This window comes from Triturus cristatus, chromosome 1_1 (genome assembly GCF_964204655.1).
Source record: "Triturus cristatus chromosome 1_1, aTriCri1.1, whole genome shotgun sequence".
NCBI classification, from domain to species: domain Eukaryota; kingdom Metazoa; phylum Chordata; class Amphibia; order Caudata; family Salamandridae; genus Triturus; species Triturus cristatus.
The window spans coordinates 566,513,441-566,657,619 of record NC_140579.1 but is presented as its reverse complement, the minus strand read 5'-3'; positions in this window follow the sequence as shown (position 1 = coordinate 566,657,619).

Genomic DNA, 144,179 nt, shown 5'->3' with positions numbered 1-144,179 from the left:
TGCTCGAAACCCTGAAACACCAGCCCAGCAAGACACCCTCCACTGCCCGAACAGCACTGCACTGCCCTAAACCCTGAACCACCAGCCTGAGCACGACTCCCTACACTGCCCTAACACCACTGCACTGCCCTAAATCCTGAAACACCAGCTCCAGCATGACCCCCTACACTGCCCGTACACCACTGCCCTAAACCCTGAAACACCACCACCTGCAAGACCCCCTACACTGCCCAATCACCACTGCCCTAAACTCTGAAACACAAGCCCCAGCACGACCCCGTACACTGCCCAAACACCACTGCCCTCAACCCTGAAACACCACCCCCAGCAAGACCCCTACGCTGCCCAATCACCACTGCCCTAAACCCTGAAACACCACCCCCAGCACGACCCCCTACTCTGCCCGAACACCACTGCAGTGCCCTAAACCCTGAAACACCAGCCCCAGCACGACCCCCTAAATTGCCCAAACACCACTGCACTGCCGTAAACCCTGAAACACCAGCCCCAGCACGACCCCCTACACTGCCCAAACACCACTGCACTGCCGTAAACCCTGAAACACCAGCCCCCGGACAACCCCCTACACTCCCCGAATACCACTGCTCTGCCCTAAACCCTGAAACACCAGCCCCCGCACGACCCCCTACACTCCCCGAACACCACTGCACTGCCCTAAACCCTGGAACACCAGCCCCAGTATGACCTCGTACACTGCCCGAACACCACTGCAGTGCCCTAAACCCTGAAACACCAGCCCCAGCATGACCTCTACACTGGCCGCATACCACTGCACTGCCCTAAACCCTGAAACACCAGCCCCAGCACGACCCCATACACTGCCCAAACACCACTGCAGTGCCCTAAACCCTGAAACACCAGCTCCAGCACGACCCCCTATGCTGCCCGAACACCACTGCACTGCCCTAAACCCTGGAACACCAGCCCCAGTATGACCCCGTACACTGTCCGAACACCACTGCTCTGCCCTAAACCCTAAAACACCAGCCTCAGGACGACCCCTCACACTGCCTGAACACCACTGCACTGCCCTAAACACTTTAACACCACCCCCAGCACGACCCCCTACACTGCCCGAACACCACTGCACTGCTCTAAAACCTGAAACACTAACCCCAGCACGACCCACTACACTGCCCGAACACCACTGCACCGCCCTAAACCCTGAAACACCATCCCCAGCACGACCCACTACACTGCCCGAACACCACTGAACTGCCCTAAACCCTGAAACACTACCCCATCAACACCCCCTACACTGCCCGAACATCACTGCACTGCCCTAACCCCTGAAACATCACCTCCAGCAAGAACCCCTACACTGCCCGAACATCCCTGCCCTAAACCCTGAAACACCAGCCCAGCAAGACATGCTTCACTGCCCGAACATCCCTGCACTGCCCTAACCCCTGAAACATCAGCCCGAGCACGACCCCCTACACTGCCCTTACCACTGCACTGCCCTAAATCCTGAAACACCAGCTCCAGCAAGAACCCATTCACTGCCCGAACATCCATGCTCGAAACCCTGAAACACCAGCCCAGCAAGACACCCTCCACTGCCCGAACAGCACTGCACTGCCCTAAACCCTGAACCACCAGCCTGAGCACGACTCCCTACACTGCCCTAACACCACTGCACTGCCCTAAATCCTGAAACACCAGCTCCAGCATGACCCCCTACACTGCCCGTACACCACTGCCCTAAACCCTGAAACACCACCACCTGCAAGACCCCCTACACTGCCCAATCACCACTGCCCTAAACTCTGAAACACAAGCCCCAGCACGACCCCGTACACTGCCCAAACACCACTGCCCTCAACCCTGAAACACCACCCCCAGCAAGACCCCTACGCTGCCCAATCACCACTGCCCTAAACCCTGAAACACCACCCCCAGCACGACCCCCTACTCTGCCCGAACACCACTGCAGTGCCCTAAACCCTGAAACACCAGCCCCAGCACGACCCCCTAAATTGCCCAAACACCACTGCACTGCCGTAAACCCTGAAACACCAGTCCCAGCACGACCCCCTACACTGCCCAAACACCACTGCACTGCCGTAAACCCTGAAACACCAGCCCCCGGACAACCCCCTACACTCCCCGAATACCACTGCTCTGCCCTAAACCCTGAAACACCAGCCCCCGCACGACCCCCTACACTCCCCGAACACCACTGCACTGCCCTAAATCCTGAAACACCACCCCCGGCACAACCTCCTACACTGCCCGAACACCACTGCTCTGCCTTAAACCTCGAAACACCACCCCAGCACGACCCCATCTCTGTCTGAACACCACTGCACTGCCTTAAACCCTGAAACACCAGCTCCGGCACGACCCCCTACACTGTCCGAACACCACTGCACTGCCCTAAACCCTGAAACAACAGCCACCGCATGACCCCCTACACTGCCCGAACACCACTACACTGCCCTAAACCCTGAAACACCAGCCCCCCACAACCCCCTACACTGCCCAAACACCACTGCACTGCCCTAAACCCTGAAACACCAGCCCCCCACAACCCCCTACACTGCCCAAACACCACTGCACTGCCCTAAACCCTGAAACACCAGCCCCAGCACGACCCCATACACTGCCCAAACACCACTGCAGTGCCCTAAACCCTGAAACACCAGCTCCAGCACGACCCCCTATGCTGCCCGAACAGCACTGCACTGTCCTAAACCCTGAAACACCAGCCCCAGCACGACCCCGTACACTGTCCGAACACCACTGCACTGCCCTAAACCCTGAAACACCAGCCCCAGCATGACCTCTACACTGGCCGAATACCACTGCACTGCCCTAAACCCTGAAACACCAGCCCCAGCATGACACCCTACAATGCCAGAACATCACTGCACTGCCCTAAATTCGTGAATCACCAGCCAGCACGACCCCCTACTCTTCCCGAACACCACTGCACTGCCCTAAACCCTGAAACACCAGCCCCAGCATGACCCCCTCAACTGCCCGAACACCACTGCAGTGCCCTAAACCCTGAAACACCAGCTCCAGCACAACCTCTACACTGGCCGAATACCACTGCACTGCCCTAAACCCTGAAACACCAGCTCCAGCACGACCCCCTATGCTGCCCGAACACCACTGCACTGCCCTAAACCCTGGAACACCAGCCCCAGTATGACCCCGTACACTGTCCGAACACCACTGCTCTGCCCTAAACCCTAAAACACCAGCCTCAGGACGACCCCTCACACTGCCTGAACACCACTGCACTGCCCTAAACACTTTAACACCACCCCCAGCACGACCCCCTACACTGCCCGAACACCACTGCACTGCTCTAAAACCTGAAACACTAACCCCAGCACGACCCACTACACTGCCCGAACACCACTGCACCGCCCTAAACCCTGAAACACCATCCCCAGCACGACCCACTACACTGCCCGAACACCACTGAACTGCCCTAAACCCTGAAACACTACCCCATCAACACCCCCTACACTGCCCGAACATCACTGCACTGCCCTAACCCCTGAAACATCACCTCCAGCAAGAACCCCTACACTGCCCGAACATCCCTGCCCTAAACCCTGAAACACCAGCCCAGCAAGACATGCTTCACTGCCCGAACATCCCTGCACTGCCCTAACCCCTGAAACATCAGCCCGAGCACGACCCCCTACACTGCCCTTACCACTGCACTGCCCTAAATCCTGAAACACCAGCTCCAGCAAGAACCCATTCACTGCCCGAACATCCCTGCTCGAAACCCTGAAACACCAGCCCAGCAAGACACCCTCCACTGCCCGAACAGCACTGCACTGCCCTAAACCCTGAACCACCAGCCTGAGCACGACTCCCTACACTGCCCTAACACCACTGCACTGCCCTAAATCCTGAAACACCAGCTCCAGCATGACCCCCTACACTGCCCGTACACCACTGCCCTAAACCCTGAAACACCACCACCTGCAAGACCCCCTACACTGCCCAATCACCACTGCCCTAAACTCTGAAACACAAGCCCCAGCACGACCCCGTACACTGCCCAAACACCACTGCCCTCAACCCTGAAACACCACCCCCAGGAAGACCCCTACGCTGCCCAATCACCACTGCCCTAAACCCTGAAACACCACCCCCAGCACGACCCCCTACTCTGCCCGAACACCACTGCAGTGCCCTAAACCCTGAAACACCAGCCCCAGCACGACCCCCTAAATTGCCCAAACACCACTGCACTGCCGTAAACCCTGAAACACCAGCCCCAGCACGACCCCCTACACTGCCCAAACACCACTGCACTGCCGTAAACCCTGAAACACCAGCCCCCGGACAACCCCCTACACTCCCCGAATACCACTGCTCTGCCCTAAACCCTGAAACACCAGCCCCCGCACGACCCCCTACACTCCCCGAACACCACTGCACTGCCCTAAATCCTGAAACACCACCCCCGGCACAACCTCCTACACTGCCCGAACACCACTGCTCTGCCTTAAACCTCGAAACACCACCCCAGCACGACCCCATCTCTGTCTGAACACCACTGCACTGCCTTAAACCCTGAAACACCAGCTCCGGCACGACCCCCTACACTGTCCGAACACCACTGCACTGCCCTAAACCCTGAAACAACAGCCACCGCATGACCCCCTACACTGCCCGAACACCACTACACTGCCCTAAACCCTGAAACACCAGCCCCCCACAACCCCCTACACTGCCCAAACACCACTGCACTGCCCTAAACCCTGAAACACCAGCCCCCCACAACCCCCTACACTGCCCAAACACCACTGCACTGCCCTAAACCCTGAAACACCAGCCCCAGCACGACCCCATACACTGCCCAAACACCACTGCAGTGCCCTAAACCCTGAAACACCAGCTCCAGCACGACCCCCTATGCTGCCCGAACAGCACTGCACTGTCCTAAACCCTGAAACACCAGCCCCAGCACGACCCCGTACACTGTCCGAACACCACTGCACTGCCCTAAACCCTGGAACACCAGCCCCAGTATGACCCCGTACACTGCCCGAACACCACTGCACTGCCCTAAACCCTGAAACACCAGCCCCAGCATGACCTCTACACTGGCCGAATACCACTGCACTGCCCTAAACCCTGAAACACCAGCCCCAGCATGACACCCTACAATGCCAGAACATCACTGCACTGCCCTAAATTCGTGAATCACCAGCCAGCACGACCCCCTACTCTTCCCGAACACCACTGCACTGCCCTAAACCCTGAAACACCAGCCCCAGCATGACCCCCTCAACTGCCCGAACACCACTGCAGTGCCCTAAACCCTGAAACACCAGCTCCAGCACAACCTCTACACTGGCCGAATACCACTGCACTGCCCTAAACCCTGAAAGACCAGCCCCAGGAAGACCCTCTACACTACCCGAACACCACTGCCCTTAACCCTGAAAGACAACCACCAACAAGACCCCCTACACTGCCCGAACACCACTGCCCTAAACCCTGAAACACCGCCCCCAGCACGACCCCCACTGTGCCCGAACACCACTGCACTGCCCTAAACCCTAAAACACTACCCCAGCAAGACCCCCTACACTGCCCTAACACTACTGCACTGCCCTAACCCCTTAATCATCACCTCTATCAATACCCCTACACTGCCCGAAAACCACTGCCCTAAACCCTGAAACACCACCCCCAGCAAGACCCCCTAAACTGCCCGAAAACCATTGCACTGCCCTAAACCCTGAAACACCAGCCCCAGAACGACCCCCTACACTGCCCAAACACAACTGCACTGCCCTAAACCCTGAAACACCAGCCCCCTCACGATCCCCTACACTTCCCGAACACCACTGCACTGCCCTAAACCCTGAAACACCAGCCCCCCACAACCCCCTACACTGCCCAAACACCACTGCACTGCCCTAAACCCTGAAACACCAGCCCCAGCACGACCCCATACACTGCCCAAACAGCACTGCAGTGCCCTAAACCCTGAAACACCAGCGCCAGCACGACCCCCTATGCTGCCCGAACAGCACTGCACTGTCCTAAACCCTGAAACACCAGCCCCAGCACGACCCCGTACACTGTCCGAACACCACTGCACTGCCCTAAACCCTGGAACACCAGCCCCAGTATGACCCCGTACACTGCCCGAACACCACTGCACTGCCCTAAACCCTGAAACACCAGCCCCAGCATGACCTCTACACTGGCCGAATATGACTGCACTGCCCTAAACCCTGAAACACCAGCTCCGGCATGACACCCTACAATGCCAGAACATCACTGCACTGCCCTAACCCCTTAATCATCACCTCTATCAATACCCCTACACTGCCCAAAAACCACTGCCCTAAACCCTGAAACACCACCCCCAGCAAGACCCCCTACACTGCCCGAAAACCATTGCACTGCCCTAAACCCTGAAACACCAGCCCCCTCACGATCCCCTACACTTCACGAACACCACTGCACTGCCCTAAACCCTGAAAGACCAACCCCAGCACGACCCCCTACACTGCCAGAACACCACTGCACTGCACTAAACCCTGAAACAACACCCCCAGCACGACCCCATACTCTGTCCGAACACCACTGCTCTGCCCTAAACCCTAAAACACCAGCCTCAGGACGACCCCTCACACTGCCTGAACACCACTGCACTGCCCTAAACACTTTAACACCACCCCCAGCACGACCCCCTAAACTGCCCGAACACCACTGCACTGCCCTAAAACCTGAAACATTAACCCCATCACGACCCACTACACTGCCCAAACACCACTGCACCGCCCTAAACCCTGAAACACCATCCCCAGCACGACCCACTACACTGCCCGAACACCACTGAACTGCCCTAAACCCTGAAACACTACCCCATCAACACCCCCTACACTGGCTGAACATCACTGCACTGCCCTAACCCCTGAAACATCACCTCCAGCAAGAACCCCTACACTGCCCGAACATCCCTGCCCTAAACCCTGAAACACCAGCCCAGCAAGACATGCTACACTGCCCGAACATCCCTGCACTGCCCTAACCCCTGAAACATCAGCCCGAGCACGACCCCCTACACTGCCCTTACCACTGCACTGCCCTAAATCCTGAAACACCAGCTCCAGCAAGAACCCATTCACTGCCCGAACATCCCTGCTCTAAACCCTGAAACACCAGCCCAGCAAGACACCCTACACTGCCCGAACACCACTGCACTGCCCTAAACCATGAACCACCAGCCTGAGCACGACCCCCTACACTGCCCTAACACCACTGCACTGCCCTAAATCCTGAAACACCAGCTCCAGCATGACCCCCTACACTGCCCGTACACCACTGCCCTAAACCCTGAAACACCACCACCTGCAAGACCCCCTACACTGCCCAATCACAACTGCCCTAAACTCTGAAACACAAGCCCCAGCACGACCCCGTACACTGCCCAAACACCACTGCCCTCAACCCTGACACACCACCCCCAGCAAGACCCCCTACGCTGCCCAATCACCACTGCCCTAAACCCTGAAACACCACCCCCAGCACGACCCCCTACTCTGCCCGAACACCACTGCAGTGCCCTAAACCCTGAAACACCAGCCCCAGCACGACCCCCTAAATTGCCCGAACACCACTGCACTGCTGTAAATCCTGAAACACCAGCCCCAGCACGACCCCTTACACTGCCCAAACACCACTGCACTGCCGTAAACCCTGAAACACCAGCCCCCGGACAACCCCCTACACTCCCCGAATACCACTGCTCTGCCCTAAACCCTGAAACACCACCCCCAGCACGACCCCCTACTCTGCCCGAACACCACTGCAGTGCCCTAAACCCTGAAACACCAGCCCCAGCACGACCCCCTAAATTGCCCGAACACCACTGCACTGCCGTAAACCCTGAAACACCAGCCCCAGCACGACCCCCTACACTGCCCAAACACCACTGCACTGCCGTAAACCCTGAAACACCAGCCCCCGGACAACCCCCTACACTCCCCGAATACCACTGCTCTGCCCTAAACCCTGAAACACCAGCCCCGCACGACCCCCTACACTCCCCGAACACCACTGCACTGCCCTAAATCCTGAAACACCACCCCCGGCACAACCTCCTACACTGCCCGAACACCACTGCTCTGCCTTAAACCTCGAAACACCACCCCAGCACGACCCCATCTCTGTCTGAACACCACTGCACTGCCTTAAACCCTGAAACACCAGCTCCGGCACGACCCCCTACACTGTCCGAACACCACTGCACTGCCCTAAACCCTGAAACAACAGCCACCACATGACCCCCTACACTGCCCGAACACCACTGCGCTGCCCTAATCCCTGAAACACCAGCCCCCGCATGACCCCCTACACTGCCCAAACACCACTACACTGCCCTAAACCCTGAAACACCAGCCCCCCACAACCCCCTACACTGCCCGAACACCACTGCACTGCCCTAAACCCTGAAACACCAGCCCCCGCATGACCCCCTACACTGCCCAAACACCACTGCACTGCCCTAAACCCTGAAACACCAGCCCCCCACAACCCCCTACACTGCCCAAACACAACTGCACTGCCCTAAACCCTGAAACACCAGCCCCAGCACGACCCCATACACTGCCCAAACACCACTGCAGTGCCCTAAACCCTGAAACACCAGCTCCAGCACGACCCCCTATGCTGCCCGAACACCACTGCACTGCCCTAAACCCTGGAACACCAGCCCCAGTATGACCCCGTACACTGCCCGAACACCACTGCAGTGCCCTAAACCCTGAAACACCAGCCCCAGCATGACCTCTACACTGGCCGCATACCACTGCACTGCCCTAAACCCTGAAACACCAGCCCCAGCATGACACCCTACAATGCCAGAACATCACTGCACTGCCCTAAATTTGTGAATCACCAGCCAGCACGACCCCCTACTCTTCCCGAACACCACTGCACTGCCCTAAACCCTGAAACACCAGCCCCTCACGATCCCCTACACTTCACAAACACCACTGCACTGCCCTAAACCCTGAAAGACCAGCCCCAGCACGATCCCCTACACTGCCAGAACCCCACTGCACTGCACTAAACCCTGAAACAACACCCCCAGCACGACCCCATACTCTGTCCGAACACCACTGCTCTGCCCTAAACCCTAAAACACCAGCCTCAGGACGACCCCTCACACTGCCTGAACACCACTGCACTGCACTGCCCTAAACACTTTAACACCACCCCCAGCACGACCCCCTACACTGCCCGAACACCACTGCACTGCCCTAAAACCTGAAACATTAACCCCAGCACGACCCACTACACTGCCCGAACACCACTGAACTGCCCTAAACCCTGAAACACTACCCCATCAACACCCCCTACACTGCCCGAACATCACTGCACTGCCCTAACCCCTGAAACATCACCTCCAGCAAGAACCCCTACACTGCCCGAACATCCCTGCCCTAAACCCTGAAACACCAGCCCAGCAAGACATGCTACACTGCCCGAACATCCCTGCACTGCCCTAACCCCTGAAACATCAGCCCGAGCACGACCCCCTACACTGCCCTTACCACTGCACTACCCTAAATCCTGAAACACCAGCTCCAGCAAGAACCCATTCACTGCCCGAACATCCCTGCTCTAAACCCTGAAACACCAGCCCAGCAAGACACCCTACACTGCCCGAACACCACTGCACTGCCCTAAACCCTGAACCACCAGCCTGAGCACGACCCCCTACACTGCCCTAACTCCACTGCACTGCCCTAAATCCTGAAACACCAGCTCCAGCATGACTCCCCTACACTGCCCGTACACCACTGCCCTAAACCCTGAAACACCACCACCTGCAAGACCCCCTACACTGCCCAATCACCACTGCCCTAAACTCTGAAACACAAGCCCCAGCACGACCCCGTACACTGCCCAAACACCACTGCCCTCAACCCTGAAACACCACCCCCAGCAAGACCCCTACGCTGCCCAATCACCACTGCCCTAAACCCTGAAACACCACCCCCAGCACGACCCCCTACTCTGCCCGAACAGCACTGCAGTGCCCTAAACCCTGAAACACCAGCCCCAGCACGACCCCCTAAATTGCCCGAACACCACTGCACTGCCGTAAACCCTGAAACACCAGCCCCAGCACGACCCCCTACACTGCCCAAACACCACTGCACTGCCGTAAACCCTGAAACACCAGCCCCCGTACAACCCCCTACACTCCCCGAATACCACTGCTCTGCCCTAAACCCTGAAACACCAGCCCCCGCACGACCCCCTACACTCCCCGAACACCACTGCACTGCCCTAAATCCTGAAACACCACCCCCGGCACAACCTCCTACACTGCCCGAACACAACTGCTCTGCCTTAAACCTTGAAACACCACCCCAGCACGACCCCATCTCTGTCTGAACACCACTGCACTGCCTTAAACCCTGAAACACCAGCTCCGGCACGACCCCCTACACTGTCCAAACACCACTGCACTGCCCTAAACCCTGAAACAACAGCCACCGCATGACCCCCTACACTGCCCGAACACCACTGCGCTGCCCTAATCCCTGAAACACCAGCCCCCGCATGACCCCCTACACTGCCCAAACACCACTGCACTGCCCTAAACCCTGAAACACCAGCCCCCGCATGACCCCCTACACTGCCCAAACACCACTGCACTGCCCTAAACCCTGAAACACCAGCCCCCCACAACCCCCTACACTGCCCAAACGCTACTGCACTGCCCTAAACCCTAAAACACCAGCCCCAGCACGACCCCATACACTGCCCAAACACCACTGCAGTGCCCTAAACCCTGAATCACCAGCTCCAGCACGACCCCCTATGCTGCCCGAACAGCACTGCACTGTCCTAAACCCTGAAACACCAGCCCCAGCACGACCCCGTACACTGTCCGAACACCACTGCACTGCCCTAAACCCTGGAACACCAGCCCCAGTATGACCCCGTACACTGCCCGAACACCACTGCACTGCCCTAAACCCTGAAACACCAGCCCCAGCATGACCTCTACACTGGCCGAATACCACTGCACTGCCCTAAACCCTGAAACACCAGCCCCAGCATGACACCCTACAATGCCAGAACATCACTGCACTGCCCTAAATTCGTGAATCACCAGCCAGCACGACCCCCTACTCTTCCCGAACACCACTGCACTGCCCTAAACCCTGAAACACCAGCCCCAGCATGACCCCCCTCAACTGCCCGAACACCACTGCAGTGCCCTAAACCCTGAAACACCAGCTCCAGCACGACCTCTACACTGGCCGAATACCACTGCACTGCCTTAAACCCTGAAAGACCAGCCCCAGGAAGACCCTCTACACTACCCGAATACCACTGCCCTTAACCCTGAAAGACAACCACCAACAAGACCCCCTACACTGCCCGAACACCACTGCCCTAAACCCTGAAACACCGCCCCCAGCACGACCCCCACTGTGCCCGAACACCACTGCACTGCCCTAAACCCTAAAACACTACCCCAGCAAGACCCCCTACACTGCCCTAACACTACTGCACTGCCCTAACCCCTTAATCATCACCTCTATCAATACCCCTACACTGCCCGAAAACCACTGCCCTAAACCCTGAAACACCACCCCCAGCAAGACCCCATAAACTGCCCGAAAACCATTGCACTGCCCTAAACCCTGAAACACCACCCCAGCACGACCCTCTACACTGAGCGAACACCACTGCTCTGCCCAAACCCCTGAAACACCAGCCCCAGAACGACCCCCTACACTGCCCAAACACAACTGCACTGCCCTAAACCCTGAAACACCAGCCCCCTCACGATCCCCTACACTTCCCGAACACCACTGCACTGCCCTAAACCCTGAAACACCAGCCCCCCACAACCCCCTACACTGCCCAAACACCACTGCACTGCCCTAAACCCTGAAACACCAGCCCCAGCACGACCCCATACACTGCCCAAACAGCACTGCAGTGCCCTAAACCCTGAAACACCAGCTCCAGCACGACCCCCTATGATGCCCGAACAGCACTGCACTGTCCTAAACCCTGAAACACCAGCCCCAGCACGACCCCGTACACTGTCCGAACACCACTGCACTGCCCTAAACCCTGAAACACCAGCCCCAGCACGACCCCCTACACTGCCCAAACACCACTGCACTGCCGTAAACCCTGAAACACCAGCCCCCGGACAACCCCCTACACTCCCCGAATACCACTGGTCTGCCCTAAACCCTGAAACAACAGCCCCCGCACGACCCCCTACACTCCCCAAACACCACTGCACTGCCCTAAATCCTGAAACACCACCCCCGGCACAACCTCCTACACTGCCGGAACACCACTGCTCTGCCTTAAACCTCGAAACACCACCCCAGCACGACCCCATCTCTGTCTGAACACCACTGCACTGCCTTAAACCCTGAAACACCAGCTCCGGCACGACCCCCTACACTGTCCGAACACCACTGCACTGCCCTAAACCCTGAAACAACAGCCACCGCATGACCCCTACACTGCCCGAACACTACTGCGCTGCCCTAATCCCTGAAACACCAGCCCCCGCATGACCCCCTACACTGCCCAAACACCACTACACTGCCCTAAACCCTGAAACACCAGCCCCCCACAACCCCCTACACTGCCCGAACACCACTGCACTGCCCTAAACCCTGAAACACCAGCCCCCGCATGACCCCCTACACTGCCCAAACACCACTGCACTGCCCTAAACCCTGAAACACCAGCCCCCCACAACCCCTACACTGACCAAACACCACTGCACTGCCCTAAACCCTGAAACACCAGCCCCAGCACGACCCCATACACTGCCCAAACACCACTGCAGTGCCCTAAACCCTGAAACACCAGCTCCAGCACGACCCCCTATGCTGCCCGGCAAGCACTGCACTGTCCTTACCCCTGAAACACCAGCCCCAGCACGACCCCGTACACTGTCCGAACACCACTGCACTGCCCTAAACCCTGGAACACCAGCCCCAGTATGACCCCGTACACTGCCCGAACACCACTGCACTGCCCTAAACCCTGAAACACCAGCCCCAGCATGACCTCTACACTGGCCGAATACCACTGCACTGCCCTAAACCCTGAAACACCAGCCCCAGCATGACACCCTACAATGCCAGAACATCACTGCACTGCCCTAAATTCGTGAATCACCAGCCAGCACGACCCCCTACTCTTCCCGAACACCACTGCACTGCCCTAAACCCTGAAACACCAGCCCCAGCATGACCCCCTCAACTGCCCGAACACCACTGCAGTGCCCTAAACCCTGAAACACCAGCTCCAGCACGACCTCTACACTGGCCGAATACCACTGCACTGCCCTAAACCCTGAAAGACCAGCCCCATGAAGACCCTCTACACTACCCGAACACCACTGCCCTTAACCCTGAAAGACAACCACCAACAAAACCCCCTACACTGCCCGAACACCACTGCCCTAAACCCTGAAACACCACCCCCAGCATGACCCCCACTGTGCCCAAACAGCACTGCACTGCCCTAAACCCTAAAACACTACCCCAGCAAGACCCCCTACACTGCCCTAACACTACTGCACTGCCCTAACCCCTTAATCATCACCTCTATCAATACCCCTACACTGCCCAAAAACCACTGCCCTAAACCCTGAAACACCACCCCCAGCAAGACCCCCTAAACTGCCCGAAAACCATTGCACTGCCCTAAACCCTGAAACACCACCCCAGCACGACCCTCTACACTGAGCGAACACCACTGCTCTGCCCAAACCCCTGAAACACCAGCCCCAGAACGACCCCCTACACTGCCCAAACACAACTGCACTGCCCTAAACCCTGAAACACCAGCCCCCTCACGATCCCCTACACTGCCCAAACACCACTGCAGTGCCCTAAACCCTGAAACACCAGCTCCAGCACGACCACCTATGCTGCCCGAACAGCACAGCACTGTCCTTACCCCTGAAACACCAGCCCCAGCACGACCCCGTACACTGTCCGAACACCACTGCACTGCCCTAAACCCTGGAACACCAGCCCCAGTATGACCCCGTACACTGCCCGAACACCACTGCACTGCCCTAAACCCTGAAACACCAGCCCCAGCATGACCTCTACACTGGCCGAATACCACTGCACTGCCCTAAACCCTGAAACACCAGCCCCAGCATGACACCCTACAATGCCAGAACATCACTGCACTGCCCTAAATTCGTGAATCACCAGCCAGCACGACCCCCTACTCTTCCCGAACACCACTGCACTGCCCTAAACCCTGAAACACCAGCCCCTCACGATCCCCTACACTTCACAAACACCACTGCACTGCCCTAAACCCTGAAAGACCAGCCCCAGCACGATCCCCTACACTGCCAGAACACCACTGCACTGCACTAAACCCTAAAACAACACCCCCAGCACGACCCCATACTCTGTCCGAACACCACTGCTCTGCCCTAAACCCTAAAACACCAGCCTCAGGACGACCCCTCACACTGCCTGAACACCACTGCACTGCCCTAAACACTTTAACACCACCCCCAGCACGACCCCCTACACTGCCCGAACACCACTGCACTGCCCTAAAACCTGAAACATTAACCCCAGCACGACCCACTACACTGCCCGAACACCACTGCACCGCCCTAAACCCTGAAACACCATCCCCAGCACGACCCACTACACTGCCCGAACACCACTGAACTGCCCTAAACCCTGAAACACTACCCCATCAACACCCCCTACACTGCCCGAACATCACTGCACTGCCCTAACCCCTGAAACATAACCTCCAGCAAGAACCCCTTCACTGCCCGAACATCCCTGCCCTAAACCCTGAAACACCAGCCCAGTAAGACATGCTACACTGCCCGAACATCCCTGCACTGCCCTAAACCCTGAAACATCAGCCCGAGCACGACCCCCTACACTGCCCTTACCACTGCACTGCCCTAAATCCTGAAACACCAGCTCCAGCAAGAACCCATTCACTGCCCGAACATCCCTGCTCTAAACCCTGAAACACCAGCCCAGCAAGACACCCTACACTGCCCGAACACCACTGCACTGCCCTAAACCCTGATCCACCAGCCTGAGCACGACCCCCTACACTGCCCTAACACCACTGCACTGCCCTAAATCCTGAAACACCAGCTCCAGCATGACCCCCTACACTGCCCGTACACCACTGCCCTAAACCCTGAAACACCACCACCTGCAAGACCCCCTACACTGCCCAATCACCACTGCCCTAAACTCTGAAACACAAGCCCCAGCACGACCCCGTACACTGCCCAAACACCACTGCCCTAAACCCTGAAACACCACCCCCAGCAAGACCCCTACGCTGCCCAATCACCACTGCCCTAAACCCTGAAACACCACCCCCAGCACGACCCCCTACTCTGCCCGAACACCACTGCAGTGCCCTAAACCCTGAAACACCAGCCCCAGCACGACCCCCTAAATTGCCCGAACACCACTGCACTGCCGTAAACCCGGAAACACCAGCCCCAGCACGACCCCCTACACTGCCCAAACACCACTGCACTGCCGTAAACCCTGAAACACCAGCCCCCGGACAACCCCCTACACTCCCCGAATACCACTGCTCTGCCCTAAACCCTGAAACACCAGCCCCCGCACGACCCCCTACACTCCCCGAACACCACTGCACTGCCCTAAATCCTGAAACACCACCCCCGGCACAACCTCCTACACTGCCCGAACACCACTGCTCTGCCTTAAACCTCGAAACACCACCCCAGCACGACCCCATCTCTGTCTGAACACCACTGCACTGCCTTAAACCCTGAAACACCAGCTCCGGCACGACCCCCTACACTGTCCGAACACCACTGCACTGCCCTAAACCCTGAAACAACAGCCACCGCATGACCCCCTACACTGCCCGAACACCACTGCGCTGCCCTAATCCCTGATACACCAGCCCCCGCATGACCCCCTACACTGCCCAAACACCACTGCACTGCCCTAAACCCTGAAACACCAGCCCCCCACAACCCCCTACACTGCCCAAACACCACTGCACTGCCCTAAACCCTGAAACACCAGCCCCAGCACGACCCCATACACTGCCCAAACACCACTGCAGTGCCCTAAACCCTGAAACACCAGCTCCAGCACGACCCCCTATGCTGCCCGAACAGCACTGCACTGTCCGTACCCCTGAAACACCAGCCCCAGCACGACCCCGTACACTGTCCGAACACCACTGCACTGCCCTAAACCCTGGAACACCAGCCCCAGTATGACCCCGTACACTGCCCGAACACCACTGCACTGCCCTAAACCCTGAAACACAAGCCCCAACATGACCTCTACACTGGCCGAATACCACTGCACTGCCCTAAACCCTGAAACACCAGCCCCAGCATGACACCCTACAATGCCAGAACATCACTGCACTGCCCTAAATTCGTGAATCACCAGCCAGCACGACCCCCTACTCTTCCTGAACACCACTGCACTGCCCTAAACCCTGAAACACCAGCCCCAGCATGACCCCCTCAACTGCCCGAACACCACTGCAGTGCCCTAAACCCTGAAACACCAACTCCAGCACGACCTCTACACTGGCCGAATACCACTGCACTGCCCTAAACCCTGAAAGAAAAGCCCCAGGAAGACCCTCTACACTACCCGAACACCACTGCCCTTAACCCTGAAAGACAACCACCAACAAGACCCCCTACACTGCCCGAACACCACTGCCCTAAACCCTGAAACACCGCCCCCAGCATGACCCCCACTGTGCCCGAACACCACTGCACTGCCCTAAACCCTAAAACACTACCCCAGCAAGACCCCCTACACTGCCCTAACATTACTGCACTGCCCTAACCCCTTAATCATCACCTCTATCAATACCCCTACACTGCCCGAAAACCACTGCCCTAAACCCTGAAACACCACCCCCAGCAAGACCCCCTAAACTGCCCGAAAACCATTGCACTGCCCTAAACCCTGAAACACCACCCAAGCACGACCCTCTACACTGAGCGAACACCACTGCTCTGCCCAAACCCCTGAAACACCAGCCCCAGAACGACCCCCTACACTGCCCAAACACAACTGCACTGCCCTAAACCCTGAAACACCAGCCCCCTCACGATCCCCTACACTTCCCAAACACCACTGCACTGCCCTAAACCCTGAAAGACCAGCCCCAGCACGACCCCCTACACTGCCAGAACACCACTGCACTGCCCTAAACCCTGAAACAACACCCCCAGCACGACCCCATACTCTGCCCGAACACCACTGCTCTGCCCTAAACCCTAAAACACCAGCCTCAGGACGACCCCTCACACTGCCTGAACACCACTGCACTGCCCTAAACACTTTAACACCACCCCCAGCATGACCCCCTACACTGCCCGAACACCACTGCACTGCCCTAAAACCTGAAACATTAACCCCAGCACGACCCACTACACTGCCCGAACACCACTGAACTGCCCTAAACCCTGAAACACTACCCCATCAACACCCCCTACACTGCCCGAACATCACTGCACTGCCCTAACCCCTGAAACATCACCTCCAGCAAGAACCCCTACACTGCCCGAACATCCCTGCCCTAAACCCTGAAACACCAGCCCAGCAAGACATGCTACACTGCCCGAACATCCCTGCACTGCTCTAACCCCTGAAACATCAGCCCGAGCACGACCCCCTACACTGCCCTTACCACTGCACTGCCCTAAATCCTGAAACACCAGCTCCAGCAAGAACCCATTCACTGCCCGAACATCCCTGCTCTAAACCCTGAAACACCAGCCCAGCAAGACACCCTACACTGCCCGAACACCACTGCACTGCCCTAAACCCTGAACCACCAGCCTGAGCACGACCCCCTACACTGCCCTAACACCACTGCACTGCCCTAAATCCTGAAACACCAGCTCCAGCATGACCCCCTACACTGCCCGTACACCACTGCCCTAAACCCTGAAACACCACCACCTGCAAGACCCCCTACACTGCCCAATCACCACTGCCCTAAACTCTGAAACACAAGCCCCAGCACGACCCCATACACTGCCCAAACACCACTGCCCTCAACCCTGAAACACCACCCCCAGCAAGACCCCTACGCTGCCCAATCACCACTGCCCTAAACCCTGAAACACCACCCCCAGCACGACCCCCTACTCTGCCCGAACACCACTGCAGTGCCCTAAACCCTGAAACACCAGCCCCAGCACGACCCCCTAAATTGCCCGAACACCACTGCACTGCCGTAAACCCTGAAACACCAGCCCCAGCACGACCCTCTACACTGCCCAAACACCACTGCACTGCCGTAAACCCTGAAACACCAGCCCCCGGACAACCCCCTACACTCCCCGAATACCACTGCTCTGCCCTAAACCCTGAAACACCAGCCCCCGCACGACCCCCTACACTCCCCGAACACCACTGCACTGCCCTAAATCCTGAAACACCACCCCCGGCACAACCTCCTACACTGCCCGAACACCACTGCTCTGCCTTAAACCTCGAAACACCACCCCAGCACGACCCCATCTCTGTCTGAACACCACTGCACTGCCTTAAACCCTGAAACACCAGCTCCGGCACGACCCCCTACACTGTCCGAACACCACTGCACTGCCCTAAACCCTGAAACAACAGCCACCGCATGACCCCCTACACTGCCCGAACACCACTGCGCTGCCCTAATCCCTGAAACACCAGCCCCCGCATGACCCCCTACACTGCCCAAACACCACTACACTGCCCTAAACCCTAAAACACCAGCCCCCCACAACCCCCTACACTGCCCGAACACCACTGCACTGCCCTAAACCCTGAAACACCAGCCCCCGCATGACCCCCTACACTGCCCAAACACCACTGCACTGCCCTAAACCCTGAAACACCAGCCCCCCACAACCCCCTACACTGCCCAAACACCACTGCACTGCCCTAAACCCTGAAACACCAGCCCCAGCACGACCCCATACACTGCCCAAACACCACTGCAGTGCCCTAAACCCTGAAACACCAGCTCCAGCACGACCCCCTATGCTGCCCGAACAGCACTGCACTGTCCTAAACCCTGAAACACCAGCCCCAGCACGACCCCGTACACTGTCCGAACACCACTGCACTGCCCTAAACCCTGGAACACCAGCCCCAGTATGACCCCGTACACTGCCCGAACACCACTGCACTGCCCTAAACCCTGAAACACCAGCCCCAGCATGACCTCTACACTGGCCGAATACCACTGCACTGCCCTAAACCCTGAAACACCAGCCCCAGCATGACACCCTACAATGCCAGAACATCACTGCACTGCCCTAAATTCGTGAATCACCCGCCAGCACGACCCCCTACTCTTCCCGAACACCACTGCACTGCCCTAAACCCTGAAACACCAGCCCCAGCATGACCCCCTCAACTGCCCGAACACCACTGCAGTGCCCTAAACCCTGAAACACCAGCTCCAGCACGACCTCTACACTGGCCGAATACCACTGCACTGCCCTAAACCCTGAAAGACCAGCCCCAGGAAGACCCTCTACACTACCCGAACACCACTGCCCTTAACCCTGAAAGACAACCACCAACAAGACCCCCTACACTGCCCGAACACCACTGCCCTAAACCCTGAAACACCCCCCCCAGCACGACCCCCACTGTGGCCGAACACCACTGCACTGCCCTAAACCCTAAAACACTACCCCAGCAAGACCCACTACACTGCCCTAACACTACTGCACTGCCCTAACCCCTTAATCATCACCTCTATCAATACCCCTACACTGCCCGAAAACCACTGCCCTAAACCCTGAAACACCACCCCCAGCAAGACCCCCTAAAGTGCCCGAAAACCATTGCACTGCCCTAAACCCTGAAACACCACCCCAGCACGACCCTCTACACTGAGCGAACACCACTGCTCTGCCCAAACCCCTGAAACACCAGCCCCAGAACGACCCCCTACACTTCCCGAACACCACTGCACTGCCCTAAACCCTGAAACACCAGCCCCCCACAACCCCCTACACTGCCCAAACACCACTGCACTGCCCTAAACCCTGAAACACCAGCCCCAGCACGACCCCATACACTGCCCAAACACCACTGCAGTGCCCTAAATCCTGAAACACCAGCTCCAGCACGACCCCCTATGCTGCCCGAAAAGCACTGCACTGTCCTAAACCCTGAAACACCAGCCCAGCACGACCCCGTACACTGTCCGAACACCACTGCACTGCTCTAAACCCTGGAAGACCAGCCCCAGTATGACCCCGTACACTGCCCGAACACCACTGCACTGCCCTAAACCCTGAAACACCAGCCCCAGCATGACCTCTACACTGGCCGAATTCCACTGCACTGCCCTAAACCCTGAAACACCAGCCCCGGCATGACACCCTACAATTCCAGAACATCACTGCACTGCCCTAACCCCTTAATATTCACCTCTATCAATACCCCTACACTGCCCGAAAACCACTGCCCTAAACCCTGAAACACCACCCCCAGCAAGACCCCCTACACTGCCCGAAAACCATTGCACTGCCCTAAACCCTGAAACACCAGCCCCCTCACGATCCCCTACACTTCACGAACACCACTGCACTGCCCTAAACCCTGAAAGACCAGCCCCAGCATGACCCCCTACACTGCCAGAACACCACTGCACTGCACTAAACCCTGAAACAACACCCCCAGCACGACCCCATACTCTGTCCGAACACCACTGCTCTGCCCTAAACCCTAAAACACCAGCCTCAGGACGACCCCTCACACTGCCTGAACACCACTGCACTGCCCTAAACACTTTAACACCACCCCCAGCACGACCCCCTACACTGCCCGAACACCACTGCACTGCCCTAAAACCTGAAACATTAACCCCAGCACGACCCACTACACTGCCCGAACACCACTGCACCGCCCTAAACCCTGAAACACCATCCCCAGCACGACCCACTACACTGCCCAAACACCACTGAACTGCCCTAAACCCTGAAACACTACCCCATCAACACCCCCTACACTGCCCGAACATCACTGCACTGCCCTAACCCCTGAAACATCACCTCCAGCAAGAACCCCTACACTGCCCGAACATCCCTGCCCTAAACCCTGAAACACCAGCCCAGCAAGACATCCTACACTGCCCGAACATCCCTGCACTGCCCTAACCCCTGAAACATCAGCCCGAGCACGACCCCCTACACTGCCCTTACCACTGCACTGCCCTAAATCCTGAAACACCAGCTCCAGCAAGAACCCATTCACTGCCCGAACATCCCTGCTCTAAACCCTGAAACACCAGCCCAGCAAGACACCCTACACTGCCCGAACACCACTGCACTGCCCTAAACCCTGAACCACCAGCCTGAGCACGACCCCCTACACTGCCCTAACACCACTGCACTGCCCTAAATCCTGAAACACCAGCTCCAGCATGACCCCCTACACTGCCCGTACACCACTGCCCTAAACCCTGAAACACCACCACCTGCAAGACCCCCTACACTGCCCAATCACCACTGCCCTAAACTCTGAAACACAAGCCCCAGCACGACCCCGTACACTGCCCAAACACCACTGCCCTCAACCCTGAAACACCACCCCCAGCAAGACCCCTACGCTGCCCAATCACCACTGCCCTAAACCCTAAAACACCACCCCCAGCACGACCCCCTACTCTGCCCGAACACCACTGCAGTGCCCTAAACCCTGAAACACCAGCCCCAGCACGACCCCCTAAATTGCCCGAACACCACTGCACTGCCGTAAACCCTGAAACACCAGCCCCAGCACGACCCCCTACACTGCCCAAACACCCCTGCACTGCCGTAAACCCTGAAACACCAGCCCCCGGACAACCCCCTACACTCCCTGAATACCACTGCTCTGCCCTAAACCCTGAAACACCAGCCCCCGCACGACCCCCTACACTCCCCGAACACCACTGCACTGCCCTAAATCCTGAAACACCACCCCCGGCACAACCTCCTACACTGCCCGAACACCACTGCTCTGCCTTAAACCTCGAAACACCACCCCAGCACGACCCCATCTCTGTCTGAACACCACTGCACTGCCTTAAACCCTGAAACACCAGCTCCGGCACGACCCCCTACACTGTCCGAACACCACTGCACTGCCCTAAACCCTGAAACAACAGCCACCGCATGACCCCCTACACTGCCCGAACACCACTGCGCTGCCCTAATCCCTGAAACACCAGCCCAGGCATGACCCCCTACACTGCCCAAACACCACTACACTGCCCTAAACCCTGAAACACCAGCCCCCCACAACCCCCTACACTGCCCGAACACCACTGCACTGCCCAAAACCCTGAAACACCAGCCCCCGCATGACCCCCTACACTGCCCAAACACCACTGCACTGCCCTAAACCCTGAAACACCAGCCCCCCACAACCCCCTACACTGCCCAAACACAACTGCACTGCCCTAAACCCTGAAACACCAGCCCCAGCATGACCCCATACACTGCCCAAACACCACTGCAGTGCCCTAAACCCTGAAACACCAGCTCCAGCACGACCCCCTATGCTGCCCGAACACCACTGCACTGCCCTAAACCCTGGAACACCAGCCCCAGTATGACCCCGTACAATGCCCGAACACCACTGCACTGCCCTAAACCCTGAAGCACCAGCCCCAGCATGACCTCTACACTGGCCGAATACCACTGCACTGCCCTAAACCCTGAAACACCAGCCTCAGCATGACACCCTACAATGCCAGAACATCACTGCACTGCCCTAAATTCGTGAATCACCAGCCAGCACGACCCCCTACTCTTCCCGAACACCACTGCACTGCCCTAAACCCTGAAACACCAGCCCCCTCATGATCCCCTACACTTCACGAACACCACTGCACTGCCCTAAACCCTGAAAGACCAGCCCCAGCACGACCCCCTACACTGCCAGAACACCACTGCACTGCACTAAACCCTGAAACAACACCCCCAGCACGACCCCATACTCTGTCCGAACACCACTGCTCTGCCCTAAACCCTAAAACACCAGCCTCAGGACGACCACTCACACTGCTTGAACACCACTGCACTGCCCTAAACACTTTAACACCACCCCCAGCACGACCCCCTACACTGCCCGAACACCACTGCACTGCCCTAAAACCTGAAACATTAACCCCAGCACGACCCACTACACTGCCCGAACACCACTGAACTGCCCTAAACCCTGAAACACTACGCCATCAACACCCCCTACACTGCCCGAACATCACTGCACTGCCCTAACCCCTGAAACATCACCTCCAGCAAGAACCCCTACACTGCCCGAACATCCCTGCCCTAAACCCTGAAACACCAGCCCAGCAAGACATGCTACACTGCCCGAACACCACTGCACTGCCCTAAACCCTGAACCACCAGCCTGAGCACGACCCCCTACACTGCCCTAACACCACTGCACTGCCCTAAATCCTGAAACACCAGCTCCAGCATGACCCCCTACACTGCCCGTACACCACTGCCCTAAACCCTGAAACACCACCACCTGCAAGACCCCCTACACTGCCAAATCACCACTGCCCTAAACTCTGAAACACAAGCCCTAGCACGACCCCGTACACTGCCCAAACACCACTGCCCTCAACCCTGAAACACCACCCCCAGCAAGACCCCTACGCTGCCCAATCACCACTGCCCTAAACCCTGAAACACCACCCCCAGCACGACCCCCTACTCTGCCCGAACACCACTGCAGTGCCCTAAACCCGGAAACACCAGCCCCAGCACGACCCCCTAAATTGCCCGAACACCACTGCACTGCCGTAAACCCTGAAACACCAGCCCCAGCACGACCCCCTACACTGCCCAAACACCACTGCACTGCCGTAAACCCTGAAACACCAGCCCCCGGACGACCCCCTACACTCCCCGAATACCACTGCTCTGCCCTAAACCCTGAAACACCAGCCCCCGCACGACCCCCTACACTCCCCGAACACCACTGCACTGCCCTAAATCCTGAAACACCACCCCCGGCACAACCTCCTACACTGCCCGAACACCACTGCTCTGCCTTAAACCTCGAAACACCACCCCAGCACGACCCCATCTCTGTCTGAACACCACTGCACTGCCTTAAACCCTAAAACACCAGCCCCAGCACGACCCCCTACACTGTCAGAACACCACTGCACTGCCCTAAACCCTGAAACAACAGCCACCGCATGACCCCCTACACTGCCCGAACACCACTGCACTGTCCTAATCCCTGAAACACCAGCCCCCGCATGACCCCCTACACTGCCCAAACACCACTGCACTGCCCTAAACCCTGAAACACCAGCCCCCCACAACCCCCTACACTGCCCGAGCACCACTGCACTGCCCTAAACCCTGAAACACCAGCCCCCGCATGACCCCCTACACTGCCCAAACACCACTGCACTGCCCAAAACCCTGAAACACCAGCCCCCCACAACCCCCTACACTGCCCAAACACCACTGCACTGCCCTAAACCCTGAAACACCAGCCCCAGCACGACCCCATACACTGCCCAAACACCACTGCACTGCCCTAAACCCTGAAACACCAGCCCCAGCACGACCCCATACACTGCCGGAAAACCATTGCACTGCCCTAAACCCTGAAACACCACCCCAGCACGACCCTCTACACTGCGCGAACACCACTGCTCTGCCCAAACCCCTGAAACACCAGCCCCAGAACGACCCCCTACACTGCCCAAACACAACTGCACTGCCCTAAACCCTGAAACACCAGCCCCCTCACAATCCCCTACACTTCCCGAACACCACTGCAGTGCCCTAAACCCTGAAACACCCGCCCCAGCACGACCCCATACACTGCCCAAACACCACTGCACTGCCCTAAACCCTGAAACACCAGCCCCAGCACGACCCCATACACTGCCCAAACTCAACTGCACTGCCCTAAACCCTGAAACACCAGCCCCAGCATGACACCCTACAATGCCAGAACATCACTGCACTGCCCTAAACCGTGAATCACCAGCCAACACGACCCCCTATTCTTCCCGAACACCACTGCACTGCCCTAAACCCTGAAACACCAGCCCCAGCATGACCCCCTCAACTGCCCGAACACTATGCAGTGCCCTAAACCCTGAAACACCAGCTCCAGCACGACCCCCTACGCTGCCCGAACAGCACTGCACTGTCCTAAACCCTGAAACACCAGCCCCAGCACGACCCCGTACACTGTCCGAACACCACTGCACTGCCCTAAACCCTGGAACACCAGCCCCAGTATGACCCCGTACACTGCCCGAACACCACTGCACTGCCCTAAACCCTGAAACACTAGCCCCAGCAGGACCTCTACACTGGCCGAATACCACTGCACTGCCCTAAACCCTGAAACACCAGCCCCAGCATGACACCCTACAATGCCAGAACATCACTGCACTGCCCTAAACTGTGAATCACGAGCCAGCACGGCCCCCTACTCTTCCCGAACACCACTGCACTGCCTTAAACCCTGAAACACCAGCCCCAGCATGACCCCCTCAACTGCCCGAACACCACTGCAGTGCCCTAAACCCTGAAACACCAGCTCCAGCACGACCTCTACACTGGCGGAATACCACTGCACTGCCCTAAACCCTGAAAGACCAGCCCCAGGAAGACCCTCTACACTACCCGAACACCACTGCCCTTAACCCTGAAAGACAACCACCAACAAGACCCCCTACACTGCCCGAACACCACTGCCCTAAACCCTGAAACACCGCCCCCAGCACGACCCCCTACTGTGCCCGAACACCACTGCACTGCCCTAAACCCTAAAACACTACCCCAGCAAGACCCCCTACACTGCCCTAACACTACTGCACTGCCCTAACCCCTTAATCATCACCTCTATCAATACCCCTACACTGCCCGAAAACCACTGCCCTAAACCCTGAAACACCACCCCCAGCAAGACCCCCTACACTGCCGGAAAACCATTGCACTGCCCTAAACCCTGAAACACCACCCCAGCACGACCCTCTACACTGCGCGAACACCACTGCTCTGCCCAAACCCCTGAAACACCAGCCCCAGAACGACCCCCTACACTGCCCAAACACAACTGCACTGCCCTAAACCCTGAAACACCAGCCCCCTCACAATCCCCTACACTTCCCGAACACCACTGCACTGCTCTAAACCCTGAAAGACCAGCCCCAGCAAGACCCCCTACACTGCCAGAACACCACTGCACTGCCCAAATCCCTGAAACACCAGCCCCAGAACGACCCCCTACACTGCCCAAACACAACTGCACTGCCCTAAACCCTGAAACACCAGCCCCCTCACAATCCCCTACACTTCCCGAACACCACTGCACTGCCCTAAACCCTGAAAGACCAGCCCCAGCACGACCCCCTACACTGCCAGAACACCACTGCACTGCCCTAAACCCTGAAACAACACCCCCAGCACGACCCCATACTCTGTCCGAACACCACTGCTCTGCCCTAAACCTTAAAACACCAGCCTCAGGACGACCCCTCACACTGCCTGAACACCACTGCACTGCCCTAAACACTTTAACACCACCCCCAGCACGACCCCCTACACTGCCCGAACATCACTGCACTGCCCTAAAACCTGAAACACTAACCCCAGCACAACCCACTACACTGTCCGAACACCACTGCACCGCCCTAAACCCTGAAACACCATCCCCAGCACGACCCACTACACTGCCCGCACACCACTGCACTGCCCTAAACCCTGAAAAACTTCCCCATCAACACCCCCTACACTGCCCGAACATCACTGCACTGCCCTAACCCCTGAAACATCACCTCCAGCAAGAACCCCTACACTGCCTGAACATCCCTGCCCTAAACCCTGAAACACCAGCCCAGCAAGACATCCTACACTGCCCGAACATCCCTGCACTGCCCTAACCCCTGAAACATCACCTCCAGCAAGAACCCATTCACTGCCCGAACATCCCTGCCCTAAACCCTGAGACACCAGCCCAGCAAGACACCCTACACTGCCCGAACACCACTGCACTGCCCTAAACCCTGAAACACCAGCCCGAGCACGATCCCCTACACTGCCCTAACACCACTGCACTGCCCTAAATCCTGAAACACCAGCTCCAGCATGACCCCCTACACTGCCCGTACACCACTGCCCTAAACCCTGAAACACCACCACCTGCAAGACCCCCTACACTGCCCAATCACCACTGCCCTAAACTCTGAAACACAAGCCCCAGCACGACCCCGTACACTGCCCAAACACCACTGCCCTCAACCCTGAAACACCACCCCCAGCAAGACCCCCACCGCTGCCCAATCACCACTGCCCTAAACCCTGAAACACCACCCCCAGCACGACCCCCTACTCTGCCCGAACACCACTGCAGTGCCCTAAACCCTGAAACACCTGCCCCAGCACGACCCCCTAAATTGCCCGAACACCACTGCACTGCCGTAAACCCTGAAACACCAGCCCCAGCACGACCGCTACACTGCCCAAACACCACTGCACTGCCGTAAACCCTGAAACACCAGCCCCCGGACAACCCCCTACACTCCCCGAATACCACTGCTCTGCCCTAAACCCTGAAACACCAGCCCCCGCACGACCCCCTACAGTGCCCGAACACCATTGCACTGCCCTAAATCCTGAAACACCACCCCCGGCACAACCTCCTACACTGCCCGAACACCACTGCTCTGCCTTTAACCTTGAAACACCATCCCAGCACGACCCCATCTCTGTCTGAACACCACTGCACTGCCTTAAACCCTGAAACACCAGCCCCAGCACGACCTCCTAAACTGTCCAAACACCACTGCACTGCCCTAAACCCTGAAACAACAGCCACCGCATGACCCCCTACACTGCCCGAACACCACTGCACTGCCCTAATCCCTGAAACACCAGCCCCCGCATGACCCCCTACACTGCCCAAACACCACTGCACTGCCCTAAACCCTGAAACACCAGCCCCCCACAACCCCCTACACTGCCCGAACACCACTGCACTGCCCTAAACCCTGAAACACCAGCCTCCGCATGACCCCCTACACTGCCCAAACACCACTGCACTGCCCTAAACCCTGAAACACCAGCCCCCCACAACCCCCTACACTGGCCGAACACCACTGCACTGCCCTAAACCCTGAAACACCAGCCGCAGCACGACCCCATACACTGCCCAAACACCACTGCACTGCCCTAAACCCTGAAACACCAGCCCCAGCACGACCCCATACACTGCCTAAACACAACTGTACTGCCCTAAACCCTGAAACACCAGCCCCAGCTTGACACCCTACAATGCCAGAACATCACTGCACTGCCCTAAACTGTGAATCACCAGCCAGCACGACCCCCTACTCTTCCCGAACACCACTGCACTGCCCTAAACCCTGAAACACCAGCCCCAGCATGACCCCCTCAACTGCCCGAACACCACTGCAGTGCCCTAAACCCTGAAACACCAGCTCCAGCACGACCTCTACACTGGCCGAATACCACTGCACTGCCCTAAACCCTGAAAGACCAGCCCCAGGAAGACCCTCTACACTACCCGAACACCACTGCCCTTAACCCTGAAAGACAACCACCAACAAGACCCCCTACACTGCCCGAACACCACTGCCCTAAACCCTGAAACACCGCCCCCAGCACGACCCCCTACTGTGCCCTAACACTACTGCACTGCCCTAACCCCTTAATCATCACCACTATCAATACCTCTACACTGCCCGAAAACCACTGCCCTAAACCCTGAAACACCACCCCCAGCAAGACCCCCTACACTGTCCGAACACCACTGCACTGCCCTAAACCCTGGAACACCAGCCCCAGTATGACCCCGTACACTGCCCGAACACCACTGCACTGCCCTAAACTCTGAAACACCAGCCCCAGCATGACCTCTACACTGGCCGAGTACCACTGCACTGCCCTAAACCCTGAAAGACCAGCCCCAGGAAGACCCTATACACTACCCGAACACCACTGCCCTTAACCCTGAAAGACAACCACCAACAAGACCCCCTACACTGCCCGAACACCACTGCCATAAACCCTGAAACACCGCCCCCAGCACAAACCCCTACTCTGTCCGAACACCACTGCTCTGCCCTAAACCCTAAAACACCAGCCTCAGGACGACCCCTCACACTGCCTGAACACCACTGCACTGCCCTAAACACTTTAACACCACCCCCAGCACGACCCCCTACACTGCCCGAACACAACTGCACTGCCCTAAAACCTGAAACACTAACCCCAGCATGACCCACTACACTGCCCAAACACCACTGCACCGCCCTAAACCCTGAAATACCATCCCCAGCACGACCCACTACACTGCCCGAACACCACTGAACTGCCCTAAACCCTGAAACACTACCCCATCACCACCCCCTACACTTCCCGAACATCACTGCACTGCCCTAACCCCTGAAACATCACCTCCAGCAAGAACCCCTACACTGCCTGAACATCCCTGCCCTAAACCCTGAAACACCAGCCCAGCAAGACATCCTACACTGCCCGAACATCCCTGCACTGCCCTAACCCCTGAAACATCACCTCCAGCAAGAACCCATTCACTGCCCGAACATCCCTGCCCTAAACCCTGAAACACCAGCCCAGCAAGACACCCTACACTGCCCGAACACCACTGCACTGCCCTAAACCCTGAAACACCAGCCCGAGCACGACCCCCTACACTGCCCTTACCACTGCACTGCCCTAAATCCTGAAACACCAGCTCCAGCAAGAACCCATTCACTGCCCGAACATCCCTGCTCTAAACCCTGAAACACCAGCCCAGCAAGACACCCTACACTGCCCGAAAACCACTGCACTGCCCTAAACCCTGAAACACCAGCCTGAGCACGACCCCCTACACTGCCCTAACACCACTGCACTGCCCTAAATCCTGAAACACCAGCTCCAGCATGACCCCCTACACTGCCCGTACACCACTGCCCTAAACCCTGAAACACCACCACCTGCAAGACCCCCTACACTGCCCAATCACCACTGCCCTAAACTCTGAAACACAAGCCCCAGCACGACCCCGTACACTGCCCAAACACCACTGCCCTCAACCCTGAAACACCACCCCCAGCAAGACCCCTACGCTGCCCAATCACCACTGCCCTAAACCCTGAAACACCACCCCCAGCACGACCCCCTACTCTGCCCGAACACCACTGCAGTGCCCTAAACCCTGAAAAACCAGCCCCAGCACGACCCCCTAAATTGCCCGAACACCACTGCACTGCCGTAAACCCTGAAACACCAGCCCCAGCACGACCCCCTACACTGCCCAAACACCACTGCACTGCCGTAAACCCTGAAACACCAGCCCCCGGACGACCCCCTACACTCCCCGAATACCACTGCTCTACCCTAAACCCTGAAACACCAGCCCCCGCACGACCCCCTACACTCCCCGAACACCACTGCACTGCCCTAAATCCTGAAACACCACCCCCGGCACAACCTCCTACACTGCCCGAACACCACTGCTCTGCCTTAAACCTCGAAACACCACCCCAGCACGACCCCATCTCTGTCTGAACACCACTGCACTGCCTTAAACCCTAAAACACCAGCCCCAGCACGACCCCCTACACTGTCAGAACACCACTGCACTGCCCTAAACCCTGAAACAACAGCCACCGCATGACCCCCTACACTGCCCGAACACCACTGCACTGCCCTAATCCCTGAAACACCAGCCCCCGCATGACCCCCTACACTGCCCAAACACCACTGCACTGCCCTAAACCCTGAAACACCAGCCCCCCACAACCCCCTACACTGCCCGAACACCACTGCACTGCCCTAAACCCTGAAACACCAGCCTCCGCATGACCCCCTACACTGCCCAAACACCACTGCACTGCCCTAAACCCTGAAACACCAGCCCCCCACAACCCCCTACACTGGCCGAACACCACTGCACTGCCCTAAACCCTGAAACACCAGCCGCAGCACGACCCCATACACTGCCCAAACACCACTGCACTGCCCTAAACCCTGAAACACCAGCCCCAGCACGACCCCATACACTGCCTAAACACAACTGTACTGCCCTAAACCCTGAAACACCAGCCCCAGCTTGACACCCTACAATGCCAGAACATCACTGCACTGCCCTAAACTGTGAATCACCAGCCAGCACGACCCCCTACTCTTCCCGAACACCACTGCACTGCCCTAAACCCTGAAACACCAGCCCCAGCATGACCCCCTCAACTGCCCGAACACCACTGCAGTGCCCTAAACCCTGAAACACCAGCTCCAGCACGACCTCTACACTGCCCGAACACCACTGCACTGTCCTAATCCCTGAAACACCAGCCCCCGCATGACCCCCTACACTGCCCAAACACCACTGCACTGCCCTAAACCCTGAAACACCAGCCCCCCACAACCCCCTACACTGCCCGAGCATCACTGCACTGCCCTAAACCCTGAAACACCAGCCCCCGCATGACCCCCTACACTGCCCAAACACCACTGCACTGCCCAAAACCCTGAAACACCAGCCCCCCACAACCCCCTACACTGCCCAAACACCACTGCACTGCCCTAAACCCTGAAACACCAGCCCCAGCACGACCCCATACACTGCCCAAACACCACTGCACTGCCCTAAACCCTGAAACACCAGCCCCAGCACGACCCCATACACTGCCCAAACTCAACTGCACTGCCCTAAACCCTGAAACACCAGCCCCAGCATGACACCCTACAATGCCAGAACATCACTGCACTGCCCTAAACCGTGAATCACCAGCCAACACGACCCCCTATTCTTCCCGAACACCACTGCACTGCCCTAAACCCTGAAACACCAGCCCCAGCATGACCCCCTCAACTGCCCGAACACTATGCAGTGCCCTAAACCCTGAAACACCAGCTCCAGTACGACCCCCTACGCTGCCCGAACAGCACTGCACTGTCCTAAACCCTGAAACACCAGCCCCAGCACGACCCCGTACACTGTCCGAACACCACTGCACTGCCCTAAACCCTGGAACACCAGCCCCAGTATGACCCCGTACACTGCCCGAACACCACTGCACTGCCCTAAACCCTGAAACACCAGCCCCAGCAGGACCTCTACACTGGCCGAATACCACTGCACTGCCCTAAACCCTGAAACACCAGCCCCAGCATGACACCCTACAATGCCAGAACATCACTGCACTGCCCTAAACTGTGAATCACGAGCCAGCACGACCCCCTACTCTTCCCGAACACCACTGCACTGCCCTAAACCCTGAAACACCAGCCCCAGCATGACCCCCTCAACTGCCCGAACACCACTGCAGTGCCCTAAACCCTGAAACACCAGCTCCAGCACGACCTCTACACTGGCGGAATACCACTGCACTGCCCTAAACCCTGAAAGACCAGCCCCAGGAAGACCCTCTACACTACCCGAACACCACTGCCCTTAACCCTGAAAGACAACCACCAACAAGACCCCCTACACTGCCCGAACACCACTGCCCTAAACCCTGAAACACCGCCCCCAGCACGACCCCCTACTGTGCCCGAACACCACTGCACTGCCCTAAACCCTAAAACACTACCCCAGCAAGACCCCCTACACTGCCCTAACACTACTGCACTGCCCTAACCCCTTAATCATCACCTCTATCAATACCCCTACACTGCCCGAAAACCACTGCCCTAAACCCTGAAACACCACCCCCAGCAAGACCCCCTACACTGCCGGAAAACCATTGCACTGCCCTAAACCCTGAAACACCACCCCAGCACGACCCTCTACACTGCGCGAACACCACTGCTCTGCCCAAACCCCTGAAACACCAGCCCCAGAACGACCCCCTACACTGCCCAAACACAACTGCACTGCCCTAAACCCTGAAACACCAGCCCCCTCACAATCCCCTACACTTCCCGAACACCACTGCACTGCTCTAAACCCTGAAAGACCAGCCCCAGCAAGACCCCCTACACTGCCCAAACACCACTGCACTGCCCTAAACCCTGAAACACCCGCCCCAGCACGACCCCATACACTGCCCAAACACCACTGCACTGCCCTAAACCCTGAAACACCAGCCCCAGCACGACCCCATACACTGCCAAACTCAACTGCACTGCCCTAAACCCTGAAACACCAGCCCCAGCATGACACCCTACAATGCCAGAACATCACTGCACTGCCCTAAACCGTGAATCACCAGCCAACACGACCCCCTATTCTTCCCGAACACCACTGCACTGCCCTAAACCCTGAAACACCAGCCCCAGCATGACCCCCTCAACTGCCCGAACACTATGCAGTGCCCTAAACCCTGAAACACCAGCTCCAGCACGACCCCCTACGCTGCCCGAACAGCACTGCACTGTCCTAAACCCTGAAACACCAGCCCCAGCACGACCCCGTACACTGTCCGAACACCACTGCACTGCCCTAAACCCTGGAACACCAGCCCCAGTATGACCCCGTACACTGCCCGAACACCACTGCACTGCCCTAAACCCTGAAACACCAGCCCCAGCAGGACCTCTACACTGGCCGAATACCACTGCACTGCCCTAAACCCTGAAACACCAGCCCCAGCATGACACCCTACAATGCCAGAACATCACTGCACTGCCCTAAACTGTGAATCACGAGCCAGCACGACCCCCTACTCTTCCCGAACACCACTGCACTGCCCTAAACCCTGAAACACCAGCCCCAGCATGACCCCCTCAACTGCCCGAACACCACTGCAGTGCCCTAAACCCTGAAACACCAGCTCCAGCACGACCTCTACACTGGCGGAATACCACTGCACTGCCCTAAACCCTGAAAGACCAGCCCCAGGAAGACCCTCTACACTACCCGAACACCACTGCCCTTAACCCTGAAAGACAACCACCAACAAGACCCCCTACACTGCCCGAACACCACTGCCCTAAACCCTGAAACACCGCCCCCAGCACGACCCCCTACTGTGCCCGAACACCACTGCACTGCCCTAAACCCTAAAACACTACCCCAGCAAGACCCCCTACACTGCCCTAACACTACTGCACTGCCCTAACCCCTTAATCATCACCTCTATCAATACCCCTACACTGCCCGAAAACCACTGCCCTAAACCCTGAAACACCACCCCCAGCAAGACCCCCTACACTGCCGGAAAACCATTGCACTGCCCTAAACCCTGAAACACCACCCCAGCACGACCCTCTACACTGCGCGAACACCACTGCTCTGCCCAAACCCCTGAAACACCAGCCCCAGAACGACCCCCTACACTGCCCAAACACAACTGCACTGCCCTAAACCCTGAAACACCAGCCCCCTCACAATCCCCTACACTTCCCGAACACCACTGCACTGCTCTAAACCCTGAAAGACCAGCCCCAGCAAGACCCCCTACACTGCCAGAACACCACTGCACTGCCCAAATCCCTGAAACACCAGCCCCAGAACGACCCCCTACACTGCCCAAACACAACTGCACTGCCCTAAACCCTGAAACACCAGCCCCCTCACAATCCCCTACACTTCCCGAACACCACTGCACTGCCCTAAACCCTGAAAGACCAGCCCCAGCACGACCCCCTACACTGCCAGAACACCACTGCACTGCCCTAAACCCTGAAACAACACCCCCAGCACGACCCCATACTCTGTCCGAACACCACTGCTCTGCCCTAAACCTTAAAACACCAGCCTCAGGATGACCCCTCACACTGCCTGAACACCACTGCACTGCCCTAAACACTTTAACACCACCCCCAGCACGACCCCCTACACTGCCCGAACACCACTGCACTGCCCTAAAACCTGAAACACTAACCCCAGCACAACCCACTACACTGTCCGAACACCACTGCACCGCCCTAAACCCTGAAACACCATCCCCAGCACGACCCACTACACTGCCCGCACACCACTGCACTGCCCTAAACCCTGAAAAACTTCCCCATCAACACCCCCTACACTGCCCGAACATCACTGCACTGCCCTAACCCCTGAAACATCACCTCCAGCAAGAACCCCTACACTGCCTGAACATCCCTGCCCTAAACCCTGAAACACCAGCCCAGCAAGACATCCTACACTGCCCGAACATCCCTGCACTGCCCTAACCCCTGAAACATCTCCTCCAGCAAGAACCCATTCACTGCCCGAACATCCCTGCCCTAAACCCTGAGACACCAGCCCAGCAAGACACCCTACACTGCCCGAACACCACTGCACTGCCCTAAACCCTGAAACACCAGCCCGAGCACGATCCCCTACACTGCCCTAACACCACTGCACTGCCCTAAATCCTGAAACACCAGCTCCAGCATGACCCCCTACACTGCCCGTACACCACTGCCCTAAACCCTGAAACACCACCACCTGCAAGACCCCCTACACTGCCCAATCACCACTGCCCTAAACTCTGAAACACAAGCCCCAGCACGACCCCGTACACTGCCCAAACACCACTGCCCTCAACCCTGAAACACCACCCCCAGCAAGACCCCCACCGCTGCCCAATCACCACTGCCCTAAACCCTGAAACACCACCCCCAGCACGACCCCCTACTCTGCCCGAACACCACTGCAGTGCCCTAAACCCTGAAACACCTGCCCCAGCACGACCCCCTAAATTGCCCGAACACCACTGCACTGCCGTAAACCCTGAAACACCAGCCCCAGCACGACCGCTACACTGCCCAAACACCACTGCACTGCCGTAAACCCTGAAACACCAGCCCCCGGACAACCCCCTACACTCCCCGAATACCACTGCTCTGCCCTAAACCCTGAAACACCAGCCCCCGCATGACCCCCTACACTGCCCGAACACCATTGCACTGCCCTAAATCCTGAAACACCACCCCCGGCACAACCTCCTACACTGCCCGAACACCACTGCTCTGCCTTTAACCTTGAAACACCATCCCAGCACGACCCCATCTCTGTCTGAACACCACTGCACTGCCTTAAACCCTGAAACACCAGCCCCAGCACGACCTCCTACACTGTCCAAACACCACTGCACTGCCCTAAACCCTGAAACAACAGCCACCGCATGACCCCCTACACTGCCCGAACACCACTGCACTGCCCTAATCCCTGAAACACCAGCCCCCGCATGACCCCCTACACTGCCCAAACACCACTGCACTGCCCTAAACCCTGAAACACCAGCCCCCCACAACCCCCTACACTGCCCGAACACCACTGCACTGCCCTAAACCCTGAAACACCAGCCTCCGCATGACCCCCTACACTGCCCAAACACCACTGCACTGCCCTAAACCCTGAAACACCAGCCCCCCACAACCCCCTACACTGGCCGAACACCACTGCACTGCCCTAAACCCTGAAACACCAGCCGCAGCACGACCCCATACACTGCCCAAACACCACTGCACTGCCCTAAACCCTGAAACACCAGCCCCAGCACGACCCCATACACTGCCTAAACACAACTGTACTGCCCTAAACCCTGAAACACCAGCCCCAGCTTGACACCCTACAATGCCAGAACATCACTGCACTGCCCTAAACTGTGAATCACCAGCCAGCACGACCCCTACTCTTCCCGAACACCACTGCACTGCCCTAAACCCTGAAACACCAGCCCCAGCATGACCCCCTCAACTGCCCGAACACCACTGCAGTGCCCTAAACCCTGAAACACCAGCTCCAGCACGACCTCTACACTGGCCGAATACCACTGCACTGCCCTAAACCCTGAAAGACCAGCCCCAGGAAGACCCTCTACACTACCCGAACACCACTGCCCTTAACCCTGAAAGACAACCACCAACAAGACCCCCTACACTGCCCGAACACCACTGCCCTAAACCCTGAAACACCGCCCCCAGCACGACCCCCTACTGTGCCCTAACACTACTGCACTGCCCTAACCCCTTAATCATCACCACTATCAATACCTCTACACTGCCCGAAAACCACTGCCCTAAACCCTGAAACACCACCCCCAGCAAGACCCCCTACACTGCCCGAAAACTATTGCACTGCCCTAAACCCTGAAACACCACCCCAGTACGACCCTCTACACTGCGCAAACACCACTGCTCTGCCCAAACCCCTGAAACACCAGCCCCAGAACGACCCCCTACACTGCCCAAACACAACTGCACTGCCCTAAACCCTGAAACACCAGCCCCCCCACGATCCCCTACACTTCCTGAACACCACTGCACTGCCCTAAACCCTGAAAGACCAGCCCCAGCACGACCCCCTACACTGCCAGAACACCACTGCACTGCCCTAAACCCTGAAACAACACCCCCAGCACGACCCCATACTCTGTCCGAACACCACTGCTCTGCCCTAAACCCTAAAACACCAGCCTCAGGACGACCCCTCACACTGCCTGAACACCACTGCACTGCCCTAACCACTTTAACACCACCCCCAGCACGACCCCCTACACTGCCCGAACACCACTGCACTGCCCTAAAACCTGAAACACCATCCCCAGCACGACCCACTACACTGCCCGAACACCACTGTACTGCCCTAAACCCTGAAACACTACCCCATCAATACCCCCTACTCTGCCTGAACATCACTGCACTGCCCTAACCCCTGAAACATCACCTCCAGCAAGAACCCCTACACTGCCCGAACATCCCTGCCCTAAACCCTGAAACACCAGCCCAGCAAGACATCCTACACTGCCCGAACATCCCTGCACTGCCCTAACCCCTGAAACATCACCTCCAGCAAGAACCCATTCACTGCCCGAACATCCCTGCCCTAAACCCTGAAACACCAGCCCAGCAAGACACCCTACACTGCCCGAACACCACTGCACTGCCCTAAACCCTGAAACACCAGCCCGAGCACGACCCCCTACACTGCCCTTACCACTGCACTGCCCTAAATCCTGAAACACCAGCTCCAGCAAGAACCCATTCACTGCCCGAACATCCCTGCTCTAAACCCTGAAACACCAGCCCAGCAAGACACCCTACACTGCCCGAACACCACTGCACTGCCCTGAACCCTGAAACACCAGCCTGAGCACGACCCCCTACACTGCCCTAACACCACTGCACTGCCCTAAATCCTGAAACACCAGCTCCAGCATGACCCCGTACACTGCCCGTACACCACTGCCCTAAACCCTGAAACACCACCACCTGCAAGACCCCCTACACTGCCCAATCACCACTGCCCTAAACTCTGAAACACAAGCCCCAGCACGACCCCGTACACTGCCCAAACACCACTGCCCTCAACCCTGAAACACCAACCCCAGCAAGACCCCTACGCTGCCCAATCACCACTGCCCTAAACCCTGAAACACCACCCCAAGCACGACCCCCTACTCTGCCCGAATACCACTGCAGTGCCCTAAACCCTGAAACACCAGCCCCAGCACGACCCCCTAAATTGCCCGAACACCACTGCACTGCCGTAAACCCTGAAACACCAGCCCCAGCACGGCCCCCTACACTCCCCAAACACCACTGCTCTGCCCAAACCCCTGAAACACCAGCCCCAGAACGACCCCCTACACTGCCCAAACACAACTGCACTGCCCTAAACCCTGAAACACCAGCCCCCCCACGAACCCCTACACTTCCTGAACACCACTGCACTGCCCTAAACCCTGAAAGACCAGCCCCAGCACGACCCCCTACACTGCCAGAACACCACTGCACTGCCCTAAACCCTGAAACAACACCCCCAGCACGACCCCATACTCTGTCCGAACACCACTGCTCTGCCCTAAACCCTAAAACACCAGCCTCAGGACGACCCCTCACACTGCCTGAACACCACTGCACTGCCCTAACCACTTTAACACCACCCCAAGCACGACCCCCTACACTGCCCGAACACCACTGCACTGCCCTAAAACCTGAAACACCATCCCCAGCACGACCCACTACACTGCCCGAACACCACTGTACTGCCCTAAACCCTGAAAAACTACCCCATCAATACCCCCTACTCTGCTTGAACATCACTGCACTGCCCTAACCCCTGAAACATCACCTCCAGCAAGAACCCCTACACTGCCCGAACATCACTGCACTGCCCTCAACCCTGAAACACCAGCCTGAGCACGACCCCCTACACTGCCCTAACACCACTGCACTGCCCTAAATCCTGAAACACCAGCTCCAGCATGACCCCGTACACTGCCCGTACACCACTGCCCTAAACCCTGAAACACCACCACCTGCAAGACCCCCTACACTGCCCAATCACCACTGCTCTAAACCCTGAAACACCAGCCCAGCAAGACACCCTACACTGCCCGAACACCACTGCACTGCCCTGAACCCTGAAACACCAGCCTGAGCACGACCCCCTACACTGCCCTAACACCACTGCACTGCCCTAAATCCTGAAACACCAGCTCCAGCATGACCCCGTACACTGCCCGTACACCACTGCCCTAAACCCTGAAACACCACCACCTGCAAGACCCCCTACACTGCCCAATCACCACTGCCCTAAACTCTGAAACACAAGCCCCAGCACGACCCCGTACACTGCCCAAACACCACTGCCCTCAACCCTGAAACACCACCCCCAGCAAGACCCCTACGCTGCCCAATCACCACTGCCCTAAACCCTGAAACACCACCCCAAGCACGACCCCCTACTCTGCCCGAACACCACTGCAGTGCCCTAAACCCTGAAACACCAGCCCCAGCACGACCCCCTAAATTGCCCGAACACCACTGCACTGCCGTAAACCCTGAAACACCAGCCCCAGCACGGCCCCCTACACTCCCCAAACACCACTGCACTGCCGTAAACCCTGAAACACCAGCCCCCGGACAACCCCCTACACTCCCCGAATACCACTGCTCTGCCCTAAACCCTGAAACACCAGCCCCCGCACGACCCCCTACACTCCCCGAACACCACCGCACTGCACAAAATCCTGAAACACCACCCCCGGCACAACCTCCTACACTGCCCGAACACCACTGCTCTGCCTTAAACCTCGAAACACCACCCCAGCACGACCCCATCTCTGTCTGAACACCACTGCACTGCCTTAAACCCTGAAACACCAGCCCCAGCACGACCCCCTACACTGTCCGAACACCACTGCACTGCCCTAAACCCTGAAACACCAGCCCCCCACAACCCCCTACACTGCCCAAACACCACTGCACTGCCCTAAACCCTGAAACACCAGCCCCAGCACGACCCCATACACTCCCCAAACACCACTGCACTGCCCTAAACCCTGAAACACCAGCCCCAGCACGACCCCATACACTGCCCAAACACAACTGCACTGCCCTAAACCCTGAAACACCAGCCCCAGCATGACACCCTACAATGCCAGAACATCACTGCACTGCCCTAAACCGTGAATCACCAGCCAACACGACCCCCTACTCTTCCCGAACACCACTGCACTGCCCTAAACCCTGAAACACCAGCCCCAGCATGACCCCCTCAACTGCCCGAACACCACTGCAGTGCGCTAAACCCTGAAACACCAGCTCCAGCACGACCCCCTACACTGCCCAAACAGCACTGCACTGTCCTAAACCCTGAAACACTAGCCCTAGCACGACCCCGTACACTGTCCGAACACCACTGCACTGCCCTAAACACTGGAACACCAGCCCCAGTATGACCCCGTACACTGCCCGAACACCACTGGACTGCCCTAAACCCTGAAACACCAGCCCCAGCATGACCTCTACACTGGCCGAATACCACTGCACTGCCCTAAACCCTGAAACACCAGCCCCAGTATGACACCCTACAATGCCAGAACATCACTGCACTGCCCTAAACCGTGAATCACCAGCCAGCACGACCCCCTACTCTTCCCGAACACCACTGCACTGCCCTAAACCCTGAAACACCAGCCCCAGCATGACCCCCTCAACTGCCCGAACACCACTGCCGTGCCCTAAACCCTGAAACACCAGCTCCAGCACGACCTCTACACTGGCCGAATACCACTGCACTGCCCTAAACCCTGAAAGACCAGCCCCAGGAAGACCCTCTACACTACCCGAACACCACTGCCCTTAACCCTGAAAGACAACCACCAACAAGACCCCCTACTCTGCCCGAACACCACTGCCCTAAACCCTGAAACACCGCCCCCAGCACGACCCCCTACTGCGCCCGAACACCACTGCACTGCCCTAAACCCTAAATCACTACCCCAGAAAGACCCCCTACACTGCCCGACCACCACTGCACTGCCCTAAACCCTGAAAGACCAGCCCCAGCACGACCCCCTACACTGCCACAACACCACTGCACTGCCCTAAACCCTGAAACAACACCCCCAGCACGACCCCATACTCTGTCCGAACACCACTGCTCTGGCCTAAACCCTAAAACACCAGCCTCAGGACGACCCCTAACACTGCCCGAACACCACTGCACCGCCCTAAACCCTGAAACACCATCCCCAGCACGACCCACTACACTGCCTGAACACCACTGCACTGCCCTAAACCCTGAAACACTACCCCATCAACACCCCCTACACTGCCCGAACATCACTGCACTGCCCTAACCCCTGAAACATCACCTCCAGCAAGAACCCCTACACTGCCCGAACATCCCTGCCCTAAACCCTGAAACACCAGTCCAGCAAGACATCCTACACTGCCCGAACATTACTGCACTGCCCTAACCCCTGAAACATCACCTCCAGCAAGAACCCATTCACTGCCCGAACATCCCTGCCCTAAACCCTGAAACACCAGCCCAGCAAGACACCGTACACTGCCCGAACACCACTGCACTGCCCTAAACCCTGAAACACCAGCCCGAGCATGATCCCCTACACTGCCCTATCACCACTGCACTGCCCTAAATCCTGAAACACCAGCTCCAGCATGACCCCCTACACTGCCCAATCACCACTGCCCTAAACTCTGAAACACAAGCCCCAGCTCGACCCCGTACACTGCCCAAACACCACTGCCCTCAACCCTGAAACACTACCCCCAGCAAGACCCCCTACGCTGCCCAATCACCACTGCCCTAAACCCTGAAACACCACCCCCAGCACGACCCCCTACTCTGCCACAACACCACTGCACTGCCCTAAACCCTGAAACAACACCCCCAGCACGACCCCATACTCTGTCCGAACACCACTGTTCTGGCCTAAACCCTAAAACGCCAGCCTCAGGATGACCCCTCACACTGCCTGAACACCACTGCACTGCCCTAAACACTTTAACACCACCCCCAGCACGACCCCCTACACTGCCCGAACACCACTGCACTGCCCTAAAACCTGAAACACTAACCCCAGCACAACCCACTACACTGCCCGAACACCACTGCACCGCCCTAAACCCTGAAACACCATCCCCAGCACGACCCACTACACTGCCCGAACACCACTGCACTGCCCTAAATCCTGAAACACCAGCTCCAGCATGACCCCCTACACTGCCCAATCACCACTGCCCTAAACTCTGAAACACAAGCCCCAGCACGACCCCGTACACTGCCCAAACACCACTGCCCTCAACCCTGAAACACTACCCCCAGTAAGACCCCCTACGCTGCCCAATCACCACTGCCCTAAATCCTGAAACACCACCCCCAGCACAACCCCCTACTCTGCCGGAACACCACTGCAGTGCCCTAAACCCTGAAACACCACCCCCAGCACGACCCCCTACTCTGCCCGAACACCACTGCACTGCCGTAAACCCTGAAACACCAGCCCCAGCACGACCCCCTACACTGCCCAAACACCACTGCACTGCCGTAAACCCTGAAACACCAGCCCACGGACAACCCCCTACACTCCTCGAATACCACTGCTCTGCCCTAAACCCTGAAACACCAGCCCCCGCACGACCCCCTACACTGCCCGAACACCACTGCACTGCCCTAAATCCTGAAACACCACCCCCGGCACAACCTCCTACACTGCCCGAACACCACTGCTCTGCCTTAAACCTTGAAACACCACCCCAGCACGACCCCATCTCTGTCTGAACACCACTGCACTGCCTTAAACCCTGAAACACCAGCCCCAGCACGACCCCCTACACTGTCCGAACACCACTGCACTGCCCTAAACCCTGAAACAACAGCCACCGCATGACCCCCTACACTGCCCAAACACCACTGCACTGCCCTAAACCCTGAAACACCAGCCCCCCACAACCCCCTACACTGACCGAACACCACTGCACTGCCCTAAACCCTGAAACACCAGCCCCCGCATGACCCCCTACACTGCCCAAACACCACTGCACTTCCCTAAACCCTGAAACACCAGCCACCCACAACCCCCTACACTGGCCGAACACCACTGCACTGCCCAAACCCTGAAACACCAGCCCCAGCACGACCCCATACACTGCCCAAACACCACTGCACTGCCCTAAACCCTGAAACACCAGCCCCAGCACGACCCCATACACTGCCTAAACACAACTGCACTGCCCTAAACCCTGAAACACCAGCCCCAGCATGACACCCTACAATGCCAGAACATCACTGCACTGCCCTAAACCGTGAATCACCAGCCAGCACGACCCCCTACTCTTCCCGAACACCACTGCACTGCCCTAAACCCTGAAACAACAGCCCCAGCATGACCCCCTCAACTGCCCGAACACCACTGCAGTGCCCAAAACCCTGAAACACCAGCTCCAGCACGACCTCTACACTGGCCGAATACCACTGCACTGCCCTAAACCCTGAAAGACCAGCCCCAGGAAGACCCTCTACACTACCCGAACACCACTGCCCTTAACCCTGAAAGACAACCACCAACAAGACCCCCTACACTGCCCGAACACCACTGCCCTAAACCCTGAAACACCGCCCCCAGCACGACCCCCTACTGTGCCCTAACACTACTGCACTGCCCTAACCCCTTAATCATCACCTCTATCAATACCTCTACACTGCCCAAAAACCACTGCCCTAAACCCTGAAACACCACCCCCAGCAAGACCCCCTACACTGCCCGAACACCACTGCACTGCCCTAAACCCTGAAACACCAGCCCCAGCACGACCCCCTACACTGCCCGCACACCACTGCACTGCGCTTAATCCTGAAACACCAGCACCCGCACGACCCCCTACACTGCCCGATCACCATTGCACTGCCCTAAACCCTGAAACACCAGCCCCCTCACGATCCCCAACACTGCCCGAACACCACTGCACTGCCCTAAACCCTGAAACACCACCCCCAGCACTACTTCCTATACTACTCGAACACCACTGCACTGCCCTAAACCCTGAAACACCACCCCCAGCAAGACCCCCTACACTGTCCGAACACCACTGCACTGCCCTAAACCCTGAAACACCACCCCCAGCAAGACCCCTACACTGCCCGAACTCCACTACATGCCCTAAACCCTGAAGCAACACCCCCTGCACGACCCCCTACACTAAAATTATCACCCGTTTAGCGGCAGAAAACTGCTGCTAAATCGGCGATAATGGGCTTGATAATATGCCCTGGTGACATAGTTCTCTGGCTCTACAGTAGCTCTGCTGACTTGGTTCTCTGGCTCTACAGCGGCTCTGCTGACCTGGTTCTCTAGCTTTAGAGTGGCTCTGCTGACCTGGTTCTCTGGCTCTAAAGGCCTGGTTCTCTTGCTCTAGAGTGGCTCTGCTGACCTGGTTTTCTGGCTCTACAGCAGCTCTGCTGACCTAGTTTTTTGGCTCTAGAGCTGCTCTGCTGACCTGGTTCTCTGGCTCTATAGCGGCTCTGCTGACCTGGTTCTCTGGCTCTAAAACAGCTCTGCTGACCTGGTTCACTGGCTCTAGAGCGGCTCTGCTGCCCTGGTTCTCTGCCTCTACAGCAGCTCTGCTGACCTAGTTCTTTGGCTCTAGAGCAGCTCTGCTGACCTGGTTCTCTGGCTCTACAACGGCTTTGCTGACCTGGTTCTCTGGCTATACAGCAGCTCTGCTGATCTGGTTCTCTGGCTCTACAACGGCTCTACCGACCTGTTTCTCTGGCTCTTAAGCAGCTCTGCGGACCTGGTTCTCTGGCTGTAGAGCGGCTCTGCTGACCTGGTTCTCTGACTCTACAGAAGGTCTGCTGGCCTGGTTCTGTGGCTCTAAAGCAGCTCTGCTGTCCTTGTTCTCTGGCTCTAAAGCAGCACTGCTGAGCTGGTTCTCTGGCTCTACAGCAGCTCTGCTGACCTGGTTCTCTGGCTCTCAAACAGCTCTGCTGTCCTGGTATTCTCTGGCTCTACAGCAGCTATGCTGACCTGGGTCTCTGGCTCTAGAGTAGCTATGCTGACCTGGTTCTCTGGCTCTAAAGCAGCTCTGCAGACTTGGGGGCACATTATCAAGCCAGGTGATAATGGGCTTGATAATATGCTCTATGGAATTTCAATTGAAGCCCATGTTAGACATCATCGACACGGGCTTCAATTGGAATTCCATAGAGCATATTATCAAGCCCATTATCGCCGTTTTAGCGACAGTTTTCTGCTGCTAAAGCGGCGATAATTTTATCGCCTGGCTTGATAATATGCCCCTTGGTGCTTTGGCTCAGGAGCAGCTCTGCTGACATGGATCTCTGGCTCAAAACCAGCTCTGCTGACCTGGTTCTCTGGCTCTAGTGCAGCAATGCTGACCTGGTCCTCAGGCTGTACAACGGCTCTGATTAGCTGGTTCTTTGGCTGCAGAGCTCTACAGCAGCTCTGCTGACCTAGTTCTCTGGCTCTAGAACAGCTCTGCTGACCTGGTTCTCTAGCTCTACAACGCCTCTGCTGACCTGGTTCTCTGGCTCTACAGAAGCTCTGCTGACCTGGTTTTCTGGCTCTAAAGCAGCTCTGCTGACCTGGTTCTCTGGCTCTAAAGCAGCTCTGCTGAGCTGGTTCTCTGGCTCTAAAACATCTCTACTGACCTGGTTCTCTGGCTCTACAACGGCTTTGCTGACCTGGTCCTCTGGCTCTACAGCAGCTCTGCTGACCTGGTTCTCTGGCGCTACAATGGCTCTGCTGACCTCTTTCTCTGGCTGTAAAGCAACTGTGCTGACCTGGTTCTCTGGCTCTACAACAGCTCAGTAGACCTGGTTCTCTGGCTCTACAGCGGCTCTGTTGACCTGGGTCCATGGCTCTAAAGCAGCTCTGCAGACCTGGTTCTGTGGCTCTACAGCAGCTCTGCTGACCTGGTTCTCTGGCTCTACAGCAGCTCTGCTGTCCTGGTTCTCTGGCTCTAAAGCAGCACTGCTGACCTGGTTCTCTAGCTCTACAGCAGCTCTGCTAACCTGGTTCCCTGGCTCTAAAACAGCTCTGTTGACCTGGTTTCTCTGGCTCTACAGCAGTGTGCTCACCTGGGTCTCTGGCTCTAGAGCAGCTCTGCTGACCTGGTTCTCTGGCTCTAAAGCAGCTCTGCTGATTTGGTTCTCTGGCTCTGGAGCAGCTCTGCTGACCTGGTTCTCTGGCTCTAAACCAGCTCTAATGACCTGGTTCTCTGGCTCTAGAGCAGCCATGCTGACATGGTTCTCAGGCTGTACAACGGCTCTGCTGAGCTGGTTCTTTGGCTGTAGAGCAGCTCTGCTGGCATTGTCTTGTTCTCTGGCTCTATAGCAGCTCTGCTGACCTGGTTCTCCGCCTCAACAGCGGCTCTGCTGACCTGGTTCTCTGGCTCTATAGCAGCTCTGCTGACCTGGTTCTCTGGCTCCACAGCGGCACTGATGACCTGGTTCTCGGACGCTACAGCAGCTCCGCAGACCTAGTCCTTTGGCTCTAGAGCAGCTCTGCTGACCTGGTTCTCTGTCTCTACAACGTCTTTGCTGACCTGGTTCTCTGGCTCTACAGCAGCTCTGCTGACCTGGTTCTCTGGATCTACAACAGCTCTGCTGACCTGTTTCTCTGGCTCTAAAGAAGCTTTTCTGACTTGGTTCTCTGGCTCTACAATGGCTCTGCTGACCTGGTTCTCTGGATCTAAAGCAGCTCTTTTGACCTGGTTCTCTGGCTCTACAGCAGCTCTGCTGACCTGGCTCTGTGGCTCTACAGCAGCTCTGCTATCCTGGTGTAGGAGAGTAGGATCTGCACTTGTGTTGCCCCCACTTTTTTTCTGATGTATACACTGGTTTCTGGCTATAGTCTGGCTGGGTCCCTGCTAATCAGGGCCCCAGTCTAACCGATCTCTCTAAACAACTTGGTGTGCATATTAGATGCACTAGTGATTGGATACTGTGGTACCTTATGAGCCCCTAGTAAATGGTACCTTAGGTACCTAGGGCATTGGTACTTCACAGGCCTACCAGGGGCTGCAGCATGTATTATGCCACCCCTGGGAAGCACTCACAATCTGACACCACAGGCCTGCTACTGCAGCCTGTGTGAGGTAGTATTAGCACTCCTCACTGAGGTATAGGTTCCTATATCTCACCATACACACACATACAAACCTATCAGTCACCCCTATGGTAGGCCCTATCAATCCCAAGGGCAGGGTGCTTGGTTTGCTATGTGAGGGGGTGCTTCTGCCTGAGCAGGACCCCTCTGCAGCTGGCAGAGTCTATTCTCTGCTGCTGTTTGTGGATGCGGTTAAACCATATACTCTTAAGTGCATTATAACCTCGCGGTAAATGCTAACTTTGGAATGACTGCATCAAAACATGTCGTGTTTGGTGTCAAACAACTTGGAATCCTACCCCCACACCAGTAACTGGTGTGGTAGTAGGATCCCACCCTTCTAGAGGGGACGACATGTACACACTGTACTACACGGTAGAAATCATCTAGAGCCCTGGCATCACAAAATGGATGCCACCAGCACAGACACCGGGCTGCCCTCCTGCTGCTGACCGAAACTCGCAGTGGAGGGAGCTCAACAAAGGGTTTCCTGTCACAGGGATGTGTCACCACCTCCCAGACAGGATTTAGTGTATTGGAGCTGGGTGGGTGCACTCTTAGAGTGCTTTGAAGCCCTGCACTGGGGGAGCAGTAGGCTCCTCTGTGCATATGCCAGCTCAAACCGGTTCAGGGGCTACCTGCCCCTGCTCTGGCGCGAAACTGGACAAAGGGAAGTGGGTGTAACCACCCACTACCCTGACCCTCCTAGAGGAGTGGTCATAGAGCTAGTCCCTCCCATCTTTTCACTATAAGATACCACACATTGCCAATGCAATTTAGATTACACCTGGACGACGCTCTATGAAGAAGAATCCTGGCCCTTCAACGTTCTACTATCTTTAGAAGACCGAAGGATCTCCCTTGGAGTCAAGGAGTGACTTCCCTGCTTGGCAAGCACCAAAACTACTGAACTACGGTTGCAAACTTTACCGCTCCCGCCGGAGCCCGAAGTCCCTGCATCCCCTGAAGTGGATTTCCTGACCTCTTGACGACCATTTTGAGTCCCCAGCGAAGCTGTGGCATCTGGACCCCACGAGTGACGAGGAACAGCAATACCAGGGAACCGTGCACTGATTTCGAGTGCAAGCCATAAACTACGTCCAATGAAGTTGTGCTTTGGACCACTTGTTGTCCAAGTCCCGAGCAGGTCTTGTACCGAAGATCAGCAGCCTACCTCGTCCCGAGTGACCGTGGGTTGTTGGTGAACTTTTCCTGCAAAGGCATCTTTGTGGTTGCTTGCCCGTTGGCTAGTGACTCTCCAGAAGACTTCCACATCACCTTCAAGGGCTCGGCTGATTGCTCTGGGCCTACCCTCATTTACCCTTGCTGGGTAAGTCCATCAGACCTTGCTGGTCTGCTCCATCGACAATCTTCTATCCACACAAGACTTGCAGTTGCCAAGGCTTGTTGGCTCCAAACCGAGGGCCGACACCGTCAACAGCTGCGGACGTTGTGGGACCCTCCGAATCCTGCTGCTGGTCTTCATCGATCCCTCCTGTTCCTCATGAGCGAAGAGACAAAACGACATCAGCGACCTGAAGAGACGCAACAGCTGTGGTCATCCATCTTGCTGGCCACCGGTCACTGGCAAGTGACTTTGAACTCTGTCCCCTCAATTTCTAGGTATCCTGCAACTCCAATCCATCTTCGGATTCCAGCGGACACTTCTCTCGACGACACAAGCAGCAAGTCTTCAGCGATCTCCATTGAAAACAGCATCGCGACCCGACACCAAAGGACACGTATGCACCCGGCTTCCCTGGGTGAGGTAACTCTTGCATTACAGTGCCCAAGTGTGCATTGGCTCTCGAAGTACTTACCCTGTAAGTTGTTTGCTTGTTGTCCACTCCGAAGTGGCCTAGAACTGTAAAATACAAACTGCGACATTTGCCATTGAAACGCATTGAAAACCCGCGTGTGTGTTTAGACACTGCACGCGTCTCCTGTGGGCTGATTACTTACCTGCTAACACTGCAGAAGGGAAGCCCCAGCGATTCCCAAGGCCTTAGGCCTCTTCATACTGCAAGTCGAGTTTGTTAAACTACTATTTTAGTATATGGTCTGGTACGCCCCTAGGGCTACAGCCATATTTGTGCTTAATTTATTGAGAACTGTTGATCTTTTGAATGTTTACCTGGCTCTAATCTCATAAAGAGATTAGTAGAGTATATTTAGAAATAAATACATATATATTTGATACATATACCTGTGTGATGTCTTTTCATTTGGTAATTCAAGAGATTATAAGGTAAAACAAGCTGCTTTACATTTCTCAGAGACTTAGCCTGAAGGCTGCTCTCCACAGCTACCACTAGGATAGCTTTCTTTAAAAGGTTGTCTTTAAACCTATCTACCAAGAGTCGAATTGGACTGGTGCAAGGTGGCCACTATAACTAGTGACCAGCATATGCAGGCCAACTTCTCACACCTGGTTCTCTGGCTCTACAGCAGCTCTGCTGTCCTGGTTCTCTGGCTCTATAGCAGCTCTGCTGACCTGGTTCTCTGGCTCTACAGAAGCTCTGCTGACCTGGTTCTCTGGCTCTAAAGCAGCTCTGCTGACCTGGTTCTCTGGCTCTAGAGCAGCTTTGCTGACCTGGTTCTCAGGCTGTACAACGGCTCTGCTGATCTGGTTCTTCGGCTGTAGAGCAGCTCTGCTGACCTGGTTCTCTGGCTCTATAGAAGCTCTGCTCACCTGGTTCTCCGACTGTACAGCTGCTCTGCTGACCAGGTTCTCTGGGTCTACAGCGGCTCTGCTCACCTGGTTCTCTGGTTCTACAGCGACTCTGTTGTCCTGGTTCTCTGGCTCTATAGCAGCTCTGCTGACCTGGTTCTCTGGCTCTACAGCAGGTCTGCAGACCTGGTTCTCTGGCTCTAAAGCAGCTCTGCTGACCTGCTTCTCTGGCTCTACTGCAGCTCTGCTGACCTGGTTATCTCGCTCTAAAGCAGCTCTGCTGACCTGGATCTCTGGCTCAGGAGCAGCTATGCTGACTTGGTTCTCTAGCTCTAAAGCAGCTCTGCAGACCTGGTTCTCTGGCTCTAGAGCAGCTTTGCTGACCTAGTTCTCAGGCTGTACAACGGCTATGATGAGCTGGTTATTGGCAGTAGAGGAGCTCTGCTGACGTTGTCTTGTTCTCTGGCTGTACAGCAGCTCTGCTCACCTGGTTCTCTGGCTCTATAGCGGCTCTGCTCACCTGGTTCTCTGGCTCTACAGCGGCTCTGCTGACCAGGTTCTCTGGGTCTAGAGCGGCTCTCCTGACCTGGTTCTCTGGTTCTACAGCGACTCTGCTGGCCTGGTTCTCTGGTTCTACAGCGACTCTGCTGTCCTGGTTCTCTGGCTCTACAGCGACTCTGCTGACCTGGTTCTCTGGTTGTACAGCAGCTCTGCTGACCTGGTTCTTAGGCTCTAGAGCAGCTCTGCTGACCTGGTTCTCTGGCTTTGAAGCAGCTTTGCTGACCTGGTTCTCAGGCTGTACAACGGCTCTGCTGACCTGGTTCTCTGGCTCTGAAGCAGCTCTGCTGACCTGGTTCTCTGGCGCTACAGCAACTCTGCTGACCTGGTTCTCTGGCTCTATAGCAGCTCTGCTGACCTGGTTCTCTGCTTGTACAGCAGCTCTGCTGTCCTTGTTCCTTGGTTCTAAAGCAGCTTTGCTGACCTGGTTCTCTGGCTCTACAGCAGCTCTGCTGACATAGTTCTCTGGCTCTAGAGAAGCTCTGCTTACCTGGTACTCTAGCTCTTCAACGGCTCTGCTGACCTGGTTCACTGGCTCTAAAGCATATCTGCTGACCTGGTTTTCTGGCTCTAGAGCAGTTTTGCTGACCTGGTCCTCTGGCTCTAAAGCAGCTCTGCTGACCTGGTTCTCTGGCTCCAGAGCAGCTTTGCTGACCTGCTTCTCAGGATGTACAACGGCTCTGCTGACCTAGTTCTCAGGCTCGAGAGCAGCTCTGCTGACCTGGTTCTCTGGCTCTACAGCGGCTCTGCTGACCTGGTTCTCAGGCTCTACAGCGACTCTGCTGACCTGGTTCTCTGGCACTAAAGCAGATCTGATGACCAGGTTCTGTGGCACTACAGCAGCACTGGCGACCTCAGGCTGTTGAAAAAACATTTAAAAACGTTGTTATTTAAGTAATCCTTCAGCCTGGCCTGTTCATCTCCGCCTCCATCGTTTGGTTATCGCGCCGGGACACTTCCGAGTAGCCGTGCGCGCTATAAATAGTGGATAATATAACATAACATAACATACAGCAGCTCTGCTGACCTGGGGGCATATTATCAAGGACGGCATAAAATTATCACCCGTTTAGCGGCAGAAAACTGCTGCTAAAGCGGCGATAATAGGCTTGATAATATGCCCTGGTGACATAGTTCTCTGGCTCTACAGTAGCTCTGCTGACTTGGTTCTCTGGTGCTACAACGGCTCTGCTGGCCTGGTTCTCTGGCTCTACAGCAGCTCTGTTGACCTGGGTCCATGGCTCTAAAGCAGCTCTGCTGCTCTGGTTCTGTGGTTCTACAGCAGCTCTGCTGACCTGGTTCTCTGGTCTACAGCAGCTCTCCTGTCCTGGTTCTCTGGCTGTAAAGCAGCTCTGCTTACCTGGTTCTCTGGCTCTACAGCAGCTCTGCTGACCTGGTTCTCTGGCTCTAAAGCAGCTCTGCTGACCTGGTGTCTCTGTCTCTACAGCAGCTCTGCTATCCTGGGTCTCTGGCTCTAGAGCCGCTCTGCTGACCTGGTTCTTAGGCTCTAGAGCATCTCTGCTGACCTGGTTCTCTGGCTCTAAAGCAGCTCTGCTGACTTGGTTCTCTGGCTCAGGAGCAGCTCTGCTGACCTGGTTCTCTGGCTCTAAACCAGCTCCCCTGACCTGGTTCTCTAGCTCTAGAACAGCTATGCTGACCTGGTTCTCAGGCTGTACAACGGGTCTGCTGAGCTGGTTCTTTGGCTGTAGAGCAGCTCTGCTGACCTTGTCTTGTTCTCTGGCTCTATAGCAGCTCTGCTGACCTGGTTCTCCAGCTCTACAGCGACTCTGCTGACCAGGGGGCATATTATCAAGCACGGCGTTAAAATTCTCGCAGCTTTAGCGGCAGAAAACGTCCATTAAAGCGGTGATAATGGGCTTGATAGTATGCCGCAGAGAATTCCAATAGAAGCCCATGTTGACACCAGAACATAGGGGCATATTATCAAGCCCATTATGGCCACTTTAGCGGCAGTTTTCTGCCGCTAAAGCTCCAATAAGTTTAATGCCGTTTCTTGATAATATGCCCCTAGGTTCTCTGGATCTACAGCGGCTCTGCTGACCTGGTTCTCTGGTTCTACAGCGACTCTGCTGGCTTGGTTCTCTGGCTCTACAGCGACTCTGCTGACCTGGTTCTCTGGCTCTGAAGCAGCTCTGCTGACCTGGTTTTCTGGTTGTACAGCAGGTCTGCTGACATGGTTCTCTGGCTCTACAGCAGCTCTGCTGACCTGCTTCTCTGGCTCTACAACGACTCTGATGACATGGTTCTCTGTCTCTACAATCGCCCTGCTAACCTGGTTCTCAGTCTCTAGAGCAGAACTGCTGACCTGGTTCTCTGGCTCTAAAGCAGCTCTGCTGACCTGGTTCTTTGGCTGTACAACGGCTCTGCCGACCTGGTTCTTTGGCTGTAGAGCAGCTGTGATGACCTTGTTCTCTAGCTGTACAGCAGCTCTGCTGACCTGGTTCTCTGGCTCTATAGCGGCTCTGCTCAACTGGTACTCTGGCTCTACCGCGGCTCTGCTGACCAGGTTCTCTGGATCTACAGCTACTCTGCTGGCCTGGTTCTCTGGCTCTACAGTGACTCTGCTAACCTGGTTCTCTGGCTCTAATGCGGCTGTGCTGACCTGGTTCTCTGGCTCTACAGCAGGTCTGCTGACCTGGTTCTCTGGCTCTATAGCAGGTCTGCTGACCTCGTTATCTGGCTCTACAGCAGCTCTGCTGACCTGGTTCTCTTGCTTTATAACGGCTCTGCTGACCTGATTCTCTGGCTCGACAACGGCTCTGCTGATCGGGTTCTCTTTCTCTAGAGCAGCTCTGCTGACCTGGTTCTTAGGCTCTAGAGCAGCTCTGCTGACCTGGTTCTCTGGCTTTGAAGCAGCTTTGCTGACCTGATTCTCCGGCTGTACAACAGCTCTGCTGACCTGTTTCTCTGGCTCTGAAGCAGCTCTGCGGACCTGGTTCTCTGGCTCTACAACGGCTTTGCTGACCTGGTTCTCTGGCTATACAGCAGCTCTGCTGACCTGGTTCTCTGGCTCTGAAGCAGCTCTGCTGACCTGGTTTTCTGGTTGTACAGCAGGTCTGCTGACATGGTTCTCTGGCTCTACAGCAGCTCTGCTGACCTGCTTCTCTGGCTCTACAACTACTCTGATGACATGGTTCTCTGTCTCTACAATCGCCCTGCTAACCTGGTTCTCAGTCTCTAGAGCAGAACTGCTGACCTGGTTCTCTGGCTCTAAAGCAGCTCTGCTGACCTGGTTCTTTGGCTGTACAACGGCTCTGCCGACCTGGTTCTTTGGCTGTAGAGCAGCTGTGATGACCTTGTTCTCTAGCTGTACAGCAGCTCTGCTGACCTGGTTCTCTGGCTCTATAGCGGCTCTGCTCAACTGGTACTCTGGCTCTACCGCGGCTCTGCTGACCAGGTTCTCTGGATCTACAGCTACTCTGCTGGCCTGGTTCTCTGGCTCTACAGTGACTCTGCTAACCTGGTTCTCTGGCTCTAATGCGGCTGTGCTGACCTGGTTCTCTGGCTCTACAGCAGGTCTGCTGACCTGGTTCTCTGGCTCTATAGCAGGTCTGCTGACCTCGTTATCTGGCTCTACAGCAGCTCTGCTGACCTGGTTCTCTTGCTTTATAACGGCTCTGCTGACCTGATTCTCTGGCTCGACAACGGCTCTGCTGATCGGGTTCTCTTTCTCTAGAGCAGCTCTGCTGACCTGGTTCTTAGGCTCTAGAGCAGCTCTGCTGACCTGGTTCTCTGGCTTTGAAGCAGCTTTGCTGACCTGATTCTCAGGCTGTACAACAGCTCTGCTGACCTGTTTCTCTGGCTCTGAAGCAGCTCTGCGGACCTGGTTCTCTGGCTCTAAAGCAGCTCTGCTGACCTGGTTCTCTGGCTCTACAGCGGCTTTGCTGACCTGGTTCTCTGGCTCTAAAGCAGCTGTGCTTACATGGTTCTCTGGCTCTAGAGTGTCTCTACTGACCTGATTCTCTGGCTCTACAGCAGCTCTGCTGACCTAGTTCTTTGGCTCTAGAGCAGCTCTGCTGACCTGGTTCTCTAGTTCCAAAACAGCTCTGCTGACCTGGTTTCTCTGCCTCTACAGCTGCTCTGCTGACCTGGTTCTCTGGCTCCAAAACAGCTCTGCTGACCTGGTTTCTCTGGCTCTACAGCAGCTCTGCTGTCCTGGTTCTCTGGCTCTACAGCAGCTCTGCTGACCTGGTTCTCTGGCACTACAACGGCTCTGCTGACCTGTTTCGCTGGCTGTAAAGCAGCTCTGCTGACCTGGTTCTCTGGCTCTAAAGCAGCTCTGTTGACCTGGCTCTCTGGCTCTAAATCAGCTCTGCTGACCTGGTTCTGTGGGTCTACAGCAGTTCTGCTGACCTGGTCATGTGGCTCTTCAGCGGCTCTACTGACCTGATTCTCTGGCTCTATAGCAGCTCTGCTGACCTGGTTCTTCAGCTCTACAGCGACTCTGCTGACCAGGGGGCATATTATCAAGCACGGCGTTAAAATTCTCGCAGCTTTAGCGACAGAAAACGTCCATTAAAGCGGTGATAATGGGCTTGATAGTATGCCGCAGAGAATTCCAATAGAAGCCCATGTTGACACCAGAACATAGGGGCATATTATCAAGCCCATTATGGCCACTTTAGCGGCAGTTTTCTGCCGCTAAAGCTGCGATAATTTTAATGCCGTTTCTTGATAATATGCCCCTAGGTTCTCTGGGTCTACAGCGGCTCTGCTGACCTGGTTCTCTGGTTCTACAGCGACTCTGCTGGCTTGGTTCTCTGGCTCTACAGCGACTCTGCTGACCTGGTTCTCTGGCTCTGAAGCAGCTCTGCTGACCTGGTTTTCTGGTTGTACAGCAGGTCTGCTGACATGGTTCTCTGGCTCTACAGCAGCTCTGCTGACCTGGTTCTCTGGCTCTATAGCGGCTCTACTCAACTGGTACTCTGGCTCTACCGCGGCTCTGCTGACCCGGTTCTCTAGATCTACAGCTACTCTGCTGGCCTGGTTCTCTGGCTCTACAGTGACTCTGCTGATCAGGTTCTCTTTCTCTAGAGCAGCTCTGCTGACCTAGTTCTTAGGCTCTAGAGCAGCTCCGCTGACCTGGTTCTCTGGCTTTGAAGCAGCTTTGCTGACCTGATTCTCAGGCTGTACAACGGCTCTGCTGACCTGGTTCTCTGGCTCTGAAGCAGCTCTGCTGACCTGGTTCTCTGGCTCTAAAGCAGCTCTGCTGACCTGGTTCTCTGGCTCTACAGCGGCTTTGCTGACCTGGTTCTCTGGCTCTAAAGCAGCTGTGCTTACATGGTTCTCTAGCTCTAGAGTGTCTCTACTGACCTGGTTCTCTGTCTCTACAGCAGCTCTGCTGACCTAGTTCTTTGGCTCTAGAGCAGCTCTGTTGACCTGGTTCTCTGGCTCTAAAGCAGCTCTGCTGACCTGGTTCTGTGGGTCTACAGCAGTTCTTCTGACCTGGTCATGTGGCTCTTCAGCGGCTCTACTGACCTGATTCTCTGGCTCTGCAGCAGCTCTGCTGACCTAGTTCTTTGGCTCTAGAGCAGCTCTGCTGACCTTGTTCTCTAGCTCCAAAACAGCTCTGCTGACCTGGTTTCTCTGCCTCTACAGCTGCTCTGCTGACCTGGTTCTCTGGCTCCAAAACAGCTCTGCTGACCTGGTTTCTCTGGCTCTACAGCAGCTCTGTTGTCCTGCTTCTCTGGCTCTACAGCAGCTCTGCTGACCTGGTTCTCTGGCACTACAACAGCTCTGCTGACCTGTTTCGCTGGCTGTAAAGCAGCTCTGCTGACCTGGTTCTCTGGCTCTAAAGCAGCTCTGCTGACCTGGTTCTGTGGGTCTACAGCAGTTCTGCTGACCTGGTCATGTGGCTCTTCAGCGGCTCTACTGACCTGATTCTCTGGTTCTACAGCAGCTCTGATGACCTTGTTCTCTGGCTGTAAAGCAGTCCTGCTGACCTGGTTCCCTGGCTCTACAGCAGCTCTGCTGACCTAGTTCTTTGGCTCTAGAGCTGCTCTGCTGACCTGGTTCTCTGGCCCTACAACGGCTTTGCTGACGTGTTTCTCTAGATCTACAGCAGCTCTGCTGACCTTGTCATGTGGCTCTTCAGCGGCTCTACTGACCTGATTCTCTGGCTCTACAGCAGCTCTGCAGACCTTGTTCTCTGGCTGTAAAGCAGTTCTGCTGACCTGGTTCTCTGGCTCTACAGCGGCTCTGCTGACCGGGTTCTCTGGCTCTACAGCAGCTCTGCTGACCTGGTTCTCTGGCTCTACAGCGGCTCTGCTGGCCTGGTTCTCTGGCTCTACAGCAACTCTGCTGACCTGGTTCAATGGCTCTAAAGCAGCTCCGCTGACCTGGTTCTCTGACTCTACAGCAACTCTGTTGACCTGGTTCTCTGGCTCTACAGCAGCTATGCTGACCTGGTGCTGTGGCTCTAAAGCAGCTCTGCTGACCTGGTTCTCTGGCTGTACAACAGCACTGCTGACCTGTTTCTCTGGCTCTACAGCAGCTCTGCTGACCTGGTTCTCTGGCTCTACAACGGCTCTGCTGACCTGGTTCTCTGGCTCTACAATGGCTCTGCTGACCTGGTTCTCAGGCTCTGGAGTAGCTCTGCAGACCTGGTTCTCTGGCTGCTAACCTGGGGGCATATTATTAAGAAACTGCGTTAAAATGATTGCTGCTTTAGCAGCAGAAAACTGCCGCTAAAGCGGCGATAATGTTCTTGATAATATGCCCTTGAGGATTGCCATAGAAGCCCATTTTCTGGTGTCAACATGGGATTCTATTGGAATTCTCTGCGGCATATTTTCAAGCCCATTATCTCCGCTTTAGCGGCAGTTTTCTGCCGCTAAAGCGGCGATAATTTTAACGCCGGCTTGATAACATGCCCCTTGGTTCTTTGGATATACATCGGCTCTGCTGACCTGGTTCTCTGGCTCTACAGCGGCTCTGCTGACCTGGTTCTCTGGCTCTGGAGTGGCTCTACTGACCTGGTTCACTGCCTCTACAGCAGCTCTACTGACCTAGTTCTTTGGCTCTAGAGATGCTCTGCTGGCCAGGTTCTCTGGCTCTACAATGGATTTGCTGACCTGGTTCTCTGGCTCTACAGCAGCTCTGCTGACCTGGTTCTCTGGCTCTAAAGCAGCTCTGCTGACCTAGTTCTCTGGTTCTAAGGCAGCTCTGCTGACCTGGTTCTCTGGCTCTAGAGCGGCTCTGCTGACCTGGTTTCTCTGCCTCTACAGCAGCTCTGCTGACCTGGTTCTCTAGCTCCAAAACAGCTCTGCTGACCTGGTTTCTCTGCCTCTACAGCAGCTCTGCTGACCTGGTTCTCTGTCTCCAAAACAGCTCTGCTGACCTGGTTTCTCTGGCTCTACAGCAGCTCTGCTGTCCTGGTTCTCTGGCCCTATAGCAGCTCTGCTGACTTGGCTCTCTGGCTCTACAGCAGCTCTGCTGACTTGGTACTCTGGCTCCAAAACAGCTCTGCTGACCTGGTTTCTCTGGCTCCACAGCAGCTCTGCTGACCTGGGTCTCTAGCTCTAAAGCAGCTCTGCTGACCTAGTTCTTTGGCTCTAGAGCAGCTCTGCTGACCTGGTTCTCTAGCTCCAAAACAGCTCTGCTGACCTGGTTTCTCTGGCTCTACAGCAGCTCTGCTGTCCTGGTTCTCTGGCTCTACAGCAGCTCTGCTGACCTGGTTCTCTGGCACTACAACGGCTCTGCTGACCTGTTTCGCTGGCTGTAAAGCAGCTCTGCTGACCTGGTTCTCTGGCTCTAAAGCAGCTCTGTTGACCTGGTTCTCTGGCTCTAAATCAGCTCTGCTGACCTGGTTCTGTGGGTCTACAGCAGTTCTGCTGACCTGGTCATGTGGCTCTTCAGCGGCTCTACTGACCTGATTCTCTGGCTCTATAGCAGCTCTGCTGACCTGGTTCTCCAGCTCTACAGCGACTCTGCTGACCAGGGGACATATTATCAAGCACGGCGTTAAAATTCTCGCAGCTTTAGCGGCAGAAAACGTCCATTAAAGCGGTGATAATGGGCTTGATAGTATGCCGCAGAGAATTCCAATAGAAGCCCATGTTGACACCAGAACATAGGGGCATATTATCAAGCCCATTATGGCCACTTTAGCGGCAGTTTTCTGCCGCTAAAGCTGCGATAATTTTAATGCCGTTTCTTGATAATATGCCCCTAGGTTCTCTGGGTCTACAGCGGCTCTGCTGACCTGCTTCTCTGGTTCTACAGCGACTCTGCTGGCTTGGTTCTCTGGCTCTACAGCGACTCTGCTGACCTGGTTCTCTGGCTCTGAAGCAGCTCTGCTGACCTGGTTTTCTGGTTGTACAGCAGGTCTGCTGACATGGTTCTCTGGCTCTACAGCAGCTCTGCTGACCTGCTTCTCTGGCTCTACAACGACTCTGCTGACATGGTTCTCTGTCTCTACAATGGCCCTGCTAACCTGGTTCTCAGTCTCTAGAGCAGCACTGCTGACCTGGTTCTCTGGCTCTAAAGCAGCTCTGCTGACCTGGTTCTTTGGCTGTACAACGGCTCTGCCGACCTGGTTCTTTGGCTGTAGAGCAGCTGTGATGACCTTGTTCTCTAGCTGTACAGCAGCTCTGCTGACCTGGTTCTCTGGCTCTATAGCGGCTCTGCTCAACTGGTACTCTGGCTCTACCGCGGCTCTGCTGACCAGGTTCTCTGGATCTACAGCTACTCTGCTGGCCTGGTTCTCTGGCTCTACAGTGACTCTGCTGACCTGGTTCTCTGGCTCTATAGCAGGTCTGCTGACCTCGTTATCTGGCTCTACAGCAGCTCTGCTGACCTGGTTCTCTTGCTTTATAACGGCTCTGCTGACCTGATTCTCTGGCTCGACAACGGCTCTGCTGATCAGGTTCTCTTTCTCTAGAGCAGCTCTGCTGACCTGGTTCTTAGGCTCTAGAGCAGCTCTGCTGACCTGGTTCTCTGGCTTTGAAGCAGCTTTGCTGACCTGATTCTCAGGCTGTACAACGGCTCTGCTGACCTGGTTCTCTGGCTCTGAAGCAGCTCTGCTAACCTGGTTCTCTGGCTCTAAAGCAGCTCTGCTGACCTGGTTCTCTGGCTCTACAGCGGCTTTGCTGACCTGGTTCTCTGGCTCTAAAGCAGCTGTGCTTACATGGTTCTCTAGCTCTAGAGTGTCTCTACTGACCTGGTTCTCTGTCTCTACAGCAGCTCTGCTGACCTAGTTCTTTGGCTCTAGAGCAGCTCTGTTGACCTGGTTCTGTGGGTCTACAGCAGTTCTGCTGACCTGGTCATGTGGCTCTTCAGCGGCTCTACTGACCTGATTCTCTGGCTCTACAGCAGCTCTGCTGACCTAGTTCTTTGGCTCTAGAGCAGCTCTGCTAACCTGGTTCTCTAGCTCCAAAACAGCTCTGCTGACCTGGTTTCTCTGCCTCTACAGCTGCTCTGCTGACCTGGTTCTCTGGCTCCAAAACAGCTCTGCTGACCTGGTTTCTCTGGCTCTACAGCAGCTCTGTTGTCCTGGTTCTCTGGCTCTACAGCAGCTCTGCTGACCTGGTTCTCTGGCACTACAACGGCTCTGCTGACCTGTTTCGTTGGCTGTAAAGCAGCTCTGCTGACCTGGTTCTCTGGCTCTAAAGCAGCTCTGTTGACCTGGTTCTCTGGCTCTAAATCAGCTCTGCTGACCTAGTTCTGTGGGTCTACAGCAGTTCTGCTGACCTGGTCATGTGGCTCTTCAGCGGCTCTACTGACCTGATTCTCTGGTTCTACAGCAGCTCTGTTGACCTTGTTCTCTGGCTGTAAAGCAGTCCTGCTGACCTGGTTCCCTGGCTCTACAGCAGCTCTGCTGACCTAGTTCTTTGGCTCTAGAGCTGCTCTGCTGACCTGGTTCTCTGGCCCTACAACGGCTTTGCTGACCTGTTTCTCTCGATCTACAGCAGCTCTGCTGACCTTGTCATGTGGCTCTTCAGCGGCTCTACTGACCTGATTCTCTGGCTCTACAGCAGCTCTGCTGACCTTGTTCTCTGGCTGTAAAGCAGTTCTGCTGATCTGGTTCTCTGGCTCTACAGCGGCTCTGCTGACCGGGTTCTCTGGCTCTACAGCAGCTCTGCTGACCTGGTTCTCTGGCTCTACAGCGGCTCTGCTGGCCTGGTTCTCTGGCTCTACAGCAACTCTGCTGACCTGGTTCTCTGGCTCTAAAGCAGCTCTGCTGACCAGGTTCTCTGACTCTACAGCAACTCCTTTGACCTGGTTCTCTGGCTCTACAGCAGCTCTGCTGACCTGGTGCTGTGGCTCTAAAGCAGCTCTGCTGACCTGGTTCTCTGGCTGTACAACAGCTCTGCTGACCTGTTTCTCTGGCTCTACAGCAGCTCTGCTGACCTGGTTCTCTGGCTCTACAACGGCTCTGCTGACCTGGTTCTCTGGCTCTACAAGGGCTCTGCTGACCTGGTTCTCAGGCTCTGGAGTAGCTCTGCAGACCTGGTTCTCTGGCTGCTAACCTGGGGGCATATTATTAAGAAACTGCGTTAAAATGATCGCCGCTTTAGCGGCAGAAAACTTCCGCTAAAGCGGCGATAATGTTCTTGATAATATGCCCTTGAGGATTGCCATAGAAGCCCATGTTCTGGTGTCAACATGGGCTTCTATTGGAATTCTCTGCGGCATATTTTCAAGCCCATTATCTCCGCTTTAGCGGCAGTTTTCTGCCGCTAAAGCGGCGATAATTTTAACGCCGGCTTGATAACATGCCCCTTGGTTCTTTGGATATACAGCGGCTCTGCTGACCTGGTTCTCTGGCTCTACAGCGGCTCTGCTGACCTGGATCTCTGGCTCTGGAGTGGCTCTACTGACCTGGTTCACTGCCTCTACAGCAGCTCTACTGACCTAGTTCTTTGGCTCTAGAGATGCTCTACTGACCAGGTTCTCTGGCTCTACAACTGATTTGCTGACCTGGTTCTCTGGCTCTACAGCAGCTCTGCTGACCTGGTTCTCTGGCTCTAAAGCAGCTCTGCTGACCTAGTTCTCTGGTTCTAAGGCAGCTCTGCTGACCTGGTTCTCAGGCTCTGGAGTAGCTCTGCAGACCTGGTTCTCTGGCTGCTAACCTGGGGGCATATTATTAAGAAACTGCGTTAAAATGATCGCCGCTTTAGCGGCAGAAAACTTCCGCTAAAGCGGCGATAATGTTCTTGATAATATGCCCTTGAGGATTGCCATAGAAGCCCATGTTCTGGTGTCAACATGGGCTTCTATTGGAATTCTCTGCGGCATATTTTCAAGCCCATTATCTCCGCTTTAGCGGCAGTTTTCTGCCGCTAAAGCGGCGATAATTTTAACGCCGGCTTGATAACATGCCCCTTGGTTCTTTGGATATACAGCGGCTCTGCTGACCTGGTTCTCTGGCTCTACAGCGGCTCTGCTGACCTGGATCTCTGGCTCTGGAGTGGCTCTACTGACCTGGTTCACTGCCTCTACAGCAGCTCTACTGACCTAGTTCTTTGGCTCTAGAGATGCTCTACTGACCAGGTTCTCTGGCTCTACAACTGATTTGCTGACCTGGTTCTCTGGCTCTACAGCAGCTCTGCTGACCTGGTTCTCTGGCTCTAAAGCAGCTCTGCTGACCTAGTTCTCTGGTTCTAAGGCAGCTCTGCTGACCTGGTTCTCTGGCTCTAGAGCGGCTCTGCTGACCTGGTTTCTCTGCCTCTACAGCAGCTCCGCTGACCTGGTTCATTAGCTCCAAAACAGCTCTGCTGACCTGGTTTCTCTGCCTCTACAGCAGCTCTGCTGACCTGGTTCTCTGTCTCCAAAACAGCTCTGCTGACCTGGTTTCTCTGGCTCTACAGCAGCTCTGCTGTCCTGGTTCTCTGGCTCTATAGCAGCTCTGCTGACTTGGCTCTCTGGCTCTACAGCAGCTCTGCTGACATGGTACTCTGGCTCCAAAACAGCTCTGCTGACCTGGTTTCTCTGGCTCCACAGCAGCTCTGCTGACCTGGGTCTCTGGCTCTAAAGCAGCTCTGCTGACTTGGTTCTCTGGCTCAGGAGCAGCTCTGCTGACCTGGTTCTCTGGCTCTAAACCGGCTCTGCTGACCTGGTTCTCTAGCTCTAGAACAGCTATTCTGACCTGGTTCTCAGGCTGTACAATGGCTCTGCTGAGCTGGTTCTTTGGCTGTAGAGCAGCTCTGCTGACTTTGTCTTGTTCTCTGCTCTTTAACAGCTCTGCTGACCTGGTTCTCCGGCTCTACAGCGGCTCTGCTGACCAGGGGGCATATTATCAAGCACGGTGTTAAAATTCTCGCCGCTTTAGCGGCAGAAAACGTCCATTAAAGCAGTGATAATGGGCTTGATAGTATGCCGCAGAGAATTTCAATAGAAGCCCATGTTGACACCAGAACATAGGGGCATATTATCAAGTCCATTATCGCAGTTTTCTGCCGCTAAAGCAGCGATAATTTTAATGCCGTTTCTTGATAATATGCCCCTTGGTTCTCTGGCTCTGAAGCAGCTCTGCTGACCTGGTTCTCTGGAAGTACAGCAGGTCTGCTGACCTGGTTCTCTGGCTCTACAGCTGCTCTGCTGACCTGCTTCTCTGGCTCTACAACGACTCTGCTGACATGGTTCTCTGGCTCCACAATGGCCCTGCTAACCTGGTTCTCAGTCTCTAGAGCAGCACTGCTGACCTGGTTCTCTGGCTCTAAAGCAGCTCTGCTGACCTGGTTCTCTGGCTGTACAACGGCTCTGCCGACCTGGTTCTTTGGCTGTAGAGCAGCTGTGCTGACCTTGTTCTCTAGCTGTACAGTGTGAGAAGTTGGCCTGGCATATGCTGGTCACTAGTTATAGTGGCCACCTTGCACCAGTCCAATTCGACTCTTGGTAGATAGGTTTAAAGACAACCTTTTAAAGAAAGCTATCCTAGTGGTAGCTGTGGAGAGCAGCCTTCAGGCTAAGTCTCTGAGGAATGTAAAGCAGCTTGTTTTACCTTATAATCTCTTGAATTACCAAATGAAAAGACACCACACAGGTATATATATCAAATATATATGTATTTATTTCTAAATATACTCTGCTAATCTCTTTATGAGATTAGAGCCAGGTAAACATTCAAAAGATCAACAGTTCTCAATAAATTAAGCACAAATATGGCTGTAGCCTTAGGGGCGTACCAGACCATATACTAAAATAATGGGTTAACAAATTCGACTTGCAAAAGTAAGAGGCCTAGGGCCTTGGGAATCGCTGGGGCTTCACTTCTGCAGTGTTAGCAGGTAAGTAATCAGCCCACAGGAGACACGTGCAGTGTCTAAACAAACACGCGGGTTTTCAATGCGTTTCAGTGGCAAATGTCGCGGTTTGTATTTTACAGTTCTAGGGCACTTCGCAAAAGTCAACAGGCAAGCAACTTACAGGGTAAGTATTTCGAGAGCCAACACACACTTGGGCACCGGAGTGCACGAGTTACCTTACCCAGGGAGCAACCGCGAAGACGCCTTTGCAGGAAAAGTTTAACAACAGCCCACGGTCACTCGGGACGGGGTAGGCCGCTGAAATTCGGTACTAGACCTGCTAGGGACTTGGACAACAAGTGGTCCAAAGCACAACTTCGTTGGATGTAGTTTAGGGCTTGCACTTGAAATCAGTGCACGGTTCCCTGGTATTGCTGTTCCTCGTCACTCGTGGGGTCCAGATGCCACAGCTTCACTGGGGACTCAAAATGGCCGTCGAGAGGTCAGGAAATCTGCTTCAGGGGACGCAGGGACTTCGGGCTCCGGCGGGAGCGGTAAAGTTTGCAACCGTTGTAGAGAGTTTTGGTGCCTGCCAAGCAGGGGAGTCACTCCTTGACTCCAAGGGAGATTCTTCAGTCTTTCAGAGATAGTGGAACATCGAAGGGCCAGGATTCTTCTTAGTTGAGCGTCGTCCAGGTGTAATCTAAATTGCATTGGCAATGTGTGGTATCTTATAGTGAAAAGATGGGAGGGACTAGCTCTATGACCACTCCTCTAGGAGGGTCAGGGTAGTGGGTGGTTACACCCACTTCCCTTTGTCCAGTTTCGCGCCAGAGCAGGGGCAGGTAGCCCCTGAACCGGTTTGAGCTGGCATATGCACAGAGGAGCCTACTGCTCCCCCAGTGCAGGACTTCAAAGCACTCTAAGAGTGCACCCACCCAGCTCCAATACACTAAATCCTGTCTGGGAGGTGGTGACACCTCCCTGTGACATGAAACCCTTTGTTTGGCTCCCTCCACTGCGAGTTTCGGTCAGCAGCAGGAGGGCAGCCCGGTGTCTGTGCTGGTGGCATCCATTTTGTGATGCCAGGGCTCTAGAAGATTTCTACCGTGTAGTACAGTGAGTGGGTACATGTCGTCCCCTCTAGAAGGGTGGGATCCTACTCCCACACCAGTTACTGGTGTGGGAGTTGGATTCCAAGTTGTTTGACACCAAACACGACATGTTTTGATGCAGTCATTCCAAAGTTAGCATTTACCGCGAGGTTATAATGCACTTAAGAGTACATGGTTTAACCGCATCCACAAACAGCAGCAGAGAATAGACTCTGCCAGCTGCAGAGGGGTCCTGCTCAGGCAGAAGCACCCCCTCACATTGTAAACCACGCACCCTGCCCTTGGGATTGATAGGGCCTACCATAGGGGTGACTGATAGGTTTATATGTGTGTGTATGGTGAGATATAGGAACCTATACCTCAGTGAGGAGTGCTAACACTACCTCACACAGGCTGCAGTAGCAGGCCTGTGGTGTCACATTGAGAGTGCTTCCCAGGGGTGGCATAATACATGCTGCAGCCCCTGGTAGGCCTGTGAAGTACCAATGCCCTTGGTACCTAAGGTACCATATACTAGGGGCTCATAAGGTACCACAGTATCCAATCACTAGTGCATCTAATATGCACACTAATCATTTAAGGGAGTAAGCAGATAGGCTGGGGTCCTGGATAGCAGGATCCCAGCCAGACTAGTCAAAAACCATTCAAACACCAGGAAAAAAGTGGGGGCAACCATATAGTCAGATTCCACCTTCCTACATACAGCAGTTCTGCTGACCTGGTTCTCTAGCTCTATAGCGGCTCTGCTCAACTGGTACTCTGGCTCTACCGTGGCTCTGCTGACCAGGTTCTGTGGATCTACAGCTACTCTGCTGGCCTGGTTCTCTGGCTCTACTGTGACTCTGCTGACCTGGTTCTCTGGCTCTAATGCGGCTGTGCTGACCTGGTTCTTTGGCTCTACAGAAGCTCTGCTGACCTGGTTCTCTGGCTCTATAGCAGGTCTGCTGACCTCGTTCTCTGGCTCTACAGCAGCTCTGCTGACCTGGTTCTCTTGCTTTATAACGGCTCTGCTGACCTGGTTCTCTGGCTCTAGAGCAGCTCTGCTGACCTGGTTCCTTGGCTCTAGAGCAGCTCTGCTGACCTGGTTCTCTGGCTTTGCAGCAGCTTTCCTGACCTGGTTCTCAGGCTGTACAACGGCTCTGCTGACCTGGTTCTCTGGCTCTGAAGCAGCTCTGCTGACCTGGTTCTCTGGCTCTACAGCGGCTCTGCTGACCTGGTTCTCTGGCTCTAAAGCAGCTGTGCTTACATGGTTCTCTAGCTCTAGAGTGGCTCTGCTGACCTGGGTCTCTGGTTCTACAGCAGCTCTGCTGACCTAGTTCTTTGGCTCTAGAGCAGCTCTGCTGACCTGGTTCTCTGGCTCTACAACGACATTGCTTACCCGGTTCTCTGGCTCTACAGCAGCTCTGCTGATCTGGTTCTCTGGCTCTACAACGGCTCTGCTGACCTGTTTCGCTGGCTATAAAGCAGCTCTGCTGACCTGGTTCTCTGGTTCTAAAGCAGCTCTGCTGACCTGGTTCTCTGGTTCTAGAGTGGCTCCACTGACCTGGTTCTCTGGCTCTACAGCAGCTCTACTGACCTAGTTATTTGGCTCTAGAGATGCTCTGCTGACCAGGTTCTCTGGCTCTACAACGGATTTGCTGACCTAGTTCTCTGGCTCTACAGCAGCTCTGCTGACCTGGTTCTCTGGCTCTAAAGTAGCTCTGCTGACCTGGTTCTCTGGTTCTAAAGCAGCTCTGCTGACCTGTGTGAGAAGTTGGCCTGATGTATGATGTCACTAGTTCTAGTGTACACCCTACATCAGTCCAAATACCCTTATGGTGATTGGTTGTAAAGTCAACCTTATAGACCAGCTATCCTAGTGGTAGCATGGACAAGAGCAGTCTTAGGCTAAACTCTGAATGGCATGTGAAGCCAGCTGTGATACCATATATAATCCCTTGAATACCAAATGAAAGGACACCACAACAGATATATATATAAAATAAAGTGTATTTATTCCAGTCAAACCCTCAGCACTCTTTATGAGATTAGAGGTAAGTACAACACAGTCCTATTTAAGCATACATTAAGTCACACAGGTAAGTAATACAGTTAGGCCCTATGGGCCACGCAAACCATATACTAAGTAAGTGGTATAAGGACCACTGTCACGGAAATAGGATAGGCCTAGGCCTAGGGAATCGCTGGGGCTACACTACACTAGCAACAGTTAGGAAGTGGGAGGCCCACGGGATTCAGGTGCAGAGTGGAAACACTCACGCGTAATGCGTAAAAGTCGATAGAAATAGTAGATGTTAGAAATTAACAGTTTAAGGACACTTCTGAAGCAGCTAGAAAGTCGAGACTCGGAAACTAGACCCTAGGATAGTCACTACCCTTGTGAGCACCGAAGTACCCAAGTTACCTAGCCCACAGGCTGCGGGTGCATAGGTGTGAACTTGCGTCGGGTTTCGTCGTGGACTTCTATGGATGCCTGAAGGAAAGTTGCTGACAGGCAGTCAGTGAAGAGTGTCCGGTGGATCCCAAGGCTGGGATCAAGAAGAGAGGAGACCTGCAAGCAGAAGGGACAGAGTCAAGGTCACTAGCCAGTGACCACGTGGAACCAGGAAGGAACCAGGCGATGTCGTGAAGATTGCAGGTGAAGGTGAAGCTTGTCGCTGCAGCCACGAGGACCAGGGAATGTCGAGGACGACCAGGACCAGGAGGCGAGCTGTCCCACGAAGGCTCTTGCTGTCGGCGGCGTCGAAGTTGGACTAGGACTCACCAAGCCTTGGCAAGCGGAACCCACGAAGAACGGAGGACTTGCTTCTGGTGCAGACCAGGAAGGTCTGGGGTGCTTCTCTTTTGCAAGGAAGCGGGTGCCAGTCTGGAGGAGCCAAACCAGCGGTGAAGATTTCTGGATGCGTCGTCACAAAGGCCACTAGCCAACGGGCAAGCAACCGGACAGACGCGGCAAGCAGGAAAATGCAGAAGGGCCCCACGCAGGACTCGTGGAGTGTGGGGGGCTGATCTTCGGTGCAGATGGTGCTTGGGGTTGGGGCTTCTCAATCCCCGGTGCACAACTTCGAGGGTGCCTCAGAAGCTGCGCTTGAAGATACTAGCCACTTTTCCCAGGTAGCCGGTCCCACGTCTCTCGTCACCTCCATGGATCTCAGCTCGGCTGTGGATGTGGATCAGGGTCGGAGAAGTCTGGAAGTCAAGGCTCTGGTCGGGCTCTGCAGTCGGTCCCTCGTAGAACTTCAGCAAAGCAAAGGATAGTCTCTTGATGGTGCCTGTTTGCACAGGGTAGCCACTCCTTGGCCACAAGGGAGAATCTTCAGTCTTCTTCTTTCGTCGAATGTCGAAGGTCCAGAGTTTCTGTTCAAGTTGCAGGTTCAGGATAATCTAATCTCCTGGGGCCCAGCTACCACTCTTATACTAATCTGGGGGGCTGGGTTACCTGCTAGGTCACGCCTTATGGGTGGGACCTGGGAGGGGGGTGGTTACACCCCCTTCCCTTTGTCCAGTTTCACGCCAGGACTGGGGCTGGAGTGCCCCAGCACCGGTTTGAACTGGACTATGCATGGGACACCTTGTGTGCCCCAGGCATGTCTCATTCCTTTCAGCCCTCCCTGCCCCAATACACTAAAGTCTGTCTGGGGAGGTGCTAGCACCTCCCCAAGCAGGAAACCTATTGTCCAAGCCTCCCTTGCCGGGATCACTCCCAGCAGCAGGAGGTCAGACTTGTGTCTGTGGCAGCAGCATCCATCTTGTGATGCTGAGGCTTTGGTTAGAGTTAAACAGCAAAGTAGGATTTTAACATGTCTCTCCCTCTAGAAGGGTAGAATAATATCCTCATCACCAGAAATGGTATGGGGGTATTATTTCAAAGTGTTAGACACCTTACACGACATGTTTTGATAAAGCCCAACCATAGTTACCATAACCGTTTAAGATTATAAGGCACTTTAAGAGTATATGGTAGGCTATATCATAGAACAGCTATAAGGGCATGGTTCCGAAGGCTGCAGACAGGCTCAGCTCATGCTAGAGCACCATCTCACATGTTACCAAGCACTCTGCCTCCAGGATTGTTAAGGCCTGCCATAGGAGTGACTGATAGGTACACATGTGTCTATATATAAGGGTAGATATAGGCATACTATATCTAAGCAAAGGGTGATTACACGACCTTGCCCCAGCTGAGTGATCAGCCAGTTGTGTCTGATTGGAAGGCCAGACCAGGGGTGGCATAATACATGCTGCAGCTCCTGGGAGGCCTAGGGTACACCTATGCCCTGGGTACCTAGGGTACACTGTACAGGGTCCAATAAGGTGATCCTTACCAATTGGGAATGTACCTAGGGTACATGGAGTCCTTTTTAAAGAGAGAGCAGACAGCCTGAGACCCTGAATGGCAGGATCTCAGGCCAACTAAGTCGAAAAACCAGCTAGACACTAGGCAAAAAGTTGGGGGTAACCATAGTCAGATATCCACCTTCCTACAACCTGGTTCTCCGGCTCTAGAGCGGCTCTGATGACCTGGTTTCTCTGCCTCTACAGCAGCTCTACTGACCTGGTTCTCTAGCTCCAAATCAGCTCTGCTGACCTGGTTTCTCTGCCTCTACAGCAGCTCTGCTGACCTGGTTCTCTGGCTCCAAAACAGCTCTGCTGACCTGGTTTCTCTGGCTCTACAGCAGCTCTGCTGTCCTGGTTCTCCGGCTCTATAGCAGCTCTGCTGACTTGGCTCTCTGGCTCTACAGCAGCTCTGCTGACCTGGGTCTCTGGCTCTTGAGCAGCTCTGCTGACCTGGGGCCATATTATCAAGGAACGGCAATAATGAGCTTGATAATATGCCCTTTTGAATTCCCATTCAAGCCCAGGTTCTGGTGTGAACCTGGGCATCAATGGGAATTCACAAGGGCATATTATCAAGCCCATTATCGCCGCATTAGCGGCAGTTTCCTGCCGTTAAAGCGGCGATAATGTTATCGCCATTCCTTGATAATATGGCCGCTGGTTCTTAGGCTCTAGATCAGCTCTGCTGACCTGGTTCTCTGGCTCTAAACCAGCTTTGCAGGTCTGGTTCTCTGGCTCAGGAGTAGCTCTGCTGACCTGGTTTTCTGGCTCTAAAGCAGCTCTGCTGACCTGGTTCTCTGGCTCTAGAGCAGCTTTGCTGACCTGGTTCTCAGGCTGTACAACAGCTCTGCTGACCTGGGGACATATTAGCATGATAATTATCGCCGCTTTAGAGCCAGAAAACTACTGCTAAAGCTGTGATAATGGGCTTGATAATATGCCCTTGAGAATTCCCATAGAAGCCCATGTTCTGGTGTCAACTTGGGCTTCTATTGGAATTCTCTGCGACATATTATCAAGCCCATTATCGCCACTTTAGCTGTAGTTTTCTGCCTCTAAAGCGGCGATAATTGTAACGTGGTGCTTGATAATATACCCCTTGGTTCTTTGGCTGTAGAGCAGCTCTGCTGACCTTGTTCTCTGACTGTACAGCAGCTCTGCTGACCTGGTTCTCTGGCTCTATAGCGGCTCTGCTCACCTGGTTCTCCGGCTCTACAGCGGCTCTGCTGAGCAGGTTCTCAGGGTCTACAGTGACTCTGCTGGCCTGGTTCTCTGGCTCTACAGCGACTCTGCTGACCTGGTTCTCTGACTCTGAAGCAGCTATGCTGACCTGGTTCTCTGGCTCTACAGCAACTCTGCTGACCTGGTTCTCTGGCTCTATAGCAGCTCTGCTGATCTGGTTCTCTGGTTGTACAGCAGCTCTGCTGACCTGGTTCGCTGGCTCGACAGCGCTCTGCTGAACTGGTTCTCTGGCTCTACAACGGCTCTGCTGACCTGGTTCTCTGGCTCTACAATGGCTCTGCTAACGTGGTTCTCAGTCTTGAGGGATAAAAAAGTAGATTTCCCGTATATAAGGAGTATCGGACCTATATTATGTTAGCATGATGCATCTATACGTACACTCCCTGTTTGATATATATGCTTTTGCTTGGAGGAATCTCGTTTTTTCCTCCCTGTATATCTATTGCTATAGGAGTAGGCCGAGAACCATACAGACGCCATCTTCTGATCAGGCTGTTGTCCTGTGTACATCTATTGTTATATGAAGATGAATAAGGAATAAAGGATTTTTCATGAAATAAGATGGCTTTTTTGGATATGGAACTTCATTCCTGGTGCCGCCTCCACTTTTCTTCAATAGCCTTGGGAACATATCTGAAGCGGTGCTAATGAAGCGGGCTTAGTCAGAATAGTCCCAAGAGTGAACCAGGAAGGCTGCAAGATGGTCTGTAGGTCGGCCTGTGGTTATAACTGTCTGACGGTCTCTTGGTAGTCTTTGGATTGCTTGAGTTTGGGGTCTGTCTGTCTTGGAACCTGAATTTGATTGATTCTCCATGAACAGGAGTCGACGGGCCCTGTTGTTTGTTCGAAGAAACTTAATTTTTGAATATTTTTGTATGTATATATGTATTATTGTTTTATGTATGTTTGAATGAGTGTGAGGTTGTATGTTTTGCGAATGTTTGAACATGGCCATGTTTGGAAGTTTATTTTTATGATCGAAAGAGGAACGCGTGACGACAATAACCATGCTATGTTTTAGCAAATTGAGTTGTTTTGGATGTTGCTGGCTCCCTAATGATACGCGTTTGGCTGAATGTCAACCTGCCCCGCCTGAGGACAGCCCAAGTTATGATATGTATGTAAAGCATGGTATTACACCTCTCTTGTTTAATACACTATGACTTAAATATACTAAAGATAACGTGGAATTACAATGGCCCTTAACCGGGTCTTTTGATGAAAAAAATATAAATTGGCTGCAGGATCGATTATTTTCTAAACGTTGTCGACAGTCAATGTTTGACTCCCTAAGCCTGTGGCAGGAGGAAGCAAAGCGTAGACGTATGCGGGAGTAGAAAGTATGTAGGATGAAAGGAAATCAGACGATTACGCAGAAAGCTATAGCTTATGATAAAGCACGAACTGAACAAGGGATTGATTGTGCAGACAGACAATTTAGATTGCAAGTGGATAAGACCTATGTGGCTAGGACTGAAGCGGAAGATGAGATAGAGGATTTATTGGACACTTGTCCACCTCCACCTTATGCTCCACAGCGTATATATCCCGTTGTTCCCCCGACTCTAGTACAGGCCCCTTCAGCTTCCGCCCTTGTTGTTTCCTCATCCCTTGCCTCTCCGGGAATGTCCTCTGTTTCGTCTCCCTCAGTGTCTGAGACGGCTACTTTATGGCCTGTTACCCTGCCGTCTTCCGTTATGTCCACAGCTGTTTTGTCTCCCCCCAAACCTGTGTGGGCTTCCCTTTCTGTGAGCACGACCCCATCTCCAGCTGTTTCAACTCCATTTCGTGTTCCGGGGGATTTCGACGCACGGAAGTTGTTTACCCGTTCGGCTGTAGGACAGAATGAGAAACAGATGAATGAGAATCATTCATCCCAGTGGATGCGACAGCCTATTTACACTATAACTGATATATGGAACACGCTTCGAGACTATGAGCCTGTTATGCAGCAACATGCCTTGAAACACATGGCTCCATGTATTATTACTCTCTGGGAACAGTGTTTTCCAAGAGGGATGGCCCCCCAAGTGATGTGTGACATCCGGGACAGGGCTCATAAGTCTGAACTTAGCCCAGATGTAGTGTATAGAAATGTGGAGGTTTTATTAAATTATCGAGAACGGATGCATCAAAAGTGTCCCTTGTGGGACACTTAGCATCCTATGCGAGAAGTTCATCCTATCTTTCATCCTGAAATACCGGAACTAAAGGATGACCACGGCGTGGTGACTAGACCTTGTGTAGAGGCTCGAGTGCAGGAGCAATGGATTTACACCCCTTGGAAGAGGAGTGAAGTCCTCTCGCTAAAATCACAATTACCCGACCCCCGTAAGAATCGCACGGCTTATTATAAAGAACTCACAGAAGCGGCCTCTTCGGCCGTCATGACCTTAGCTGACATAGAGCTGTTTTTTGCATTGTTAGTTCCCGTTGACGTATGGCGTCAGGTGCATGATCAGGACCATGCTCAAGAATTAGGCGGAACATGGGAGCAGATAAAAGGATCGTAAGCCTGGAAATAAGCCGAAACCTGAATTATTGGTATTACCTGGCCGTATTATGACTTACATGCATTCCTTAATTCCGCCTCGTAAGGTGGATTGGGACAAATTGACCGCATGTAAACAGAAGAAAGATGAGAGTGTTTCTGATTTTTTCACTAGATTTGAGGGCGTATTCATTGATTTTAGTGGACAGGATTTATCGTTGGAAGGCGGTATACGATTATTTGTTAATCGTTTTGTGACCAATTTGTTACCAGAAGTCTCTGCACGGTTACAAGCCGCTGAAAGTACCTGGACCACTTCCACGCCCTCGGTAATATGGAGTATGGCCCAATATTACGAACATAGAGAAAATGAGAGTAAGGATAGGACGGAAAAGAGAACGAGGGATCTTAAAACACGGGTATTGTTGCAACAAGTTGTTCAAGGATGAGGCAGAGAGAGAGGCGGTAGAGGGTTCGTCCCGAGGGGGGCGGGAACTGGACGAGGCAGAGGGCCGGCTGTCGTTTTGGGAATAAATCAGTGTGCTTATTGTAAGGAGGAAGGGCATTGGCGATTTCAGTGTCCGTTGTTGACGGACTAGAACGGGGCTATGAGAGGTAGACGAAGAGGTCGGAAGTGTGGATCGCAGTGATATGCGACGAGAAGAGAGACGACGCAAGTTGGACAAGAAAATAATTATTTTGATAATCCAAGAGGTAGGCAGTATTATAATGAGGAATGTGCAATGGATGCGACTGAAGGGTATGCTAATACATAGGATAGCCATGGACAGAGTGAGGGCCAGGTGTCAGTACCCATTGATCAGCAAGGACCTTATGTAGAGGCGCAAGTGATGTGTGACATCCGGGACAGGGCTCATAAGTCTGAACTTAGCCCAGATGAAGTGTATAGAAATGTGGAGGTTTTATTAAATTATCGAGAACGGATGCATCAAAAGTGTCCCTTGTGGGACACTTAGCATCCTATGCGAGAAGTTCATCCTGAAATACCGGAACTAAAGGATGACCACGGCGTGGTGACTAGACCTTGTGTAGAGGCTCGAGTGCAGGAGCAATGGATTTACACCCCTTGGAAGAGGAGTGAAGTCCTCTCGCTAAAATCACAATTACCCGACCCCCGTAAGAATCGCACGGCTTATTATAAAGAACTCACAGAAGCGGCCTCTTCGGCCGTCATGACCTTAGCTGACATAGAGCTGTTTTTTGCATTGTTAGTTCCCGTTGACGTATGGCGTCAGGTGCATGAACAGGACCATGCTCAAGAATTAGGCGGAACATGGGAGCAGATAAAAGGATCGTAAGCCTGGAAATAAGCCGAAACCTGAATTATTGGTATTACCTGGCCGTATTATGACTTACATGCATTCCTTAATTCCGCCTCGTAAGGTGGATTGGGACAAATTGACCGCATGTAAACAGAAGAAAGATGAGAGTGTTTCTGATTTTTTCACTAGATTTGAGGGCGTATTCATTGATTTTAGTGGACAGGATTTATCGTTGGAAGGCGGTATACGATTATTTGTTAATCGTTTTGTGACCAATTTGTTACCAGAAGTCTCTGCACGGTTACAAGCCGCTGAAAGTACCTGGACCACTTCCACGCCCTCGGTAATATGGAGTATGGCCCAATATTACGAACATAGAGAAAATGAGAGTAAGGATAGGACGGAAAAGAGAACGAGGGATCTTAAAACACGGGTATTGTTGCAACAAGTTGTTCAAGGATGAGGCAGAGAGAGAGGCGGTAGAGGGTTCGTCCCGAGGGGGGCGGGAACTGGACGAGGCAGAGGGCCGGCTGTCGTTTTGGGAATAAATCAGTGTGCTTATTGTAAGGAGGAAGGGCATTGGCGATTTCAGTGTCCGTTGTTGACGGACTAGAACGGGGCTATGAGAGGTAGACGAAGAGGTCGGAAGTGTGGATCGCAGTGATATGCGACGAGAAGAGAGACGACGCAAGTTGGACAAGAAAATAATTATTTTGATAATCCAAGAGGTAGGCAGTATTATAATGAGGAATGTGCAATGGATGCGACTGAAGGGTATGCTTATACATAGGATAGCCATGGACAGAGTGAGGGCCAGGTGTCAGTACTCATTGATCAGCAAGGACCTTATGTAGAGGCGCAAGTGATGTGTGACATCCGGGACAGGGCTCATAAGTCTGAACTTAGCCCAGATGAAGTGTATAGAAATGTGGAGGTTTTATTAAATTATCGAGAACGGATGCATCAAAAGTGTCCCTTGTGGGACACTTAGCATCCTATGCGAGAAGTTCATCCTGAAATACCGGAACTAAAGGATGACCACGGCGTGGTGACTAGACCTTGTGTAGAGGCTCGAGTGCAGGAGCAATGGATTTACACCCCTTGGAAGAGGAGTGAAGTCCTCTCGCTAAAATCACAATTACCCGACCCCCGTAAGAATCGCACGGCTTATTATAAAGAACTCACAGAAGCGGCCTCTTCGGCCGTCATGACCTTAGCTGACATAGAGCTATTTTTTGCATTGTTAGTTCCCGTTGACATATGGCGTCAGGTGCATGATCAGGACCATGCTCAAGAATTAGGCGGAACATGGGAGCAGATAAAAGGATCTTAAGCCTGGAAATAAGCCGAAACCTGAATTATTGGTATTACCTGGCCGTATTATGACTTACATGCATTCCTTAATTCCGCCTCGTAAGGTGGATTGGGACAAATTGACCGCATGTAAACAGAAGAAAGATGAGAGTGTTTCTGATTTTTTCACTAGATTTGAGGGCGTATTCATTGATTTTAGTGGACAGGATTTATCGTTGGAAGGCGGTATACGATTATTTGTTAATCGTTTTGTGACCAATTTGTTACCAGAAGTCTCTGCACGGTTACAAGCCGCTGAAAGTACCTGGACCACTTCCACGCCCTCGGTAATATGGAGTATGGCCCAATATTACGAACATAGAGAAAATGAGAGTAAGGATAGGACGGAAAAGAGAACGAGGGATCTTAAAACACGGGTATTGTTGCAACAAGTTGTTCAAGGACGAGGCAGAAAGAGAGGCGGTAGAGGGTTCGTCCCGAGGGGGGTGGGAACTGGACGAGGCAGAGGGCCGGCTGTCGTTTTGGGAATAAATCAGTGTGCTTATTGTAAGGAGGAAGGGCATTGGCGATTTCAGTGTCCGTTGTTGACGGACTAGAACGGGGCTATGAGAGGTAGACGAAGAGGTCGGAAGTGTGGATCGCAGTGATATGCGACGAGAAGAGAGACGACGCAAGTTGGACAAGAAAATAATTATTTTGATAATCCAAGAGGTAGGCAGTATTATAATGAGGAATGTGCAATGGATGCGACTGAAGGGTATGCTTATACATAGGATAGCCATGGACAGAGTGAGGGCCAGGTGTCAGTACCCATTGATCAGCAAGGACCTTATGTAGAGGCGCATTTGATCGAGACATCTGAAAAGTTTTTAGTTGATACGGGTGCAATGAATAGTTCTATTTCTCGATCCTTGGTCCCAGGGGCTCCTCTGTCCGGGCACAATAATGTTTCGGTAGGATTCTCGGGAATTCCGGCGGTGAGCCCCATCTCCAAACCTATTCCTTTTACAATTGTTCCTGTTACGATAGACTCCCCGTTTCTTTTGACTTCCCGTTGTGGCGAAAATTTGTTGGGCTTGGAACTGTTGAAGAAATTACATGCTAAAATTTATTGTTCACCTGATGGTGTTTACTTGACTATTAATTCCCTTGGGAAGCATACTTTGCAGTGCTTCACTAAAAATGAACCCCTCCCTCCTGAGTTTGCTGGTATTCCAGCAACATTGTGGGCCACTGGTGACACAGATGTAGGATTATTAAAGATTCCGCCCGTTTCTATTACTTTGAAGCAAAATGCTCGGCTTCCTCGTATGCCTCAGTACAAAATTTCGAGAAGGCTTTGCTCTCCATCATACAAGATTTGGCAAAAAGGGGTGTGGTGGAAGAGACAGCTGCTAATGTGTGCAACAGCCCCATTTTGCCTATCTTAAAATAAGCCCCTGTTGGAAGGGATCCTGACTATGCTGATACCTATCGTTTTGTGATTAATTTGCGCGAAATTAATAAAATAGTGGTGCTCCAATACCCTGTGGTTTCAGACATCACTACTATTCTCACTATGATTCCTCCTACTGCTAAATATTTCTCTGTAATTGATTTAAAAAATGCTTTCTTTAGCATTCCGATTCATCCTGATTGCCGCCATATTTTTGGCTTCTCAATGTCTGGTCGCAGCTTCCGGTTCTATTGTGCTCCCCAGGGGTACACAGAGAGTCCTAGTATTTATAGTCAAGCTTTGAAAACATTGTCGGATGATTTGGTCTTGCCCCCTGGTAATGTGCTTTTGCAATACGTAGATGATTTGTTAGTGGCCTCTGATACCGAGGAATGTTGTAAGAAGGCCACTGTACAATTATTGTCTCATTTAGCTGCTAATGGAAATAAAGTATCCCTTTCTAAATTTCAATATTGTCGACAGGAGGTGACCTATCTCGGTCATCTACTGTCGAAGGAGGGGAGGAGACTAACCCCTGAGCGTGTGACTACCATTTTTAATATGTCTGTACCTCGTACTCAGCCTGATGTTCGTGCATTTCTCGGCATAACTTCTTACAGTCGCCAATCGATCCCTAATTATTCCCTTCTTACTAAACCTCTTCTGTACTTAACCACTAAAGAAGTGCATGAACCTTTACCCTGGACTGATGCTTGTCAAGATGCTTTTGACTCTTTGAAATCTGCGCTTTGTTCTGCACCTGTTCTTGGTACTCCTGACTACCGCAAACCTTTTGTGCTTTACGTACACGAGGTGGACGGTTGCTCGCTTTCAGTGTTAACACAAGGATTTGGTGGTAAGCAGAGACCTTGTGCCTATTTCTTGGCGGTGTTGGATAACGTCGCCAGAGCACTCCCTAGCTGTTTAAGAGCTACTGCTGCAGTTGCGGTGGCTATTCGACAGTCGGAAGGGCTTGTTCTGAACACTGACCTCACAGTGATGGTACCGCATGCTGTGGATACATTATTGAACAAAACAAAGACCCAGCACCTTACAAGTGCACGTCTTACCGGATACAAATTGACTTTGTTTGCTCCACACATTACGATTAAACGATGTGCCACTCTGAACCCTGCTACGTTACTATCCCTCCCTTCGAATGAAAAGAACAATTATGTTCATGATTGTATATTTCGGACTGAGGAGGAAATGAAGGGATGGGTAGACCTGACTGACACTCCTCTATCTGACCCTCCAGGGGAGTTGTACGTCGATGGCTCTTTTTTCAAGTTACCAGAAGGCACGACAACTGCTGCGTATGCGATAACTACTCTTCACACTATAGTTGAGGCTTCTCGAGTACCCTATCAGTCAGCACAGGCGGCTGAATTAGTGGCATTGTTTCGGGCCTGTGAGTTAAGTGAAGGACTGAGAGTAAATATTTACACCGACAGCCAGTACGCCTTTGGCGTGGCTCATAGTTTTGGCTGACTTTGGGCAGAAAGAGGTTTTCTTACTTCTCATGGTCAGCGAATACAGAATGGCCCCTTGATTTTGCGATTACTGACAGCATTGACGTTACCAGAACTAGTGGCTGTAGTCAAATGTAGTGCACACAAGGCAGTGGTTGATGCAGTAGGGGAGGGTAATGCTTTTGCCGATCAAGTAGCTAAGGAAACTGCAAAATCCAAATTGACCTCAATGTTTGTGACTAGCTCTGCGAGGTGGGTGTCTGAAACAGAGATGTTTGATAATACCATGGAGAGTGCCTGAGAAATACAGAAAGAAGCTACCCCTATTGAACTGGCTCACTGGAAAGAGCGAAGTGGGAGTTTAGATGCATATGGTTGTTGGACTGATCTGACAGAAAAGCAGCGGTGGCTGTTGCCTAATGCATTAGTGAATGTGGTGGTGACAATGGCACATGGTTCAGCTCATATTGGGGTGAAAGGTATTTGTGCATTATTAGATCCGGTATGGTACAATCCCAACATTTCTAGGACCGCTGCTCACTTGGTACAATATTGCATGGTTTGCTTACGACATAATACAGGGGGCAGGGAGCCTGTTCTGAGTGGAAACTTTGCACCACCATCTTTGCCTTTTGAGGTGCTTCAAATGGATTATATCCAGCTGGAGCGCGTTAACAATTTGAAGTATGTCCTGGTCGTGGTATGCGCTTTCAGTAAATGGGTGGAAGCCTACCCGACAAAAGAAAACACTGCTTTGGCAACGGCAAAAGCGTTGGTAAAGGAGTATTTCCCTCGCTACGGATTGCCTCGTGTGATTTGGAGTGACAACGGAAGACATTTTAATGCAGAACTCATCACACATATGTGTAATGAACTACAGATTAAACAGAAATTCCATGCGGCTCGACACCCCAGGTCCGCTGGGTTGGTCGAGAAGTATAATGGGATATTAAAGCTCAAATTAGCAAATATTCAAGAAAGTACTTGATTGAGGTGGCCAGATGCTCTGCCGCTGGCATTAATGTCAATACGAGTTACCCCACATTCTCATTCTGGTTTGTCTCCATATGAGGTCATTTTTGGGCGCCCTGCCAATGTTTGGGGCGTCCCGAGACCCAGAACGTTTTGTGATATAGAGTATCCTATGCTGACAAACTATTTGTATGCTTTGACTAAAAATCTTCGTTCCATTCATCAACAGGTTTCAGCAGTTTTGCAGCCCCTGCCGGAGGGTCCTAAACATCGCTTGAAACCAGGACAGTGGGTTCTGGTCCGTAACTATCAGCGAAAATCCAGCTTGGATCCTCGTTGGTCTGAACCGTTTCAAGTCTTGTTGGCCACGCGGACGGCAGTAAAAGTGAACGGCAAGCGACACTGGATTCATGTGTCACATCTGAAAAAACTACCCCTCCCGCTTCCATATGATCAGCGAATCCAGGACAGGGTTCTGACTCAGGAAAGTGAGCGAGTTCCTCGATTCATCCCTTTTTCTGACGCCCAGGTAATTGGAGAAGGGCAAGGAGAAGGTGCATCGGGCTCAGAAGGGGCTCTGTCATCAGCACAATTGATCGCCCCAGATTCTGTTCCTACAGCTAACTCAGAGGCTCGCAGTACCCCTGTTTCACCTGATTCGTCATCCTCTGTTTTGTTCTCTGATCAAGAAGTGCCTGACCATACTCGATACAATCTGCGGCCCAGAAAACAACACGGTACACCAGGTGAACATATTAGGAGATAGGGAGAGACTTGAGTGATAGGGTACAGACCTGTGCTCTGAATGTCTGATAGATACGCTTCTGGTGTACTGAGCGAGACACTGGACTGAACACGCTGAGAGCCTTGAACATTTGTTTCCTCTGTTCAGAAAGAAAAAATTAATTTCATGTTCAAAGGGGCCCAGGTTGTGTTTTCTTCAAAGGTTGTGTGAGAACATAACTCCAACGTGAGAAGTATGTTTTGGTATTATCTGTGATGAACGATAGGAGCCTGCCTGTGAGGCTCTAAACGGACACAGGAAAGAAGTACCCTCTGGCAGGTTGGACTGCATTGCCCTAGTTTATTGTTGGACTTTTAGTTAGCATGTATACCTTTGCTCGTTTTGTTCCTGAAGAGGAACGCCCTTTTGTACCACGCTATTTCCCTACATATATGCCTGTTTTTTTCTAGTTGGACCAATTGTATTAAAATTGCATTTATAGCTACTATAGCAAGATTGCTAATTATATTACTGGGAGTATTCATATATTTAGAATTTCGCCACCCTATGCATACTGTTTTAGGAACAACTACCCCACCTCCGGAACATGTGTTTCATACTTTAGCCCCTCATAAGGAAAGGCATCGTCAGCCCTATGTGAAAAACGCATTCCTTGAAATGCTTCACCAAGCACACAGTGCCACCAATACTACAAATTGTTGGGTTTGTGGTCTTTTACCCTCTGTTATGCACAAGCACGACTCATTTATATCCCTACCTTTGTCTCATCTGGGAAGTTGCGAGGCTTGGTTCAAATTGCTTTCTATGATGTATATGCATTACGTTGTGGACGCTTGTAGGTTTTCAGAGAGAGATTATGAAATGATTTTAGCATATATTGAGGTTTATCAAGGATTCAACGCCGATGGGAATAATGGAGAGGGAACCTTAGATACGAATGCCTGTATGAATATGTATATAACGCATGAAAATACCACTTGGTTGAAAAATGAAATTTCTGACTTTGTTGAATTCAATTTCATTCAATAATATCGACACTTTCAGGACCGTAATGTTACTGAAGATAGGGCTATTCCAGTGCCTGTATTAAACAGTACCTCTACGTTTTGTGTTCAAGGAGTAGGGTACATATCAGTAGGAGAAAGCCGATGTAATTACACTTATCAGTTGCGTACCTTTAGCAGCTTCCCGTTGTTAACCCCTCCTAATGTATATTTTGTCTGCGGAGGAAGTGCCTATACTTGGCTTCCACGAGGTTGGACTCGACGTTGCTACCTGTCCTTCCTGTACCCTCCAATTTATATTGCACCTTCTAACTATCACAAGGATCACCGACTAGATAAACATAGCGTGCTTATTAAGAGAAATAAAAGGGTGATAGATACCACCGATGTAGATCAGACCGATACTCCATTGCAGCATTTCACTGACATTATGAAGGGAGTGTTAGCCTTTTGGGGGCCTATGATTACTAGCCAAGAAGTACGACGTTTGTCTAGAGTAGTTGAAGGGATAATTAACACTACTGCAGGAATACTGACCAATATAACAGTAGAGCTACAAGCGACCAGACTCGTTTTGCTTCAAAAACGTATGGTTTTGGACGTTATCTTGGCAGATCGAGGAGGAGCATGTCGTGTGATCGGCAGCTCTTGCTGTGTTTATATTCCTGACTCCGCCCCCTCCGTTCATTTGGCTATACAGAAGCTACATCGTTTAGCTTCCGAGATACATGTAGAAACTGGTACGTGGTCTCTCTCTGGTTGGTTCTGGGGTTTGCTGTCTACTTGGGGATGGAAAATTTTGATGGTGCTGGCATGTATAGCCAGTATCATATTCACGTGTTGTGTTTGTGTATAATGTGGACCTGCATTCTGCTCTTATTGCGCGACAAAACTCACTTCCTCTGTGTCTGGTCCAATCCCAACAACGGTAAAAACTCAGCTAGTTCAGCAGGAGCTCAAGGACCTAATGCAGATTGATGAGGGAATATTTGAAGACTGAACTGTTTTAGTTAGCTACATCATGCTAAAAGGGCCGTTCTGAGGGATAAAAAAGTAGATTTCCCGTATATAAGGAGTATCGGACCTATATTATGTTAGCATGATGCATCTATACGTACACTCCCTGTTTGATAATTATGCTTTTGCTTTAAGGAAACTCGTTTATTTCCTCCCCGTATATCTATTGCTATAAGAGTAGGCCGAGAACAATAGAGAGCCATCTTCTGATCATATGCTCGAGCACGGGCCGTGATCACGTGTTGATCACGTGCAGTTGTCAGGCCCCAGTTCATCTGAGTTACTGGTAGCAGCTGAAGGTAGGCTGTTTACTTGACTGTTCTAAGACTCAAGGTCGCATCTGGCTTAGGGGGCGATAAGCGCATTCCTGGAGGCGCCGTGTCTACACTCCCAGGCACCAAGACGAAAGGGAGTCATCCCTCCTGACCTCATCAGTAATAGATAGCCAAGCCTTTGTACTGGTCTGATGTGTGCTATATATGGTCCTTCCTTGGAGCTCGAGGGCCAACTGGTGTTTTTCCTTTTGCAGTGATTATATGTGTTGAACCGAAAAGTATATAACTTCATGTTTGAATTCGAGCCAACAGTCTTCTCAGCGCACCTGATGGGTGAGGTTCGGAAAGGCTCCTCTATAGAGTATTTTATTTAATAACGATTGAACCTTCTTCAGTGCCAACTAACTGATTATTTGGTAATGGTATTGGGACTATTGGTAGGTATAGTCCTTTAGTTCGATTTTATGGTTCTTCAGTCTCTGGTTCTCTGGCTCAAAAGCAGCTCTGTTGACCTGGTTCTCTGACTCTACAGCGGCTCTGCTGACCTAGTTCTCGGGCTGTACAACGGCTCTGCTGACCTAGGGGCATATTATCAAGAAACGGCGTTAGCATTATCGCCGCTTTAGGGGCAGAAAACTGCCGCTAAAGCGGCGATAATGGGCTTAATAATATGCCGGTGAGAATTCCCATAGAAGCTCATGTTCTGGTGTCAACATGGGCTTCTATTGGAATTCTCTGCGGCATATTATCAAGCCCATCATCGCCGCTTTAGCGGCAGTCTTCTGCTGCTAAAGTGGCGATAATTTTAACGCCGACCTTGTTAATATGCCCCCTAGTTCTTTGGCTGTACAGCAGCTCTGCTGACCTGGTTCTCTGGCTTTAAAGTGGCTCTACTCACCTGGTTCTCTGGCTCTACAGCTGCTCTGCTGGCCAGGTTCTCTGGGTCTACAGAGGCTCTGCTGACCTGGGGGCATATTATTAACAGCGTTAAAATTATCGCCACTTTAGCGGCAGAAAACTGCCGCTAAAGCGGCGATAATGGGCTTGATAATATGCCCTTGAAAATTCCAATTGAAGCCCATGTTCTGGGGACAACATGGGCTTCTATTGGAATCCTCACGGGCATATCACCAAGCCCATTATCGCAGCTTTAGCTGAAGTTTTCTGCCGCTAAAGCAGCGATAATTTTAACGCCGTGCTTGATAATATACTCCCTGGCTCTCTGGCTCTACAGCTACTCTGCTGGCCTTGTTCTCTGGCTCTACATCTACTCTGCTGACCTGGTTCACTGGCTCTAAAGCGGTTATGCTGACCTGGTTCTCTGGCTCTACAGCAGCTCTGCTGACGTGGTTCTCTGGCTCTATACCAGCTCTGCTGATCTGGTTCTCTGGCTGTACAGCAGCTCTGCTGACCTGCTTCTCTGGCTCTACAGAAGCTCTGCTGACCTGGTTCTCTGGCTCTACAGCAGCTCTGCTGACCTGGTTCTCTGGCTCTACAGCGGCTCTGCTGACCTGGTTCTCTGGCCCTACAGCAGCTCTGCTGACCAAGTTCTTTGGCTCTAGAGCAGCTCTGCTGACCTGGTTCTCTGCCTCTACAACGGCTCTGCTGCCCTGGTTCTCTGGCTCTACAACCGCTCTGCTGACCTGGTTCTTTGGCTCTAAAGCCCCTCTGTTGACCTGGTTCTGCAGCTCTAGAGCAGCTCTGCTGACCTGATTCTCTGAATCTACATCAGCTCTGCTGAACTATTTCTCTGGCTCTAGAGCAGCTCTGCTGACCTGGTTCTCTGGCTCTAGAGCAGCTCTGCTGGCCTGGATTTCTGGCTCTACAGCAGCTGGCTGACCTTGTTCCGTGGCTTTACAGCAACTCTGCTGACCTGGTTCTCTGGCTGTACAACAGCTCTGCTGGCCTGGTTCCCTGGCTCTACAGCATCTCTGCTGACCTGCTTCTCTGGCTCACCAACAGCTCTGCTGACCTGGTTCTCTGGCTCTACATTGGATCTGCTGACCTGTTTCTCAGTCTCTAGAGCAGCTCTGCTGACCTGGTTCTCTGGCTCTAAAGCAGCTCTGCTGACCTGGTTCTCTGGCTCTACAGCGGCTCTGCTGACCTGGTTCTCTAGCTCTAAAGCAGTTCTGCTGACCTGGTTCTCTGGCTCTAGAACGGCTCTACTGACCTGGTTCTGTGGCTCTACAGCAGCATTGCTGACCTAGTTTTTTGGCTCTAGAGCTGCTCTGCTGACCTGGTTCTCTGGCTCTACAGCAGCTCTGCTGACCTGGTTCTCTGGCTTTACAGCGGGTCTGCTGACCTGGTTCCCTTGCTCTAAAACAGCTCTGCTGACCTGGTTCTCTGGCTCTAGAGCGGCTCTCCTGCCCTGGTTCTCTGTCTCTACAGCAGCTCTGCTGACCTGGTTCTCTGGCTCTACAACGTCTTTGCTGACCTGGTTCTCTGGCTATACATCAGCTCTGCTGATCTGGTTCTCTGGCTCTACAGCGGCTCTGTTGACCTAGTTCTCTGGCTCTAAAGTAGCTCTACTGACCTGGATCGCTGGCTCTAGAGCGGCTCTGCTGCCCTGGTTCTCTGACTCTACAGCAGCTTTTCTGACCTAGTTCTCTGGCTCTAGAACAGCTCTGCTGACCTGGTTCTCTAGCTCTACAGAAGCTCTGCTGACCTGGTTCTCTGGCTCTAAAGCAGCTCTGCTGACCTTGTTCTCTGGCTCTAAAGCAGCTCTGCTGACCTTGTTCTCTGGCTGTACAGCAGCTCTGCTGACCTGGTTCTCTGGCTCTACAGAAGCTCTGCTGACCTGGTTCTCTGGCTCTAAAGCAGCTCTGCTGACCTTGTTCTCTGGCTTTAAAGCAGCTCTGCTGACCTTGTTCTCTGGCTGTACAGCAGCTATGCTGACCTGGTTCTCTGGCTATACATCAGCTCTGCTGATCTGGTTCTCTGGCTCTACAACGGCTCTTCCGACCTGTTTCACTGGCTCTAAAGCAGCTCTGCTAACCTGGTTCTTTGGCTCTACAGCGGCTCTGTTGACCTAGTTCTCTGGCTCTAAAGTAGCTCTACTGACCTGGATCGCTGGCTCTAGAGCGGCTCTGCTGCCCTGGTTCTCTGACTCTACAGCAGCTTTTCTGACCTAGTTCTCTGGCTCTAGAACACCTCTGCTGAGCTGGTTCTCTGGCTCTACAGAAGCTCTGCTGACCTGGTTCTCTGGCTCTAAAGCAGCTCTGCTGACCTTGTTCTCTGGCTCTAAAGCAGCTCTGCTGACCTTGTTCTCTGGCTGTACAGCAGCTCTGCTGACCTGGTTCTCTGGCTCTACAGAAGCTCTGCTGACCTGGTTCTCTGGCTCTAAAGCAGCTCTGCTGACCTTGTTCTCTGGCTTTAAAGCAGCTCTGCTGACCTTGTTCTCTGGCTGTACAGCAGCTATGCTGACCTTGTTCTGTGGCTCTACAGCAGCCCTGCTGGCCTGCTTCTCTGGCTGTACAACAGCTCTGCTGGCCTGGTTCCCTGGCTCTAAAGCATCTCTGCTGACCTGCTTCTCTGGCTCTACAACGGCTCTGCTGACCTGGTTGTCTGGCTCTACATCGGATCTGCTGACCTGTATCTCAGTCTCTAGAGGAGCTCTGCTGACCTGGTTCTCTGGCTCTAAAGCAGCTCTGCTGACCTGGTTCTCTGGCTCTAGAGCGGCTCTACTGACCTGGTTCTGTGGCTCTAGAGCAGCATTGCTGACCTAGTTTTTTGGCTCTAGAGCTGCTCTGCTGACCTGGTTCTCTGGCTCTACAACGGTTCTGCTGACCTGGATCACTGGCTCTACAGCAGCTCTGCTGACCTGGTTCTCTGGCTCTACAGCGGCTCTGCTGACCTGGTTCTCTGGCTCTAAAGCAGCTCTGCTGACCTGGTTCTCTGGCTCTAAAGCAGCTCTACTGACCTGGTTCTGTGGCTCTAGAGCAGCATTGCTGACCTAGTTTTTTGGCTCCAGAGCTGCTCTGCTGACCTGGTTCTCTGGCTCTACAACGGCTCTGCTGACCTGGTTCACTGGCTCTACAGCAGCTCTGCTGACCTGGTTCTCTGGCTCTACAGCGGCTCTGCTGACCTGGTTCTCTGGCTCTACAGTAGTTCTGCTGACCTGGTTCTCTGGCTCCAGAGCAGCTCTGCTGACCTGGTTCTCTGACTCTACAGCAGCTTTGCTGACCTCGTTCTCTGGCTCTAGAACAGCTCTGCTGACCTGGTTCTCTAGCTCTACAACACCTCTGCTGACCTGGTTTTCTGCCTCTACAAAAGCTCTTCTGACCTGGTTCTCTGGATCTAAAGCAGCTCTGCTGACCTTGTTCTCTGGCTCTAAAGCAGCTCTGCTGAGCTGGTTCTCTGGCTCTACAGTGGCTCTGTTGACCTAGTTCTCTGGCTCTAAAGCAGCTCTGCTGACCTGGTTCTCTGGCTCTAGAGCGGCTCTGCTGACCTGGTTCTCTGACTCTACTGCAGCTTTTCTGACCTAGTTCTCTGGCTCTAGAACAGCTCTGCTGACCTGGTTCTCTAGCTCTACAACGCCTCTGCTGACCTGGTTCTCTGGCTCTACAGAAGCTCTGCTGACCTGGTTCTCTGGCTCTAAAGCAGCTCTGCTGACCTTGTTCTCTGGCTCTGAAGCAGCTATGCTGAGCTGGTACTCTGGCTCTACAGCAGCTCTGATGACCTGGTTCTCTGACTCTAAAGCAGCTCTGCTGACCTGGTTTCTCTGGCACTACTGCAGCTATGCTGACCTGGGACTCTGGCTCTAGAGTAGCTCTGCTGACCTGGTTCTTATGCTCTAGAGCAGCTACGCTGACCTGGTTCTCTGGCTCTAAAGCAGCTCTGCTGACTTGGTTCTCTGGCTCAGGAGCAGCTCTGATGACCTGGTTCTCTGGCTCTAAACCAGCTCTGCTGACCTGGTTCTCTAGCTCTAGTGCAGAAATGCTGACCTGGTTCTCAGGCTCTACAACGGCTCTGATGAGCTGATTCTTTGGCTGTAGAGCAGTTCTGCTGGCATTGTCTTGTTCTCTGGCCCTGTAGCAGCTCTGCTGACCTGTTTCTTTGGCTCTACAGCAGCTCTGCTGACCTGGTTCTCTGGCTCTATAGCAGCTCTGCTGAGCTGGTTCTCTGGTTGTACAACGCATCTGCTGAGCTGGTTCTCTGGCTCTACAGAAGCTCTGCTGACCTGGTTCTCTGGCTTTAAAGCAGCTCTGCTGACCTTGTTCTCTGGCTCTAAAGCAGCTCTGCTGACCTTGTTCTCTGGCTGTACAGCAGCTATGCTGACCTTGAACTGTGGCTCTACAGCAGCCCTGCTGACCTGCTTCTCTGGCTGTACAACAGCTCTGCTGGCCTGGTTCCCTGGCTCTAAATCATCTCTGCTGACCTGCTTCTCTGGCTCTACAACGGCTCTGATGACCTGGTTCCCTGGCTCTAAATCATCTCTGCTGACCTGCTTCTCTGGCTCTACAACGGCTCTGCTGACCTGGTTGTCTGGCTCTACATCGGATCTGCTGACCTGTATCTCAGTCTCTAGAGGAGCTCTGCTGACCAAGTTCTTTGGCTCTAGAGCAGCTCTGCTGACCTGATTCTCTGAATCTACATCAGCTCTGCTGAACTATTTCTCTGGCTCTAGAGCAGCTCTGCTGACCTGGTTCTCTTGCTCTAGAGCAGCTCTGCTGGCCTGGTTTTCTGGCTCTACAGCAGCTGGCTGACCTTGTTCCGTGGCTTTACAGCAACTCTGCTGACCTGGTTCTCTGGCTGTACAACAGCTCTGCTGGCCTGGTTCCCTGGCTCTACAGCATCTCTGCTGACCTGCTTCTCTGGCTCACCAATAGCTCTGCTGACCTGTTTCTCAGTCTCTAGAGCAGCTCTGCTGACCTGGTTCTCTGGCTCTAAAGCAGCTCTGCTGACCTGGTTCTCTGGCTCTAAAGCAGCTCTGCTGACCTGGTTCTCTAGCTCTAAAGCAGTTCTGCTGACCTGGTTCTCTGGCTCTAGAACGGCTCTACTGACCTGGTTCTGTGGCTCTACAGCAGCATTGCTGACCTAGTTTTTTGGCTCTAGAGCTGCTCTGCTGACCTGGTTCTCTGGCTCTACAGCATCTCTGCTGACCTGGTTCTCTGGCTTTACAGCGGGTCTGCTGACCTGGTTCCCTTGCTCTAAAACAGCTCTGCTGACCTGGTTCTCTGGCTCTAGAGCGGCTCTCCTGTCCTGGTTCTCTGTCTCTACAGCAGCTCTGTTGACCTAGTTCTCTGGCTCTAGAGCAGCTCTGCTGACCTGGATCTCTGGCTCTACAACGTCTTTGCTGACCTGGTTCTCTGGCTATACATCAGTTCTGCTGATCTGGTTCTCTGGCTCTACAACTGCTCTTCCGACCTGTTTCACTGGCTCTAAAGCAGCTCTGCTGACCTGGTTCTCTGGCTCTACAGCGGCTCTGTTGACCTAGTTCTCTGGCTCTAAAGTAGCTCTACTGACCTGGATCGCTGGCTCTAGAGCGGCTCTGCTGCCCTGGTTCTCTGACTCTACAGCAGCTTTTCTGACCTAGTTCTCTGGCTCTAGAACAGCTCTGCTGACCTGGTTCTCTAGCTCTACAACGCCTCTGCTGAGCTGGTTCTCTGGCTCTACAGAAGCTCTGCTGACCCGGTTCTCTGGCTCTAAAGCAGCTCTGCTGACATTGTTCTCTGGCTCTAAAGCAGCTCTGCTGACCTTGTTCTCTGGCTGTACAGCAGCTCTGCTGACCTGGTTCTCTGGCTCTACAGCAGCCCTGCTGGCCTGCTTCTCTGGCTGTACAACAGCTCTGCTGGCCTGGTTCCCTGGCTCTAAAGCATCTCTGCTGACCTGCTTCTCTGGCTCTACAACGGCTCTGCTGACCTGGTTGTCTGGCTCTACATCGGATCTGCTGACCTGTATCTCAGTCTCTAGAGGAGCTCTGCTGACCTGGTTCTCTGGCTCTAAAGCAGCTCTGCTGACCTGGTCCTCTGGCTCTACAGCGGCTCTGCAGACCTGGTTCTCTAGCTCTAAAGCAGCTCTGCTGACCTGGTTCTCTGGCTCTAGAGCGGCTCTACTGACCTGGTTCTGCGGCTCTAGAGCAGCATTGCTGACCTAGTTTTTTGGCTCTAGAGCTGCTCTGCTGACCTGGTTCTCTGGCTCTACAACGGCTCTGCTGACCTGGATCACTGGCTCTACAGCAGCTCTGCTGACCTGGTTCTCTGGCTCTACAGCGGCTCTGCTGACCTGGTTCTCTGGCTCTAAAGCAGCTCTGCTGACCTGGTTCTCTGGCTCTAAAGCAGCTCTACTGACCTGGTTCTGTGGCTCTAGAGCAGCATTGCTGACCTAGTTTTTTGGCTCTAGAGCTGCTCTGCTGACCTGGTTCTCTGGCTCTACAACGGCTCTGCTGACCTGGTTCACTGGCTCTACAGCAGCTCTGCTGACCTGGTTCTCTGGCTCTACAGCGGCTCTGCTGACCTGGTTCTCTGGCTCTAAAGTAGTTCTGCTGACCTGGTTCTCTGGCTCCAGAGCAGCTCTTCTGACCTGGTTCTCTGACTCTACAGCAGCTTTGCTGACCTCGTTCTCTGGCTCTAGAACAGCTCTGCTGACCTGGTTCTCTAGCTCTACAACACCTCTGCTGACCTGGTTTTCTGCCTCTACAAAAGCTCTTCTGACCTGGTTCTCTGGCTCTAAAGCAGCTCTGCTGACCTTGTTCTCTGGCTCTAAAGCAGCTCTGCTGAGCTGGTTCTCTGGCTCTACAGCGGCTCTGTTGACCTAGTTCTCTGGCTCTAAAGTAGCTCTGCTGACCTGGTTCTCTGGCTCTAGAGCGGCTCTGCTGATCTGGTTCTCTGACTCTACAGCAGCTTTGCTGACCTAGTTCTCTGGCTCTAGAACAGCTCTGCTGACCTGGTTCTCTAGCTCTTCAACGCCTCTGCTGAGCTTGTTCTCTGGCTCTACAGAAGCTCTGCTGACCTGGTTCTCTGGCTCTAAAGCAGCTCTGCTGACCTTGCTCTCTGGCTCTAAAGCAGCTCTGCTGACCTTGTTCTCTGGCTGTACAGCAGCTCTGCTGACCTGGTTCTCTGGCTCTACAGAAGCTCTGCTGACCTGGTTCTCTGGCTTTAAAGCAGCTCTGCTGACCTTGTTCTCTGGCTCTAAAGCAGCTCTGCTGACCTTGTTCTCTGGATGTACAGCAGCTATGCTGACCTTGTTCTGTGGCTCCTCAGCAGCTCTGCTGACCTGCTTCTCTGGCTGTACAACAGCTCTGCTTGCCTGGTTCCCTGGCTCTACAGCATCTCTGCTGACCTGCTTCTCTGGCTCTACATCGGATCTGCTGACCTGTATCTCAGTCTCTAGAGCAGCTCTGCTGACCTGGTTCTCTGGCTCTAAAGCAGCTCTGGTTCTCTGGCTCTGGCTCTACAGCGGCTCTGCTGACCTGGTTCTCTAGCTCTAAAGCAGCTCTGCTGTCCTGGTTCTGTGGCTCTACAGCAGCATTGCTGACCTAGTTTTTTGGCTCTAGAGCTGCTCTGCTGGCCTGGTTCTCTGGCTCTACAACGGCTCTGCTGACCTGGTTCTCTGGCTCTAAAGCAGCTCTGCTGACCTGGTTCTCTGGCTCTACAGCGGCTCTGCTGACCTGGTTCTCTGGCTCTAAAACAGCTCTGTTGACCTGGTTCTCTGGCTCTAGAGCGGCTCTGCTGCCCTGGTTCTCTGTCTCTACAGCAGCTCTGTTGACCTAGTTCTCTGGCTCTAGACCAGCTCTGCTGACCTGGTTCTCTGGCTCTACAACGACTTTGCTGACCTGGTTCTCTGGCTATACATCAGCTCTGCTGATCTGGTTCTCTGTCTCTACAACGGCTCTTCCGACCTGTTTTACTGGCTCTAAAGCAGCTCTGCTGACCTGGTTCTCTGGCTCTACAGAAGCTCTGCTGACCTGGTTCTCTGGCTACATAGCAGCTCTGCTGACCTGATTCTCTGGCTCTACAGCAGCTCTGCTGACCTGGTTTTCTGGCTCTACAGCAGCTCTGCTGACCTGGTTCTGTGGCTCTACAGTAGCTCTGCTGACCTGGTTCTCTGGCTCTACAACGGCTCTGCTGACCTGGTTCACTGGCTCTACAGCAGCTCTGCTGACCTGGTTCTCTGGCTCTACAGCGGCTCTGCTGACCTGGTTCTCTGGCTCTAAAGTAGTTCTGCTGACCTGGTTCTCTGGCTCCAGAGCAGCTCTGCTGACCTGGTTCTCTGACTCTACAGCAGCTTTGCTGACCTCGTTCTCTGGCTCTAGAACAGCTCTGCTGACCTGGTTCTCTAGCTCTACAACACCTCTGCTGACCTGGTTTTCTGCCTCTACAAAAGCTCTTCTGACCTGGTTCTCTGGCTCTAAAGCAGCTCTGCTGACCTTGTTCTCTGGCTCTAAAGCAGCTCTGCTGAGCTGGTTCTCTGGCTCTACAGCGGCTCTGTTGACCTAGTTCTCTGGCTCTAAAGTAGCTCTACTGACCTGGTTCTCTGGCTCTAGAGCGGCTCTGCTGATCTGGTTCTCTGACTCTACAGCAGCTTTGCTGACCTAGTTCTCTGGCTCTAGAACAGCTCTGCTGACCTGGTTCTCTAGCTCTTCTACGCCTCTGCTGAGCTTGTTCTCTGGCTCTACAGAAGCTCTGCTGACCTGGTTCTCTGGCTCTAAAGCAGCTCTGCTGACCTTGCTCTCTGGCTCTAAAGCAGCTCTGCTGACCTTGTTCTCTGGCTGTACAGCAGCTCTGCTGACCTGGTTCTCTGGCTCTACAGAAGCTCTGCTGACCTGGTTCTCTGGCTTTAAAGCAGCTCTGCTGACCTTGTTCTCTGGCTCTAAAGCAGCTCTGCTGACCTTGTTCTCTGGATGTACAGCAGCTATGCTGACCTTGTTCTGTGGCTCCTCAGCAGCTCTGCTGACCTGCTTCTCTGGCTGTACAACAGCTCTGCTTGCCTGGTTCCCTGGCTCTACAGCATCTCTGCTGACCTGCTTCTCTGGCTCTACATCGGATCTGCTGACCTGTATCTCAGTCTCTAGAGCAGCTCTGCTGACCTGGTTCTCTGGCTCTAAAGCAGCTCTGGTGACCTGGTTCTCTGGCTCTACAGCGGCTCTGCTGACCTGGTTCTCTAGCTCTAAAGCAGCTCTGCTGTCCTGGTTCTGTGGCTCTACAGCAGCATTGCTGACCTAGTTTTTTGGCTCTAGAGCTGCTCTGCTGGTCTGGTTCTCTGGCTCTACAACGGCTCTGCTGACCTGGTTCTCTGGCTCTAAAGCAGCTCTGCTGACCTGGTTCTCTGGCTCTACAGCGGCTCTGCTGACCTGGTTCTCTGGCTCTAAAACAGCTCTGTTGACCTGGTTCTCTGGCTCTAGAGCGGCTCTGCTGCCCTGGTTCTCTGTCTCTACAGCAGCTCTGTTGACCTAGTTCTCTGGCTCTAGAGCAGCTCTGCTGACCTGGTTCTCTGGCTCTACAACGACTTTGCTGACCTGGTTCTCTGGCTATACATCAGCTCTGCTGATCTGGTTCTCTGTCTCTACAACGGCTCTTCCGACCTGTTTTACTGGCTCTAAAGCAGCTCTGCTGACCTGGTTCTCTGGCTCTACAGTGGCTCTGTTGACCTAGTTCTCTGGCTCTAAAGCAGCTCTGCTGACCTGGTTCTCTGGCTCTAGAGCGGCTCTGCTGACCTGGTTCTCTGACTCTACAGCAGCTTTGCTGACCTAGTTCTCTGGCTCTAGAACAGCTCTGCTGACCTGGTTCTCTAGCTCTACAACGCCTCTGCTGACCTGGTTCTCTGGCTCTACAGAAGCTCTGCTGACCTGGTTCTCTGGCTCTAAAGCAGCTCTGCTGACCTTGTTCTCTGGCTCTGAAGCAGCTATGCTGAGCTGGTACTCTGGCTCTACAGCAGCTCTGCTGACCTGGTTCTCTGACTCTAAAGCAGCTCTGCTGACCTGGTTTCTCTGGCACTACAGCAGCTATGCTGACCTGGGTCTCTGGCTCTAGAGTAGCTCTGCTGACCTGGTTCTTAGGCTCTAGAGCAGCTATGCTGACCTGGGTCTCTGGCTCTAGAGTAGCTCTGCTGACCTGGTTCTTAGGCTCTAGAGCAGCTACGCTGACCTGGTTCTCTGGCTCTAAAGCAGCTCTGCTGACTTGGTTCTCTGGCTCAGGAGCAGCTCTGATGACCTGGTTCCCTGGCTCTAAATCATCTCTGCTGACCTGCTTCTCTGGCTCTACAACGGCTCTGCTGACCTGGTTGTCTGGCTCTACATCGGATCTGCTGACCTGTATCTCAGTCTCTAGAGGAGCTCTGCTGACCTGGTTCTCTGGCTCTAAAGCAGCTCTGCTGACCTGGTCCTCTGGCTCTACAGCGGCTCTGCAGACCTGGTTCTCTAGCTCTAAAGCAGCTCTGCTGACCTGGTTCTCTGGCTCTAGAGCGGCTCTACTGACCTGGTTCTGTGGCTCTAGAGCAGCATTGCTGACCTAGTTTTTTGGCTCTAGAGCTGCTCTGCTGACCTGGTTCTCTGGCTCTACAACGGCTCTGCTGACCTGGTTCACTGGCTCTACAGCAGCTCTGCTGACCTGGTTCTCTGGCTCTACAGCGGCTCTGCTGACCTGGTTCTCTGGCTCTAAAGCAGCTCTACTGACCTGGTTCTGTGGCTCTAGAGCAGCATTGCTGACCTAGTTTTTTGGCTCTAGAGCTGCTCTGCTGACCTGATTCTCTGGCTCTAAAGCAGCTCTGCTGACTTGGTTCTCTGGCTCAGGAGCAGCTCTGATGGCCTGGTTCTCTGGCTCTAAACCAGCTCTGCTGACCTGGTTCTCTAGCTCTAGTGCAGAAATGCTGACCTGGTTCTCAGGCTCTACAACCGCTCTGATGAGCTGATTCTTTGGCTGTAGAGCAGTTCTGCTGGCATTGTCTTGTTCTCTGGCTCTGTAGCAGCTCTGCTGACCTGTTTCTTTGGCTCTACAGCGGCTCTGCTGACCTGGTTCTCTGGCTCTATAACAGCTCTGCTGACCTGGTTCTCTGGTTGTACAACGCCTCTGCTGAGCTGGTTCTCTGGCTCTACAGAAGCTCTGCTGACCTGGTTCTCTGGCTCTAAAGCAGCTCTGCTGACCTTGTTCTCTGGCTCTAAAGCAGCTCTGCTGACCTTGTTCTCTGACTGTACAGCAGCTATGCTGACCTTGTTCTGTGGCTCTACAGCAGTCCTGCTGACCTGCTTCTCTGGCTGTACAACAGCTCTGCTGGCCTGGTTCCCTGGCTCTAAAGCATCTCTGCTGACCTGCTTCTCTGGCTCTACAACGGCTCTGCTGACCTGGTTGTCTGGCTCTACATCGGATCTGCTGACCTGTATCTCAGTCTCTAGAGGAGCTCTGCTGACCTGGTTCTCTGGCTCTAAAGCAGCTCTGCTGACCTGGTCCTCTGGCTCTACAGCGGCTCTGCAGACCTGGTTCTCTAGCTCTAAAGCAGCTCTGCTGACCTGGTTCTCTGGCTCTAGAGCGGCTCTACTGACCTGGTTCTGTGGCTCTAGAGCAGCATTGCTGACCTAGTTTTTTGGCTCTAGAGCTGCTCTGCTGACCTGGTTCTCTGGCTCTACAACGGCTCTGCTGACCTGGTTCACTGGCTCTACAGCAGCTCTGCTGACCTGGTTCTCTGGCTCTACAGCGGCTCTGCTGACCTGGTTCTCTGGCTCTAAAGCAGCTCTGCTGACCTGGTTCTCTGGCTCTAAAGCAGCTCTACTGACCTGGTTCTGTGGCTCTAGAGCAGCATTGCTGACCTAGTTTTTTGGCTCTAGAGCTGCTCTGCTGACCTGGTTCTCTGGCTCTACAATGGCTCTGCTGACCTGGTTCACTGGCTCTACAGCAGCTCTGCTGACCTGGTTCTCTGGCTCTACAGTGGCTCTGCTGACCTGGTTCTCTGGCTCTAAAGTAGTTCTGCTGACCTGGTTCTCTGGCTCCAGAGCAGCTCTGCTGACCTGGTTCTCTGACTCTACAGCAGCTTTGCTGACCTAGTTCTCTGGCTCTAGAACAGCTCTGCTGACCTGGTTCTCTAGCTCTACAACACCTCTGCTGACCTGGTTTTCTGCCTCTACAAAAGCTCTTCTGACCTGGTTCTCTGGCTCTAAAGCAGCTCTGCTGACCTTGTTCTCTGGCTCTAAAGCAGCTCTGCTGAGCTGGTTCTCTGGCTCTACAGCGGCTCTGCTGACCTGGTTCTCTAGCTCTAAAGCAGTTCTGCTGACCTGGTTCTCTGGCTCTAGAACGGCTCTACTGACCTGGTTCTGTGGCTCTACAGCAGCATTGCTGACCTAGTTTTTTGGCTCTAGAGCTGCTCTGCTGACCTGGTTCTCTGGCTCTACAGCAGCTCTGCTGACCTGGTTCTCTGGCTTTACAGCGGGTCTGCTGACCTGCTTCCCTTGCTCTAAAACAGCTCTGCTGACCTGGTTCTCTGGCTCTAGAGCGGCTCTCCTGCCCTGGTTCTCTGTCTCTACAGCAGCTCTGTTGACCTAGTTCTCTGGCTCTAGAGCAGCTCTGCTGACCTGTTTCTCTGGCTCTACAACGTCTTTGCTGACCTGGTTCTCTGGCTATACATCAGCTCTGCTGATCTGGTTCTCTGGCTCTACAACGGCTCTTCCGACCTGTTTCACTGGCTCTAAAGCAGCTCTGCTGACCTGGTTCTCTGGCTCTACAGCGGCTCAGTTGACCTAGATCTCTGGCTCTAAAGTAGCTCTACTGACCTGGATCGCTGGCTCTAGAGCGGCTCTGCTGCCCTGGTTCTCTGACTCTACAGCAGCTTTTCTGACCTAGTTCTCTGGCTCTAGAACAGCTCTGCTGACCTGGTTCTCTAGCTCTACAACGCCTCTGCTGAGCTGGTTCTCTGGCTCTACAGAAGCTCTGCTGACCTGGTTCTCTGGCTCTAAAGCAGCTCTGCTGACCTTGTTCTCTGGCTCTAAAGCAGCTCTGCTGACCTTGTTTGCTGGCTGTACAGCAGCTCTGCTGACCTGGTTCTCTGGCTCTACAGAAGCTCTGCTGACCTGGTTCTCTGGCTCTAAAGCAGCTCTGCTGACCTTGTTCTCTGGCTTTAAAGCAGCTCTGCTGACCTTGTTCTCTGGCTCTAAAGCAGCTCTGCTGACCTTGTTCTCTGGATGTACAGCAGCTATGCTGACCTTGTTCTGTGGCTCCTCAGCAGCTCTGCTGACCTGCTTCTCTGGCTGTACAACAGCTCTGCTTGCCTGGTTCCCTGGCTCTACAGCATCTCTGCTGACCTGCTTCTCTGGCTCTACATCGGATCTGCTGACCTGTATCTCAGTCTCTAGAGCAGCTCTGCTGACCTGGTTCTCTGGCTCTAAAGCAGCTCTGGTGACCTGGTTCTCTGGCTCTACAGCGGCTCTGCTGACCTGGTTCTCTAGCTCTAAAGCAGCTCTGCTGACCTGGTCCTCTGGCTCTACAGCGGCTCTGCAGACCTGGTTCTCTAGCTCTAAAGCAGCTCTGCTGACCTGGTTCTCTGGCTCTAGAGCGGCTCTACTGACCTGGTTCTGTGGCTCTAGAGCAGCATTGCTGACCTAGTTTTTTGGCTCTAGAGCTGCTCTGCTGACCTGGTTCTCTGGCTCTACAACGGCTCTGCTGACCTGGTTCACTGGCTCTACAGCAGCTCTGCTGACCTGGTTCTCTGGCTCTACAGCGGCTCTGCTGACCTGGTTCTCTGGCTCTAAAGCAGCTCTGCTGACCTGGTTCTCTGGCTCTAAAGCAGCTCTACTGACCTGGTTCTGTGGCTCTAGAGCAGCATTGCTGACCTAGTTTTTTGGCTCTAGAGCTGCTCTGCTGACCTGGTTCTCTGGCTCTACAATGGCTCTGCTGACCTGGTTCACTGGCTCTACAGCAGCTCTGCTGACCTGGTTCTCTGGCTCTACAGTGGCTCTGCTGACCTGGTTCTCTGGCTCTAAAGTAGTTCTGCTGACCTGGTTCTCTGGCTCCAGAGCAGCTCTGCTGACCTGGTTCTCTGACTCTACAGCAGCTTTGCTGACCTAGTTCTCTGGCTCTAGAACAGCTCTGCTGACCTGGTTCTCTAGCTCTACAACACCTCTGCTGACCTGGTTTTCTGCCTCTACAAAAGCTCTTCTGACCTGGTTCTCTGGCTCTAAAGCAGCTCTGCTGACCTTGTTCTCTGGCTCTAAAGCAGCTCTGCTGAGCTGGTTCTCTGGCTCTACAGCGGCTCTGCTGACCTGGTTCTCTAGCTCTAAAGCAGTTCTGCTGACCTGGTTCTCTGGCTCTAGAACGGCTCTACTGACCTGGTTCTGTGGCTCTACAGCAGCATTGCTGACCTAGTTTTTTGGCTCTAGAGCTGCTCTGCTGACCTGGTTCTCTGGCTCTACAGCAGCTCTGCTGACCTGGTTCTCTGGCTTTACAGCGGGTCTGCTGACCTGCTTCCCTTGCTCTAAAACAGCTCTGCTGACCTGGTTCTCTGGCTCTAGAGCGGCTCTCCTGCCCTGGTTCTCTGTCTCTACAGCAGCTCTGTTGACCTAGTTCTCTGGCTCTAGAGCAGCTCTGCTGACCTGGTTCTCTGGCTCTACAACGTCTTTGCTGACCTGGTTCTCTGGCTATACATCAGCTCTGCTGATCTGGTTCTCTGGCTCTACAACGGCTCTTCCGACCTGTTTCACTGGCTCTAAAGCAGCTCTGCTGACCTGGTTCTCTGGCTCTACAGCGGCTCAGTTGACCTAGATCTCTGGCTCTAAAGTAGCTCTACTGACCTGGATCGCTGGCTCTAGAGCGGCTCTGCTGCCCTGGTTCTCTGACTCTACAGCAGCTTTTCTGACCTAGTTCTCTGGCTCTAGAACAGCTCTGCTGACCTGGTTCTCTAGCTCTACAACGCCTCTGCTGAGCTGGTTCTCTGGCTCTACAGAAGCTCTGCTGACCTGGTTCTCTGGCTCTAAAGCAGCTCTGCTGACCTTGTTCTCTGGCTCTAAAGCAGCTCTGCTGACCTTGTTTGCTGGCTGTACAGCAGCTCTGCTGACCTGGTTCTCTGGCTCTACAGAAGCTCTGCTGACCTGGTTCTCTGGCTCTAAAGCAGCTCTGCTGACCTTGTTCTCTGGCTTTAAAGCAGCTCTGCTGACCTTGTTCTCTGGCTCTAAAGCAGCTCTGCTGACCTTGTTCTCTGGATGTACAGCAGCTATGCTGACCTTGTTCTGTGGCTCCTCAGCAGCTCTGCTGACCTGCTTCTCTGGCTGTACAACAGCTCTGCTTGCCTGGTTCCCTGGCTCTACAGCATCTCTGCTGACCTGCTTCTCTGGCTCTACATCGGATCTGCTGACCTGTATCTCAGTCTCTAGAGCAGCTCTGCTGACCTGGTTCTCTGGCTCTAAAGCAGCTCTGGTGACCTGGTTCTCTGGCTCTACAGCGGCTCTGCTGACCTGGTTCTCTAGCTCTAAAGCAGCTCTGCTGACCTGGTTCTGTGGCTCTACAGCAGCATTGCTGACCTAGTTTTTTGGCTCTAGAGCTGCTCTGCTGACCTGGTTCTCTGGCTCTACAACGGCTCTGCTGACCTGGTTCTCTGGCTCTACAGCAGCTCTGCTGACCTGGTTCTCTGGCTCTACATCGGCTCTGCTGACCTGGTTCTCTGGCCCTACAGCAGCTCTGCTAACCAAGTTCTTTGGCTCTAGAGCAGCTCTGCTGACCTGATTCTCTGAATCTACATCAGCTCTGCTGAACTATTTCTCTGGCTCTAGAGCAGCTCTGCTGACCTGGTTCTCTGGCTCTACAGAAGCTCTGCTGACCTGGTTCTCTGGCTCTAAAGCAGCTCTGCTGACCTTGTTCTCTGGCTTTAAAGCAGCTCTGCTGACCTTGTTCTCTGGCTGAACAGCAGCTATGCTGACCTTGTTCTGTGGCTCTACAGCAGCCCTGCTGACCTGCTTCTCTGGCTGTACAACAGCTCTGCTGGCCTGGTTCCCTGGCTCTAAAGCATCTCTGCTGACCTGCTTCTCTGGCTCTACAACGGCTCTGCTGACCTGGTTGTCTGGCTCTACATCGGATCTGCTGACCTGTATCTCAGTCTCTAGAGGAGGTCTGCTGACCTGGTTCTCTGGCTCTAAAGCAGCTCTGCTGACCTGGTCCTCTGGCTCTACAGTGGCTCTGCAGACCTGGTTCTCTAGCTCTAAAGCAGCTCTGCTGACCTGGTTCTCTGGCTCTAGAGTGGCTCTACTGACCTGGTTCTGTGGCTGTAGAGCAGTATTGCTGACCTAGTTTTTTGGCTCTAGAGCTGCTCTGCTGACCTGGTTCTCTGGCTCTACAACGGCTCTGCTGACCTGGTTCGCTGGCTCTACAGCAGCTCTGCTGACCTGGTTCTCTGGCTCTACAGCGGCTCTGCTGACCTGGTTCTCTGGCTCTAAAGCAGCTCTGCTGACCTGGTTCTCTGGCTCTAAAGCAGCTCTACTGACCTGGTTCTGTGGCTCTAGAGCAGCATTGCTGACCTAGTTTTTTGGCTCCAGAGCTGCTCTGCTGACCTGGTTCTCTGGCTCTACAGCAGCTCTGCTGACCTGGTTCTCTGGCTCTACAGCGGCTCTGCTGACCTGGTTCTCTGGCTCTAAAGTCGTTCTGCTGACCTGGTTCTCTGGCTCCAGAGCAGCTCTGCTGACCTGGTTCTCTGACTCTACAGCAGCTTTGCTGACCTCGTTCTCTGGCTCTACAACACCTCTGCTGACCTGGGTTTCTGCCTTTACAAAAGCTCTTCTGACCTGGTTCTCTGGCTCTAAAGCAGCTCTGCTGACCTTGTTCTCTGGCTCTAAAGCAGCTCTGCTGAGCTGGTTCTCTGGCTCTACAGCGGCTCTGTTGACCTAGTTCTCTGGCTCTAAAGTACCTCTGCTGACCTGGTTCTCTGGCTCTAGAGCGGCTCTGCTGATCTGGTTCTCTGACTCTACAGCAGCTTTGCTGACCTAGTTCTCTGGCTCTAGAACAGCTCTGCTGACCTGGTTCTCTAGCTCTTCAACGCCTCTGCTGAGCTTGTTCTCTGGCTCTACAGAAGCTCTGTTGACCTGGTTCTCTGGCTCTAAAGCAGCTCTGCTGACCTTGCTCTCTGGCTCTAAAGCAGCTCTGCTGACCTTGTTCTCTGGCTGTACAGCAGCTCTGCTGACCTGGTTCTCTGGCTCTACAGGAGCTCTGCTGACCTGGTTCTGTGGCTCTAAAGCAGCTCTGCTGACCTTGTTCTCTGGCTCTAAAGCAGCTCTGCTGACCTTGTTCTCTGGATGTACAGCAGCTATGCTGACCTTGTTCTGTGGCTCCTCAGCAGCTCTGCTGACCTGCTTCTCTGGCTGTACAACAGCTCTGCTTGCCTGGTTCCCTGGCTCTACAGCATCTCTGCTGACCTGCTTCTCTGGCTCTACATCGGATCTGCTGACCTGTATCTCAGTCTCTAGAGCAGCTCTGCTGACCTGGTTCTCTGGCTCTAAAGCAGCTCTGGTGACCTGGTTCTCTGGCTCTACAGCGGCTCTGCTGACCTGGTTCTCTAGCTCTAAAACAGCTCTGCTGACCTGGTTCTGTAGCTCTACAGCAGCATTGGTGACCTAGTTTTTTGGCTCTAGAGCTGCTCTGCTGACCTGGTTCTCTGGCTCTACAACGGCTCTGCTGACCTGGTTCTCTGGCTCTACAGCAGCTCTGCTGACCTGGTTCTCTGGCTCTACAGCGGCTCTGCTGACCTGGTTCTCTGGCCCTACAGCAGCTCTGCTAACCAAGTTCTTTGGCTCTAGAGCAGCTCTGCTGACCTGATTCTCTGAATCTACATCAGCTCTGCTGAACTATTTCTCTGGCTCTAGAGCAGCTCTGCTGACCTGGTTCTCTTGCTCTAGAGCAGCTCTGCTGGCCTGGTTTTCTGGCTCTACAGCAGCTGGCTGACCTTGTTCCGTGGCTTTACAGCAACTCTGCTGACCTGGTTCTCTGGCTGTACAACAGCTCTGCTGGCCTGGTTCCCTGGCTCTACAGCATCTCTGCTGACCTGCTTCTCTGGCTCACCAACAGCTCTGCTGACCTGTTTCTCAGTCTCTAGAGCAGCTCTGCTGACCTTGTTCTCTGGCTCTAAAGCAGCTCTGCTGACCTGGTTCTCTGGCTCTACAGCGGCTCTGCTGACCTGGTTCTCTAGCTCTAAAGCAGTTCTGCTGACCTGGTTCTCTGGCTCTAGAACGGCTCTACTGACCTGGTTCTGTGGCTCTACAGCAGCATTGCTGACCTAGTTTTTTGGCTCTAGAGCTGCTCTGCTGACCTGGTTCTCTGGCTCTACAGCATCTCTGCTGACCTGGTTCTCTGGCTTTACAGCGGGTCTGCTGACCTGGTTCCCTTGCTCTAAAACAGCTCTGCTGACCTGGTTCTCTGGCTCTAGAGCGGCTCTCCTGTCCTGGTTCTCTGTCTCTACAGCAGCTCTGTTGACCTAGTTCTCTGGCTCTAGAGCAGCTCTGCTGACCTGGTTCTCTGGCTCTACAACGTCTTTGCTGACCTGGTTCTCTGGCTATACATCAGCTCTGCTGATCTGGTTCTCTGGCTCTACAACTGCTCTTCCGACCTGTTTCACTGGCTCTAAAGCAGCTCTGCTGACCTGGTTCTCTGGCTCTACAGCGGCTCTGTTGACCTAGTTCTCTGGCTCTAAAGTAGCTCTACTGACCTGGATCGCTGGCTCTAGAGCGGCTCTGCTGCCCTGGTTCTCTGACTCTACAGCAGCTTTTCTGACCTAGTTCTCTGGATCTAGAACAGCTCTGCTGACCTGGTTCTCTAGCTCTATAACGCCTCTGCTGAGCTGGTTCTCTGGCTCTACAGAAGCTCTGCTGACCCGGTTCTCTGGCTCTAAAGCAGCTCTGCTGACCTTGTTCTCTGGCTCTAAAGCAGCTCTGCTGACCTTGTTCTCTGGCTGTACAGCAGCTCTGCTGACCTGGTTCTCTGGCTCTACAGCAGCCCTGCTGGCCTGCTTCTCTGGCTGTACAACAGCTCTGCTGGCCTGGTTCCCTGGCTCTAAAGCATCTCTGCTGGCCTGCTTCTCTGGCTCTACAACGGCTCTGCTGACCTGGTTGTCTGGCTCTACATCGGATCTGCTGACCTGTATCTCAGTCTCTAGAGGAGCTCTGCTGACCTGGTTCTCTGGCTCTAAAGCAGCTCTGCTGACCTGGTCCTCTGGCTCTACAGCGGCTCTGCAGACCTGGTTCTCTAGCTCTAAAGCAGCTCTGCTGACCTGGTTCTCTGGCTCTAGAGCGGCTCTACTGACCTGGTTCTGTGGCTCTAGAGCAGCATTGCTGACCTAGTTTTTTGGCTCTAGAGCTGCTCTGCTGACCTGGTTCTCTGGCTCTACAACGGCTCTGCTGACCTGGATCACTGGCTCTACAGCAGCTCTGCTGACCTGGTTCTCTGGCTCTACAGTGGCTCTGCCGACCTGGTTCTCTGGCTCTAAAGCAGCTCTGCTAACCTGGTTCTCTGGCTCTAAAGCAGCTCTACTGACCTGGTTCTGTGGCTCTAGAGCAGCATTGCTGACCTAGTTTTTTGGCTCTAGAGCTGCTCTGCTGACCTGGTTCTCTGGCTCTACAACGGCTCTGCTGACCTGGTTCACTGGCTCTACAGCAGCTCTGCTGACCTGGTTCTCTGGCTCTACAGCGGCTCTGCTGACCTGGTTCTCTGGCTCTAAAGTAGTTCTGCTGACCTGGTTCTCTGGCTCCAGAGCAGCTCTGCTGACCTGGTTCTCTGACTCTACAGCAGCTTTGCTGACCTCGTTCTCTGGCTCTAGAACAGCTCTGCTGACCTGGTTCTCTAGCTCTACAACACCTCTGCTGACCTGGTTTTCTGCCTCTACAAAAGCTCTTCTGACCTGGTTCTCTGGCTCTAAAGCAGCTCTGCTGACCTTGTTCTCTGGCTCTAAAGCAGCTCTGCTGAGCTGGTTCTCTGGCTCTACAGCGGCTCTGTTGACCTAGTTCTCTGGCTCTAAAGTAGCTCTGCTGACCTGGTTCTCTGGCTCTAGAGCGGCTCTGCTGATCTGGTTCTCTGACTCTACAGCAGCTTTGCTGACCTAGTTCTCTGGCTCTAGAACAGCTCTGCTGACCTGGTTCTCTAGCTCTTCAACGCCTCTGCTGAGCTTGTTCTCTGGCTCTACAGAAGCTCTGCTGACCTGGTTCTCTGGCTCTAAAGCAGCTCTGCTGACCTTGCTCTCTGGCTCTAAAGCAGCTCTGCTGACCTTGTTCTCTGGCTGTACAGCAGCTCTGCTGACCTGGTTCTCTGGCTCTACAGAAGCTCTGCTGACCTGGTTCTCTGGCTTTAAAGCAGCTCTGCTGACCTTGTTCTCTGGCTCTAAAGCAGCTCTGCTGACCTTGTTCTCTGGATGTACAGCAGCTATGCTGACCTTGTTCTGTGGCTCCTCAGCAGCTCTGCTGACCTGCTTCTCTGGCTGTACAACAGCTCTGCTTGCCTGGTTCCCTGGCTCTACAGCATCTCTGCTGACCTGCTTCTCTGGCTCTACATCGGATCTGCTGACCTGTATCTCAGTCTCTAGAGCAGCTCTGCTGACCTGGTTCTCTGGCTCTAAAGCAGCTCTGGTGACCTGGTTCTCTGGCTCTACAGCGGCTCTGCTGACCTGGTTCTCTAGCTCTAAAGCAGCTCTGCTGTCCTGGTTCTGTGGCTCTACAGCAGCATTGCTGACCTAGTTTTTTGGCTCTAGAGCTGCTCTGCTGGCCTGGTTCTCTGGCTCTACAACGGCTCTGCTGACCTGGTTCTCTGGCTCTAAAGCAGCTCTGCTGACCTGGTTCTCTGGCTCTACAGCGGCTCTGCTGACCTGGTTCTCTGGCTCTAAAACAGCTCTGTTGACCTGGTTCTCTGGCTCTAGAGCGGCTCTGCTGCCCTGGTTCTCTGTCTCTACAGCAGCTCTGTTGACCTAGTTCTCTGGCTCTAGAGCAGCTCTGCTGACCTGGTTCTCTGGCTCTACAACGACTTTGCTGACCTGGTTCTCTGGCTATACATCAGCTCTGCTGATCTGGTTCTCTGTCTCTACAACGGCTCTTCCGACCTGTTTCACTGGGTCTAAAGCAGCTCTGTTGACCTGGTTCTCTGGCTCTACAGTGGCTCTGTTGACCTAGTTCTCTGGCTCTAAAGCAGCTCTGCTGACCTGGTTCTCTGGCTCTAGAGCGGCTCTGCTGACCTGGTTCTCTGACTCTACAGCAGCTTTGCTGACCTAGTTCTCTGGCTCTAGAACAGCTCTGCTGACCTGGTTCTCTAGCTCTACAACGCCTCTGCTGACCTGGTTCTCTGGCTCTACAGAAGCTCTGCTGACCTGGTTCTCTGGCTCTAAAGCAGCTCTGCTGACCTTGTTCTCTGGCTCTGAAGCAGCTATGCTGAGCTGGTACTCTGGCTCTACAGCAGCTCTGCTGACCTGGTTCTCTGACTCTAAAGCAGCTCTGCTGACCTGGTTTCTCTGGCACTACAGCAGCTATGCTGACCTGGGTCTCTGGCTCTAGAGTAGCTCTGCTGACCTGGTTCTTAAGCTCTAGAGCAGCTACGCTGACCTGGTTCTCTGGCTCTAAAGCAGCTCTGCTGACTTGGTTCTCTGGCTCAGGAGCAGCTCTGATGACCTGGTTCTCTGGCTCTAAACCAGCTCTGCTGACCTGGTTCTCTAGCTCTAGTGCAGAAATGCTGACCTGATTCTCAGGCTCTACAACGGCTCTGATGAGCTGATTCTTTGGCTGTAGAGCAGTTCTGCTGGCATTGTCTTGTTCTCTGGCCCTGTAGCAGCTCTGCTGACCTGTTTCTTTGGCTCTACAGCGGCTCTGCTGACCTGGTTCTCTGGCTCTATAGCAGCTCTGCTGACCTGGTTCTCTGGTTGTACAATGCCTCTGCTGAGCTGGTTCTCTGGCTCTACAGAAGCTCTGCTGACCTGGTTCTCTGGCTCTAAAGCAGCTCTGCTGACCTTGTTCTCTGGCTCTAAAGCAGCTCTGCTGACCTTGTTCTCTGGCTGTACAGCAGCTATGCTGACCTTGTTCTGTGGCTCTACAGCAGCCCTGCTGACCTGCTTCTCTGGCTGTACAACAGCTCTGCTGGCCTGGTTCCCTGGCTCTAAATCATCTCTGCTGACCTGCTTCTCTGGCTCTACAACGGCTCTGCTGACCTGGTTGTCTGGCTCTACATCGGATCTGCTGACCTGTATCTCAGTCTCTAGAGGAGCTCTGCTGACCTGGTTCTCTGGCTCTAAAGCAGCTCTGCAGACCTGGTCCTCTGGCTCTACAGCGGCTCTGCAGACCTGGTTCTCTAGCTCTAAAGCAGCTCTGCTGACCTGGTTCTCTGGCTCTAGAGCGGCTCTACTGACCTGGTTCTGTGGCTCTAGAGCAGCATTGCTGACCTAGTTATTTGGCTCTAGAGCTGCTCTGCTGACCCGGTTCTCTGGCTCTACAACGGCTCTGCTGTCCTGGTTCACTGGCTCTACAGCAGCTCTGCTGACCTGGTTCTCTGGCTCTACAGCGGCTCTGCTGACCTGGTTCTCTGGCTCTAAAGTAGTTCTGCTGACCTGGTTCTCTGGCTCCAGAGCAGCTCTGCTGACCTGGTTCTCTGACTCTACAGCAGCTTTGCTGACCTCGTTCTCTGGCTCTAGAACAGCTCTGCTGACCTGGTTCTCTAGCTCTACAACACCTCTGCTGACCTGGGTTTCTGCCTCTATAAAAAGCTCTTCTGACCTGGTTCTCTGGCTTTAAAGCAGCTCTGCTGACCTTGTTCTCTGGCTCTAAAGCAGCTCTGCTGAGCTGGTTCTCTGGCTCTACAGCGGCTCTGTTGACCTAGTTCTCTGGCTCTAAAGTAGCTCTGCTGACCTGGTTCTCTGGTTCTAGAGCGGCTCTGCTGATCTGGTTCTCTGACTCTACAGCAGCTTTGCTGACCTAGTTCTCTGGCTCTAGAACAGCTCTGCTGACCTGGTTCTCTAGCTCTTCAACGCCTCTGCTGAGCTTGTTCTCTGGCTCTACAGAAGCTCTGCTGACCTGGTTCTCTGGCTCTAAAGCAGCTCTGCTGACCTTGCTCTCTGGCTCTAAAGCAGCTCTGCTGACCTTGTTCTCTGGCTGTACAGCAGCTCTGCTGACCTGGTTCTCTGGCTCTAGAGCGGCTCTGCTGATCTGGTTCTCTGACTCTACAGCAGCTTTGCTGACCTAGTTCTCTGGCTCTAGAACAGCTCTGCTGACCTGGTTCTCTAGCTCTTCAACGCCTCTGCTGAGCTTGTTCTCTGGCTCTACAGAAGCTCTGCTGACCTGGTTCTCTGGCTCTAAAGCAGCTCTGCTGACCTTGCTCTCTGGCTCTAAAGCAGCTCTGCTGACCTTGTTCTCTGGCTGTACAGCAGCTCTGCTGACCTGGTTCTCTGGCTCTAGAGAAGCTCTGCTGACCTGGTTCTCTGGCTCTAAAGCAGCTCTGCTGACCTTGTTCTCTGGCTCTAAAGCAGCTCTGCTGACCTTGTTCTCTGGATGTACAGCAGCTATGCTGACCTTGTTCTGTGGCTCCTCAGCAGCTCTGCTGACCTGCTTCTCTGGCTGTACAACAGCTCTGCTTGCCTGGTTCCCTGGCTCTACAGCATCTCTGCTGACCTGCTTCTCTGGCTCTACATCGGATCTGCTGACCTGTATCTCAGTCTCTAGAGCAGCTCTGCTGACCTGGTTCTCTGGCTCTAAAGCAGCTCTGGTGACCTGGTTCTCTGGCTCTACAGCGGCTCTGCTGACCTGGTTCTCTAGCTCTAAAGCAGCTCTGCTAACCTGGTTCTGTGGCTCTACAGCAGCATTGCTGACCTAGTTTTTTGGCTCTTGAGCTGCTCTGCTGACCTGGTTCTCTGGCTCTACAACGGCTCTGCTGACCTGGTTCTCTGGCTCTACAGCAGCTCTGCTGACCTGGTTCTCTGGCTCTACAGCGGCTCTGCTGACCTGGTTCTCTGGCCCTACAGCAGCTCTGCTGACCAAGTTCTTTGGCTCTAGAGCAGCTCTGCTGACCTGATTCTCTGAATCTACATCAGCTCTGCTGAACTATTTCTCTGGCTCTAGAGCAGCTCTGCTGACCTGGTTCTCTGGCTCTAGAGCAGCTCTGCTGGCCTGGTTTTCTGGCTCTACAGCAGCTGGCTGACCTTGTTCCGTGGCTTTACAGCAACTCTGCTGACCTGGTTCTCTGGCTGTACAACAGCTCTGCTGGCCTGGTTCCCTGGCTCTACAGCATCTCTGCTGACCTGCTTCTCTGGCTCACCAACAGCTCTGCTGACCTGTTTCTCAGTCTCTAAAGCAGCTCTGCTGACCTGGTTCTCTGGCTCTACAGTGGCTCTGCTGACCTGGTTCTCTAGCTCTAAAGCAGTTCTGCTGACCTGGTTCTCTGGCTCTAGAACGGCTCTACTGACCTGGTTCTGTGGCTCTACAGCAGCATTGCTGACCTAGTTTTTTGGCTCTAGAGCTGCTCTGCTGACCTGGTTCTCTGGCTCTACAGCAGCTCTGCTGACCTGGTTCTCTGGCTTTACAGCGGGTCTGCTGACCTGGTTCCCTTGCTCTAAAACAGCTCTGCTGACCTGGTTCTCTGGCTCTAGAGCGGCTCTCCTGCCCTGGTTCTCTGTCTCTACAGCAGCTCTGTTGACCTAGTTCTCTGGCTCTAGAGCAGCTCTGCTGACCTGGTTCTCTGGCTCTACAACGTCTTTGCTGACCTGGTTCTCTGGCTATACATCAGCTCTGCTGATCTGGTTCTCTGGCTCTACAACTGCTCTTCCGACCTGTTTCACTGGCTCTAAAGCAGCTCTGCTGACCTGGTTCTCTGGCTCTACAGCGGCTCTGTTGACCTAGTTCTCTGGCTCTAAAGTAGCTCTACTGACCTGGATCGCTGGCTCTAGAGCGGCTCTGCTGCCCTGGTTCTCTGACTCTACAGCAGCTTTTCTGACCTAGGTCTCTGGCTCTAGAACAGCTCTGCTGACCTGGTTCTCTAGCTCTACAACGCCTCTGCTGAGCTGGTTCTCTGGCTCTACAGAAGCTCTGCTGACCTGGTTCTCTGGCTCTAAAGCAGCTCTGCTGACCTTGTTCTCTGGCTCTAAAGCAGCTCTGCTGACCTTGTTCTCTGGCTGTACAGCAGCTCTGCTGACCTGGTTCTCTGGCTCTACAGCAGCCCTGCTGGCCTGCTTCTCTGGCTGTACAACAGCTCTGCTGGCCTGGTTCCCTGGCTCTAAAGCATCTCTGCTGACCTGCTTCTCTGGCTCTACAACGGCTCTGCTGACCTGATTGTCTGGCTCTACATCGGATCTGCTGACCTGTATCTCAGTCTCTAGAGGAGCTCTGCTGACCTAGTTCTCTGGCTCTAAAGCAGCTCGACTGACCTGGTCCTCTGGCTCTACAGCGGCTCTGCAGACCTGGTTCTCTAGCTCTAAAGCAGCTCTGCTGACCTGGTTCTCTGGCTCTAGAGCAGCATTGCTGACCTAGTTTTTTGGCTCTGGAGCTGCTCTGCTGACCTGGTTCTCTGGCTCTACAACGGCTCTGCTGACCTGGATCACTTGCTCTACAGCAGCTCTGCTGACCTGGTTCTCTGGCTCTACAGCGGCTCTGCTGACCTGGTTCTCTGGCTCTAAAGCAGCTCTGCTGACCTGGTTCTCTGTCTCTAAACCAGCTCTACAGACCTGGTTCTGTGGCTCTAGAGCAGCATTGCTGACCTAGTTTTTTGGCTCTAGAGCTGCTCTGCTGACCTGGTTCTCTGGCTCTAAAACGGCTCTGCTGACCTGGTTCTCTGACTCTACAGCAGCTTTGCTGACCTAGTTCTCTGGCTCTAGAACAGCTCTGCTGACCTGGTTCTCTAGCTCTTCAACGCCTCTGCTGAGCTTGTTCTCTGGCTTCACAGAAGCTCTGCTGACCTGGTTCTCTGGCTCTAAAGCAGCTCTGCTGACCTTGCTCTCTGGCTCTAAAGCAGCTCTGCTGACCTTGTTCTCTGGCTGTACAGCAGCTCTGCTGACCTGGTTCTCTGGCTCTAGAGCGGCTCTGCTGATCTGGTTCTCTGACTCTACAGCAGCTTTGCTGACCTAGTTCTATGGCTCTAGAACAGCTCTGCTGACCTGGTTCTCTAGCTCTTCAACGCCTCTGCTGAGCTTGTTCTCTGGCTCTACAGAAGCTCTGCTGACCTGGTTCTCTGGCTCTAAAGCAGCTCTGCTGACCTTGCTCTCTGGCTCTAAAGCAGCTCTGCTGACCTTGTTCTCTGGCTGTACAGCAGCTCTGCTGACCTGGTTCTCTGGCTCTAGAGAAGCTCTGCTGACCTGGTTCTCTGGCTCTAAAGCAGCTCTGCTGACCTTGTTCTCTGGCTCTAAAGCAGCTCTGCTGACCTTGTTCTCTGGATGTACAGCAGCTATGCTGACCTTGTTCTGTGGCTCCTCAGCAGCTCTGCTGACCTGCTTCTCTGGCTGTACAACAGCTCTGCTTGCCTGGTTCCCTGGCTCTACAGCATCTCTGCTGACCTGCTTCTCTGGCTCTACATCGGATCTGCTGACCTGTATCTCAGTCTCTAGAGCAGCTCTGCTGACCTGGTTCTCTGGCTCTAAAGCAGCTCTGGTGACCTGGTTCTCTGGCTCTACAGCGGCTCTGCTGACCTGGTTCTCTAGCTCTAAAGCAGCTCTGCTAACCTGGTTCTGTGGCTCTACAGCAGCATTGCTGACCTAGTTTTTTGGCTCTTGAGCTGCTCTGCTGACCTGGTTCTCTGGCTCTACAACGGCTCTGCTGACCTGGTTCTCTGGCTCTACAGCAGCTCTGCTGACCTGGTTCTCTGGCTCTACAGCGGCTCTGCTGACCTGGTTCTCTGGCCCTACAGCAGCTCTGCTGACCAAGTTCTTTGGCTCTAGAGCAGCTCTGCTGACCTGATTCTCTGAATCTACATCAGCTCTGCTGAACTATTTCTCTGGCTCTAGAGCAGCTCTGCTGACCTGGTTCTCTGGCTCTAGAACAGCTCTTCTGACCTGGTTCTCTGGCTCTAAAGCCACTCTGCTGACCTTGTTCTCTGGCTCTAAAGCAGCTCTGCTGAGCTGGTTCTCTGGCTCTACAGCGGCTCTGTTGACCTAGTTCTCTGGCTCTAAAGTAGCTCTGCTGACCTGGTTCTCTGGCTCTAGAGCGGCTCTGCTGATCTGGTTCTCTGACTCTACAGCAGCTTTGCTGACCTAGTTCTCTGGCTCTAGAACAGCTCTGCTGACCTGGTCCTCTAGCTCTTCAACGCCTCTGCTGAGCTTGTTCTCTGGCTCTACAGAAGCTCTGCTGACCTGGTTCTCTGGCTCTAAAGCAGCTCTGCTGACCTTGCTCTCTGGCTCTAAAGCAGCTCTGCTGACCTTGTTCTCTGGCTGTACTGCAGCTCTGCTGACCTGGTTCTCTGGCTCTACAGAAGCTCTGCTGACCTGGTTCTCTGGCTTTAAAGCAGCTCTGTTGACCTTGTTCTCTGGCTCTAAAGCAGCTCTGCTGACCTTGTTCTCTGGATGTACAGCAGCTATGCTGACCTTGTTCTGTGGCTCCTCAGCAGCTCTGCTGACCTGCTTCTCTGGCTGTACAACAGCTCTGCTTGCCTGGTTCCCTGGCTCTACAGCATCTCTGCTGACCTGCTTCTCTGGCTCTACATCGGATCTGCTGACCTGTATCTCAGTCTCTAGAGCAGCTCTGCTGACCTGGTTCTCTGGCTCTAAAGCAGCTCTGGTGACCTGGTTCTCTGGCTCTACAGCGGCTCTGCTGACCTGGTTCTCTAGCTCTAAAGCAGCTCTGCTGTCCTGGTTCTGTGGCTCTACAGCAGCATTGCTGACCTAGTTTTTTGGCTCTAGAGCTGCTCTGCTGGCCTGGTTCTCTGGCTCTACAACGGCTCTGCTGACCTGGTTCTCTGGCTCTAAAGCAGCTCTGCTGACCTGGTTCTCTGGCTCTACAGCGGCTCTGCTGACCTGGTTCTCTGGCTCTAAAACAGCTCTGTTGACCTGGTTCTCTGGCTCTAGAGCGGCTCTGCTGCCCTGGTTCTCTGTCTCTACAGCAGCTCTGTTGACCTAGTTCTCTGGCTCTAGAGCAGCTCTGCTGACCTGGTTCTCTGGCTCTACAACGACTTTGCTGACCTGGTTCTCTGGCTATACATCAGCTCTGCTGATCTGGTTCTCTGTCTCTACAACGGCTCTTCCGACCTGTTTCACTGGGTCTAAAGCAGCTCTGTTGACCTGGTTCTCTGGCTCTACAGTGGCTCTGTAGACCTAGTTCTCTGGCTCTAAAGCAGCTCTGCTGACCTGGTTCTCTGGCTCTAGAGCGGCTCTGCTGACCTGGTTCTCTGACTCTACAGCAGCTTTGCTGACCTAGTTCTCTGGCTCTAGAACAGCTCTGCTGACCTGGTTCTCTAGCTCTACAACGCCTCTACTGACCTGGTTCTCTGGCTCTACAGAAGCTCTGCTGACCTGGTTCTCTGGCTCTAAAGCAGCTCTGCTGACCTTGTTCTCTGGCTCTGAAGCAGCTATGCTGAGCTGGTACTCTGGCTCTACAGCAGCTCTGCTGACCTGGTTCTCTGACTCTAAAGCAGCTCTGCTGACCTGGTTTCTCTGGCACTACAGCAGCTATGCTGACCTGGGTCTCTGGCTCTAGAGTAGCTCTGCTGACCTGGTTCTTAAGCTCTAGAGCAGCTACGCTGACCTGGTTCTCTGGCTCTAAAGCAGCTCTGCTGACTTGGTTCTCTGGCTCAGGAGCAGCTCTGATGACCTGGTTCTCTGGCTCTAAACCAGCTCTGCTGACCTGGTTCTCTAGCTCTAGTGCAGAAATGCTGACCTGATTCTCAGGCTCTACAACGGCTCTGATGAGCTGATTCTTTGGCTGTAGAGCAGTTCTGCTGGCATTGTCTTGTTCTCTGGCCCTGTAGCAGCTCTGCTGACCTGTTTCTTTGGCTCTACAGCGGCTCTGCTGACCTGGTTCTCTGGCTCTATAGCAGCTCTGCTGACCTGGTTCTCTGGTTGTACAATGCCTCTGCTGAGCTGGTTCTCTGGCTCTACAGAAGCTCTGCTGACCTGGTTCTCTGGCTCTAAAGCAGCTCTGCTGACCTTGTTCTCTGGCTCTAAAGCAGCTCTGCTGACCTTGTTCTCTGGCTGTACAGCAGCTATGCTGACCTTGTTCTGTGGCTCTACAGCAGCCCTGCTGACCTGCTTCTCTGGCTGTACAACAGCTCTGCTGGCCTGGTTCCCTGGCTCTAAATCATCTCTGCTGACCTGCTTCTCTGGCTCTACAACGGCTCTGCTGACCTGGTTGTCTGGCTCTACATCGGATCTGCTGACCTGTATCTCAGTCTCTAGAGGAGCTCTGCTGACCTGGTTCTCTGGCTCTAAAGCAGCTCTGCAGACCTGGTCCTCTGGCTCTACAGCGGCTCTGCAGACCTGGTTCTCTAGCTCTAAAGCAGCTCTGCTGACCTGGTTCTCTGGCTCTAGAGCGGCTCTACTGACCTGGTTCTGTGGCTCTAGAGCAGCATTGCTGACCTAGTTATTTGGCTCCAGAGCTGCTCTGCTGACCCGGTTCTCTGGCTCTACAACAGCTCTGCTGTCCTGGTTCACTGGCTCTACAGCAGCTCTGCTGACCTGGTTCTCTGGCTCTACAGCGGCTCTGCTGACCTGGTTCTCTGGCTCTAAAGTAGTTCTGCTGACCTGGTTCTCTGGCTCCAGAGCAGCTCTGCTGACCTGGTTCTCTGACTCTACAGCAGCTTTGCTGACCTCGTTCTCTGGCTCTAGAACAGCTCTGCTGACCTGGTTCTCTAGCTCTACAACACCTCTGCTGACCTGGGTTTCTGCCTCTATAAAAAGCTCTGCTGACCTTGTTCTCTGGCTCTAAAGCAGCTCTGCTGAGCTGGTTCTCTGGCTCTACAGCGGCTCTGTTGACCTAGTTCTCTGGCTCTAAAGTAGCTCTGCTGACCTGGTTCTCTGGTTCTAGAGCGGCTCTGCTGATCTGGTTCTCTGACTCTACAGCAGCTTTGCTGACCTAGTTCTCTGGCTCTAGAACAGCTCTGCTGACCTGGTTCTCTAGCTCTTCAACGCCTCTGCTGAGCTTGTTCTCTGGCTCTACAGAAGCTCTGCTGACCTGGTTCTCTGGCTCTAAAGCAGCTCTGCTGACCTTGCTCTCTGGCTCTAAAGCAGCTCTGCTGACCTTGTTCTCTGGCTGTACAGCAGCTCTGCTGACCTGGTTCTCTGGCTGTAGAGCGGCTCTGCTGATCTGGTTCTCTGACTCTACAGCAGCTTTGCTGACCTAGTTCTCTGGCTCTAGAACAGCTCTGCTGACCTGGTTCTCTAGCTCTTCAACGCCTCTGCTGAGCTTGTTCTCTGGCTCTACAGAAGCTCTGCTGACCTGGTTCTCTGGCTCTAAAGCAGCTCTGCTGACCTTGCTCTCTGGCTCTAAAGCAGCTCTGCTGACCTTGTTCTCTGGCTGTACAGCAGCTCTGCTGACCTGGTTCTCTGGCTCTAGAGAAGCTCTGCTGACCTGGTTCTCTGGCTCTAAAGCAGCTCTGCTGACCTTGTTCTCTGGCTCTAAAGCAGCTCTGCTGACCTGCTTCTCTGGCTGTACAACAGCTCTGCTTGCCTGGTTCCCTGGCTCTACAGCATCTCTGCTGACCTGCTTCTCTGGCTCTACATCGGATCTGCTGACCTGTATCTCAGTCTCTAGAGCAGCTCTGCTGACCTGGTTCTCTGGCTCTAAAGCAGCTCTGGTGACCTGGTTCTCTGGCTCTACAGCGGCTCTGCTGACCTGGTTCTCTAGCTCTAAAGCAGCTCTGCTAACCTGGTTCTGTGGCTCTACAGCAGCATTGCTGACCTAGTTTTTTGGCTCTTGAGCTGCTCTGCTGACCTGGTTCTCTGGCTCTACAACGGCTCTGCTGACCTGGTTCTCTGGCTCTACAGCAGCTCTGCTGACCTGGTTCTCTGGCTCTACAGCGGCTCTGCTGACCTGGTTCTCTGGCCCTAAAGCAGCTCTGCTGACCAAGTTCTTTGGCTCTAGAGCAGCTCTGCTGACCTGATTCTCTGAATCTACATCAGCTCTGCTGAACTATTTCTCTGGCTCTAGAGCAGCTCTGCTGACCTGGTTCTCTGGCTCTAGAGCAGCTCTGCTGGCCTGGTTTTCTGGCTCTACAGCAGCTGGCTGACCTTGTTCCGTGGCTTTACAGCAACTCTGCTGACCTGGTTCTCTGGCTGTACAACAGCTCTGCTGGCCTGGTTCCCTGGCTCTACAGCATCTCTGCTGACCTGCTTCTCTGGCTCACCAACAGCTCTGCTGACCTGTTTCTCAGTCTCTAAAGCAGCTCTGCTGACCTGGTTCTCTGGCTCTACAGTGGCTCTGCTGACCTGGTTCTCTAGCTCTAAAGCAGTTCTGCTGACCTGGTTCTCTGGCTCTAGAACGGCTCTACTGACCTGGTTCTGTGGCTCTACAGCAGCATTGCTGACCTAGTTTTTTGGCTCTAGAGCTGCTCTGCTGACCTGGTTCTCTGGCTCTACAGCAGCTCTGCTGACCTGGTTCTCTGGCTTTACAGCGGGTCTGCTGACCTGGTTCCCTTGCTCTAAAACAGCTCTGCTGACCTGGTTCTCTGGCTCTAGAGCGGCTCTCCTGCCCTGGTTCTCTGTCTCTACAGCAGCTCTGTTGACCTAGTTCTCTGGCTCTAGAGCAGCTCTGCTGACCTGGTTCTCTGGCTCTACAACGTCTTTGCTGACCTGGTTCTCTGGCTATACATCAGCTCTGCTGATCTGGTTCTCTGGCTCTACAACTGCTCTTCCGACCTGTTTCACTGGCTCTAAAGCAGCTCTGCTGACCTGGTTCTCTGGCTCTACAGCGGCTCTGTTGACCTAGTTCTCTGGCTCTAAAGTAGCTCTACTGACCTGGATCGCTGGCTCTAGAGCGGCTCTGCTGCCCTGGTTCTCTGACTCTACAGCAGCTTTTCTGACCTAGGTCTCTGGCTCTAGAACAGCTCTGCTGACCTGGTTCTCTAGCTCTACAACGCCTCTGCTGAGCTGGTTCTCTGGCTCTACAGAAGCTCTGCTGACCTGGTTCTCTGGCTCTAAAGCAGCTCTGCTGACCTTGTTCTCTGGCTCTAAAGCAGCTCTGCTGACCTTGTTCTCTGGCTGTACAGCAGCTCTGCTGACCTGGTTCTCTGGCTCTACAGCAGCCCTGCTGGCCTGCTTCTCTGGCTGTACAACAGCTCTGCTGGCCTGGTTCCCTGGCTCTAAAGCATCTCTGCTGACCTGCTTCTCTGGCTCTACAACGGCTCTGCTGACCTGATTGTCTGGCTCTACATCGGATCTGCTGACCTGTATCTCAGTCTCTAGAGGAGCTCTGCTGACCTAGTTCTCTGGCTCTAAAGCAGCTCGACTGACCTGGTCCTCTGGCTCTACAGCGGCTCTGCAGACCTGGTTCTCTAGCTCTAAAGCAGCTCTGCTGACCTGGTTCTCTGGCTCTAGAGCGGCTCTACTGACCTGGTTCTGTGGCTCTAGAGCAGCATTGCTGACCTAGTTTTTTGGCTCTGGAGCTGCTCTGCTGACCTGGTTCTCTGGCTCTACAACGGCTCTGCTGACCTGGATCACTTGCTCTACAGCAGCTCTGCTGACCTGGTTCTCTGGCTCTACAGCGGCTCTGCTGACCTGGTTCTCTGGCTCTAAAGCAGCTCTGCTGACCTGGTTCTCTGTCTCTAAACCAGCTCTACAGACCTGGTTCTGTGGCTCTAGAGCAGCATTGCTGACCTAGTTTTTTGGCTCTAGAGCTGCTCTGCTGACCTGGTTCTCTGGCTCTAAAACGGCTCTGCTGACCTGGTTCTCTGACTCTACAGCAGCTTTGCTGACCTAGTTCTCTGGCTCTAGAACAGCTCTGCTGACCTGGTTCTCTAGCTCTTCAACGCCTCTGCTGAGCTTGTTCTCTGGCTCTACAGAAGCTCTGCTGACCTGGTTCTCTGGCTCTAAATCAGCTCTGCTGACCTTGCTCTCTGGCTCTAAAGCAGCTCTGCTGACCTTGTTCTCTGGCTGTACAGCAGCTCTGCTGACCTGGTTCTCTGGCTCTAGAGCGGCTCTGCTGATCTGGTTCTCTGACTCTACAGCAGCTTTGCTGACCTAGTTCTCTGGCTCTAGAACAGCTCTGCTGACCTGGTTCTCTAGCTCTTCAACGCCTCTGCTGAGCTTGTTCTCTGGCTCTACAGAAGCTCTGCTGACCTGGTTCTCTGGCTCTAAAGCAGCTCTGCTGACCTTGCTCTCTGGCTCTAAAGCAGCTCTGCTGACCTTGTTCTCTGGCTGTACAGCAGCTCTGCTGACCTGGTTCTCTGGCTCTAGAGAAGCTCTGCTGACCTGGTTCTCTGGCTCTAAAGCAGCTCTGCTGACCTTGTTCTCTGGCTCTAAAGCAGCTCTGCTGACCTTGTTCTCTGGATGTACAGCAGCTATGCTGACCTTGTTCTGTGGCTCCTCAGCAGCTCTGCTGACCTGCTTCTCTGGCTGTACAACAGCTCTGCTTGCCTGGTTCCCTGGCTCTACAGCATCTCTGCTGACCTGCTTCTCTGGCTCTACATCGGATCTGCTGACCTGTATCTCAGTCTCTAGATCAGCTCTGCTGACCTGGTTCTCTGGCTCTAAAGCAGCTCTGGTGACCTGGTTCTCTGGCTCTACAGCGGCTCTGCTGACCTGGTTCTCTAGCTCTAAAGCAGCTCTGCTAACCTGGTTCTGTGGCTCTACAGCAGCATTGCTGACCTAGTTTTTTGGCTCTTGAGCTGCTCTGCTGACCTGGTTCTCTGGCTCTACAACGGCTCTGCTGACCTGGTTCTCTGGCTCTACAGCAGCTCTGCTGACCTGGTTCTCTGGCTCTACAGCGGCTCTGCTGACCTGGTTCTCTGGCCCTACAGCAGCTCTGCTGACCAAGTTCTTTGGCTCTAGAGCAGCTCTGCTGACCTGATTCTCTGAATCTACATCAGCTCTGCTGAACTATTTCTCTGGCTCTAGAGCAGCTCTGCTGACCTGGTTCTCTGGCTCTAGAGCAGCTCTGCTGGCCTGGTTTTCTGGCTCTACAGCAGCTGGCTGACCTTGTTCCGTGGCTTTACAGCAACTCTGCTGACCTGGTTCTCTGGCTGTACAACAGCTCTGCTGGCCTGGTTCCCTGGCTCTACAGCATCTCTGCTGACCTGCTTCTCTGGCTCACCAACAGCTCTGCTGACCTGTTTCTCAGTCTCTAAAGCAGCTCTGCTGACCTGGTTCTCTGGCTCTACAGTGGCTCTGCTGACCTGGTTATCTAGCTCTAAAGCAGTTCTGCTGACCTGGTTCTCTGGCTCTAGAACGGCTCTACTGACCTGGTTCTGTGGCTCTACAGCAGCATTGCTGACCTAGTTTTTTGGCTCTAGAGCTGCTCTGCTGACCTGGTTCTCTGGCTCTACAGCAGCTCTGCTGACCTGGTTCTCTGGCTTTACAGCGGGTCTGCTGACCTGGTTCCCTTGCTCTAAAACAGCTCTGCTGACCTGGTTCTCTGGCTCTAGAGCGGCTCTCCTGCCCTGGTTCTCTGTCTCTACAGCAGCTCTGTTGACCTAGTTCTCTGGCTCTAGAGCAGCTCTGCTGACCTGGTTCTCTGGCTCTACAACGTCTTTGCTGACCTGGTTCTCTGGCTATACATCAGCTCTGCTGATCTGGTTCTCTGGCTCTACAACTGCTCTTCCGACCTGTTTCACTGGCTCTAAAGCAGCTCTGCTGACCTGGTTCTCTGGCTCTACAGCGGCTCTGTTGACCTAGTTCTCTGGCTCTAAAGTAGCTCTACTGACCTGGATCGCTGGCTCTAGAGCGGCTCTGCTGCCCTGGTTCTCTGACTCTACAGCAGCTTTTCTGACCTAGGTCTCTGGCTCTAGAACAGCTCTGCTGACCTGGTTCTCTAGCTCTACAACGCCTCTGCTGAGCTGGTTCTCTGGCTCTACAGAAGCTCTGCTGACCTGGTTCTCTGGCTCTAAAGCAGCTCTGCTGACCTTGTTCTCTGGCTCTAAAGCAGCTCTGCTGACCTTGTTCTCTGGCTGTACAGCAGCTCTGCTGACCTGGTTCTCTGGCTCTACAGCAGCCCTGCTGGCCTGCTTCTCTGGCTGTACAACAGCTCTGCTGGCCTGGTTCCCTGGCTCTAAAGCATCTCTGCTGACCTGCTTCTCTGGCTCTACAACGGCTCTGCTGACCTGATTGTCTGGCTCTACATCGGATCTGCTGACCTGTATCTCAGTCTCTAGAGGAGCTCTGCTGACCTAGTTCTCTGGCTCTAAAGCAGCTCGACTGACCTGGTCCTCTGGCTCTACAGCGGCTCTGCAGACCTGGTTCTCTAGCTCTAAAGCAGCTCTGCTGACCTGGTTCTCTGGCTCTAGAGCGGCTCTACTGACCTGGTTCTGTGGCTCTAGAGCAGCATTGCTGACCTAGTTTTTTGGCTCTGGAGCTGCTCTGCTGACCTGGTTCTCTGGCTCTACAACGGCTCTGCTGACCTGGATCACTTGCTCTACAGCAGCTCTGCTGACCTGGTTCTCTGGCTCTACAGCGGCTCTGCTGACCTGGTTCTCTGGCTCTAAAGCAGCTCTGCTGACCTGGTTCTCTGTCTCTAAACCAGCTCTACAGACCTGGTTCTGTGGCTCTAGAGCAGCATTGCTGACCTAGTTTTTTGGCTCTAGAGCTGCTCTGCTGACCTGGTTCTCTGGCTCTACAACGGCTCTGCTGACCTGGTTCACTGGCTCTACAGCAGCTCTGCTGACCTGGTTCTCTGGCTCTACAGCGGCTCTGCTGACCTGGTTCTCTGGCTCTAAAGTAGTTCTGCTGACCTGGTTCTCTGGCTCCAGAGCAGCTCTGCTGACCTGGTTCTCTGACTCTACAGCAGCTTTGCTGACCTCGTTCTCTGGCTCTAGAACAGCTCTGCTGACCTGGTTCTCTAGCTCTACAACACCTCTGCTGACCTGGTTTTCTGCCTCTACAAAAGCTCTTCTGACCTGGTTCTCTGGCTCTAAAGCAGCTCTACTGACCTGGTTCTGCGGCTCTAGAGCAGCATTGCTGACCTAGTTTTTTGGCTCTAGAGCTGCTCTGCTGACCTGGTTCTCTGGATCTACAACGGCTCTGCTGACCTGGTTCTCTGGCTCTACAGCAGCTCTGCTGACCTGGTTCTCTGGCTCTACAGCGGCTCTGCTGACCTGGTTCTCTGGCTCTAAAGTAGTTCTGCTGACCTGGTTCTCTGGCTCCAGAGCAGCTCTGCTGACCTGGTTCTCTGACTCTACAGCAGCTTTGCTGACCTCGTTCTCTGGCTCTAGAACAGCTCTGCTGACCTGGTTCTCTAGCTCTACAACACCTCTGCTGACCTGGGTTTCTGTCTCTACAAAAGCTCTTCTGACCTGGTTCTCTGGCTCTAAAGCAGCTCTGCTGACCTTGTTCTCTGGCTCTAAAGCAGCTCTGCTGAGCTGGTTCTCTGGCTCTACAGCGGCTCTGTTGACCTAGTTCTCTGGCTCTAAAGTAGCTCTGCTGACCTGGTTCTCTGGCTCTAGAGCGGCTCTGCTGATCTGGTTCTCTGACTCTACAGCAGCTTTGCTGACCTAGTTCTCTGGCTCTAGAACAGCTCTGCTGACCTGGTTCTCTAGCTCTTCAACGCCTCTGCTGAGCTTGTTCTCTGGCTCTACAGAAGCTCTGCTGACCTGGTTCTCTGGCTCTAAAGCAGCTCTGCTGACCTTGCTCTCTGGCTCTAAAGCAGCTCTCCTGACCTTGTTCTCTGGCTGTACAGCAGCTCTGCTGACCTGGTTCTCTGGCTCTAGAGAAGCTCTGCTGACCTGGTTCTATGGCTCTAAAGCAGCTCTGCTGACCTTGTTCTCTGGCTCTAAAGCAGCTCTGCTGACCTTGTTCTCTGGATGTACAGCAGCTATGCTGACCTTGTTCTGTGGCTCCTCAGCAGCTCTGCTGACCTGCTTCTCTGGCTGTACAACAGCTCTGCTTGCCTGGTTCCCTGGCTCTACAGCATCTCTGCTGACCTGCTTCTCTGGCTCTACATCGGATCTGCTGACCTGTATCTCAGTCTCTAGAGCAGCTCTGCTGACCTGGTTCTCTGGCTCTAAAGCAGCTCTGGTGACCTGGTTCTCTGGCTCTACAGCAGCTCTGCTGACCTGGTTCTCTAGCTCTAAAGCAGCTCTGCTAACCTGGTTCTGTGGCTCTACAGCAGCATTGCTGACCTAGTTTTTTGGCTCTAGAGCTGCTCTGCTGACCTGGTTCTCTGGCTCTACAACGGCTCTGCTGACCTGGTTCTCTGGCTCTACAGCAGCTCTGCTGACCTGGTTCTCTGGCTCTACAGCGGCTCTGCTGACCTGGTTCTCTGGCCCTACAGCAGCTCTGCTGACCAAGTTCTTTGGCTCTAGAGCAGCTCTGCTGACCTGATTCTCTGAATCTACATCAGCTCTGCTGAACTATTTCTCTGGCTCTAGAGCAGCTCTGCTGACCTGGTTCTCTGGCTCTAGAGCAGCTCTGCTGGCCTGGTTTTCTGGCTCTACAGCAGCTGGCTGACCTTGTTCCGTGGCTTTACAGCAACTCTGCTGACCTGGTTCTCTGGCTGTACAACAGCTCTGCTGGCCTGGTTCCCTGGCTCTACAGCATCTCTGCTGACCTGCTTCTCTGGCTCACCAACAGCTCTGCTGACCTGTTTCTCAGTCTCTAGAGCAGCTCTGCTGACCTGGTTCTCTGGCTCTAAAGCAGCTCTGCTGACCTGGTTCTCTGGCTCTACAGTGGCTCTGCTGACCTGGTTCTCTAGCTCTAAAGCAGTTCTGCTGACCTGGTTCTCTGGCTCTAGAACGGCTCTACTGACCTGGTTCTGTGGCTCTACAGCAGCATTGCTGACCTAGTTTTTTGGCTCTAGAGCTGCTCTGCTGACCTGGTTCTCTGGCTCTACAGCAGCTCTGCTGACCTGGTTCTCTGGTTTTACAGCGGGTCTGCTGACCTGCTTCCCTTGCTCTAAAACAGCTCTGCTGACCTGGTTCTCTGGCTCTAGAGCGGCTCTCCTGCCCTGGTTCTCTGTCTCTACAGCAGCTCTGTTGACCTAGTTCTCTGGCTCTAGAGCAGCTCTGCTGACCTGGTTCTCTGGCTCTACAACGTCTTTGCTGACCTGGTTCTCTGGCTATACATCAGCTCTGCTGATCTGGTTCTCTGGCTCTAAAACTGCTCTTCCGACCTGTTTCACTGGCTCTAAAGCAGCTCTGCTGACCTGGTTCTCTGCCTCTACAGCGGCTCTGTTGACCTAGTTCTCTGGCTCTAAAGTAGCTCTACTGACCTGGATCGCTGGCTCTAGAGCGGCTCTGCTGCCCTGGTTCTCTGACTCTACAGCAGCTTTTCTGACCTAGGTCTCTGGCTCTAGAACAGCTCTGCTGACCTGGTTCTCTAGCTCTACAACGCCTCTGCTGAGCTGGTTCTCTGGCTCTACAGAAGCTCTGCTGACCTGGTTCTCTGGCTCTAAAGCAGCTCTGCTGACCTTGTTCTCTGGCTCTAAAGCAGCTCTGCTGACCTTGTTCTCTGGCTGTACAGCAGCTCTGCTGACCTGGTTCTCTGGCTCTACAGCAGCCCTGCTGGCCTGCTTCTCTGGCTGTACAACAGCTCTGCTGGCCTGGTTCCCTGGCTCTAAAGCATCTCTGCTGACCTGCTTCTCTGGCTCTACAACGGCTCTGCTGACCTGATTGTCTGGCTCTACATCGGATCTGCTGACCTGTATCTCAGTCTCTAGAGGAGCTCTGCTGACCTGGTTCTCTGGCTCTAAAGCAGCTCGGCTGACCTGGTCCTCTGGCTCTACAGCGGCTCTGCAGACCTGGTTCTCTAGCTCTAAAGCAGCTCTGCTGACCTGGTTCTCTGGCTCTAGAGCGGCTCTACTGACCTGGTTCTGTGGCTCTAGAGCAGCATTGCTGACCTAGTTTTTTGGCTCTGGAGCTGCTCTGCTGACCTGGTTCTCTGGCTCTACAACGGCTCTGCTGACCTGGATCACTTGCTCTACAGCAGCTCTGCTGACCTGGTTCTCTGGCTCTACAGCGGCTCTGCTGACCTGGTTCTCTGGCTCTAAAGCAGCTCTGCTGACCTAGTTCTCTGTCTCTAAAGCAGCTCTACTGACCTGGTTCTGTGGCTCTAGAGCAGCATTGCTGACCTAGTTTTTTGGCTCTAGAGCTGCTCTGCTGACCTGGTTCTCTGGCTCTACAACGGCTCTGCTGACCTGGTTCACTGGCTCTACAGCAGCTCTGCTGACCTGGTTCTTTGGCTCTACAGCGGCTCTGCTGACCTGGTTCTCTGGCTCTAAAGTAGTTCTGCTGACCTGGTTCTCTGGCTCCAGAGCAGCTCTGCTGACCTGGTTCTCTGACTCTACAGCAGCTTTGCTGACCTCGTTCTCTGGCTCTAGAACAGCTCTGCTGACCTGGTTCTCTAGCTCTACAACACCTCTGCTGACCTGGTTTTCTGCCTCTACAAAAGCTCTTCTGACCTGGTTCTCTGGCTCTAAAGCAGCTCTGCTGACCTTGTTCTCTGGCTCTAAAGCAGCTCTGCTGAGCTGGTTCTCTGGCTCTACAGCGGCTCTGTTGACCCAGTTCTCTGGCTCTAAAGTAGCTCTGCTGACCTGGTTCTCTGGCTCTAGAGCGGCTCTGCTGATCTGGTTCTCTGACTCTACAGCAGCTTTGCTGACCTAGTTCTCTGGATCTAGAACAGCTCTGCTGACCTGGTTCTCTAGCTCTTCAACGCCTCTGCTGAGCTTGTTCTCTGGCTCTACAGAAGCTCTGCTGACCTGGTTCTCTGGCTCTAAAGCAGCTCTGCTGACCTTGCTCTCTGGCTCTAAAGCAGCTCTGCTGACCTTGTTCTCTGGCTGTACAGCAGCTCTGCTGACCTGGTTCTCTGGCTCTACAGAAGCTCTGCTGACCTGGTTCTCTGGCTCTAAAGCAGCTCTGCTGACCTTGGTCTCTGGCTCTAAAGCAGCTCTGCTGACCTTGTTCTCTGGATGTACAGCAGCTATGCTGACCTTGTTCTGTGGCTCCTCAGCAGCTCTGCTGACCTGCTTCTCTGGCTGTACAACAGCTCTGCTTGCCTGGTTCCCTGGCTCTACAGCATCTCTACTGACCTGCTTCTCTGGCTCTACATCGGATCTGCTGACCTGTATCTCAGTCTCTAGAGCAGCTCTGCTGACCTGGTTCTCTGGCTCTAAAGCAGCTCTGGTGACCTGGTTCTCTGGCTCTACAGCGGCTCTGCTGACCTGGTTCTCTAGCTCTAAAGCAGCTCTGCTGACCTGGTTCTGTGGCTCTACAGCAGCATTGCTGACCTAGTTTTTTGGCACTAGAGCTGCTCTGCTGACCTGGTTCTCTGGCTCTACAACGGCTCTGCTGACCTGGTTCTCTGGCTCTAAAGCAGCTCTGCTGACCTGGTTCTCTGGCTCTACAGCGGCTCTGCTGACCTGGTTCTCTGGCTCTAAAACAGCTCTGCTGACCTGGTTCTCTGGCTCTAGAGCGGCTCTGCTGCCCTGGTTCTCTGTCTCTACAGCAGCTCTGTTGACCTAGTTCTCTGGCTCTAGACCAGCTCTGATGACCTGGTTCTCTGGCTCTACAACGACTTTGCTGACCTGGTTCTCTGGCTATACATCAGCTCTGCTGATCTGGTTCTCTGTCTCTACAACGGCTCTTCCGACCTGTTTCACTGGCTCTAAAGCAGCTCTGCTGACCTGGTTCTCTGGCTCTACAGTGGCTCTGTTGACCTAGTTCTCTGGCTCTAAAGCAGCTCTGCTGACCTGGTTCTCTGGCTCTAGAGCGGCTCTGCTGACCTGGTTCTCTGACTCTACAGCAGCTTTGCTGACCTAGTTCTCTGGCTCTAGAACAGCTCTGCTGACCTGGTTCCCTAGCTCTACAACGCCTCTGCTGACCTGGTTCTCTGGCTCTACAGAAGCTCTGCTGACCTGGTTCTCTGGCTCTAAAGCAGCTCTGCTGACCTTGTTCTCTGGCTCTGAAGCAGCTATGCTGAGCTGGTACTCCGGCTCTACAGCAGCTCTACTGACCTGGTTCTCTGACTCTAAAGCAGCTCTGCTGACATGGTTTCTCTGGCACTACAGCAGCTATGCTGACCTGGGTCTCTGGCTCTAGAGTAGCTCTGCTGACCTGGTTCTTAGGCTCTAGAGCAGCTACGCTGACCTGGTTCTCTGGCTCTAAAGCAGCTCTGCTGACTTGGTTCTCTGGCTCAGGAGCAGCTCTGATGACCTGGTTCTCTGGCTCTAAACCAGCTCTGCTGACCTGGTTCTCTAGCTCTAGTGCAGAAATGCTGACCTGATTCTCAGGCTCTACAACGGCTCTGATGAGCTGATTCTTTGGCTGTAGAGCAGTTCTGCTGGCATTGTCTTGTTCTCTGGCCCTGTAGCAGCTCTGCTGACCTGTTTCTTTGGCTCTACAGCGGCTCTGCTGACCTGGTTCTCTGGCTCTATAGCAGCTCTGCTGACCTGGTTCTCTGGTTGTACAATGCCTCTGCTGAGCTGGTTCTCTGGCTCTACAGAAGCTCTGCTGACCTGGTTCTCTGGCTCTAAAGCAGCTCTGCTGACCTTGTTCTCTGGCTCTAAAGCAGCTCTGCTGACCTTGTTCTCTGGCTGTACAGCAGCTATGCTGACCTTGTTCTGTGGCTCTACAGCAGCCCTGCTGACCTGCTTCTCTGGCTGTACAACAGCTCTGCTGGCCTGGTTCCCTGGCTCTAAATCATCTCTGCTGACCTGCTTCTCTGGCTCTACAACGGCTCTGCTGACCTGGTTGTCTGGCTCTACATCGGATCTGCTGACCTGTATCTCAGTCTCTAGAGGAGCTCTGCTGACCTGGTTCTCTGGCTCTAAAGCAGCTCTGCAGACCTGGTCCTCTGGCTCTACAGCGGCTCTGCAGACCTGGTTCTCTAGCTCTAAAGCAGCTCTGCTGACCTGGTTCTCTGGCTCTAGAGCGGCTCTACTGACCTGGTTCTGTGGCTCTAGAGCAGCATTGCTGACCTAGTTATTTGGCTCTAGAGCTGCTCTGCTGACCTGGTTCTCTGGCTCTACAACGGCTCTGCTGACCTGGTTCACTGGCTCTACAGCAGCTCTGCTGACCTGGTTCTCTGGCTCTACAGCGGCTCTGCTGACCTGGTTCTCTGGCTCTAAAGCAGCTCTGCTGACCTGGTTCTCTGGCTCTAAAGCAGCTCTACTGACCTGGTTCTGCGGCTCTAGAGCAGCATTGCTGACCTAGTTTTTTGGCTCTAGAGCTGCTCTGCTGACCCGGTTCTCTGGCTCTACAACGGCTCTGCTGTCCTGGTTCACTGGCTCTACAGCAGCTCTGCTGACCTGGTTCTCTGGCTCTACAGCGGCTCTGCTGACCTGGTTCTCTGGCTCTAAAGTAGTTCTGCTGACCTGGTTCTCTGGCTCCAGAGCAGCTCTGCTGACCTGGTTCTCTGACTCTACAGCAGCTTTGCTGACCTCGTTCTCTGGCTCTAGAACAGCTCTGCTGACCTGGTTCTCTAGCTCTACAACACCTCTGCTGACCTGGGTTTCTGCCTCTATAAAAAGCTCTTCTGACCTGGTTCTCTGGCTTTAAAGCAGCTCTGCTGACCTTGTTCTCTGGCTCTAAAGCAGCTCTGCTGAGCTGGTTCTCTGGCTCTACAGCGGCTCTGTTGACCTAGTTCTCTGGCTCTAAAGTAGCTCTGCTGACCTGGTTCTCTGGTTCTAGAGCGGCTCTGCTGATCTGGTTCTCTGACTCTACAGCAGCTTTGCTGACCTAGTTCTCTGGCTCTAGAACAGCTCTGCTGACCTGGTTCTCTAGCTCTTCAACGCCTCTGCTGAGCTTGTTCTCTGGCTCTACAGAAGCTCTGCTGACCTGGTTCTCTGGCTCTAAAGCAGCTCTGCTGACCTTGCTCTCTGGCTCTAAAGCAGCTCTGCTGACCTTGTTCTCTGGCTGTACAGCAGCTCTGCTGACCTGGTTCTCTGGCTCTAGAGCGGCTCTGCTGATCTGGTTCTCTGACTCTACAGCAGCTTTGCTGACCTAGTTCTCTGGCTCTAGAACAGCTCTGCTGACCTGGTTCTCTAGCTCTTCAACGCCTCTGCTGAGCTTGTTCTCTGGCTCTACAGAAGCTCTGCTGACCTGGTTCTCTGGCTCTAAAGCAGCTCTGCTGACCTTGCTCTCTGGCTCTAAAGCAGCTCTGCTGACCTTGTTCTCTGGATGTACAGCAGCTCTGCTGACCTGGTTCTCTGGCTCTAGAGAAGCTCTGCTGACCTGGTTCTCTGGCTCTAAAGCAGCTCTGCTGACCTTGTTCTCTGGCTCTAGAACAGCTCTGCTGACCTGGTTCTCTAGCTCTTCAACGCCTCTGCTGAGCTTGTTCTCTGGCTCTACAGAAGCTCTGCTGACCTGGTTCTCTGGCTCTAGAGAAGCTCTGCTGACCTGGTTCTCTGGCTCTAAAGCAGCTCTGCTGACCTTGTTCTCTGGCTCTAAAGCAGCTCTGCTGACCTTGTTCTCTGGATGTACAGCAGCTATGCTGACCTTGTTCTGTGGCTCCTCAGCAGCTCTGCTGACCTGCTTCTCTGGCTGTACAACAGCTCTGCTTGCCTGGTTCCCTGGCTCTACAGCATCTCTGCTGACCTGCTTCTCTGGCTCTACATCGGATCTGCTGACCTGTATCTCAGTCTCTAGAGCAGCTCTGCTGACCTGGTTCTCTGGCTCTAAAGCAGCTCTGGTGACCTGGTTCTCTGGCTCTACAGCGGCTCTGCTGACCTGGTTCTCTAGCTCTAAAGCAGCTCTGCTAACCTGGTTCTGTGGCTCTACAGCAGCATTGCTGACCTAGTTTTTTGGCTCTTGAGCTGCTCTGCTGACCTGGTTCTCTGGCTCTACAACGGCTCTGCTGACCTGGTTCTCTGGCTCTACAGCAGCTCTGCTGACCTGGTTCTCTGGCTCTACAGCGGCTCTGCTGACCTGGTTCTCTGGCCCTACAGCAGCTCTGCTGACCAAGTTCTTTGGCTCTAGAGCAGCTCTGCTGACCTGATTCTCTGAATCTACATCAGCTCTGCTGAACTATTTCTCTGGCTCTAGAGCAGCTCTGCTGACCTGGTTCTCTGGCTCTAGAGCAGCTCTGCTGGCCTGGTTTTCTGGCTCTACAGCAGCTGGCTGACCTTGTTCCGTGGCTTTACAGCAACTCTGCTGACCTGGTTCTCTGGCTGTACAACAGCTCTGCTGGCCTGGTTCCCTGGCTCTACAGCATCTCTGCTGACCTGCTTCTCTGGCTCACCAACAGCTCTGCTGACCTGTTTCTCAGTCTCTAAAGCAGCTCTGCTGACCTGGTTCTCTGGCTCTACAGTGGCTCTGCTGACCTGGTTCTCTAGCTCTAAAGCAGTTCTGCTGACCTGGTTCTCTGGCTCTAGAACGGCTCTACTGACCTGGTTCTGTGGCTCTACAGCAGCATTGCTGACCTAGTTTTTTGGCTCTAGAGCTGCTCTGCTGACCTGGTTCTCTGGCTCTACAGCAGCTCTGCTGACCTGGTTCTCTGGCTTTACAGCGGGTCTGCTGACCTGGTTCCCTTGCTCTAAAACAGCTCTGCTGACCTGGTTCTCTGGCTCTAGAGCGGCTCTTCTTCCCTGGTTCTCTGTCTCTACAGCAGCTCTGTTGACCTAGTTCTCTGGCTCTAGAGCAGCTCTGCTGACCTGGTTCTCTGGCTCTACAACGTCTTTGCTGACCTGGTTCTCTGGCTATACATCAGCTCTGCTGATCTGGTTCTCTGGCTCTACAACTGCTCTTCCGACCTGTTTCACTGGCTCTAAAGCAGCTCTGCTGACCTGGTTCTCTGGCTCTACAGCGGCTCTGTTGACCTAGTTCTCTGGCTCTAAAGTAGCTCTACTGACCTGGATCGCTGGCTCTAGAGCGGCTCTGCTGCCCTGGTTCTCTGACTCTACAGCAGCTTTTCTGACCTAGGTCTCTGGCTCTAGAACAGCTCTGCTGACCTGGTTCTCTAGCTCTACAACGCCTCTGCTGAGCTGGTTCTCTGGCTCTACAGAAGCTCTGCTGACCTGGTTCTCTGGCTCTAAAGCAGCTCTGCTGACCTTGTTCTCTGGCTCTAAAGCAGCTCTGCTGACCTTGTTCTCTGGCTGTACAGCAGCTCTGCTGACCTGGTTCTCTGGCTCTACAGCAGCCCTGCTGGCCTGCTTCTCTGGCTGTACAACAGCTCTGCTGGCCTGGTTCCCTGGCTCTAAAGCATCTCTGCTGACCTGCTTCTCTGGCTCTACAACGGCTCTGCTGACCTGATTGTCTGGCTCTACATCGGATCTGCTGACCTGTATCTCAGTCTCTAGAGGAGCTCTGCTGACCTAGTTCTCTGGCTCTAAAGCAGCTCGACTGACCTGGTCCTCTGGCTCTACAGCGGCTCTGCAGACCTGGTTCTCTAGCTCTAAAGCAGCTCTGCTGACCTGGTTCTCTGGCTCTAGAGCGGCTCTACTGACCTGGTTCTGTGGCTCTAGAGCAGCATTGCTGACCTAGTTTTTTGGCTCTGGAGCTGCTCTGCTGACCTGGTTCTCTGGCTCTACAACGGCTCTGCTGACCTGGATCACTTGCTCTACAGCAGCTCTGCTGACCTGGTTCTCTGGCTCTACAGCGGCTCTGCTGACCAGGTTCTCTGGCTCTAAAGCAGCTCTGCTGACCTGGTTCTCTGTCTCTAAACCAGCTCTACAGACCTGGTTCTGTGGCTCTAGAGCAGCATTGCTGACCTAGTTTTTTGGCTCTAGAGCTGCTCTGCTGACCTGGTTCTCTGGCTCTACAACGGCTCTGCTGACCTGGTTCACTGGCTCTACAGCAGCTCTGCTGACCTGGTTCTCTGGCTCTACAGCGGCTCTGCTGACCTGGTTCTCTGGCTCTAAAGTAGTTCTGCTGACCTGGTTCTCTGGCTCCAGAGCAGCTCTGCTGACCTGGTTCTCTGACTCTACAGCAGCTTTGCTGACCTCGTTCTCTGGCTCTAGAACAGCTCTGCTGACCTGGTTCTCTAGCTCTACAACACCTCTGCTGACCTGGTTTTCTGCCTCTACAAAAGCTCTTCTGACCTGGTTCTCTGGCTCTAAAGCAGCTCTACTGACCTGGTTCTGCGGCTCTAGAGCAGCATTGCTGACCTAGTTTTTTGGCTCTAGAGCTGCTCTGCTGACCTGGTTCTCTGGATCTACAACGGCTCTGCTGACCTGGTTCACTGGCTCTACAGCAGCTCTGCTGACCTGGTTCTCTGGCTCTACAGCGGCTCTGCTGACCTGGTTCTCTGGCTCTAAAGTAGTTCTGCTGACCTGGTTCTCTGGCTCCAGAGCAGCTCTGCTGACCTGGTTCTCTGACTCTACAGCAGCTTTGCTGACCTCGTTCTCTGGCTCTAGAACAGCTCTGCTGACCTGGTTCTCTAGCTCTACAACACCTCTGCTGACCTGGGTTTCTGTCTCTACAAAAGCTCTTCTGACCTGGTTCTCTGGCTCTAAAGCAGCTCTGCTGACCTTGTTCTCTGGCTCTAAAGCAGCTCTGCTGAGCTGGTTCTCTGGCTCTACAGCGGCTCTGTTGACCTAGTTCTCTGGCTCTAAAGTAGCTCTGCTGACCTGGTTCTCTGGCTCTAGAGCGGCTCTGCTGATCTGGTTCTCTGACTCTACAGCAGCTTTGCTGACCTAGTTCTCTGGCTCTAGAACAGCTCTGCTGACCTGGTTCTCTAGCTCTTCAACGCCTCTGCTGAGCTTGTTCTCTGGCTCTACAGAAGCTCTGCTGACCTGGTTCTCTGGCTCTAAAGCAGCTCTGCTGACCTTGCTCTCTGGCTCTAAAGCAGCTCTCCTGACCTTGTTCTCTGGCTGTACAGCAGCTCTGCTGACCTGGTTCTCTGGCTCTAGAGAAGCTCTGCTGACCTGGTTCTCTGGCTCTAAAGCAGCTCTGCTGACCTTGTTCTCTGGCTCTAAAGCAGCTCTGCTGACCTTGTTCTCTGGATGTACAGCAGCTATGCTGACCTTGTTCTGTGGCTCCTCAGCAGCTCTGCTGACCTGCTTCTCTGGCTGTACAACAGCTCTGCTTGCCTGGTTCCCTGGCTCTACAGCATCTCTGCTGACCTGCTTCTCTGGCTCTACATCGGATCTGCTGACCTGTATCTCAGTCTCTAGAGCAGCTCTGCTGACCTGGTTCTCTGGCTCTAAAGCAGCTCTGGTGACCTGGTTCTCTGGCTCTACAGCGGCTCTGCTGACCTGGTTCTCTAGCTCTAAAGCAGCTCTGCTAACCTGGTTCTGTGGCTCTACAGCAGCATTGCTGACCTAGTTTTTTGGCTCTAGAGCTGCTCTGCTGACCTGGTTCTCTGGCTCTACAACGGCTCTGCTGACCTGGTTCTCTGGCTCTACAGCAGCTCTGCTGACCTGGTTCTCTGGCTCTACAGCGGCTCTGCTGACCTGGTTCTCTGGCCCTACAGCAGCTCTGCTGACCAAGTTCTTTGGCTCTAGAGCAGCTCTGCTGACCTGATTCTCTGAATCTACATCAGCTCTGCTGAACTATTTCTCTGGCTCTAGAGCAGCTCTGCTGACCTGGTTCTCTGGCTCTAGAGCAGCTCTGCTGGCCTGGTTTTCTGGCTCTACAGCAGCTGGCTGACCTTGTTCCGTGGCTTTACAGCAACTCTGCTGACCTGGTTCTCTGGCTGTACAACAGCTCTGCTGGCCTGGTTCCCTGGCTCTACAGCATCTCTGCTGACCTGCTTCTCTGGCTCACCAACAGCTCTGCTGACCTGTTTCTCAGTCTCTAGAGCAGCTCTGCTGACCTGGTTCTCTGGCTCTAAAGCAGCTCTGCTGACCTGGTTCTCTGGCTCTACAGTGGCTCTGCTGACCTGGTTCTCTAGCTCTAAAGCAGTTCTGCTGACCTGGTTCTCTGGCTCTAGAACGGCTCTACTGACCTGGTTCTGTGGCTCTACAGCAGCATTGCTGACCTAGTTTTTTGGCTCTAGAGCTGCTCTGCTGACCTGGTTCTCTGGCTCTACAGCAGCTCTGCTGACCTGGTTCTCTGGTTTTACAGCGGGTCTGCTGACCTGCTTCCCTTGCTCTAAAACAGCTCTGCTGACCTGGTTCTCTGGCTCTAGAGCGGCTCTCCTGCCCTGGTTCTCTGTCTCTACAGCAGCTCTGTTGACCTAGTTCTCTGGCTCTAGAGCAGCTCTGCTGACCTGGTTCTCTGGCTCTACAACGTCTTTGCTGACCTGGTTCTCTGGCTATACATCAGCTCTGCTGATCTGGTTCTCTGGCTCTACAACTGCTCTTCCGACCTGTTTCACTGGCTCTAAAGCAGCTCTGCTGACCTGGTTCTCTGCCTCTACAGCGGCTCTGTTGACCTAGTTCTCTGGCTCTAAAGTAGCTCTACTGACCTGGATCGCTGGCTCTAGAGCGGCTCTGCTGCCCTGGTTCTCTGACTCTACAGCAGCTTTTCTGACCTAGGTCTCTGGCTCTAGAACAGCTCTGCTGACCTGGTTCTCTAGCTCTACAACGCCTCTGCTGAGCTGGTTCTCTGGCTCTACAGAAGCTCTGCTGACCTGGTTCTCTGGCTCTAAAGCAGCTCTGCTGACCTTGTTCTCTGGCTCTAAAGCAGCTCTGCTGACCTTGTTCTCTGGCTGTACAGCAGCTCTGCTGACCTGGTTCTCTGGCTCTACAGCAGCCCTGCTGGCCTGCTTCTCTGGCTGTACAACAGCTCTGCTGGCCTGGTTCCCTGGCTCTAAAGCATCTCTGCTGACCTGCTTCTCTGGCTCTACAACGGCTCTGCTGACCTGATTGTCTGGCTCTACATCGGATCTGCTGACCTGTATCTCAGTCTCTAGAGGAGCTCTGCTGACCTGGTTCTCTGGCTCTAAAGCAGCTCGGCTGACCTGGTCCTCTGGCTCTACAGCGGCTCTGCAGACCTGGTTCTCTAGCTCTAAAGCAGCTCTGCTGACCTGGTTCTCTGGCTCTAGAGCGGCTCTACTGACCTGGTTCTGTGGCTCTAGAGCAGCATTGCTGACCTAGTTTTTTGGCTCTGGAGCTGCTCTGCTGACCTGGTTCTCTGGCTCTACAACGGCTCTGCTGACCTGGATCACTTGCTCTACAGCAGCTCTGCTGACCTGGTTCTCTGGCTCTACAGCGGCTCTGCTGACCTGGTTCTCTGGCTCTAAAGCAGCTCTGCTGACCTAGTTCTCTGTCTCTAAAGCAGCTCTACTGACCTGGTTCTGTGGCTCTAGAGCAGCATTGCTGACCTAGTTTTTTGGCTCTAGAGCTGCTCTGCTGACCTGGTTCTCTGGCTCTACAACGGCTCTGCTGACCTGGTTCACTGGCTCTACAGCAGCTCTGCTGACCTGGTTCTTTGGCTCTACAGCGGCTCTGCTGACCTGGTTCTCTGGCTCTAAAGTAGTTCTGCTGACCTGGTTCTCTGGCTCCAGAGCAGCTCTGCTGACCTGGTTCTCTGACTCTACAGCAGCTTTGCTGACCTCGTTCTCTGGCTCTAGAACAGCTCTGCTGACCTGGTTCTCTAGCTCTACAACACCTCTGCTGACCTGGTTTTCTGCCTCTACAAAAGCTCTTCTGACCTGGTACTCTGGCTCTAAAGCAGCTCTGCTGACCTTGTTCTCTGGCTCTAAAGCAGCTCTGCTGAGCTGGTTCTCTGGCTCTACAGCGGCTCTGTTGACCCAATTCTCTGGCTCTAAAGTAGCTCTGCTGACCTGGTTCTCTGGCTCTAGAGCGGCTCTGCTGATCTGGTTCTCTGACTCTACAGCAGCTTTGCTGACCTAGTTCTCTGGATCTAGAACAGCTCTGCTGACCTGGTTCTCTAGCTCTTCAACGCCTCTGCTGAGCTTGTTCTCTGGCTCTACAGAAGCTCTGCTGACCTGGTTCTCTGGCTCTAAAGCAGCTCTGCTGACCTTGCTCTCTGGCTCTAAAGCAGCTCTGCTGACCTTGTTCTCTGGCTGTACAGCAGCTCTGCTGACCTGGTTCTCTGGCTCTACAGAAGCTCTGCTGACCTGGTTCTCTGGCTCTAAAGCAGCTCTGCTGACCTTGTTCTCTGGCTCTAAAGCAGCTCTGCTGACCTTGTTCTCTGGATGTACAGCAGCTATGCTGACCTTGTTCTGTGGCTCCTCAGCAGCTCTGCTGACCTGCTTCTCTGGCTGTACAACAGCTCTGCTTGCCTGGTTCCCTGGCTCTACAGCATCTCTGCTGACCTGCTTCTCTGGCTCTACATCGGATCTGCTGACCTGTATCTCAGTCTCTAGAGCAGCTCTGCTGACCTGGTTCTCTGGCTCTAAAGCAGCTCTGGTGACCTGGTTCTCTGGCTCTACAGCGGCTCTGCTGACCTGGTTCTCTAGCTCTAAAGCAGCTCTGCTGACCTGGTTCTGTGGCTCTACAGCAGCATTGCTGACCTAGTTTTTTGGCTCTAGAGCTGCTCTGCTGACCTGGTTCTCTGGCTCTACAACGGCTCTGCTGACCTGGTTCTCTGGCTCTAAAGCAGCTCTGCTGACCTGGTTCTCTGGCTCTACAGCGGCTCTGCTGACCTGGTTCTCTGGCTCTAAAACAGCTCTGCTGACCTGGTTCTCTGGCTCTAGAGCGGCTCTGCTGCCCTGGTTCTCTGTCTCTACAGCAGCTCTGTTGACCTAGTTCTCTGGCTCTAGACCAGCTCTGATGACCTGGTTCTCTGGCTCTACAACGACTTTGCTGACCTGGTTCTCTGGCTATACATCAGCTCTGCTGATCTGGTTCTCTGTCTCTACAACGGCTCTTCCGACCTGTTTCACTGGCTCTAAAGCAGCTCTGCTGACCTGGTTCTCTGGCTCTACAGTGGCTCTGTTGACCTAGTTCTCTGGCTCTAAAGCAGCTCTGCTGACCTGGTTCTCTGGCTCTAGAGCGGCTCTGCTGACCTGGTTCTCTGACTCTACAGCAGCTTTGCTGACCTAGTTCTCTGGCTCTAGAACAGCTCTGCTGACCTGGTTCCCTAGCTCTACAACGCCTCTGCAGACCTGGTTCTCTGGCTCTACAGAAGCTCTGCTGACCTGGTTCTCTGGCTCTAAAGCAGCTCTGCTGACCTTGTTCTCTGGCTCTGAAGCAGCTATGCTGAGCTGGTACTCCGGCTCTACAGCAGCTCTACTGCCCTGGTTCTCTGACTCTAAAGCAGCTCTGCTGACATGGTTTCTCTGGCACTACAGCAGCTATGCTGACCTGGGTCTCTGGCTCTAGAGTAGCTCTGCTGACCTGGTTCTTAGGCTCTAGAGCAGCTACGCTGACCTGGTTCTCTGGCTCTAAAGCAGCTCTGCTGACTTGGTTCTCTGGCTCAGGAGCAGCTCTGATGACCTGGTTCTCTGGCTCTAAACCAGCTCTGCTGACCTGGTTCTCTAGCTCTAGTGCAGAAATTCTGACCTGGTTCTCAGGCTCTACAACGGCTCTGATGAGCTGATTCTTTGGCTGTAGAGCAGTTCTGCTGGCATTGTCTTGTTCTCTGGCTCTGTAGCAGCTCTGCTGACCTGTTTCTTTGGCTCTACAGCGGCTCTGCTGACCTGGTTCTCTGGCTCTATAGCAGCTCTGCTGACCTGGTTCTCTGGGTGTACAACGCCTCTGCTGAGCTGGTTCTCTGGCTCTACAGAAGCTCTGCTGACCTGGTTCTCTGGCTCTAAAGCAGCTCTGCTGACCTTGTTCGCTGGCTCTAAAGCAGCTCTGCTGACCTTGTTCTCTGGCTATACAGCAGCTATGCTGACCTTGTTCTGTGGCTCAACAACAGCCCTGCTGACCTGCTTCTCTGGCTGTACAACAGCTCTGCTGGCCTGGTTCCCTGGCTCTACAACGGCTCTGCTGACCTGGTTGTCTGGCTCTACATTGGATCTGCTGACCTGTATCTCAGTCTCTAGAGGAGCTCTGCTGACCTGGTTCTCTGGCTCTAAAGCAGCTCTGCTGACCTGGTCCTCTGGCTCTACAGCGGCTCTGCAGACCTGGTTCTCTAGCTCCAAAGCAGCTCTGCTGACCTGGTTCTCTGGCTCTAGAGCGGCTCTACTGACCTGGTTCTGTGGCTCTAGAGCAGCATTGCTGACCTAGTTTTTTGGCTCTAGAGCTGCTCTGCTGACCTGGTTCTCTGGCTCTACAACGGCTCTGCTGACCTGGTTCACTGGCTCTACAGCAGCTCTGCTGACCTGGTTCTCTGGCTCTAAAGCAGCTCTGCTGACCTGGTTCTGTGGCTCTAAACCAGCTCTACTGACCTGGTTCTGTGGCTCTAGAGCAGCATTGCTGACCTAGTTTTTTGGCTCTAGAGCTGCTCTGCTGACCTGGTTCTCTGGCTCAGGAGCAGCTCTGATGACCTGGTTCTCTGGATCTAAACCAGCTCTGCTGACCTGGTTCTCTAGCTCTAGTGCAGAAATGCTGACCTGGTTCTCAGGCTCTACAACGGCTCTGATGAGCTGATTCTTTGGCTGTAGAGCAGTTCTGCTGGCATTGTCTTGTTCTCTGGCTCTGTAGCAGCTCTGCTGACCTGTTTCTTTGGCTCTACAGCGGCTCTGCTGACCTGGTTCTCTGGCTCTATAACAGCTCTGCTGACCTGGTTCTCAGGTTGTACAACGCCTCTGCTGAGCTGGTTCTCTGGCTCTACAGAAGCTCTGCTGACCTGGTTCTCTGGCTCTAAAGCAGCTCTGCTGACCTTGTTCTCTGGCTCTAAAGCAGCTCTGCTGACCTTGTTCTCTGGCTGTACAGCAGCTATGCTGACCTTGTTCTGTGGCTCTACAGCAGCCCTGCTGACCTGCTTCTCTGGCTGTCCAACAGCTCTGCTGGCCTGGTTCCCTGGCTCTAAAGCATCTCTGCTGACCTGCTTCTCTGGCTCTACAACGGCTCTGCTGACCTGGTTGTCTGGCTCTACATCGGATCTGCTGACCTGTATCTCAGTCTCTAGAGGAGCTCTGCTGACCTGGTTCTCTGGCTCTAAAGCAGGTCTGCTGACCTGGTCCTCTGGCTCTACAGCGGCTCTGCAGACCTGGTTCTCTAGCTCTAAAGCAGCTCTGCTGACCTGGTTCTCTGGCTCTAGAGCGGCTCTACTGACCTGGTTCTTTGGCTCTAGAGCAGCATTGCTGACCTAGTTTTTTGGCTCTAGAGCTGCTCTGCTGACCTGGTTCTCTGGCTCTACAACGGCTCTGCTGACCTGGTTCACTGGCTCTACAGCAGCTCTGCTGACCTGGTTCTCTGGCTCTACAGCGGCTCTGCTGACCTGGTTCTCTGGCTCTAAAGCAGCTCTGCTGACCTGGTTCTCTGGCTCTAAAGCAGCTCTACTGACCTGGTTCTGTGGCTCTAGAGCAGCATTGCTGACATAGTTTTTTGGCTCTAGAGCTGCTCTGCTGACCTGGTTCTCTGGCTCTACAACGGCTCTGCTGACCTGGTTCACTGGCTCTACAGAAGCTCTGCTGACCTGGTTCTCTGGCTCTACTGCGGCTCTGCTGACCTGGTTCTCTGGCTCTAAAGTAGTTCTGCTGACCTGGTTGTCTGGCTCCAGAGCAGCTCTGCTGACCTGGTTCTCTGACTCTACAGCAGCTTTGCTGACCTAGTTCTCTGGCTCTAGAACAGCTCTGCTGACCTGGTTCTCTAGCTCTACAACACCTCTGCTGACCTGGTTTTCTGCCTCTACAAAAGCTCTTCTGACCTGGTTCTCTGGCTCTAAAGCAGCTCTGCTGACCTGGTTCTCTGGCTCTAGAGCGGCTCTGCTGATCTGGTTCTCTGACACTACAGCAGCTTTGCTGACCTAGTTCTCTGGCACTAGAACGGCTCTGCTGACCTGGTTCTCTAGCTCTTCAACGCCTCTGCTGAGCTTGTTCTCTGGCTCTACAGAAGCTCTGCTGACCTGGTTCTCTGGCTCTAAAGCAGCTCTGCTGACCTGGTCCTCTGGCTCTACAGCGGCTCTGCAGACCTGGTTCTCTAGCTCCAAAGCAGCTCTGCTGACCTGGTTCTCTGGCTCTAGAGCGGCTCTACTGACCTGGTTCTGTGGCTCTAGAGCAGCATTGCTGACCTAGTTTTTTTGCTCTAGAGCTGCTCTGCTGACCTGGTTCTCTGGCTCTACAACGGATCTGCTGACCTGGTTCACTGGCTCTACAGCAGCTCTGCTGACCTGGTTCTCTGGCTCTAAAGCAAATCTGCTGACCTGGTTCTCTGGCTCTAAAGCAGCTCTACTGACCTGGTTCTGTGGCTCTAGAGCAGCATTGCTGACCTAGTTTTTTGGCTCTAGAGCTGCTCTGCTGACCTGGTTCTCTGGCTCAGGAGCAGCTCTGATGACCTGGTTCTCTGGATCTAAACCAGCTCTGCTGACCTGGTTCTCTAGCTCTAGTGCAGAAATGCTGACCCGGTTCTCAGGCTCTACAACGGCTCTGATGAGCTGATTCTTTGGCTGTAGAGCAGTTCTGCTGGCATTGTCTTGTTCTCTGGCTCTGTAGCAGCTCTGCTGACCTGTTTTTTTGGCTCTACAGCGGCTCTGCTGACCTGGTTCTCTGGCTCTATAACAGCTCTGCTGACCTGGTTCTCAGGTTGTACAACGCCTCTGCTGAGCTGGTTCTCTGGCTCTACAGAAGCTCTGCTGACCTGGTTCTCTGGCTCTAAAGCAGCTCTGCTGACCTTGTTCTCTGGCTCTAAAGCAGCTCTGCTGACCTTGTTCTCTGGCTGTACAGCAGCTATGCTGACCTTGTTCTGTGGCTCTACAGCAGCCCTGCTGACCTGCTTCTCTGGCTGTACAACAGCTCTGCTGGCCTGGTTCCCTGGCTCTAAAGCATCTCTGCTGACCTGCTTCTCTGGCTCTACAACGGCTCTGCTGACCTGGTTGTCTGGCTCTACATCGGATCTGCTGACCGACCTCAGTCTCTAGAGGAGCTCTGCTGACCTGGTTCTCTGGCTCTAAAGCAGGTCTGCTGACCTGGTCCTCTGGCTCTACAGCGGCTCTGCAGACCTGGTTCTCTAGCTCTAAAGCAGCTCTGCTGACCTGGTTCTCTGGCTCTAGAGCGGCTCTACTGACCTGGTTCTTTGGCTCTAGAGCAGCATTGCTGACCTAGTTTTTTGGCTCTAGAGCTGCTCTGCTGACCTGGTTCTCTGGCTCTACAACGGCTCTGCTGACCTGGTTCACTGGCTCTACAGCAGCTCTGCTGACCTGGTTCTCTGGCTCTACAGCGGCTCTGCTGACCTGGTTCTCTGGCTCTAAAGCAGCTCTGCTGACCTGGTTCTCTGGCTCTAAAGCAGCTCTACTGACCTGGTTCTGTGGCTCTAGAGCAGCATTGCTGACATAGTTTTTTGCCTCTAGAGCTGCTCTGCTGACCTGGTTCTCTGGCTCTACAACGGCTCTGCTGACCTGGTTCACTGGCTCTACAGCAGCTCTGCTGACCTGGTTCTCTGGCTCTACTGCGGCTCTGCTGACCTGGTTCTCTGGCTCTAAAGTAGTTCTGCTGACCTGGTTCTCTGGCTCCAGAGCAGCTCTGCTGACCTGGTTCTCTGACTCTACAGCAGCTTTGCTGACCTAGTTCTCTGGCTCTAGAACAGCTCTGCTGACCTGGTTCTCTAGCTCTACAACACCTCTGCTGACCTGGTTTTCTGCCTCTACAAAAGCTCTTCTGACCTTGTTCTCTGGCTCTAAAGCAGCTCTGCTGACCTTGTTCTCTGGCTCTAAAGCAGCTCTGCTGAGCTGGTTCTCTGGCTCTACAGCGGCTCTGTTGACCTAGTTCTCTGGCTCTAAAGTAGCTTTGCTGACCTAGTTCTCTGGCACTAGAACGGCTCTGCTGACCTGGTTCTCTAGCTCTTCAACGCCTCTGCTGAGCTTGTTCTCTGGCTCTACAGAAGCTCTGCTGACCTGGTTCTCTGGCTCTAAAGCAGCTCTGCTCACCTTGCTCTCTGGCTCTAAAGCAGCTCTGCTGACCTTGTTCTCTGGCTCTACAGCAGCATTACTGACCTAGTTTTTTGGCTCTAGAGCGGCTCTGCTGACCTGGTTCTCTGGCTCTAAAACAGCTCTGCTGACCTGGTTCTCTGGCTCTAGAGCGGCTCTGCTGCCCTGGTTCTCTGTCTCTACAGCAGCTCTGTTGACCTAGTTCTCTGGCTCTAGAGCAGCTCTGCTGACCTGCTTCTCTGGCTCTCCACCGACTTTGCTGACCTGGTTCTCTGGCTATACATCAGCTCTGCTGATCTGGTTCTCTGTCTCTACAACGGCTCTTCCGACCTGTTTCACTGGCTCTAAAGCAGCTCTGCTGACCTGGTTCTCTGGCTCTACAGCGGCTCTGTTGACCTAGTTCTCTGGCTCTAAAGCAGCTCTGCTGACCTCTTCTCTGGCTCTAGAGTGGCTCTGCTGACCTGGTTCTCTGACTCTACAGCAGCTTTGCTGACCTACTTCTCTGGCTCTAGAACGCCTCTGCTGACCTGGTTCTCTGGCTCTACAGAAGTTCTGCTGACCTGGTTCTCTGGCTCTAAAGCAGCTCTGCTGACCTTGTTCTCTGGCTCTGAAGCAGCTATGCTGAGCTGGTACTCTGGCTCTACAGCAGCTCTGCTGACCTGGTTCTCTGACTCTAAAGCAGCTCTGCTGACCTGGTTTCTCTGGCACTACAGTAGCTATGCTGACCTGGGTCTCTGGCTCTAGAGTAGCTCTGCTGACCTGGTTCTTAGGCTCTAGAGCAGCTACGCTGACCTGGTTCTCTGGCTCTAGAGCTGCTCTGCTGACCTGGTTCTCTGGCTCAGGAGCAGCTCTGATGACCTGGTTCTCTGGCTCTAAACCAGCTCTGCTGACCTGGTTCTCTAGCTCTAGTGCAGAAATGCTGACCTGGTTCTCAGGCTCTAAAACGGCTCTGATGAGCTGATTCTTTGGCTGTAGAGCAGTTCTGCTGGCATTGTCTTGTTCTCTGGCTCTGTAGCAGCTCTGCTGACCTGTTTCTTTGGCTCTACAGCGGCTCTGCTGACCTGGTCTCTGGCTCTATAGCAGCTCTGCTGACCTGGTTCTCTGGTTGTACAGCATCTCTGCTGACCTGGATCTCTGGCTCTATAGCAGCTCTGCTGACCTGGTTCTCTGGTTGTACAGCAGGTCTGCTGACCTGGTTCTCTTGCTCTACAGCAGTTCGGCTGACCTGGTTCTCTGGCTCTACAACGGCCCTGCTAACCTGGTTCTCAGTCTCTAGAGCAGCTCTGCTGACCTGGTTCTCTGGCTCTAAAGCAGCTCTGCTGACCTGGTTCTCTGGCTGTACAACGGCTCTGCTGACCTGGTTCTCTGGCTGTACAACAGCTCTGCTGGCCTGGTTCTCTGGCTCTACAGCAACTCTGCTGACCTGGTTCTCTGGCTCTACAACGGCTCTGCTGACCTGGTTCTATGGCTCTACATCGGATCTGATGACCTGGTTCTCAGTCTCTAGAGCAGCTCTGATGACCTGGTTCTCTGGCTCTAAAGCAGCTCTGCTGACCTGGTTCTCTGGCTCTACAGCGGCTCTGCTGACATGGTTCTCTAGCTCTAAAGCAGCTCTGCTGACCTAGTTCTCTGGCTCTAGAGCAGCTCTACTGACCTGGTTCTCTGGCTCTACAGCAGCATTGCTGACCTAGTTTTTTGGCTCTAAAGCTGCTCTGCTGACCTGGTTCTCTGACTCTACAACGGCTCTGCTGACCTGGTTCTCTGGCTCTACAGCAGCTCTGCTAACCTGGTTCTCTGTCTCTACAGAGGCTCTGCTGACCTGGTTCTCGGGCTCTAAAGCAGCTCTGCTGACCTGGTTCTCGGGCTCTAAAGCAGCTCTGCTGACCTGGTTTTCTGGCTCTAGAGCGGCTCTGCTGCCCTGGTTCTGTGCCTGTACAGCAGCTCTGCTGACCTAGTTCTCTGGCTCTAGAGCAGCTCTGATGACCTGGATCTCTGGCTCTACAACAGCTTTGCAGACCTGGTTCTCTGGCTATTCAGCAGCTCTGCTGACCTAATTCTCTGAATCTACAGCAGCTCTGCTGAACTAGTTCTCTGGCTCTAGAGCAGCTCTTCTGACCTGGTTCTCTGGCTCTACAGCGGCTCTTCTGACCTGTTTCTCTGGCTCTAAAGCAGCTCTGCTGACCTGGTTCTCTGGCTCTACAGCGGCTCTGTTGACCTAGTTCTCTGGCTCTAAAGTAGCTCTGCTGACCTGGTTCTCTGGCTCTAGAGCACCTCTGCTGACCTGGTTCTCTGGCTCTACAGCGGCTCTGCTAACGTGGTTCTCTGGCTCTACAGCAGCCCTGCTTAACTAGTTCTTTGGCTCTAGAGCAGCTCTGCTGACCTGGTTCTCTGGCTCTACAACGGCTCTACTGACCTGGTTCTCTGGCTCTACAACGGCTCTGCTGACCTGGTTCTGTGGCTCTAGAGCAGCTCTGCTGACCTAATTCTCTGAATCTACAGCAGCTCTGCTGAACTAGTTCTCTGGCCCTAGAGCAGCTCTTCTGACCTGGTTCTCTGGCTCTACAGCGGCTCTGCTGACCTGGTTCTCTGGCTCCAAAGCAGCTCTGCTGACCTGTTTCTCTGACTCTACAGCAGCTCTGCTGACCTGGTTCTCTGGCTCTACAGCAGCTCTGCTGGCCAGGTTTTCTGGCTCTACAGCAACTATGCTGACCTGGTTCTGTGGCTCTACAGCAGCTCTGCTGACCTGGTTCTCTGGCTGTACAACAGCTCTGCTGGCCTGGGTCCCTGGCTCTACAGCATCTCTGCTGACCTGGTTCTCTGGCTCTACAACGGCTCTGCTGACCTGGATCTCTGGCTCTACATCGGATCAGCTGTCCTGTTTCTCAGTCTCTAGAGTAGCTCTGCTGACCTGGTTCTCTGGCTCTACAGCGGCTCTGCTGACCTGGTTCTCTGGCTCTACAGCAGCTCTGCTGACCTGGTTCTCTGGCTCTACAGCGGCTCTGCTGACCTGGTTCTCTGGCTCTAAAACAGCTATGCTGACCTGTTTCTCTGGATCTAGAGTGGCTCTGCTGCCCTGGTTCTCTGTCTCTACAGCAGCTCTGTTGACCTAGTTCTCTGGCTCTAGAGCAGCTCTGATGACCTGGATCTCTGGCTCTACAACAGCTTTGCTGACCTGGTTCTCTGGCTATTCAGCAGCTCTGCTGATCTGGTTCTCTGGCTCTAGAACGGCTCTTCTGTCCTGTTTCTTTGGCTCTGAAGCAGCTCTGCTGACCTGGTTCTCTGGCTCTACAGCGGCTCTTTTGACCTAGTTCTCTGGCTCAAAAGTAGCTCTGCTGACCTGGTTCTCTGGCTCTACTGCAGCTCTGCTGACCTAGTTCTCTGGCTCTAGAACAGCTCTGCTGACCTGGTTCTCTAGCTCTACAACGTCTCTGCTGACCTGGTTCTCTGGCTCCACAGAAGCTCTGCTGACCTGGTTCTCTGGCTCTAAAGCAGCTCTGTTGACCTGGTTCTGTGGCTCTAGAGCAGCTCTGCTGACCTAGTTCTCTGAATCTACAGCAGCTCTGCTGAAACAGTTCTCTGGCTCTAGAGCAGCTCTGCTGACCTTGTTCTCTGGCTGTACAGCAGCTCTGCTGACCTGGTTCTCCGGCTCTACAGCGGCTCTGCTGACCTGGTTCTCTGGCTCCAAAGCAGCTCTGCTGACCTGTTTCTCTGACTCTACAGCAGCTCTGCTGACCTGGTTCTATGGCTCTACATCGGATCTGATGACCTGGTTCTCAGTCTCTAGAGCAGCTCTGCTGACCTGGTTCTCTGTCTCTACAGAGGCTCTGCTGACCTGGTTCTCAGGCTCTAAAGCAGCTCTGCTGACCTGGTTCTCGGGCTCTAAAGCAGCTCTGCTGACCTGGTTTTCTGGCTCTAGAGCGGCTCTGCTGCCCTGGTTCTGTGCCTGTACAGCAGCTCTGCTGACCTAGTTCTCTGGCTCTAGAGCAGCTCTGATGACCTGGATCTCTGGCTCTACAACAGCTTTGCTGACCTGGTTCTCTGGCTATTCAGCAGCTCTGCTGACCTAATTCTCTGAATCTACAGCAGCTCTGCTGAACTAGTTATCTGGCTCTAGAGCAGCTCTTCTGACCTGGTTCTCTGGCTCTACAGCGGCTCTTCTGACCTGTTTCTCTGGCTCTAAAGCAGCTCTGCTGACCTGGTTCTCTGGCTCTACAGCGACTCTGTTGACCTAGTTCTCTGGCTCTAAAGTAGCTCTGCTGACCTGGTTCTCTGGCTCTAGAGCACCTCTGCTGACCTGGTTCTCTGGCTCTACAGTGGCTCTGCTGACGTGGTTCTCTGGCTCTACAGCAGCCCTGCTTAACTAGTTCTTTGGCTCTAGAGCAGCTCTGCTGACCTGGTTCTCTGGCTCTACCACGGCTCTACTGACCTGGTTCTCTGGCTCTACAACGGCTCTGCTGACCTGGTTCTCTGGCTCTAAAGCAGCTCTGTTGACCTGGTTCTGTGGCTCTAGAGCAGCTCTACTGACCTAATTCTCTGAATCTACAGCAGCTCTGCTGAACTATTTCTCTGGCTCTAGAGCAGCTCTTCTGACCTGGTTCTCTGGCTCTACAGCGGCTCTGCTGACCTGGTTCTCTGGCTCCAAAGCAGCTCTGCTGACCTGTTTCTCTGACTCTACAGCAGCTCTGCTGACCTGGTTCTCTGGCTCTACAGCAGCTCTGCTGGCCAGGTTTTCTGGCTCTACAGCAACTATGCTGACCTGGTTCTGTGGCTCTACAGCAGCTCTGCTGACCTGGTTCTCTGGCTGTACAACAGCTCTGCTGGCCTGGGTCCCTGGCTCTACAGCATCTCTGCTGACCTGGTTCTCTGGCTCTACAACGGCTCTGCTGACCTGGTTCTCTGGCTCTACATCGGATCAGCTGTCCTGTTTCTCAGTC